At 36.7% G+C, this 144,179-nt stretch overlaps 4 protein-coding genes across 8 annotated transcripts; 2 read left to right on the top strand and 2 right to left on the bottom strand.

Annotated features, from left to right (window-relative positions):
- Window positions 1–10,695: 10,695 nt before the first annotated feature.
- Mapk1ip1l (mitogen-activated protein kinase 1 interacting protein 1 like) lies at window positions 10,696–24,707 on the bottom strand. The gene is made up of 4 exons (XM_047540478.1): window positions 24,572–24,707; window positions 17,810–17,831; window positions 16,439–17,146; window positions 10,696–15,436 (listed from the first exon to the last, which is right to left on the bottom strand). The coding sequence occupies exons 2-4, from the start codon at window positions 17,825–17,827 to the stop codon at window positions 15,425–15,427; spliced, it is 738 nt and encodes a 245-aa protein (XP_047396434.1). The 5' UTR covers window positions 17,828–17,831; window positions 24,572–24,707; the 3' UTR covers window positions 10,696–15,424.
- A 5,894-nt stretch (window positions 24,708–30,601) lies between these two features.
- Socs4 (suppressor of cytokine signaling 4) lies at window positions 30,602–48,163 on the bottom strand. Of its 2 annotated transcripts, none has more exons than XM_047539895.1 (2): window positions 47,914–48,163; window positions 30,602–32,470 (listed from the first exon to the last, which is right to left on the bottom strand). In XM_047539895.1, the coding sequence occupies exon 2, from the start codon at window positions 32,376–32,378 to the stop codon at window positions 31,056–31,058; it is 1,323 nt and encodes a 440-aa protein (XP_047395851.1). In that variant the 5' UTR covers window positions 32,379–32,470; window positions 47,914–48,163; the 3' UTR covers window positions 30,602–31,055. The 2 variants fall into 2 exon arrangements, with proteins under 2 accessions (XP_047395851.1, XP_047395852.1); XM_047539896.1 differs by lacking the exon at window positions 47,914–48,163 and adding an exon at window positions 47,656–47,847.
- A 99-nt stretch (window positions 48,164–48,262) lies between these two features.
- Window positions 48,263–106,563, top strand: Wdhd1 (WD repeat and HMG-box DNA binding protein 1). Of its 4 annotated transcripts, none has more exons than XM_047539892.1 (26): window positions 48,263–48,372; window positions 48,568–48,678; window positions 55,504–55,615; window positions 59,234–59,385; window positions 60,074–60,185; window positions 60,342–60,392; window positions 61,657–61,752; window positions 63,772–63,864; window positions 64,687–64,793; window positions 65,007–65,148; window positions 69,781–69,988; window positions 72,519–72,700; window positions 74,249–74,433; window positions 76,509–76,750; window positions 78,352–78,489; window positions 80,352–80,508; window positions 90,706–90,820; window positions 91,612–91,743; window positions 93,522–93,739; window positions 93,836–93,954; window positions 94,085–94,141; window positions 96,623–96,666; window positions 97,051–97,221; window positions 97,998–98,125; window positions 102,028–102,166; window positions 105,694–106,563. In XM_047539892.1, exons 2-26 carry the CDS (start codon window positions 48,602–48,604, stop codon window positions 105,892–105,894), a joined length of 3,378 nt encoding a protein of 1,125 aa, XP_047395848.1. In that variant the 5' UTR covers window positions 48,263–48,372; window positions 48,568–48,601; the 3' UTR covers window positions 105,895–106,563. The 4 variants fall into 4 exon arrangements, with proteins under 4 accessions (XP_047395848.1, XP_047395850.1, XP_047395847.1 ...); XM_047539893.1 differs by having other exon boundaries at window positions 48,282–48,433; XM_047539894.1 differs by having other exon boundaries at window positions 48,274–48,678; window positions 96,629–96,666.
- Window positions 106,564–108,254: 1,691 nt separating this feature from the next.
- LOC124977698 (dnaJ homolog subfamily A member 1-like) lies at window positions 108,255–109,492 on the top strand. The gene is made up of 2 exons (XM_047541440.1): window positions 108,255–108,564; window positions 109,125–109,492. The coding sequence occupies exons 1-2, from the start codon at window positions 108,255–108,257 to the stop codon at window positions 109,439–109,441; spliced, it is 627 nt and encodes a 208-aa protein (XP_047397396.1). The 3' UTR covers window positions 109,442–109,492.
- Window positions 109,493–144,179: the final 34,687 nt, after the last annotated feature.

Raw genomic sequence — 144,179 nt, 5'->3', positions numbered from 1 at the left:
TCTATCTTTATGCCAATACCACATTGTCTTGATAACTTATATTTCCTGACTTCAAAACTTATAAAATATTCAAAGCTGTTTCTTTTCCAAAGGTGTCTAGCTATTCTAACTTTTTTGCATTTTCAATGAATTTTAGAATCAGCTTGATTTACACACACACACACACACACACACACACAAACTTCCTGAGGTTTTGATTAGGATGGCATTGAATCCATATGTAAGTTGGAGGGGAACTGTACTTCAACAATGTTGAATCTTTTTTAAAAAATTTATTTGTTCTAATTAGTTTTACATGACAGCAGAATGCATTTTTGATTCACTGTACATGAATGGAGCACAACTATTCATTTCTCTGGTTGTACACGATGTAGAGTCCATACCATTTGTGTGATCATACAAATACCTAGGTTAATGATGTCAATCTCATTCCACCATCTTTCCCACTCCCCTGCCCCCTTCCCTCCCCTCGCTCCCCTCTACCCAATCCAAAGTTCCTCCATTCATCACCCACTTCCCCATTATAGATCCTCATCCACATATCAGAGAAAACATTTGGCCTTTGGTTTTTTGACTTATTTTGCTTAGCATGATATTCTCCAACTCCATTTACCTGCAAACGCCAAAATTTTATTCTTCTTTAGGGCTAATAGTCCATTGTGTATATATGCCACAGTTTCTTGATCCATTCATCTCTTGAAGGGCATCTAGGTTGGTTCCACAGCTTAACTATTGTGAAATGAGCTGCTGTATCAATGTTGAATCTTCTGATCCATAAATATGGTATATCTCTTCATTTTTGAGGTCTTCTTTCATTTCTCATAGCTGTGTTTTATGTTTATCAGTGTACTTGTACATCTTGTTAGTTTTATTACTATGCATTTTTGACATTTTTAGTATTAGTGTAAATGGCATTTTAAAATATTTCAATTTCCAATTGTTGGCTAGCCTAAAGAAGCACATTTTTATTTTTTACTTTTTTTGTAGTACCAGGGATGAACTCACACATGCTAGGCAAGTGCTCTACTACCACGCCATATCCCCCACCCTTAGAAATATAATTAACTGCCAGGTGTTGTGGTACGTGCCTGTAATCCCAGTGACTTGGGACGATGAGGGCAGGAGGATTATTGAGTTCAAACTCAGCCTCAGCAATTTAGCAAGGCTCTAAGCAGCTTAGTGAGACCCTGTCTCAAAACATAAAAAGGTCCAGGGATGTGGCTTGGTGGTTAAGTGCCCCTGGGTCTAATCTCCAGTATAAAAAAAATACAATTAACTTTTGTATATCAATTTATATCTAACAAACTTGCTAATAACCTCTGTAATAGTTCTAATAACTCTTTTTGTAGTCATCATGGGGTTTCTCTGCATAGATAGTCATGTCAGCTACGAACACGACTACTTCCATTACTACTTCCTTTCTAACCTGGTTGTCTTTTTTCTTTTTCTTTCTGTATTATGCTGACTCAGACCAGTACAGTGCTAATAGAAGGGGTGAAAACAGACAACTTTGCCTTGTTCCCGATGTTAGTAGGAAAGCATTCAGTTTTTCATCATTCAGTATGATGTTAGCTATAGATGCTCTATAACAGCCTGAAAAAGTTTCCTTCTATTCCTAGTTTGGTAAGAGGTTGTTTTGTTTTGTAAATCAGGAATTGTCATTGGATTTTTTTTGAAATGTTTTCCACATGTACTGATATTGTTTTCTTTTTTAGTCTATAATTTGAATTGCTAGATTAAAACAATTTTATTATGATAGAATTCATGTAGCATAAAATTCACCTCTTAAAAGTATACACTTTTGACCAAGGAGGAATTTCAGGGTGAATGGATTGCTCCAGCTCCTGAGTCACTGCTACTCAACCTGAGGCTGCAGACGGGTCTGAAGGTGTGCAGGTGCCCCCTGTGCCTATCCAGCAGTTTCCTACCAAAGACTGGAATGCCCAGCTGGCCCCTGAAGACTGGTCTGCAGCTCCCATTGCTCAGGCTACTGAGTGGGGAGGAATAACCACCGAGTGGTCTTGAGCTGTTCTGAACACACTTATTAAGCAAAATGGCAATAAGGTTATGGAAAATAAACACCAGTTTCTGAACAATAAATAAATAAAGTGTACATTTCAGTGATTTTTACAACATTCGGAATCATGCACCTATCACCACTGTCAAATCCTGTTAACATTTTCACTAACCTGAAAAGAAACCCATGTCCCCCTCTCCCTAGGTCCAGCGACTACCAATCTACCTTTATGAATTTATCTATTCTGAGCATTTTATATAAATAGTACTGTACTTCTTTCAGTATTTTGTGACTATCTTCTTCCACTTATAATGTTTTCAAGGGACCTATGTCTTGGTATGTATCAGAATTTCATTCTCTTTTATGGTTGAATAATATTCCATTATATGGACATACCACATTGTTTATCCATTCATCAGTTGATAGTCATCTGTATTTCCACTTTTTGGCTGTTATGAGTAATGCTGCTATAAACATTTGTGTACAAGTGTTTGCGTGGATATACTTTCTTTTGGCTAATCACCTAGGAGACAATTGCTGGTCATATGTGTTTAACCTTCTAAGGGACTGCCAGGTCAAAGGTGAGGTTCAAGCAAGGGCGTCCTGAGTCAATGATATATACTTGCTCTACCAGAGAAATGCAGTTCGTTATAGTTGTAGTTTTCCAATGAGTCTGTTGAATACCCTTGGGTTTTTGTTCCTTAGGCAGAGAATATGTGGAGTCAGATTAGGTATCACCAATGGGTGGCCTGATTAAAGACTCGTCATTTTTGATATTTAATGCACCATTGAAATATTCAGTGCCCAGGTGCCCTTCCATCTGTTTATTGTCACATGTACTCATGGTTCTTCCAGTTCCTTTGCCTATGGCTAACCCACCTATGTATACTCTACGTACTAACTACTGATCTATGTTTGATGACTCTAATCAGTTCATCCATCCCATTTCTTTTATTGCAGAATTGAATACTGTGAAACTATGTCAAATGCATGTTAAGCTCTCCACCTTGTTATTCCTTCATCTCTGATACACACTTACTTTGCATACAGTACTAAATAAATGTTAAAAAAAGAAAAAGAAAAAACAAGAAATACCCTTGGGTAATTTTGACATACAAATATAGATACTCAAAACAAGGGATCCTGCTGGGTTTCTTTACTTTAGAACTTGCAAAGACCTTCATATGCTACTGAGAAGGTCCTCAAGCCTGCTGACCCAGGACTCTGCAAAGTGCATCCCCAGGAACAGTGCTCTACAGAACACACTGCTGGAAGTGTTGCCATGGGGACTGCTCTGTGCAAGGCCTTAAAGGGAGCTGGGAAGTGGAGATGTTTACCATGGCAGCTAGACTGAGCAGTTGAACTGAAATTCCCTTGTGTATCTTTAATAAAATATAAACATTCTGCTCTTCTAGTTTAGGATTTAAAAAAAAAAAAAAACTAAAACAAGCAGTAAGATAGATAGCTGGGGCTATGACTCAGGGGTAGAGCATTTGCCTAGCATATCTGAGGTCCTGGGTTCAATCCCTAGCACCGCCCCATCCCACCCTGCCAAAAAAAAAAAAAAAAAAAAAAAAAAAAAAGGACAAATAGGGAATACAGGTTACTGGTGGGTATGAACTGAACAGATCATTCTATCAAGCATTTTGCTAATTTCTCCTTTGGAGGTTAACCCAGGAATGATGTCGTATCTCCTAAACAGCACAGTGCTGAGACAGACTCTTCCACAAAAGATTTAAGGATTGTTGTTAATTTATCTTAAGGCTGTTCTGTGTACCTTCTGTCTTAGGTCAGAGTCTTCTGGACTCCCTTTGTGGAAGAGATCGTCCTCTGCTCTCGCCAGTAAATGCCTCTTATCTTACCTGCCTTAGAGTAGTTGTTGACATCCCTGAACAGAGTCTCAAGGAATCTGGAGCCCATGTGCCTGGGGAAAGTAGTGTTCTTTTAAATATGAGGTGTTCAGAGCCTGAGACTAATGAATAGCTCATGTGTACTCCCAAGCCCAGCAAGAAGGAATGGTACAGCTGCAGGCGGCCAAGAAGCGAGTTCTGTTGTCGGGACGTGGCAGACGTCATTGGGATAACGTATGGAAGCTGTTCCAGGGTGGAGCAATTCTCTGGAATGTTGGGAACACTCCTACTCAAAGGTCAAATTACTGCTCTGGACTTGGTGCCTCCCTAAAAAGAGCACTTGCCTATCCCTCGTCTCTCCCCTAAATGCACAACCCTGAAAGCCTACAGATGAGCTATTTTCAAACAGGGTATGGATTTGATTCAGAAAATACGGCCAGGGAATATATAGCTTGAGGTGAGGACAGACTTCCTCCTGGACTCCTTTCCTCTAAGACAGATCTTTCTGAAGTGCCTTGAAGCACTAACAGGGCCCTGTGACATAGAGGGGAGAGACCTTTGCACTCTGCAGACCTTGAATTTCACCCCATGCTTGATGCTTCTGTAAGGAATAGATGAGAATGTGACTTAAGCCCTTGGGAGACTGTTGATACATCATTAGTGTACCATAAAAGGTAGCTGTTTACCTGTTAGGTACACATTGGGTATAGATGCACCTTGGGCATCAGAGTAATCTGTGCCTCCTGCATCAGTAATTTCAAAATAGATGAAAAAGCTCTGCTTGTTTTTGTTTTCTCTGCTAGACTCTAACAGTCCTGCAAAACCAAATACCTAGAAAAACATCTTCCAGATCCTGTGATAAGCTCATATGATGCCAGGCACTAAGTGCATCATGTGGATTACGCCATTTAATTCTCCTAACCTTATGGAGTTAGGTATTACTGTAATTCTTGTTTTATAGCTAAATACATGAAGGCACTGAGAGGTTAAGTAACTCATCCAATGTGATATGTCTAGTAAGCAGTGGGATTTAAACATAACTGACCAGATTTCAGAACCTGTACTCATTGATTTTCTTTTTTCTCCACTTACCCTAATACCACAATAAAAAATACCATCCCTATTATCTCTTGCTTGTTGGATTCTATTTATTCTGCAATTCTTTTTGTACAGGCCCAACACAATGGTTTACAGAATGGGATCCCTAACAATTGCCTCTTCATTTGTCTAGTGCTGGGTTTATGACCTGATTATGCTCTTTCACAAAGTATCTCTTGCTGCCATTGTCTGACTGAACATGAAGCCAAATGGACTGCTAGGAAGACCCTGTATGGTTTGCTTTTTTTTAAATTGGAAATTGAGTGTACTTTATCATTGAGTTACAGTACCAGACCTTTTAAAAATGTATTGAGACAGGATCTCACTAAGTTGCTTAGGGCCTAAGTTGCTGAGGCTGGCCTGGAACTTACAATCCACTTCAGTCTCCCAAGTTGCTGGGATTACAGTTGTGCACCACCGTGCCCAGCTGTTTTGGTGTTCTTAATGACAACTGTTTCATAAAGTGAGATTTTAAACAATTAGTCTAAAAGGAAAGCAAAAACAAAAACCACACTAGGCATGGCCTTGCATCCATTTCATGCCTCAGCAATCAGTCACCATTGAAGTTCAGCCTACTATTCTAAAAGAATCTGAGTGAAACACGTTTCCTTTCAATATTTGGTGCTAAGGTCCCATACACTTTTAAAAACACATCAGTTGTACCTATGAAAGAGCATCACGTATCTCTGAAGTTAAATAGGAGTGCTCATGTATCGCACTGTCCCCTGCCCAACAGCATCTTACTGGGGCCTATCAGGTCTTCCATGTATCCTTCCCCAGATGCATCCCTCTCCTACCCCTCTGCTCAGTGGTGCTAATATGCTTTCCATACACAATGAGTATAAACTGCTCAAAGGTAATTTTTCTGTGTAAGTTAGATGTGATTCTCAAGTACTTTGTTATGAAAGATACAAGCAGCAGATATTCAAATTAGAGTATTTTGAGGTCTCACTTTCTGTGCAAACTGATGTCAGCAAGCTGCCTCTAATTCTAACTTCATAACTACTGTGCTGCATGCAGCCTCTCAATAGTGTGCCGAGAACAGATGTGTCCCTACATTGTGATCTATGTGCAAAATTAACTTTTGCCACAAACTGGGGACACACACTTTGATGGTAATGATTGCTGGAATGTTCAAATGGGTGGTTGTTGCATGTGTAGAAGAGCCAAATGCAAACAGCAGGAGTAAAGAGGTGACTGTCATATTAGGTTGGGAAGACAGACTTGCCTGCAATGTGCAAGAACTTTGCCACTACTTGAGAGAATCTGGTCAGGGCAGTAGATATGCCACCAAAATTGTCTGATGATTATAAAACTAGTGTGATAACCCCTGAGGCATTTAATCCTTACAGGAGGGTCATGAATTCTAGTACACAAAAATGTGCCTCCAATAATGGTACCTGTAGTCTCAGATACTCAGGAAGCTGGGGCAGGATTGCTTGAGCCCAGGAGTTTCAAACCAGCCTGGGCAATACAGCAACATCCTATCTCAAAACAAAACAAAAAACCTCTTCAACACCAAAATGTTGACAATGATGACTCCAGTCAATTGATATTTCTGAAGTGGTTTAACAAGTTTTTGCCATTTATTCTTTGCTGTCAAAATACCCTACAAAATAGTAACTTTGCTGCTTTCCCTGCTTCTTCCCGACTGTAAATTAAAAACTCACACAGGGCTGGCAGAAATGAACTGCACTTCTGCCATTGATTTGGTGACATTCATGTATGCAGCAGCCACAGAAAACCAAGAAAATTGGACACAATTTTAGGAGCTACTCAGTTTGTGAGGGGATTAAGTTGAGAAAAAACTTGGAGCTGTTAAGGGAAATTGCATTCTGACTCGGGAGAAAAAAGACACAATTGAGGCCATAAGACACAGTCTTGGAGGGATGCCCAGAAAATTTGAAAACCTTGTTCCCATCCGTCTCTATCTAGCTTCTCTGTCCTACAAAGGGCTGGCTTCCGGTTCTAGGACTGTAATGTGCTCTCAGCTTGTCACTGAGATTTACTGAAGATAATGTGGTTTTAATTAAGTGACTTGGACATTTTTCTTTACTTTTATAAGAGACAGAACAAGTAATACCCTAAATAATGCATATGAACTGAAGGTTATCTTCTATGCTAAAACGTGTTTTTTCTCTCAGGAAATAAATGCTCTTCACTGAAACTTTATCACTTTTTTTTTTAATTTTTATTTTTTTGCTGTATTTAGGATAACCATATAACTTATTCTTAAAACCAGGGTGTTTTGAGAATGTAAGGGGAGATTATTCCTGGAAAACATAAACCAGAATTTTCTGGGCAAACTGGGAAGCATGATTATAGTGCAACCTTGGTGTTCAAAAAGAAATATCTTCATCTCACCATGTCACTTTTTATTTATTTATTTTTTGGTATTGGGGATTGAACCCAGGGGCACTTAACCACTAAGCCACAAACCCCAGACTTTTTTTTTTTTTTTTTTTTTTGCGGTAATGGGGATCGAATTCAGGATCTTAGTGCTTGTGAGGCAAGCACTCTACCAGCTGAGCTATCTTCCCAGTCCCCCAGACATTTTTAAAATTTTGAGACAGGGTCTTGCAGGGTCTTGTTAAATTGCTTAGGACTGGGGGTTGGGGTGTGGTTCAGTGGTAGAGCACTTGCCTGGCATGTGAGGCCCTGAGTTCGATCTTCAGCATGATGCATGCATAAATAAATAAATTATTATAAAAAACAAAGGTCCATTGACAACTAAAAAATAAAAAATCAATAAAACAAATTGCTTAGGACCTTGCTAGATTACTAATGGCCTCAAACTTGTGATCCTCTTTCCTCAGCCTCCCAAATTGCTGGGATTACAGGTGTGTACCACTGCACCCAGCTTCACCATGTCACTTTTCACCCTTGAGTTTGAGAATTTGATTTAAAAAGGTGAATACAGGTACCATATTAGATGTGCATTCTTCCAACAATACTGAGACACCAAATGGATCTCTTTGGCTAAAGGGAAGAATATTTTCCTCTAATGGTTCTGTGAGCACTATGGTTTTACGAATGAGGCAAATGAGCACAGGAAGCTAGCCAATTGTCCCAACTCATAGTCTAGAACTCAACTCAGAGCTCAAAATAAAAACTGCCCTGTGCATTTCCATCAATTTTTTTCACTGAACCATAATGGGCTGCCTTATAGAATTTCATCATTTTGTTTATAGATCCGCCAGAGATGGAGACATAGTACCACTTTTCAGATGAGAAATCTTGTGAAGTTTAAGTGCCTTTTCCTAGTTTACATTAATCTTCATCTTTCATCTATGAAAAGAAGAAAACAAAAACAAAACAAAACAAAAAATACGCAGCTCAAGTAAGTCCTGATCATTAGTTACACAGTTCAGTGGGTTTTCTTTTTGGGTACAGATTTCTTTGGGCCTTTAAGAAAGGATCCAGGTATTCATTTAATACTTGGGATTTTGTGTGTTGTAGTAACCAAGCAACAGTTAAGATGTTTAACTCAGCATGTCCTGCATTGGCAAGTTTAAAAAAAGAACTGTCAAGCCATACTTGGCAGAGCCTCCCTGACTCTCCCACCCTCTGTCCAGTTCATGTGCATCTTGGCTGCACATCTGCTGCTAACAGAGCCCTCTTCTGTCTCAGTCACTCTGCCACCCGTGGTCTAGTCTTTACCACAGCTGGATGCTCATGTCTCCAGTGACTGCACCACTGCACAAAGGTTGGATTGCAGCTAGATGTTTGATCATTTGCTACCTTTTAAAATTCTTGTATCTGTATCTTAAACTTACTCCCAAATGCTACACCTTTGAACGTTATTTGCCTTTATGAAAATACAATTTTTAAATTCTAAATTGGTGCTTTTAAGAACTGTAATTATTCACTACGCATTTCAAACACCAGCTTTTTTTTCAGTGAATATCCAATAAAACCCAGACAAAAATATGTGGAAGGTCTGCTACACAACCTTCAATAATGTTATGGATCTGACTTTCTGGGTAGTTTTGGGAGTATAACACTAAGGCCCATATTAGGCACATGGAAAAACTGTTCTCAGGTAAACAGCTTCCTGTTAGGGTAAAAGCTTTGATACAAGTCACACCCAGGACTTTAATCCCAGTTCCACATAGGAGCTATGTGATCTCTACAACCTCTGAGATTAATCACCGATAAAATGAGGATAAGAACTGTACTTGCCTTTTTTGTTGTAAGGTTTAAATGGCATCGTATATGTAAACTGGTAGGTATTTGTCCCAGGATGTTGAGTGGAATAAGTAGCAGTATAAAGCCTACAGAAGAGCTCTCACTAGCTCCCAGGATACAAAACCAGTTGAGAAGTGGGACAATTTGCAAAGCTCAATTGACTTTGGCTTCTTCGTCTAGAAAGTTAACCAGTGTTATCTTAGTAAAGTTTTCCCACAGCTTTGACACCTGCTCAGTGGCGCTTTAAGAGAAAAAACAAGCCAGGACATCTTGTGGAAGAGAAAAGGGAAGGGTCTAAACTAATCACCAAGGAACTGCACAAATGGGTACTGGATGCACAATATTAACCTAGCGGGCACATTCTCGGTGACAAGGAGGGTTGGCTCTATTACTCATGTGACATGGTTTCTTATCTCTAAAGAAGCTATTTTAAAACTACAACAGTATAAATAACCATTAAATAAAATGAGGTCTGCCATAAAACCACCATAGCAAGAGCTTAAATGAAAAAAAAATTTTTTTTTCTTATGTGTCACTGACACTAGGGTTAGGGTTAGGGTCAGGATCCTGGATGGCCTCAGATTCTACTCTACTTGGGAACCTGTGACTATAAATTATTTAAGCAAACCTCAACTAGCATCTTCAATAGCAGTTTTTAATTTTCCTTCCACTCTAATTTATCAGTGAGTAAAATGCATAAAAGTGGAATTGTTCTAGTAAATGCAGTGGGGAGACTAAACTTTACTCATTTGATAGTTTCCTGAGTTCTAGAACCGCAGGGCACTGCAAGCATGAAAAGAAATTACTTTATTTGTCCAAATGAGGGAAAAGGTTTAAATGCTACAGGAATAAACTCCCTGGGACAGCCCTAGTTCTCTTCTGGCACTAGAATTCTATTGCGTGTCTTTTTTAAGAGAGGTAACTAATAGGATTCCATTTTGATTTAGAGATGTTGCAAGAGGCCTGATGCTAGGAGTATTAATATGGTGGTAAAAAAGGACCCACCTGGGTCAGGAAACACAGGAGAGCAGAGTTGCCTTTTGTTCAGTTACAAGGCTGAGAGAAGAAATCTCTTCCAATAGTAGACTGGACTGCAAATTATTTGTTAATCCTCACATTGGAGTTCCAAGAAACTCCTGTGGGAAATGGTCAACTATCCCAGGTTTAAAATGACCCTCACTAAACGTGCAGCAGTGACAGCCAAAGTAGTTATGGTTTTTTAAGAGTGGGCGGGGTGCTGGCAATTGGGGAGGAGTGAGAAGGTTCTGACTTTGCAGAGATAATCTGGTTACAAAGAGTGGCCCAGCCTTGAAGGGAGGAAAGGTACTGTCACAGGGGACACCGTGTTTCTAAAAGGGGTTTATGGAGGAAGGGCTCTTTCCAGGCAGCCAGTCTAAATTCCTGAGTGAACGCAGGTCACACACACAGGGATCTCTAGGCCTTGTTTTCTTTATGACAATAAATCGGTAGTTAATTAGACTCAAGACTTCTCAGGGAAGCCCAGAATTGGGCCTGGAGAATAAATACGTGGGAAAACTGTAAAACCATGAAAATACATTTTTTAAAAAAAGCTTTCAGGTATAATACACAAAAGCAAACAAGTTTATCTTAAAAAATATCAAGTATCACATCCATAGCCTACTCCTAATTATAATTACTTCTTAAAGCAACATTTGTCTTTGTTTACAGATACAGCAGCAGGTGATAAAACCTAACATCTCAGATTGCTTACAGTTCATAATACAAACAAATGTATATGTCTTAAATCACATTTTAGGCAGTGTAACTTAAAATGCATAGACAATTACATACATTAAGTTTGTCATTAAGTCAATGAAAAAAATCACAATTTTAAGAAAAGTTACAAAAAACCTTTGTAGAGCACACATAAATCAAGTTTACTTAATGACAACAAATTTGTACCTGCTAATCAGTGACAGGCAGTGGAAAGTGCCTTTAACCAGAGGAAGTCTGAGGGGGGAAAACACCCTATTACTCTGCACACTCAAATAGCTACATTGATCAACACTAACTTCTGGAAACATGTTTTCTAAGTTAAAAAAAAAAAAAAAACAAAAATAAGGTCATCACACCCGCTGTCCTTTAAAATGCTCCAAAACGTGATTTGTAATTTCCAACAGCAGCTCTCCTAAAATATTCTTATAATAGGTAACTAATAATGAGTGTACTAATGAATTCTGTAAGGTCATCCCTAGACTAGGACCCCCTCAAGGACTGGGATTTGCTTGCAACTCTCTGGCCTCTGGCATAGCACCTGATCAGACGTATAAGTGTCTGCTGAATGAACACAGCCCTCAGATGTTTTCTATAGCCAGAAGTTTGCATGCAATTTTAATACTGGTTATTTTATTGGCAATTTTTGTTTCCCTTGGCAGAATTCTGAAAATAAAAAGAACAATGTCTGTCTTTTAATAATATTGCTTTACTAAGATTATAGTCTTCCCTTGAAGGATGCCCACCATTTTCTAAGCACTTTATTAGTGATTTTTCCAAATTTAGGTTTACGCTTTTCAAATAATGGTAATACTTGAAGGTCTGTGTGTAACTTCTGAAATCTGTGACCTGGCATTTGATGAAGCTGGTTCTACCTCACCTGGGGTGAGAAAGACACTGGCACTGATTATTTAGAAGTGCAGGCAACGGACTGATATGCAAACCAGTCTTAATGGAAACTTTAAGTAGAGTTATTTTCACCTATACCAAGATTCAAAAACTGTACATTTGAGGATAAAAGGCAGCACTAATTATTTCTGAGGTAATGTATATCATGGGCAAACTGACTTATAGAAAATATTTCATTGTAATTGTGACTTAGGCCAAAAATTTACCTCTTTGCTTCTTTGAACTATTATTCTCTACTGAAAACAATGGCAAAATGGACAAATAAGGAAGATGGTTCTTGGCTAATTAAAAAATGTTTATTCCTGAATAATCAATATATTCTTTACACAATAAGTCAGAGCTGTAAACAGCATCTTCAAAAGCATGAAAAGGTGGCAGGTGAGACCTGGACAAGTCCACGTATTTTTGAAAATCCTTCATTATTTATTATTTAGGTGCTGGGGATTGAACCCAGGGGCACTTAATCACTAAGCCACATACCCTACACTTTTAAAGTTTTGAGACAGAGTCTCCCTAAATTGCTTAGGCTGGCTTTGAAATTGAGATCCTCCTGCTGCAGCTTCTTGAGTCACTGAGATTACAGGAATGTGCCACCATGCCTGGATGAAGTCCTCCTTTAAGGAGTATTGAATTTTTAATAATTGTGTGTGAGTGGGATCTAAGGTCTAGGTTTCTGTTTTTCAAGGTTATTTGTGGATTCAATATTTTAAAACTTAAAAAAGGATTCTAACTCCAGAACACCATTATTCCTGAACATAGTCCAATTATTTTTATCAAATTTATTTAGAAATTCTTATATGAAACCCAAATGTAAACATATCATATTTGATGTGTATCCCTTAAGACCAAATATGCTTGCCAACGTTTTTCCATAAACCAATCTTGGCCTAGCCTGACTTGTTTTATTTATATATTTATTTATGGTACTGAGGATTTCAACTAGGGGCTCTTTACCATTGAGCTACATCCCCAACTCTTTTTTAGATAGGGTTTAAGTTGCTGAGGTTGGCCTCAAACTTGAGATCTCTTGCCTCAGCCGCCCAAGTCACTGGGGTTACAGGCATGTGCCATTACATCAGGTATGACTTGTTTTAAAAGCATTATTCTCCTACAAAGAGGAAAATCCCATATGCTATTTCCTCATTTGTTTACTGAAACTTTTGCTTTTCTTATTTCCACCCTAAACCTATAATCTTTTGGCCCAGAGTACCCACAAGAATTGAGACATCCCCACTGCAAACCCTGGACAATTGGAGAAATGAGTTCTACAAAGATCGAAGTACCAGTCATAAAGTCCTTGGAAACAAAGTCATAGTTAAAATGGCACTATGGGTCACTAGCAATGTTATTAAATACATTTAGGAGTAGTTACTTCAACGTTATTAAATACATTTAGGAGTAGTTACTTCAAATCTTGGCTTCATGGCCCTTCAAATTCTTTAGCAAAAGATTTTTTCCTGTAATAAATGGACTCCACAATTACAGATTTCCACACTTGCTACCTTTTTTAGTGGTGTTACATTAAAAATTTCACCTAAAGCTGGAGTAATCTCAATTTGGGTCAGTCAAAATAACTATGAATAGAGGTATCTTTGCTGCTATCTCATTTTCCTATCTTATCCTTCCAGTTCACTGACAGCTGAATACTGACTGATGATTTAGGCTATGATACCTAAGGTTACTTGTTTTGCAGACTGGAGACTATTTTGACCAAGGTCCTAAGAGTCTTGTGAATAGATAGCTACTACCTGTCCTTATAAAGAACTGAAAGAACGACAACAACAAAAGACTACTCTTGCCACTATGTAAGAGCTAAGAACATTTCCCAGTCTGAAGACATCTAAATAAATTAGTTTCTACCTTTGCCAATTCTGAAAGCTTGAATCTATCACCTGCTTAAAATAAGGGAGGTTTAAATGCTGATGTTCCTTTCAAAAGGTGACCATATTCTTTTCTTAAAAGGAGGTAGCTATCAAATCATTAAACTGGCAGCTCTAGGCATTCTTGACATTTTAATTACTGGAGAAATAAACTACTGAATATTTTATTTCAAATAAAAAACAGAGCTCCAGCATAAATCTTTTCTATATTCATTTGAGAAATCCACAATATATTTTAGTAACCCAATGGATACATTCAAAATTTCAAAATGTTACTTGATAAATAAAGTCAGATCTATCCCAAATCTAAGACTGATTTAAAGGCAAGGTGCCAAAAAGCAACCAAAGCTGTTTTGGTAGTTATAAACAATATTTAAGCAACACAGTCACACTGCTTTAAACTCAGTTGCAGAGATCTACAATTTATTATTTTCACTGTATAAGATAATGTTTTCAAAAATGGTACTCAATTCCACTTATCTCCCTGACAACAAATACAGAACTTAACTGTTAGCCATAAATACTTTACAGATTCAGGAAACTATGCAGGAGACAATGACATAGCTTAACCAGACTCTGAAAGACAGAAACATTTTTGATTCACACTTGTACAAAGAGAACAGTCATGTCTCTATGACTTAAAGTTCTCCAAACATAACTGCTATATATTCTATATGATCTGATAACAGACTCCCCAGTGTGTGCCAGTTTTCTATATAAGGGAGTCATTAGAGATGTATTCCTTCTAAAGAACTGGGGGGTGGAGGGAGACTTCAGGGAATGGTCTGGGCAGAAGATATGCCTCAGGTTTGGTGGGAACGAAAACTACTTGTTGCAATGAAGCAATTTGGTTTGAGGTTTAACCCAAAACAATTCTTTCCTTGAGCTCTTCCCAAAGCAATATGCATAACTTATAATTCATCCTAAAGTAATACAAACAGATATCAGCTCTCCAAGAATGTAATTTACATATCTCTCTGAGTGGATTAAAAAGAAAAAAAAAAAAAAAAAAAGAGTTAGGGCTATGGGTGTAGCCGAGTGGGGGCATTTAACATGTGTGAGGCCCTGGGCTCTATTCCCAGCCATGCAAAATAAAATTAGTTTTCATAAAGGCAGATTTTAGAGTTGAGTTATATGATCCACATGGCAAAAATAAAACAAATCACAAGTTTTTACTAAATATTTGAGGATAAAAATGAGCAGTGGCTGGAGAATGAACTCAATATCCAACAATAATTAGTTTTAAAATGTATATCCAAAATAAAACCATAAGAGGACTACGTTTATTTATCACACAAAGCAGCTCAAAATGTTCAGAGGCATCATTTGTTTAAATTATAATGTGATTGTTTTTGAAGTTTATTTGGGGAGGGGAGTGATTATAGAAAAATACCTAGAATCTGCAACTTCATTGGCAAAATATTTTAACAATAATTCATATCATCTTAGATTTCTAAATGTGTAGTTTCATAATTTAAACAAATCGTATCAAAGAGTTATTCAATTTAATCACTTCCCCCCCCCATGAAAACCAAATAAAATCACACCTGAATGATTTACTTCTATGTTTTTATCTTCTATGTTCTGTACTACACATCCAAGAGGCAGATATCTTCTGAGAGGTGCAAGAGTTGTTCTTTCATGAATGCCCTCTAAGAATAGTGAAACCAGCAATTTTTATATATGCATTCACATGCATATATATGTACTTCAAAAAGCAAAGCGCCATCTCTTCATCCACTGTTAACTTAATGGTAAGACTGCAACAGAAAAAAGAAAAAGTCAACTTCTGATTTTATAAATGGAGTTTATTATTAACTCCTGTGGCTTAAAATAAATTTATTGCTTAATAAACCCAAATAGCAAGTCATCTCATTTACTATGGTATACAATTAGCCAAAAAAAAAAAAAAAAAAAAAAAAAAGTTTTCAGAGAATATATATAGCAAAAGTTATACTAATGAAGTTTTTACAGCTGAGGTGGGCATTTAATTTAGGTGGAGATCTGGTTAGTTATCTTGTGGGTCAACAGATCTTTTTCTTTCTTTCTTTTCTTCCCCCGCTTCCTGTAAGGAGAATCTTGACTCTGGATACTCACTTGGCTTACCTCACAGGAGTAGGGTACTTTTTTTTTTTTTCCTAGTCATATACCCAATAGACTCCTCAACTAAAATGTCAGCCCTATTTCAGTTTGACTGACAGTAAAGAAAGACGTATTACATTTAACTCACAATGAGGAGAGTAGTATAATCTCGAGCTCCATGCTGCTAGGAATCAAACAAAACTTTGGCTGAGAAACACTAGGGGAGTTGCCTGAAAGATGGGCAATGTCTGTTACATACTCAGCATCAGGTTCTCAAGCACTCTCCCTCCATATCAAGCCAGACAGGAAGAAATTGCTTTTATTAAACTATGCTTTAGTGTGATGCTATAAAATAATATTGAGATATAAACCACAACAAAACGGTCCAATTAAATGCATCTCAGAGTTTATCAAAGGATGCTGTTGAGAACATCATTCACTATGTTATAAACCCTTTAGAGATCTTTGGGAAATTTTTCTATTTTTAGTACCAGGAACACTTTTGCTCTTAACCTTTTAAATACTGTATCTAAAGTTTTCAAATTTACTCATTTGATATATTTGCAACCTTTAAAAGTTTTCAAAGCCTCTAATCTTCCATCCAGAACTGGGAAGAAGCAATCTTTCAGTCGTGCTTATGAAACTACTAGCACATGTGAAGTAATAAATTGAACACTCACATGGGGGCCACCAGGCATTGGTGGAGCACCAGAAGGTCCTGAAGGCACTTGAAAAGGATTATTGGGAGTAGGATAGAGTCCTGGTGTGGGATACGATCCTGCAGGGGCAGGATATGGTGCTGGTGGTCCCCAGGCTCCTGGTGGCACAGTGCCCCATGGAACAGGTGGTGCTGACCCTGGTGCCTGGGGAGGAGGAGGAGTGGGATATGGCCCTGGAGATGGATATGGCATATTAGGAGTAGGATACTGCCCTCCCATTCCTGGTGCCCAAGGTCCAGAAGACATGGATCCCCATGGACCTAAAGGACCAGCTGCAGATGGATCTGTGGGTGCACCATATGCTCTAGGTAGCTCTGGAAAGGGCATATTTGGTGTAGGATAGGGCCCTGTGGGGCCAGGGCCTGGCACAGATGGGGCTGGATAAGGACCACCAGGTGGGGGGCATGATGGTCCAGAAGGAGGAAAGGGTGCTGGGGGTCCTGGAGGTGGTCCGGTGGGAGGCACGGAGGGATACATTCCTGTTGGTGCTGGTCCAAAAGGCACAGTGGAGGGTGTTGCACTTGGTGGGAGTCCAGATGGCACAGAAGGTGGAGCACTTGGGTTATTCCAAGGGTTGGAACCTGGCCAGCCCTGAGGAGGCTGACCAGGTTTTGTATTGCTCACAGCAGGGGTTTTGGCGGGGGAGTGTTCAGGTAGCGCATCTGCCAACTGGAATACAAAACAAATATGTCTTATTTGTCTTATCTAGGAAAAGTCAACAGGATTATAATCTCAAACAGATTAGTAAACCACAGAGTGAGGGATTACAAACTTCAATAGCATCTTCGAAACTTAAGCTATTCATTTGAAAAACTACACCATTTAATATAAAACTTGAGGTGATACCTTGATTATCAAATTTACAGTGCAAATTTTTCAGAAGTTCAACTTCTCTAAATATAATTATACTATGCTTCATTTCTGTGCTGTATTAATACACCAGAGTCATTAAGAAAATAGAATTTAGAGTCAAGATCTGGATTTAAATTCTGGTTTACTTCCAATAAGTCACCTGCCCTCTGAGTTTCTTATTTTCAAAAACAGTTTCAGGGTTAATTTGAGGGTAAAGTAAGATACTTTATGTAATGCAGTGAACATAGTGCCTGCTATAAGATAATTTTCAGTAAATGTTGAGATTACCACTACTATAAAGGGTAAAAGAGAAGACTCACAAACACTTCTGGATACACTTTCAAACATGCTGTATCTCCGTAAATAAAGGTAAATCACCTATTAAAATCACATGCCAAAAAAATCCAAGCATCTTTTTAGAGCAGATCATGTTTTCCTCAAGAGCCGAAAAAAACTCACCAAGGATAAACATCAACTTACCGAAAATTCATCAGACATTTTCCTAAAGAAAGAAAGAAAATTTCAAAATCAGTGTTTATCATTTCTTACATAGTCTCGGGAAGTTTCTATAAATACATTATTTTTACTTACAGGGAATCATCATTTTATTTTGTGTTCTTCTTTATAGGAAAAATTTTCCATACAAGTTCATATAGCTCTATCAACTTAATCCCTTTTAATGGCTGCACATCATGTAAGAACGACTATAAAGCAAGGAGGTTTCCGTGTTGCCCAGGCTGGTCTCCAACTCCCAGACCCAAGCAATCCTCCTGTTGTGCCTCCCAAGTAGCTGGGACAACAAGTACATACCATGAAGCCCAGTCTGATCCACACTTTAGTTTAAGTTCTGATTTCTGTAGCAGTTTAGCTTGTAACAATGGTGTAGTGAACATGTCTGAATACTTAACTCTGCTTATGTGTGAGCATGTATTATCATATAAAAGTACCATGAGTGGAATTTAGAGTCAAAAGTTAACTATTTGAGAAATAGATCTCAATTTACATTGTCACCCCTCTCTCTCTGGATATTATTAAATTTATATGTCATTTGTGTATTTGTGTGTCTGTGTGTGTGTGTGTGTGTTACTGGGGATTAAACTCAGGGATGTTCCACAAGCATTTTCCCAGTGGTTCCAGTCCTTTTTATTTTTTGACAGTCTCACTAAGTTGCTGAGGCTGGCACTGAACTTGTGATCCTCTTGTCTCAGCCTCCCAAATCCCTGGGATTACAGGTGTACACCACCATGCCTGGCTATAAATCATTTAAAATCATGACAGATTAAAAATTGGCATCACATTTTAACTTACATAAGTGGAAGGTAGAGTAACTTTTTTATTTTTTTGGTACCAGGGATTGAAATCAGGGGCACCTAAGCACTGAGCCACATCCTCAGTCCTTTTTATTGTTTTTATTTTGAGACAGGGTCTTGCAAAGTTGCTGAGGCTAGCTTTGAACCTATAATTCTCTTGCCTCAGCCTCCTGAGCAGCTGGGATTATAGGTGTGTGCCACAGGCCCTGTAAGAATAACTTTTTAATACTACTTAATTTACCTTTCTTTTTCTGTGAATTTGTTGTCATCATTGGACCACATTTAGCAGATTTAAATTTTTTTATTTTTTGCAGTGCTGGGGATTGAACCTGGGGCTTTTAGATAAGTGCTCTACCACTGAGCTATATAGTCGAGCCCCACCATTTTAGAAGTGAAATATAATTAACACTCAATAAAATGCAAAAATCTTCAATGTTCAGTTTAAGAAGATCTGACCATTGTATATCCCCTGCAACCAACCCAAATAAGATATAGAATGTTTTCTATCACTTCAGAAAATTTACTTATGCTCCTGTTCCAATCACCTGTTCCCTACCATCACTTCTGGGTTTACTTCTGCTTGTTCTTTAACTCTGCATGAATAGAATCAGAGAGAAGATACTCTTTTTGCCATTGAGAATTTCATTACTTAGTGGTACCACATTCCCCTCTGCCCCACTGGTTTGTAAGATAGTAAGGAAATTAGCTGTCATATATGAGACAAAAATTTTTTACACCTAGTTCCTTTTCACTGTAGACTCCTTAAATGGCATTTTTTGGTATAAAAGTTTTAATTTTTCCCTATGTATGACTTCTGGATTTTGTGATATATTTATGAAGGCCTTCTCCACTCCAAGATTAAAAAGAAAATTATATGTTTATGGTTTAAACTGTTTAAAATTTAAAATTCTTCCAAGAAATAATTGCTAAATAACCTAGCTTTCTCAACCAATTAAACTACATTTAAGACTTTATTGCTGCTACAACTATTATTTGTGGAATGTTTATCACTGAATGCTCAAAGTCTTTACTTCTCTAATGCAAATTCAATTATCACCCCCAGTTTACAGCTGGAGAAAAGGAAGCTTAGTAAGTTACCATTTTTTAAAGTCTCAGAGTAGTGACAAGTAGAGAAGGGGTCAAACCCACATATAGTCTGACACCAGAGCCTAAGTTCCTAACAAACAAAGCCTCAATCACTTCCCTCAGATCTGGTGGACTCTATTCTTTTCTACTGATCTGTATGTAGTAGCATTTTTAAAACAAAACTTAAGGTCAGCTATCCTGCTTTCCCCAGATGTTCCTGAATATTCTCACGTTTATTTTTTCCATTATTATTGTGTTAAAAAAAAAAGTTGGTGTTCTCATTGGAAATGCATTAAATTTACAGATTAATCAAAGGGATATTTGAGATATTTAAAATGTCAAACCTCATTTGAGAACAAAATAGGCCTTTCTTTCAAGATATGCCTTTTTTCTTTTCTCTTTGAGCCAGGGTCTCCCTATGTTGTCAAGGTTGGTACTGAACTAGTGTGCTCACACAATCTTCCTGTCTCAGCCTCCATTAGCTGGGATGAATGAATGCACCAGCTAACCTGGTTTAGTTTGTTTTCTTGATCAGATCTCCTACATATTTCTTACAAAAGAGATTTCTGTAAACTTTTTTTTTGTGGTTGTAAATAGGCTCTTCTCCATTATATTTTCTAATTGGTTATTTATATATATGGGAAAGGTTTTTAAAATCTTAGTGTATTATTTTCATAAGCAGTGACATCATTAAATTATCTTATTCCTAAATGTTTTTCAGTTGATTCTTTGGGGATTCCTGATAATTATAATTTTACCTTCTCTTTCCAATATTTATGGCTCTTCTACCTTTTGCCTCAATTAGGGTTTCAACAATGAAATGTCAAATGATGACAGGAACACATTGATCTTGTTCCCAACTCTCCTGGAAATGCTTCTAATGATGAAGTATGAGTCTCATTTTTAGTTTTAGATTTTAAAAAATTACAGTAAGGAAAATTTTATTTATGCCTGTTACTAGACTCATTTATTGCTATTTTCCTACCTAAAAAAAATTTAAGACAATTTTTTTGAAGACCTTTCAGTATCTAATGAGTTGACCTCAGTTTATCCTTTGACCTATTAATACAGTTAAATCACACGAATAGACTTTTTAATATTGAGCCATCTTGCTTTCTTAAAGGTTTTATTTTTAATTATAATTTATCATGAGGAATAATCTCCTTGCTTTTTATTCAAAATACCAAAACCACACTTTGAATATATTGCAAACATAATTATCCATTCATTCCAACATCAAGGTTTGTGTCTCACTAAAATCACATTACACAATAGAACTCACAAGGATCAATGTCAGAAAAAACTACCAATGTATGATAAGTTTAAAGTTTATATAAGACTGGCATACTTTTCAAATATAGTGAGCATTTCTGAAACAAAATGGTTCCGTATCAAGATTCACATTAATTCTGGAGCAAAGAATCTTACCAAAGTGACCCATTCCAATTTCATATGGTCTTGTTGATCAAGTTTCCAGAATTATTCCTTCCCTCTTAGTGTTTGAAAAACATAATATTCAGTTAACTAGTTAAAGAATTTCATAAATATAAATTACTTAACAAACTCAAACAGATTCACAACTCTAGTTTTAAAGTTTTTAAATTAAGTGTTGAAATAACGAAGCCCAGATCAACGGAATTAGGAATAGGTCACTTCCTGTTCTTCCTCACTGCCTTAGTAAATCAACCTGCTCTTCATGCTTAAAATAAAGTGTTCATGTTAACTGGAAGCAATTCCAACTTGCTCTCTAGGTTATAGTTTCATGTAAAAAAAAAAGGTTAAGAGAATAAAGAGTTGGGACATCAGTAATTCAACATAAGTAAAGTTACAGAATATGAAAACAGATTTTCTAAACAGCTATTCTAAAAGAGCTGAACTATGCTAATTATTAAGATGAAGCCAATGTAAGCTTGAATTTGTCCAAAAAAAAGTTTATAGTCAAGAAATGTTTTCATTCTTCCTTTCTGGCTTAATTTAAAACTATTACTTTCAACAATTTCCATTACATTTTTATGGCACAATCTACTGATTATTTGAAAAACCCTTCTTTTCTGAGCAGCAAGAATAGTAATTTCAGATAGAGTACAAAATTTCTTTTGACATACACTAAAAAAGTAAAATCATTTCATTAACACCTAAGGTCTTTAGAGGGAATAACAAATTTTAGAAATTTAAGAAAGATGAATTCCATAAAATTACTAGCTACAAGGACAAGTAATAATTCAGAGGGACATCAAATTGTGATGGAGTGATAAATAGTATGAAACTATACGGTTAAGAGATCTGGATATCAATCCTTTCAACAAATGCAAACTATTAAACAAGAGACCATTTTCCTATAATTCATAGATACCTCACAGATAATTAAAAAGAATTATATAAAGTACCATACAATATTTATCAAGAGAAGATAAACCAGGTGTGGTGACTATAATCCCAGACACTGCAGAGGATGAGGCAAGAAAATCACAAGTTCAAGGCCAGCCCTGCAACTTAACACTCTGTCTCTTAAAACCAAAAAAAAAAAAAAAAAAAACCAAAAAAAAAAAAAAAAAAAAAAGCCAGGCATGTAGCACACATTCAGGTTCAATCCCCAGTACCACAAAACAAAAAAACGGAGAGCTAAGGTAAATCAGAATTTTTGTATTCATTTGTTTAGCATAGGAAGGTTATACTGTATCGGAAACAAATTCTAAATTAGAACATATGCTAATTTTTATTAGCAAATTTATAAGGCTATATTCCATTTTTTACACTGGGCAATTCAAGAGAGTGGGATGGAAAAAAGTTTTGAGCACTTAAAATTCCCAGTAATACCATTTACAGTTATTCAGTTACTTTCTGGAACATAAATGGTAGCACTGCTGGGCTGTGGGGAAATTACTGTGGCATGAATATTCCTGAGAAGCGGTGTTTCTGCAGACTACAAGAGAAAAGTAAGAGAGTAGAAAGTTGTATTAGGATGAGTTCTGGGGAAGGAGAGCAGTTTGTACAAAAGTTGGGAGAGAGGCCAGAGAATCTGTGAGGAAGCACAAGCAGTTCAGATTTGCCAGGATACAGCAAGCAAAAAGAGAGATATGAAAATTTAAGAAGAAAATACTTAGACAAGGGTTTGACTCATTTCACTTAAAAATCAGTTTACTTGAATTGACCTGTTACTTCATCAATGTACAATGACTCAATAAAACTGTATGGGGACTAAAATCATGCTTGGAAAATAGTGGGTTGGCAAGAAATGCCAATTTCTCTTGTCTTCCTTTGTATACGAACAATATAGCATAAAATTAGAAGAGTACATTGTCTAGATGAAACTGCAGCACTTTACTAGTTGGCTGGACTCGGGCCAAGTACAACTTTCCAAATCTCAAAGGTAAAGGGAGACAGGAATAGCATTCACCTCACTAATTTGCTATGTGACTTATATAAAATAAATTACGAAATCTCTGCCTGGTATAGAGCAAAACCTCAACTAACAGTAACTTTTACAACCGCTATCCTCCATAAACCTTTATCTGCTGTTCTCAATTCAGAAACAGTTTTAATGACTCTCCTAAATTTGGCACAAAACTTATTTGATGGCTAACTCTGACTTGAAGCTATTCATGGTTTTTATTAATTCCCACATAGATTGAATATTTACACCCAATCCTGTACAATCTATTTTCAGGGCCCAGAATCGAACCTAGGAAAACACTCTGCCACGGAGGTACAGTCCCAGACACTGCGAAAATATTAATGTTAAGATCATGGGGTGCTACCCCAATTGTAAGGGGGTGTTACCTCTCTTCTATAGCCCAGTCTTTTAAAAATAAAATATAAAGATTTCTGGATCCCAAAACATACTGGCAGACTGGGGATGGGCATTTACAATTCCTCCTGGAAAGAAAAGAATATACCAACATATACAACTCAAAAGTTTCTAAAGCAAATTAGTTTTGCATAAGGCGCTCAGAAGCACCAATAACTAGAAAAATTTCTATTCTTCCTGCCCCAAAAGCACTACTGAACAAAGAACTTACGAAAAACTTCTGAAAAAACTTACGGGCATAGCCCGTAATGAGGATTCGGTTTTAAAACAGGGCTTTACAACCTCCAGTAGTTAGGTTGTAATATTTTTTCGGTTCAATTTGATTTGGTGCTTCGACATTAGAACCATCATCTATTAAGAGCACGACGTTTTCAAGGTAAAGAGAAAAACGGTCCGGACATTTATGGGGGACCATGCATAATACGTGCTTCTAAGTACTGAACGAATGTTGCAGAACTTGGCACTTGCAGTTTGTCACGGGTAGTCATCTAATGCATCTGTAGCAACCCTAGTTGAGCGGGTGATAATAAGCTGAGAGATTCTTGTAAGTATCGATTCCGGCTTTTCTCTCCCTTTTTATTAGAAATTATTGAATGGAATGATGGTAGCGGGGGTCACGGCTAAGGGGCACAAGGCCGGAAGCCCGACAGGGCCAAGCGAACAAAGGGAGTCCGGGATCAACCGGAGCGAACCGGCCACGGAGCGGGTCGCGCAGCCAGAGAAGGGGGGAGGGGGGTCGGCCCGCTGCCGCTCCGCCCCGCCCCAGCCAGGCCTGACGTCAAGCGCGGAGAAGCCCGTCGAGCGCGACGTCAGCGTTCCCCGACGCCTTCTCCCTGGGGGCGGCCGGGGAGCGGCCCGCAGCGCGAGCGAAGGGGGCCAAGAGGTTCTGGCCCCGCAACGTGCCCACGGCCTACGCACTGGAGATGACTCAAGGCACCTCGGTTACCGCGCCCGCCTCCCGGCTGCCGCGCCCGCCAACCGCGCAATCTCAGCTCCCAGCCCCCTCCGCAACCCCCAGGAGCGCCGAAGCAGCCTCACCTGGCAAGATCGAGCCCGCAGCAGGATGTAGCAGCGGCGATCGTTCTGAGGGAAATAGACGCTGAAGGATCAGGCGCAGCTTGACTGACGGCAGCGGCGGCAGCAACACTAGCAACACTAGCAACAGCAGCGGCAGCAGCGACAGCAGCGCGCGGCTCCTCCTGGCGCCGGAACAGGAAGCGCCGAGCGCACCGCCCCCGCCCGCGCTTCTGGACCGAGCCGCGCTCGGCCCCTGCTGGGCGCCGGCGGAACTGCTCCTAAGCGCCGGCTTTCTCTTGGTGGGCGGCGGGAAAGCTTTCCGATTTTCGAGTCCCAAGGACTCGGAGCATCGCCTATGGCTGGCGGTGTTCACGGTAGCCCAATGAAAATTGCCATCTTGTTGGCTTGAGGGCAGATTCTGGATCCCCATGCTCTACTCCAGGCATTTCGGGTGTAGAACTCGGTCTGGCCTGACCGAGGACCCGGACCCTCCCGACAAGATTGAGCTGACTTAAAAAGATCAGTGTAGGAAAGAGACGTGTGTAAATGGTTTGCTAAAGGGACAGCTGTCTGTAGACTTTTCCGGATTAATGCATTTCCTCACATGTTCTTTTTGAATAAACATTAAATACCTACTTTGTCGGGCCCCGGAGATGGACACACGTTCCAGACAAGGAATCTGCTAGCTAGTAATGTCATAATAGTGATGTGTGTATAAAAACACATCGAGACATACGTTATTTTTATATAAAATGTACGTAGTTACCGTGTGTGTAAGCCACGAGGGGTCAGTTGGTGGCCATTTTGATTGTGAACCTCTTAAAAATGACACCAAGTGGACCTACTCCCAGTACAGGCAGTTTTTATCGGAAAAGAAGCAATAGAAGAACTTTGCATAAGACTGGGGTAGTCCTATTTTGGGATGAAGGCACAGTTCTGAAACATTACACTACCAGTGTGAAAGACCTACCTACCCTGTCCTCAAAAGAGGCAGTGAATCAGCAGTGTCTGGGGTAACAGTCTGGTCTTGATAGCAAAATTTTTATATCTTGCTATCTTTTTTTTTTCCTATCAATTCTAATTTTAAAATATTCGCATCAAAATGTTACCTCCTTTAGGTTAAAAAAAAAATTTACACACACACATAAATACACACCCAATTGGTATGCCTCTCAACTCACCTTAGTCCTGACCCCTGACCTTGGGTATCAAAAGCCTTTCCTTGCCTGCGAAGGGCCAGTAATGGAGCAAGGTGGAGGTTCTACCGGAATAACGTCTACAAGTAGCACTTACTTATTTACAAATTCCCCATCCAGCACTTTTTCAACTGTTCTGCTCAATCCTTTCAATCTCTCAGTTGTCAGACTTGCAATATTATGATAGGAAGACTTCTATCTTCTGTTCCCTTCCCTTATAACCTTAGTGTTTCACCCCAAATAAACCTTGCAGGTATAATTGCATCTTGGCCTCTGCTTCTCGAAGCCAAACTGATAAAAGCTAAGTGTATTACAAATGGAAGGTGTGTAAGGAAACAGACTTTTCAAATTTTTCCTTTTCAGATTCTAAATTGAATGTGTGAGGTAAGGACATATTTTTAAAACAAAACACAAAGTCTTTGCGTTTCACATATAAGGATTTAATTAAGTGAAAAATTATTCAGATCAGATTGTTTAAACTCACATCCAAGAAGAAACATTCAACATCAAAACTAAAAGTGGAAAGTGTCTACTTTGGGGGAAAGGGACAACGTGAGGCTCATACAAGCCTGATAAGAGTAGTTTTGTGAAGTTACTACTTAAAACTCTGTATATTCAAGTATATATTGTTTGCACTTGGCTTATACAGATTTTATTCTATCAAAGTAAGCATAATATTAGTAATTTCCTTGAGTTTTACACTATGGCTCTCAAGGCTGACAGCTCAGATTTGATCATAACCATGGCAAAATGATTATCTTTATTTCCTGCAAATGTAATCAACTTAAAAAGACAAATATCAATTTTACATAGACCTTATGAAGAGCAAAAGGAAATTGCAATTGTTCATCTAATTGCAGTCTAAACCATAAATTCAAATTGTACTATTACAGACTACAAAAAGTGAATGTGATTCTGTAGGGTCTACTAATGAAATATTTGAAAACCTACCATCACATTATTATGTTATGGGTACATATAGCAATTATTTTCAAGTATGCTCCACGGGTCACTTCTTAACAACAGATTAACCTTCAGGAAGTGAAATGACAAGTATTGTTACCTAGACTTTTTAGGAAATTAAGGCAAAGGGAGATTTAAGATTGAGTAAGCTGTTCAAAATCACAAAGTAAAAGACTAACTTTGAGAAAGGATTTCAATTATTATTATAACCATTAGTTTATATGTCTGCTTACAAGCCAATCTATTTTTAAGTTACCTCCATTTTTTTGTGTTCAATGTCTTAGTAAAGATTCATAGCGCTGCCCTTTTCTAGTAGGTCATCAATAAAGAAAAACTCTTTGTGCTTTCTGTTCTTTCCTTAGAAATACAAGTGAATGTAAAACTGATTATGTTAAAACAAAAATGATTAGAATATTCTTTTCCAAAATAGAAACAAAAAATTTTCTTGACTTAAAATCTTACTCATTTGGGCACTACTTAATATTTCTAAATAAAATAAATTATATTGGTAGGCTATTTTACATTATTTTGTTGTCTGCAGGAATGTATTATAATTAAATCTACTTTCCTGTAAAATTTGCTCTACCAAAGTCAAAATATAAACCGTATTCTGATTATAGTCAAATGGGATGAGAAATAGTTTTAATGAAAGCAGAGATCTCAAGGTTTTTGTTTCATAGGAAGGAAGTGCTCTAATACATGGATCTATAAAATGATCCAAACTTCAGACACAGGAAGTTGATAACTTGATTTATCTTCTTAATGGCTTTGGCTCATGAATAAATGATAAAATTTTGTTTTTTCTTACAAAAAGTATAATTTACATAATGATATGGGTCCTACTGCCACACTTGTTTACTTTTTAAAGGATTTTTAATTACTATAGCATTCTTTATAAGAAGTCAAAATTTTAACTGAAAGCTGTTTTTTTGACCGCAGTTGGCCATTAGCTGAAATTCAGGAAAGAACACAGGTTTGATCACCAAATCAATAAATCTAGCCACAGGCCGACTAAAAGCTTCCTTTAATCGTCCTATTAGGTCTTCCTTTAAATTAAACCATTCCCTCTATGAATTATTTAGGTGAATGCATGGTTATAGAAATATCATGTGACTTTTCATACAAAAATGCTAAGGAACCTAAAAAAATCCATTCAGCATATTTTCAAAAATTACAGTATGAATTAAGATGCTATAGATTAAGGGGGGGGGGCAGTGTACAGGGAGAGGATATATGTCCTGAAAAGCTTGAGAGAAAAATAGAAAAGTGAAGTGTATTTCCTGATTAGCACAGGATGATTCCCAAAGCACAGCTAAGTGCCTGGTCCAGACAAGCTATTAGCAATTAAGTAGTTCCCTTTCACTGTCAAGTCTTTTCCCTGAGGTAATGCCTCAATTCTTAATATTTTATTTTCTTTTAGCTCCATTCTCTCTCACCAGTAAGCTCAACATATTTCCATCATGCTGAATGCTTTCTCAATTCTGGAATTTACACTTTTCAAATATTCCTAATGTTGACCTAGTGTTATAAATGTATCTGAATAGAAACTTTGTATCTTCACATTTTTATTCTCAAAATTTATTTATTTAATTATTTTGTTTTGTTTCTGCAGTACTGGGGCCTTGATCATGTGAGGCAAGCACTCTGCTACTGAGCTATATCCCCAGTCCTCATTTTATTTTGTGAGAGTCTTATTAAGTTGCCAGGCTGGTCTTGACCTTGTAAACCTCCTGTCTCAGCCTTCCAAGTAATTAAAATTACAGGAGGCACTTATGCCTAGCTCAAAATTTACTCATTTTAGTTACAGTCCAGTAAATACATTTAAAAACAATTTTGATGAATTATATAATACTGATGTTCTTCAATGTGTATTCTCACAAAAAAAGAGAGGATAATCTTTTAATATTCCAATCCCTTAATTTAAAAAAAAATTATTACTTTTTTCCCTTCATGATAAATAATTCCCTCCTCAAGTCTTTATATTTCTACTTTCCAAATTTCTTTTCATTGTAGCAAATACCAAAGGAAAAATACAAATCATTTCAGAGTAAATTAGTTGCCTGGATGTTCTCATTAAGTAGATATTTAAGGATACACATATGGCAGTATTTTGAAAATGTTAACAGCTGTTAATACCTTGAATTGAAAAAAATATAAAAAGCCAGGGAAATACATCACAAATAATCAGTTTGAATTATATGAAAAGCTATTTAGATCTTGGCTTTCATAGAAACACTAATTTTTAATACTATAAAAGATAACATAATTATATTTCATTTTTCTTTATAAAACTACCCTTTAACAGAATATTCATAGGCTAGTCAATCCTTAGGTTTTTCTATACTGATAAAAAGTTACTTTTAAAAGAAAAATATTTAAAATAATTGTTTCACAGAAACAGAAAATCTTATCAAATTCTGATAAAAAACTATAATCATGGGTAGAGTCTTACCATGCTATTTTCTTTCACCAAAGATGGTTATTTAGGAAGTATTTTATTGATTAACAAGATAAGCTTCTCAGTGATCTATAAAAGTGCCACAATAAAGATGAGGTAGTATGAGACTTCTCTACCTTTGTAAAAGGTAAATATCATCTTTAGAAGTGATATTTATCCTGACACTGATATGATATCCTGAATCTCATCACTTCTAGAAGAGGTGCCACCTTTCCTGGAGATCAAGACAATCTTGAGACCACTGAGAAGAAAATGGTAGAAGATAATGGTAATAGATTTTCCTTTAATTTTGCAATTGCTAAAAGTTTACTTTAAAGCTATTATTATTTTTATGTTAACAGAACTGCAAGACAGGAAATGGTATTTCAACAAAAAAAAACTATAACTAAAAAATTTGCTCTAACTTGGAAATTTTATAAGTCAAAATAAAATTCAATCCAAATAGAAGTTTCCTAATACAGCTAAACTAGCATCAAGGTATCAATGGCTACATTAAAAATGCCAATTAATACAGAGGGGCAGGCCGCTCACCAGAAGAAAAACTGGAATTTTTCTGGATTTATCAGTCATTGACTCTTTCAAAAAAGAGTAGGATATCATTTCATTTTATTAGTTACATTGGGCTAATGTTTCTAAAATTGCTGCCCTGTTCTTGAGATAATAAATTTGAAACATGATCATTTTTTTTGTCCTATTCAGCATAATGTATGCCACATACCTTTCCTTTTTTGAAGTCACATTAAAAACCTAAGTTAATTCTGAAAATAGGAAAATTAATTGGAACCTGAAGATCAAAAATAATACAGAACTTCCTGAATATTGATCTCCATGTATAATTCTTGAATCCTTAATTCAAGTTCAATTGAAAACAATGAGAAACTTTTTAGGTCCTCTTTAGTTACCAGTAGAAATTTGTGGTTGTTTATAAACTATGGAAGTTCCTGAAAGTAACAGGTTCAGAGCTTCTAAAAAACAGCTAAGTAGAATCAGCAGTTCATAAATTAATACAGGAAAACCCTGGTTGCTATAATTAATGCTGAGTACTAATACTGTTATTACTTTTAAAGTTTTCATTGAGAAATAAAATTTATGTTTTAAAGATGGTTTAACTTAGGCTGGGGATTTAGCTCAGTGGTATAGCTTGACTAGCATGGGTGAGGCCCAGGGTTTGCATATGTGTGTACACATACACAGAAGGATGATTAAACTCTACCAGGTGGAGAAAAAGACCTGTTGAAGAACAACAAACGACCATGCCATATTGCAGAATAAATACACCTCCAGAATGTCATGTTCTCATTTGATGCTCATTGATCGGATTAATCCATTTTACAGTTAATATTTAAATTAAAAACACATAAAGTTTAACTTTAAGCCATTTTGTTACCTTTAACATCCCTATAGTAAATTATAAAAGTCAATTACACTAGTATGGATGAATCATAACATTTACTTTTACTGAAGAATTTTAAAGTTCAACAATGAGGGGATGAGGAAACTATTTTATGTATAAGAACACTGATAGCATAGGTTAAAAAATATTTTACATGTAGAAAGGAACATAAGTTTATTATTAAAGAAAAATACAGACTATCCAAATATATTTGTAATGCCTACCAAATTTCAAATATGCCTGGACCACATATAAATTAAGGAAAGAAAAATTTAAGTATACAATTTACATAGTAAAACCCAAAACTGAATGTCTGTGGTTAAAAATATCTATTAACATCCAACAAATAGTGTAGCATAAGAAAAATAAACTGATCCAGCAGAGGCTTATTTTCAACCCCAACTGCCTTTGTAGAAAAATTCAAAGAGGAATAACAAAAAATAAAATGTTAACTAAAAATATGTATGCCGTTATTTCCATGTTACTACCCTTTTCCTAGCATTGTTGTTCTGGTGCATCAATCCTGAGTACTCTAACTTTTGATTTATAATGATATTCCTTCAAATATAATTTCATAGAAGAAGGAATTGGAAGGGCATCAATGCCATCATAAGTTGTACAATTACAAATAACTGTTCTGCAAATATGCTGCAGGGAAAAGGGGAAAGTCCGAATTAAAGGAGTGGATAAAAGTGGTTCAAAGAACATACAGGCGCTTGGGTCCTTATAATGTTCCAGGAGCCCAGTAATATCAGGAGAATGGAAGACACAAGGATCATGTGCATCAAAGCTAAAGTTGTGATTCCACTGTTCAATTCTAGCGTGGAGGGAACGACTATAGCGTCTAAAACTAACAGAGAATAAATAGTCTTCCTGTGCTGAGTCTCGAAGTAAAAAGGTACCTTCTGGTTTTCCTTCTAGTAGAGCTTCAGCTGCATATTTATCCATAACTCCCCAGTAACATGGATTGTTATTGATCTGAAGGAGGTCTGGTACAAGACAGTGTACATAATCAATCTGGGTGTGGTACTTAGGAGGTGTTTCCAACTGTAGGATATCATCATCCATTTCCCATTTGGGTTTGTTTCTTTTTCTTGAACTTGTGCAAAGTGTTATAATTTCATCATCTGAATCCATATCACTATCTTCTATACTGTTATTTGAATCCAGGTTCATCACAGAGTCAGTCATGAGATCACCTCTACATGAAGCATTGTTGGTAGTTATGACACAAGGTTGAACATTGGTATGAGAGACACAGTTTACATCTTCCATGTTTCTTCTTTGTTTTAGCTGACCATCCCTCAATTCACTCTGAGACAAGTCTGTGCTTACCCATTCATCTGGTTTGGGACTTATAGGAGCAGTGTGTCGTTTAATAAAATGCCATCTGAAGGCTAAATCTGATCGAGGTGGGAAAGGACACTTATCTAACATTAGTTCACTGATATGAATTTTTCTTTTAGATGGAAGCCCCGAAGAGTGCCGACTACTACAATTCTTTATTGGAAAACACTGTCCCACAGCATCTTGCAATTTTTGTTTAAGAGATCGGCCTAAAAATCTATGACCACAGGAATGATCTAAGTCCAGCTCGATGGATGAACAGCTGTGCTTTCTTTCTTGGCTCCTTAAAGGAATTTCAGTTTTCTCTATAGCATCCACTGTTTCAGCATCTGAACAACTCTCACTCTTTTTGGACCAAGACAACTTCTTTCCACTCCACACATAACCATCCTTTCTGTCAGCACTTCTACTCCGACTAGTTTTGGGCCTTACATCTACATTTTTACTATTATTTTCACTACTTTCTGCCATTTTAACAAGTTATCCACAAATTCCTGTGTTATAAATACTGCTTTTTCAGTTTTTCTGACAGGCTGTTTCTTCTGGGCACCTTCTGGATGTATCTAAAGGGACAAAAAAAAAGTCATTAGCCATTTGTTATCCACCTTTTATTTATAATATAGAGTCCCATTTAGACACAAGATGAAAAACTAATTAGTACATGAAAAAGATGAGTACTGGCTATGTCGACAGAAGTCCCAAGGTATTTTGTTCCCATTTAAATGAACTGCTCTACTATACATAATTTTGTAGTTCCACATAATCACGAGCCTGAGGTTCTGTTCCATAGCTAATTTCCAATGTGGATCAGAAAAAGCCATGTCTCCTCTCTCAGCCATAACACAGGCTTAAATGTGAATAATTTCTAGTCTTGAAGTGTATCTTGTGCCTCTCTCTTTTCACTTTATTATAAAATTTCACAACAGATCAATGAATTCTTTGTAAGAATTATATATCTTATGAGCTGTTTACTCTATATTGTTCCTTTACTTCTCCTTGTTTCCATTCTTACTGATTAAAATATGAACAATTTTAAGGAATAAAGTTAAAAGAGTATTAAATAAACAATTACCACTAAGCAGTAGGAATGCAGTTTTTTCAACACATTTCAATAATTGGTCAACGTTACTATCAGTCTATGCATTTTTTTAAAAATATGGAATTAGACTTGTATTCTTGATCATTTGAAAACGAGTAGGTACATTTTTATAGGGTATCAACTCTCCTACAAAGTTGGCTAGACATGATAGAATTTATAATGTAAAATACTGAGTTTCACAAAGACTAATGGTAATGATTGGTCATAAGTAGAATTAAAGTACTTTTCAGTGAAATAAGATTTAAGTCAGAAACTGAGGGAAAAAGTTCTATAATTCCAAATATATTACAAGTGAAAGATGAATTTTGAGACTGGGAAAAACAGTTACTCAACATTCTGATTATGATTAAGTTTCTGACTATGCTAGAACCTTAAAAATTCCAACAGTCTAGACATTTGAATCCATTAAAAGTAGATCTGAAACAATCATATTGTATGACTATACATACTAGCAAACAATATGATTAAAGTGTGAAGAAATTATCCAGACTTTCCAAATACAGTATTCCTCTTCTGATGATTATACTTATTTTTATATAATGAGCCCACTGGTATGTAATCATTTAAAATTCTTAGGGAAAAATGTTTCTAATCTACTTTTGAAAGATACACCATCACTTATCAGCCAAAATTATATTCATCAGCATGCTTTGCTTGTTTGTTCACTAAATTTCACTGAGCAAAAAAACCCAGAAGAACAAAGGTGGCTATAGCATATGAAGATTCACTAAGGTTTGTATCAGAATAGCAGTTTATTTGGCTGCTAATAATTTACTGGACTGGGTGAGTTCCCTAGTCTTGTCTCTTTGCTGCCTCTAAATTGGGGCATTTCTTTTTTCATATCCTCTGTTCTTGATGACATTCCCACCTTTACCAGGGTCCTGCTTCAGTCTTTCTCTCTTAATTCTTCATTGTCTTAAAAAATCACCAAAGTCTTCTTATAAAATCTTGATTGTGATGCTTCCTCAGAAACTTCCTAATGAGTAGGAAATTGGATTTCCCCTCAAAATGAAAATAGCTTTTTGGTTTTTCCTGATTATAAGAGAAATAATTGTTCAGTTTGACAATTATTCTTCCATCAAAAGTCAACCCGAAACAATAAGGGAAAATAAAATGTAAAGTCACAAACCTAGGTCTAGAGGTGTAGCTCAGTGATAGAGCGCTCACTTAGCATGTGTGAGGTCCTGGTTGCCAAGGGAAAAAAGTCCATAAACTTCATCTTCAACAAACTATCAGATAATCTATAACCTGAGATAACAGTGGAGCGATCACTGACTCAGTGGTAGAAAGCTGGGTGTAGAGGTGACATGGATAAGAAACAAGCCAAGAGAACAGGCCAAGTTCAGGACCTTCAGGCAAGAGGTGCTATGGAAAGTATGGGCAAAGAAAAGGGAGGAAAATGGAAAGGTATGTTGAAATTTGCCTAAGAACTGTTAGATTATTTAGGTTTTTCTCTAATACTTAGAGAAGATGAGATGTTTATGATTTGACAAACTAAACCAGAGGCTCAGGACTTTGATACCAGACATAGCAGAGCACAGAGGGGAGGCTGGGAACTAAAAATAGAAGGACTAAATTGAAGTTTCTTGGTCCTTTCTTCCAACTAGCTCCCAGAACTCTAGTGGCTAGACTTACACTTCCCTCATAAGACAGAAGAACATACTTTTATCTCTTCTTTTCTTAAAGAATTTACCCTTTATTTGTTTTTATGTGGTGCTAAAAATTGAACCCAGGGCCTCACCTGTGCGAGGAAAGCACTCTACCGCTAAGCTACAACCCCAGCTCAGCAGAACATACTTTGCTAGGAAACAAAGTGGTCAAAGAGAAAAGGCATAGATGCTGAGAGCTAGGAAAACTCTAATAAAAAGCTAGACAGCCACCCAAGCATGCTGTGAAGCTCACCTGTGCATAGCCCGCCTACACACACACAACTTCCAGGAAGCACAGTTGTGCTCTACTCACGGATTATCAGTTTTGAGGAAAGTTTCTAACATAAATGACAGACCCAAATGAAGAAATGTGAAAAAATAGGAAATGTGTAAGGATTAGATTTCTGGGTCTGGGGTGTAATTTAGTGGTAGAGCCGCACTTGTAGGAGGGAGGCCTGTGTTCCATCCCCATCACCACAAAAATAAACAAACAAAATCTGATTTCTTCCAAGTTAAGAGAAGTGAATAAGGTGATATAAGAAGGAGGTGAGGACAGTCTGAGAATAACAAAGTTTTTGGAAATTAAAAATATGATTGCTCTATCCTTAACTTTTCTCTGTCAGAGTGGATAATTTTATATACTGTCTTATGAGCATAAGTCTTTCATGTTGAGTCTAAAAATCTGAAAATTAAGGATAGAGGAGAGAATTTGTTGTTATCTGAAAATAATAGAACAAGAAATGAGACTTGGACATGAGACTGAATGTTACAAAGGTAACCAATGGAAAAACAAAAATAATAATGCAACTGTCAAAATTCAGGAAAGGCAATAGGGTAAGTCAGCTAAAGCCTTGTGTTTAATGGCAAGGAATCAACAGATGCTACCAAAGTCAAAAATCAAGATAAAGATAGAAGTATGCCATTTAACATCGGGATGCTAGCCACTGAAAAACCGAAGGCAGAAATTGTTAAGGGTGGTGACCTCTGGGACTAAGGATGGGGCAAGGGAAGTTTTCAAAATATGCCTTTTCTACCATGCATAGTCTGAAAAACATTTTGAAATGCTTTAAATGAATAAAATAAAATGTTGACTGTTTTGAAAACAAAAAATAAATAAAATTCAATATTGTGAAATCAAAAAAATATGATTGCTAAGAAAAACTTAGAAGATAAGTTGAGGAAATAGAAAAAATAATGTTCAAGTAGGCAAAAAGAAAATTAGAGGATCAATACAGGTATTTCATAGAAAACAGTAATAAAATGGAGAGGAGAGATTACCAAAGAAACAATACTGGAAAATTTCCCAGGGAACATATTGAACCATTATGGGTTCAGACTGCTGCCCAATTCTAGAACTGCATAAAGTCAATTAAGATCTGAAAAAAAATTTTTTTCAGAACTGAAGGACATGAACCTTGAAAGAGCCTACTGAGCAGCCTGAATATGCTCCAAAATCTGAAACTTCTTGAGTGTGAACATGATGCCAGGAGTGGAAAATTCCATACCTGACCTCATGTGATGGATCACAGTCAAAACACAGGCACATAAAAATATTCTGTAAAATTACCTTCAGGTTATGTATATAAAGTTTGTATGTTTAGATTTGGGTCCCATCCCACAGATATTTCATTATGTGTTTGCAAATATTCCAAAATCTGAAATCGGAAATACTTCTCATCCTAAGGAAAACTGAGCCTGTGCTGAAGACTTTCTGAGAAGGAAAAAGTTATAATCCAAGGACTACAAATAAAATGGTATCTGGTTTCTCAACACCAGAAGCTAGAAATTAGTTTCCTTGAAGAGATATCCAGCCTAACTACCAGTCAAATATGAGGTTAAAATAAACTGTCAGAAGTTGGCAGGGTGGTGCACACCTGTAATCCCAGCAACTTCAGAGGCTGAGGCAGGAGCATTGCGAGCTCAAAGCCAGTCTCAGCAAAACCAAGGTGCTAAGCAACTCAGAGAGACCCTGTCTCTAAATAAAATACAAAATAGGGTTGGGGATGTGGCTCAGTGGTTGAGTACCCCTGAGTTCAATCCCTGGTTACCCGCCCCCACCCCAAAAAAACAACTGTCAGACATGCAAATTATCAGCAACTTTAACCCATATTAAATAATATACTCTTTCTAAATCTGGGGTGTAAACTCTAAACCAAGGAAGACATGTGACAGGGAAGAAGAAATGTGAATTCTGGGGAGCAACAAGGGAGTCTCTAGTGAGGGTGTGTGTGTAGAGAAGGGTTTAGAGCTGCTAGAGGGTAATCAGTCCATATATCCACACAAGGACAAAGGCTCCAAGGTGGAAGATCTTAAGGAGAAAACAGACTGCCTTTTGGAAAACTGAGTGAGAAAGCAAATGGAAAAAGGATTAAGTAACAAGTCATTACAGAAAAATTCTTAAGTTAAGCAAGAAAATAGGAGCTGCAGGTGTAGTTCTGTGGCAGAGGGCTCGGTGAGCATGTGTTAAGCTCTGGGTTAGATACCCAGCACCACCAATAAGAAAGAAAAGAAGAAACGTAAAACCACCTGCTCAGCAGTGAATGATAGTTACATATTCACCAAAACTGTGATATAACTGTAATATGAGGATGCAAAGAGAGAAAGGAAGATAGCAGTCAATTTTTATTCATCATAAGAGGAATTCAACACAATGTGGAAAAACTGATGAATCACAAAGTATAAACATACTGTTTAGAAAGATGAAGGTAAATGTCAGAGTTAAAAAATTTGAAAGTAGATCAAAGTAAAAACTATCCATAATCCCATCTACTGGCTATATCTGTTTTAACATTTTCAGCATCTTCATATATATATATATATATATCATATATATATATATATGGCAAGAATGTAGTTTCATAGTACAGTGATGACAGGTATTAGAAACATGGTTTGAGTTCAGTTCTGTATTGTGTATGTGTCTGAACTTGACACCTTAGTTCATCCAACTGCAAAATGAATGATATCTATTTCACCCAGCTATTTGGGATGAAATGAAAAAATGCACATAAAGTAATCAGCATAACCATGGAAACGTGTTAAGTTAAATAAATGTTAAAATATACTTTCATGTATTTAAAAAGAGATACATTGTTTTGTTAAAGTAAGTTAGTTTTACAGAAACTAACTTCATATGATTTCATATGAAGAAATCATAGAATACTTGTCTTTTGCCCAATACTTAACTACAAAGAGACTTTTAGGAGTGCATATAATTATGAGGAGATCAACCAGTGTTTTAAAGTGAAAGACCAGTATGTCAGATAATAGCTGAAATTCAGCAGACCACAAGTTATCAGATAATTTGTCATTCACTCAGAGAACTAATCTCCAGACTTTTTTTTTTTTTTTTTGCGGTGCTGGGGATTGAACCCAGGGCCTTGTGCTTGCAAGGCAAGCACTCTACCAACAGAGCTATATCGCCAGCCCAATCTCCAGACTTTCTTTAGACAAGTTTACATGCTAATAAAACAGGTTTAGGGCTGGGGCTGTAGCTCCATGGCAGAGCGCTTGCCTAGCACTCATGAGGCACTGGGTTTGATCCCTAGCACCACATAAAAATATAAAAATAAACAAAATAAAAACATGCTGTCCATCTACAACTACCAAAAAAACCAAAAAAAACAAAAAAAAAAACAACCCAACAAAACAGATTTACTTTGGTAAGGCTTACCAAATTTTAAGTAATAGGTACCAAATGATCGAATACCTATGGATTTTAGGTTAACTTCTTACATGTGCTAATGCTGCAGATGTCCATAAAACAAACTGAAAGTGAAAAATACTATTGCTTTAGGATGAGTTTTCCAAACATTTCCACACATTTCAGAGTTAATGCACTGGTAATTTTCTTCTGACTGGTTTTTGTTTTGTATTCATTTCAGAATTATAGCTTAAAAGTGAGGCCCCTGACACACGACCAGTATAACTCCACATCTTGTACAACCACAAGAATAAGATTCTAATTAAAATGAGTTATACTCCATGTGTATATATAATATATCAAAATACTCTCTACTGCCATGTATGTCTAAAACAAGAATTAAAAAAAAAAATCTCTAATTTAATCCCAGTAGCAGCGTCCTTAATATGTATGGTAACATCTTGGCAGGCTGTAGGGATTAGGCAATAGGAGGGTGGGCATTATTCTGTCTGTCTCAGGTTACTTACTCTGCTTAGCTTTTCATGTACAGCTACTTGGTTGAAAATGAAAACATAACTTGAAAATAGAGAAAAACATTAAATTTTGGTATGCCACAGTGTTTATAATATTCCCTTTAAAAAGAACTTCACTCAAAATGTACAATATCTGTTCAGATCTCAAAGGATAAACCTTCGATAAGATTCATAGGACTTAGTTTAGTAATACTGGTTTATTATGTTTGAAGTGACTTCGATGATTCAAAACTTATAGCAATAATTCACCTATCTTGGTAGTAGAAATAGAATTAATGATGGCAACTGTGTCCTATGGTCTTGTGTATGTTATAAATCTATAAATATTTCAAATATAAATTAACAATACAATTCTAAATCAGATTGTCAAGAGCTCTGAACAAGGACCATTAATAATGGGCTGGCCCTACCTTGAAAACTCACAAGACTGACAGCCTCCAGTATTAAGACATTTTCCTTTGGTTATCATGTCATAAAGCAATGCAGATAAAATAAATACAACAAACATGAAGACAAGGAAAAACAAAAAGTGAGGCCTCTGAGTTTGATCCCTAGCACTGAAAAAAAAAAAAAATCATTATAGCCTTACATAAAAATTTCCTAGATATTATTTTGCTAGAAAACTATGAGTTCATGCTCAAAATCACACTTTTGTAAAATGTTGTTCTGCCTCATCTAATATATGATCCAAAATTTCATTGAATTTTTAGTTTTCAAAGTAGGAAGAGATTTAACTTCTAATTATATTAGTCTAAAAAGGAAAAAATTAGGATTAAAGTGAATATATGGCTGACAATGTGACCATCCCTCATTGTCATATGGTCACTTATCTAATGATGTGCTCCTCCTGAGGGAAGAGTGGGAGTCCCAAAGGGCTGACAAGTTAAGGCAGTCCTCTTTTCTTGATGCACTTTCAGAGTACTGCAACTGTTTACATGATGCTAGATTGTATTTGTGGATTGTATTATTTTAAAGGAAACTTTACAATACTTTGTAATGAGATAGAATCATGGAAATTTTACTACACAAAACTTGATAGTAATTCAAGACAAAGAACTAAAATAAGTTGTTGAACTTTTAAGAGGAGTTAAGCATTTTTCTTCCACAAAATGACACGTGTTCCAAATTTTATGACCTTTACTGAGATTCTCAGAAGGCAATTAGCAGATAAGTATATTTTAAAAACATACATACATTTAATCAGTAACGTCATAATATAAGTAAACTCTTCACAGTTTTTCTGTTATTGTTCACTTCAGGATATGTTTTCAATTTTAATTTATATTCCAAAAATTTTCAGTGTTTTAAAAAGAATTCTGCATTAGCAAGCAATAATTTCTAGAATTCAGTCATGCAATGCTCCTCTTTCTGTGTACGAGTCTTCACAAGAGAACATATCCTTGTTCCTTCTGGAATCTTTCTCCCTCTCACAGATCTTAACCTCTCCTGCTTCATCTTGGAGAACAAGACCTGCACATCTCACATGTGGACAGAACACACAGGTGTAGCAGTAGAGCCCCAGAATTTTTCAACCTCCCTATTTTCCTTTCTCATCTTCTTCTGTCCTCACCATGGATCCAGAGCAGCAGCAGCCCCAGGAGCTGAACAGAGCACTTCATTTTTAATTTTTTTCCCACATTGTTTAGTAGTGCATTATAGTTGTACACATTGATGGGATTTGTTGTTAGTATTCATACATGTACTCAATATAACAATATAATTTAGACAATATCACTCCTCAGCATTTCCCCCCTCTGTCCTTGCCTCTCAACCCTTGGTCCCTTTTTCTATTGATTTCCCTTTGATTTTTAGGAGATCGATTCCTATCATTGTTTTGCTTTTTCCCCTCTAGCTTCCACATGAGAGAAAACATAACCTTCTGAGATATGACACTTAACCTTCTGAGTCTGACTTATTTTGCTTAACATGATGGTCCCTGGTTAATCAATCTTCTTGCAAATATCATAATTTCATTTTTCTTTATGGCTGAATAAAACTCCATTGTGTATATATGTCACATTTTCTTTATCCATTCATCTGTTGATGGGTACCTAGGCTGGTTCCGTAATTTGGTTATTGTGAATTGTGCTGTTTATAGGTAAGAAAGTAACTTTTCTGCGTTTGTGTACCAGATGCAGTGGTGCATGCTTGTAATCCTAGCAACTTGGGAGGCTGAGGCAGGAGGATCACAAGAGACCAGCCTCACTTACAGCAAGGCCCTGTCTCAAAATAAAAAATAAAAAGGGCTGGGGATGTAACTCAGTATAAGCACCCCTGGATTCAAACCCCAGTACCAAAAACAAAACAAAACAAAAACATCATACTATGAAGTGATCTTATTAGGAAAAAAATACAAAATTCAATTACACTGCTCTCAATAAAGATAGCATTATTAATTCTTAGTGAGAGCCAAATTATTTTTATTATAAAGACCAAAGAATTTTAAAGAAAGACGCTTTGGTGTTTGCCTATATGTAAATTGTGAATGTAAAAAGAAGGTGTAGAATTCTGAATCTGAATGAGTTGTTTCAAATGTCTATCATTAACTCTTGAGATTTTAATTAATTATTTTTGTGGTGCTGAAGATCAAACCTGGGTCTCCTGCATGTCAGGCAAGCCCTCTATTACTAAACTACATCCTGGGCCCAATTCTTGGAATTTTAATAAACTCAGCATAAATGAAGTAGGACATCAAAATGGTGTATATTTCAAAATTATGACTTTATCACTAATTTGTGATACAGAAATCAAAGATGATAGCTTGAAAGATTCTGACAAATTGTTTGTGTATTTTCTGCAGTGCTAAACCCAGGTAGGTATGCAAACTAAAATTGAAGATAATCTGATAGTAGTTGAAAAGATTTTTTTTTTTTAAGAAGGTAAAAGAATCACTTGGGAGAGGCACCTCATTCGATAATTAATTTTTTATGAGTGAGATATGTTACACTGCCCCAGGGATTAAACTGTGACATTTTAAAAAATCATTATTTCTTAATGAGCAAGAGGCAAATGTTTAAAAAGCAAGTTTATATAATAAAAGCTATGTCAAGAAAGCAAGTTCCCAGATTCAATATCCATTTGGTCCCAGGTTCTACCACCAATTGCAATGACAAGGATAACAAAATCAATGCCCACTGTGGCAATCTCATTAATGATTTAAATAATATTCAGTTATACTCAATAAGGCTGGGAAAGTGATTTTAATTAAAGATTTCTAGAGAAAACAATATCTAATAAGTAAGAAGTTAAACTTTATCTGGAAAATTATTCTGTATTCTTTGTAATACTGGATAACACCGTTATTATGTATTATTTTTTTCACTGAACTACCTGTATCTAACATGCTGATCTACATCTAAGACTAGAATTCATATAAATACTAAATTGAAATAAATTTGGTCCTATAAAGAATAATTCAGTATACTACATAAAGAATTCATAAATTCTGGTAGTATTCAGCCCTGAGACTTTGCCTACCAAATCCATGATTCCAAGTTTACCTGCCATCATGTGACCAAAAACTCCTTGAAAGCATTCTGATCACACATAGTCTGTAATATTTGCATTAGATACTGGAGAAATAGTTAGGCTCCACAATAGAATTTATTGGATAGCAGACAACAGATGAATTCCTTGGAACTTTTTACAGAAAAATATATAAAAATGAGTTTGTTCACATGAGAAAAATATTTGAACTAAAAAAAATTATTTTTCTCATTAGAAAAGCAACAGGTTGGGGCTGGGGGGATAGCTCAGTCGGTAGAGTGCTTGCCTTGTAAGCACGAGGCCCTGGGTTCGATCCCCAGCACCCAAAAAAAAAAAAAAGAAAAGCAATACAGGTTAATTTTCCAATAAATATTTTGAAATATGTCCTTTAAAGAGACACCTAGGTCTCATGAGATGTTACTGGATGGTAATTTTTTAAAAAAAGTAATTATTGGTTTAATACCATTATACCCTCCCTTTCCCCCTTTAATTTTCTTTGGTACCAGGGATTGAACCCAGGGAAGCTTAAACACTGAGTCACATCCCCAGTCCATTTTTTATTTTTTACTTTGAGACAGGGTCTCGATAAGTTGCTGAGGCTGGCTTTGAACTTGTGATCCTTCTGCCTCAGCCTCCTGAGTGGTTGGGATTAGAGGTATACACCACTGTGCCTTGCCTTCTGCTACCTTTTCTACTTTCTTTCCCAGTTACAGTTTGATTATGCCAGTGTTCCTGAAGCTATTCTAGTAGATGCTATTTCTGAAAGATGCTAATACATATTCTGCAGAGGAGTAGGTTTTAGTGCTTTATCATATTGCATGGGGACTACAGTTAATAAAAATGTATATTTCAAAATTGCTAAAATAGATTTTTAACGTTTTCACCGCAAAAAATACGACAGCGAGGTAACAGATGGGCTCATTAGCTTGACTGAAATATCCTATACAATGTATATTGATGAAAACATCACATTAAGCCTGGAGCAGTGGTGTACCTGGAATCCTAGCTACTATGGAGGCTGAGCTCAGCACAAGGATCACAGAGTTTGAGGTCAGCCTGAACAACGTTAAGTAAGACACTGTCTTAAAAAATAAAAAGGCCTGGGGATGTAGTTTAGTGGTACAGACCACTGTGTTCAATCCCCAGCATGACCAAAAATAAATAAAATGAATAAACAAAGTAAAATAAAAAGTAAAAATTTAAAAAAAAAACCCACTGTATTCCATAATTATACACAATCATTTGTCCATTAAAAGGAAATAATTGATGACACTAAAAACAATACATATTCTGGAGAAAAAGGCATTCCCTTTCATATAAATTTGGGAAATGCTTCTCCTCTGCATAACTTTAATACATATTTAACAAAAGGTTAGATAGGAGGTCCTTCAGTAAAGAAAACTGTTTATGCCAAAGTTTCCTATATTTAACTCTCCACAATTTTGGGGGAACAAATTTTTGGGAAATATATTAAAATGAACGTATATTTCCTGAACTTACTAGTGAAGAATAAGCTGAAATGTCTAGAAACCTATTGTTGAAGGTTTTTTTGAAGAAAGTTAATCTGGAATGAAGGAAGTAGAAAACTAAGAGCTGGCAGCACATGGACTTCTAAAAGTAGAAGGATAATTAATAGAATCTTAGCAGAATGTATAAGATGTACTATTAAAACATTTTATGGAATAAATTGGAAAGATGTATATTTCCTTATAATTTATAATTTTTAATTATAAAAATGACATGTAATCAGTAAATAGTAAATGAAATATTCAGAAAAAAACGAGAAGGGGCAAAAAAAATTATAATAAGTACCTGGAGGTAAGCAATTCTGACATTTTGGCCTATTTCCCTGAACTCTTTCGTCCTATGAGAACAATGTAGTCTAAAAAGAAAATTTTAAAAAATTAAAAACTTATAAAAATTAAGAACCTACAGTTTTTCACTATCCCATATTTAAAAATAAGCACAGTGCGGATGAAATGGCATGAGTTGCTAAACTGTAAAATAGGGGCTAAAATTCAGATCTTGCCACTTACTAGATATGTTACTTCCTTTAAAAAAAATCTCATTTAGTGCTGGGATATATTTAGTAGTAGAATATTTGAGTGGAACGTGTGAAGCCCTAGGTTTAATCCCTAGCATGGGAGGAAAAACAAAAAACGCTGCTTCATTTGGCTGCACTTCTCACTGTAAAAGCTGGACACATTTGTACTGCCAGGACAAAGACATATGAAACAACACACTGAGATTAATGAAAATAAGTATTACTCAGAACTCTTCTAAAAATGAGATGATAAAGTGGCAAAATCAAGAAAAAAGGAAAGAGAGGAAACAAAAGGCTACATATAAGGCTAGAAAATCTGCACAAAAACATACTTAAAAATCTGAATTTAGGAGGCCCCAGAATTTCTGAAATATCATAAAACATTTTATATTACTCCTAATATTATGTTCCATTAAAAAAGTTTTAAATGTTTAAATTACTTAAAGATAACATAGGTGAAAATCACAAGCTTTTAATGACCAAAAATTTGTAGTTTCTTGCAGGCTTAGTAAATTAATAGTACTAATAGTAGTGGTACTGAAATAATAAGCAAGTTTTTTTTTAAAAAAACTGATTATAGATCATTCTTTTCATTACAATTACGTATGCTTACATTTAAGGTTGAGTAACAAGTTTCACCTACAAACTAGTAAAAGGGAACTCTAGATTTAAATAAAACTGACTTTTATGTCCTGATATGTTTTTAAATTCCAAGTTTTATGGCAATAACTATTATTTGGAGATAGAGTATGGTAGACTACCTTGGATTAGGTTAAAGACCTATGCTCTGACATCTAGTAGGTATGATTTCATTTTATTTATTTATTTTTGGTACCAGGGATTGAACCTAGGGGTGTTTAACCACTGAGTCACATCCCCAGCCCTTTTTATGTTTTATTTTTGAGACAGGGTCTTCTTAAATTATTTACAGTGGGGCTGGGGAAATAGCTCCGTTGGTAGAGTGCTTGCCTTGAAAGCACAAGGCCCTGGGTTCAATCCCCAGCACCAAAAAAAAAAAATTGCTTATGGTGTCCCTAAGTTGCTGAGGCTAGCTTTGAATTTTCAGTCCTCCTGCCTCCTGAGCACCTGAGATTACACACATGTGCCATCACACCTGGGAGGTGTGGGATTTTAGATAAACCACAATCTTTCCAAGTCTTAAGTTTTTTCATTTATGAAATATTTACTATATGTGTCTTGCAATAGTAAAAACCAATCTAGTAGTGTCAACATGAGATTCATATACTGTTTTTTTTTTTTTTTTTTTTTTTTTGCTAGAACTGGATGCTTGGAAGGAGACTTTTACTGTATCATACCCTTTTATACCTTACTAAGTTTATACATGTGCAATATTATCTACTCCCAAAATAAATAGGTCAGTAAGTTTCAAGGCACATTCAGAAACAGAAATTTTCTGATTTCTAATCTGCCTTTAATGTTATTTTTTTAAATACTTTTTTCTCCTTAGCTCTGGTTACCCTCCCCTCTCTTCTAGTCTTATCTTTCACAGGATTACTGATTTTCACATCAAGTACATATTTTATTGAAAAGGCATTTTAAAATTCCTTCCGTTAGACAATACCAATATATCCTCTTGGATAAACTGCAAGATTTAGATATTACCACCATTGATAGAATGGTAATATATTGGTTTTCTCACCCTACTGCCCTTGAGACCAACAATATTTGCAAGCCTAAGGGTACTAAAATCCTGACAACAGAGCAAACTAACCTTCATGGCAAATGAATCTTCGACCTTGGCTTAATTTTCAGTGAGTTCATTCGGTTATCTACTCCTATGAGATATGTATATTAATAATGATGAATACATTCATTTGGAAAATTTTGACACCTATATCAGTGACACAGCTAAAATGGTTTCTTTTTAAACAGCTATGTTATCTTAAGTAACTAGATAATTTTACTAATACAGTATTTAATTTACATAGGTTTCATAAATGCACTATCATCTTGTACATGTTGTTTCAATTATCTATTTCCCTCAATAGGATCATGAAATCACAGAAGGCATTAAAATTTGTAGGCATTTTTCTGAAACAAATGTAATTATGAAAACATAGTAGAAAAAGCAAGAACAAATCTCTTAATATTTAAAACATTTTTACTGGATAATGATTTAAACCCACTTTAGACAAAAACACTATACACCCAACCTAAGTGTCCCACTAATAACACAAGACATTAGTAACAATGAATTTTATACAGCCATGAGTATCTTCTATATACTCTTAATTGGGTAGAACTAAGTACCATCTCCATTTCAGAGACCAGGAATTTGACATTTGCGAAAGAAATACTCAAGGTCACACAATGTGTTAAGAGTTAAAAAATTAAAACCTAGGACTATTCAATCCTAAAGCAGAATCTCATTCATACATGTGAAATCTGCAAAGGAGAATTTTCTTTTAATCTGTGAATCAAATGGCTTGTCTGCTAAGACACAAAGAATGAACAGATGTGCGGACACATGGTATTATAGATACTCCATCTAAAATAATTTATAGCTATAACTCATTTCAATTTGCAGATTCTTCTTATGCTGAGCTCTGAAAAGTATTACACTGAAATCTCATAATTTATTCAATATAGAGATGAACGGTATGAGTTCATCTTGAACCACCCACTCTATCCAATGATATTAAATTACTTGGACAAAAAATTATGAATCAGTCTACCTAAAAAAATGAATGATCTCTAAACTAAGTTACTTAGAGAGTAGCATCTCAGGTACCTTTGCTCTTGTGGGAAATCAGTAGGTATTTCCCCACAAATCCCAAGATCTATTTGAGTCAATCACCTTTCCTTTTCATTCATTAACAAACCTCGGTATCTAGCAAGCCCATTTGGAGTCCTACTACTAAAAACGACTCATGATGCCACCACGGCAAGAACACCCAGTTTGTCTAACTGTGCTTCCAACTTATCACAAAAGATAGAATGGGAAATAGGGAAATCTTTACAACGGAAAGACGTCTCACTGAGGTCGTAAAATAGGTCTGATTGAAATTGAAAGGTGGGTGCCACAAAATCCTGAAAAATCCTCAAAGACAACTAACGAGAGATTATCATTCTGAAGATTTTCATCACAGACTTGTCTACCAATATGGAAAACATGAAGACAAGAAAAGCATAAACTTGATAGCCAAGATCAAATGAAACATTCAACAACATAATAGTTTAATTCTAACTCCTCTTTTGGATCTAAACATACAGTTCAGTGAACTTTAGTGGGATCTGAATCGGAAAATAGAAGATACTTTGTAAAAGGGATACCTGGATAGAGTCGCAAGAAATAAGTATTAATTCTTCATCTCTACAGAAGTGACAAGTTGAGGGTACGAAGGATGTCAAGATTAAAGGATCGACAAGGTCTCGCTCTCTTCTTTTCTAGGGAAGACATACAAAGATCTGGCTCTAACTGTGCTCCAAGGAGGGGCTGGATCCGTTCAAAGGCCCGGATACGGTTGCCTGGAAGGAGAGAGCGAGACCCCGGCTGCAGAGCACGGCTGCGGCCACCCTTCCCCCACTCACCTTCCGAAGCGCAGCTTAACTGGGGCTGTCCGAGTAACTGCCGCCATCACCACAGCCCTCGCTTCTCCAGGCTCGTTCAAGTGGAGAAAGAAGGCCCAGTCACTCCTCGCACCTCGTGTAGATCCTACCAGGCGGATGCCTTCCTGCCAACCCCGGTGCCCCTCCCCTCGACGCTCGGTTCCCGTCTCAGGCTTTGCGGACACCGCCGGCTCCGCGGGCGCAGCCACCACTTCCGCGTTCAGCTCTCTCTTTTCCTCGCTCACTAACCCAGCAGCCGGTTCTTTCCCTCGCGGCCGGCGCGCAGCTGACGCCACCATCCAGCGACCTGGGTCGAGACCTGCGCTGGGCGTGGGCGGGCTGCGCAGGCGCAACGAGCTGAGCGCGCCTGAGCGCGGGAAGTGGTTCTGCGCGGGCACTTGCTCCTCTTCTTGGTTCAGGCTCGGAGGCTCGATCGCCCCAGTGAGTCCTCGCTCATCTCGCCCGCGCCCGTGGAGAAAGCGTGTCCCCTTCGCGGCTTGTTGTATGACAGACCCTCTGCTGTACCCGCTGGCGTCGCTCGGGTTGGGGAATCGGGACTGCAGAGGGCGTGTCCAGGAGGAAACTAACCTCTCTCTTCTCCTCCCACCTCCCCGCTGATCCTCTCCTTGAAAATAGACATCTTTTATAAGACATTTTCGGGTCGAGGAAGATGCCTGCTATACAGAAGCCGATGAGATATGGACATACAGAAGGACACACGGACGTCTGTTTTGATGAGTCTGGGAGGTAAGCTTCTTTGAGAAAAAGAATTATGAGAAAAGTTAAAATCTTGTTTCCAAAGGAGTTGGAAAGATGCGAGCCCCTATTTCCTCGCCCATATTTTCATTTTCTCAGCATCTCACATTATTAATTTTGTCAGATCACTTGATGTTGCCAGCTTGTCAAATTCAGTAGTCCGCTCTTCTTTTTGGTATGACATCTTCCATTGTCTTTAGTGATGCTATCCCTTTTTACTGTTTTTTTTTTTTTTTTTTTTTTTTTTTTTAACTTTCTGACTTATTTGTTTATTTATCCTGGCGATTGAACCCAGGGGCACTTAACCACTGAGCCATATCCCCAGTCCTTTTCATATTTTATTTTGAGACAGGTTCTCGGCAAGTTGAGGCTGGCTTTGAATTTGTCATCCTCCTGCCTCAGCCTTGCCAGTCACTGGGATTGCCGGCAAGAGCCTCTGGCTTATTATTATTTTTTAAAGCTGATTTTCCTCTTTTTGATTCCTAAAGGGTGATAATACCCTAGGATTAGTCTGGTCTCCTTTTGTTTTTCTGAATCCCATTCCTGTGCTGTACTATCCAATCTTGTGGCTTCTTCCACTTCTATCTTGATTGATTCATTGAAAAAATATTTGTTTGCTCTGCAGGGCACTAGAGATACAACAGTGCAAACAAGGCACGATCTTTCCCTTTATTGATCAGAAAGTCTTTCTGTTTTTATAGGCATTGAGCTTAAATTAATCTCAGAAATAAACATACTTTTAGAAACACTATGTATGTGCAGTGAGAAACTGATCTAGTTTGAGGAGGCAGGAAAGACTTTTTTGAGGAAGTGTTTCTTGAGATGAAATCTGAAAATTGAATATACTTTAGGAAATAGGGATGAGGGTGGCAGTGATGTTGACATTATAAGCAGAGGGAACACTGTTCAGAGGCCGAGTGAAGCAAGGGACTTGGCACACTTAAGAACTGAAAGAAAGCTAGTTATGCTAAAATGCCCAGGGAGGTAGAGATTGATGAGAGATTAATATGTGAAGGTAGGCAGGGAGCATCCTATGCAAAGTCTTTTGTCTTTATAAAGGAATCTTGTTTTTATCCTTGTTTTCTTCTTGTTTTGATTTTATTAAGGAATCCTAATACATCTACCAGTGGAAAGGTATTAAAGATTTGAAGCAGAGAGGAGTTGTGAGCAGTCTCTTGTTTTTGAGAAGATTCATGGAGCGTGCAGAGACTTAGCTATTTATATTAATTTAAGTTGAACATGATGGAAACTTGAACTAAAGTGGACATGGTGTGGAGAAAAGAAGTTATTCAGGAAATATTTAAAATGTGAAGTCAACAGGATGGTTCAGATATTAAGGATGGAGAGAGAGGAGTTAAGAATTACATGTTACTGTTGAGGAAATGATACTGCCTTTTGTAGTTACTGGAAATACTTGACCACTGAAGAGGAGTATATTTCAGAGGGAGAACACAAGGTGGAAATTATGTTTGCAGTTGTACGTGGTTAGTGTTGTGTTTCTTTGAGATATTCAACTAGAGATGTAAACAGTTTGATAAACTGGTCTTAAGCTCATAGAATAATGTGAACTAGAGATAGAAATATATATATCTTTAGCTGTTGCCTCCCTGAGTTCACGATTTAAGTCCTGGCTGGGAATTCACTTGGTAGTTGTCAGTATATAGATAGTATTTAAAGCTGTTAACTTGGATGAAATCACCAAGAGAGGGAGTGAATGTAGTTGAGGAAGGAGGTTCAAGGGTTAAGTACTGGATCACTCCAAAATATTTAAGAGATCAAGGCCGGGCACCGTGGCACACACCAAAGGCTTGGGAGCCTGAGGCAGGAGCATTACAAATTCAAAGCCAGCCTCAGCAACAGCAGGGTACTAAGCAACTCAGTGAGAACCTGTCTCTAAATAAATTGCAAAACAGGACTGGGGATATGACTCACTGGTTGAGCGCCCCTAAGTTCAATCCCTGGTACCCCAAAAAATAAAATAAAATAAAATAAATTAGAGATCAAGTTAGAAAAGGATTTAACTAAGGAGACAAAGCAGGGGAATCTAAAAAAATAGAGAACCAGGAGAAGAGAAGGTTATTTGAAAGCCAGATGAAGTGTGTGTTTTAAGGAGAAGGAAATAAACTCTATCTAGTTCTCCTGGTAAGTCAAATTGAAGATTAGAGAATCTCCCATTAGATTTAGTATTGTGGGGCCATTGATGATCTTGAGCAAGTTTTATGGAGTGGTAAGATTGAAAGCCTATTGGAGTGGATTTAAGAGAAGGGAAGGGAGCCAGGAGCAGTGGCCTTGCCTGTAGTCCCACCTACTTGAGAGACTGAGGCAGGACGATCACTTGAGCCCAGGAGTTCCAGGTCAGCCTAGGGAAGTAACATAGACATAGCCCCTGTCTCTAAACAAAACAAAAACAACATAAAATGAAGGGGAGGAACTGGAGTTAGTGAAGATGACATTCTCAGCAAATGAAGATAGTTGTAGTCAGGAAAGTTTGTGTTTTTTTTGTTTTAAAGCAAGAGAGATTACAGTGTATATATGAATGGATATGATCTGATAGAAAGTGAGAAGTTTGTGTTTTAGTAGAAGGAGGAATGACTGGAGTGATGTTCTTGACTAGGTGAGAAAGATTAGAATCTATTTTATAAGAGGGAGAAATTGGCCAAAGAAGAGGGAAGGAGCACCTAGAAGAAACCCCGTGATGTGGACACTTAGAGTAGATTGCTTCTGTTCTCTGGTGGAATTGGAAGATAAGTCATTAGTTGAGACTGGGTGAAGAGTTTGAAAGAAGAGGAGTTATTTGTGATATGGATGGTTAGAAGAGAGGGAAAGTCTGATGGACTAGCGAGATATAACTAGATTGAGGGGTGCCATTAATAGCCTACCTCAGGTAGTAATGAATTTAAAGGAGACTAGATAACCTGGTTGTATGTATTTCTCCAATTATATGTAGCTCTGTGAACACAAACTTAATAACAGGAAGAGAGGTGGATTTAACCAGAGTTGGAGTTTTGTCAAGTTAAGTATGAAAAAATGATAGAAAGCCATGGGGTAGGGGGTTGATGCAGAGAGAGGACTGATGTTAATGACAGACTATGAAATCTAAGCCAGATTTGGAGGGACTTGAGAATTCGAAAGGAGTGAGACACAGTGAAAAGATACTGTCAATGGATCATAGATCCTAATAGAATAAAAAAAAAAAAAAAAGTTGAATTTAGAATGCTCATGGTTTAAGATAAAAAGACGAGTGATTAGGATGGTCGAAGTTGAGATTATGAAGCTATTGCAGTATTAGTAGAGACAAAATCTAGCATGGGAGACTGAGGTGAAGGACAAGATCATTAAGGGAGAGGCATATCATAAGGTTTCATTGACATGGTTATTAAAAATGCCAAGAATTATGATAGGAATGGTTTTGGGGAAAGAATAACAATAAGCCAAGGGCTAAACTCTTTATGAAACATTAGGAATTTCTCTTCAGGAATATGTAGATGGCAGAATTGCAAGCTTTTTTTTTGTTTTCTTTTTTAAGAGAAAGTGAAGTGTGGCCATAGAATAAAACTAAAAATGAAGTGTAAGAAATGTTCATGGGGTTGGGATTGTGGCTCAGTGATAGAGCACTTGCCTAGCACATGTGAGACACTGGGTTCGATCCTCAGCACCACATAAAAATAAATAAATAAAATAAAGGTGTTGTGTCCATCTACAACTAAGAATATTTTTTAAAAAAGGAATATTCACCTCCAGTGCCCGAGAGGTATAGAAAAGAAATCAACTACCACTTGAGAGAGTGGTGACCAGAGAAATAATAAAAAAAAAAGATGATATAGAGTTTTGCTTATGCCTCACCATGAATCTCATGAAGCATAGTGGAGGGGTTAGAGAGGAGTAGTCAGATTGTTCTGTGAAGTTGAAGAGGCCATTGCCTGGAATTATTAACTCCTTATAGTTAATTCCTCAGCAACTTAACAAGACTCTGAGAAACTTAGGGAGACCCTGTCTCAAAAACAAAAAGCAAAACAAAACAAAAAAGCATTAGAGATGTAGCTCAGTGGTAAAAGCACCCCAGGGTTCAATCCCCAGTTTAAAAAAGAAAAAAATTCGTTGAGTTAGCCACCTCCCTCCTCAGTACCATATATAGACTATTTCCATCACTTTAGAAAGTTCTCTTGAACAGTATTGAGTTCTTATGAAGAGTCATGCTTGACAAGATGCTTGACCTTCTGCAACTGTAGAAGCAGAGTTTTCAGGAGGTCTATGGGTGTATGTTTGGTGTACTGGGAACTGAACCCAGATGTTCTCTGAGTTACATCCTCAGCCCTTTTAATTTTTATTTTGAGGCAAAATCTCACCAAATTGCCTAGGCTGTCCTTGAACTTGGAATTCTCCTGCCTTAGCCTCCTGAGTAGCCAGGATTACAGGTGTATACCACTGCACCCAGCTTCAAGCAGCATTCTTAAGATGACTTTTGACTTTTCAAGTAGATACTGTTGCACTGGAACAGCTTCAGAAATTTGTTTTCTGATTTTCCTGTGATTGGCATTATCATATAAATGTCAAGTACATTTTGTTCAACTTGTATATTCATTAACATTTTTTTCTGAAAAGCAGTTTAGTGTTTATTTATTTATTTATTTTTTAATAATGAGACATGGTTTTGCTATGTTGCTCTATTGGCCTTTAACTTTGGGCTCAAGGGATCTTCCTACTTCAGCCTCCTGAATAGCTGAGACTATAGGCATATGCCACTATGCTCAGCCAATATTTAACTTTGTTGATTAAACATGTACTTGGTGTATCTTTTAAGCTCATTGCTACTGAAAGCATTATGGGGTTTTGTTTTGAAAAGCATAGTCAAACTATGAATATGTAGTTGGTTATTCAATGTACTAAGTGACAAAACCACTGTAGGAAGAATGTTCAGATTATTCTAAAAGCTCATCTCCTTGCTGCACCTACTTGTAGACCAAATAGTCTATTGAAATACGTGAAATACTTCTCCCATCACCCCTGAGACTGAAAGAGTCCCTAGGGGTTTATGTCTGAATTTATTTTGATTTTTTTTTTATTTCTTTTTATTTTTTTATATGGAATGCCTCACATGTTGTCTTTCAAGAGCTAGGGACATAGCTCAGTGGTAGAGCACTTGCCCAACATGTGCAAAGCCCTAGGTTCAGTCCCCAATACTGCCCAAAAGAAAGCATGTTGTCCTTGAAGGGATTTGTTAGTTTACATTGAATCAAGAAAGAGTTGGGAAAAAGGAGACAAATTATTACTAGTCATTTTTTGAGATTAAACATGTGTTAAAATGAGAACTCTGTTCATTGTATGTGTGTTACACTATTAAAAGAGACCATGGCAAAAGCTAGATGTACAAAGAAGAGGTCTTATAAACCCACCCCAGCCAATTCTGATGCAACTAATATTAATATACGTCAAAGTGAAAAAACCAGGACAATACCAAGCCAACTAAATGTATAAACCAGGAGTATCCTGGGCAAACTGACACTGATGACCCTCCTCATTCCTGCAGAGGTAGTTCAAGATCCTTAATCTCATATTAAGCTTTTCCTTAAATAGGATGACCCCAGTCTTCATTTTCCTTCTCATTTCTTGGATTGTCTATTCCAGATGTACTCCTTATGCTTTATTAACTTTATTTCATGTGTTTGGAGCTGCCCTTGTCGTCACTTTCAGCATACCTAATCCTACTTCTACTCGTCCTCTTTTTTAATTATTATTATTATTATTATTATTTGGTACTGGATTAAACCCAGGGATGCTTAACCACTGAGCCACATCCTGGGCCCTTTTTATATTTTATTTAGACAGGTTCTCACTAAATTGCTTGGGGCCTCATCAAGTTGCTGAGGCTGGCTTTGAACTCAACGATCCTCTTGCTTCAGCCTCCTGAGCTGCCAGGATAACAGTCGTGTGCCACCATGCCCAGTCTACTTGTCCTTTTGACTTCCCAGTATAATGACCACTTCTCTCTCTTGGTCTGTCTCTGTCCCTCCAGGAAAAAGAACACAAAAAATTCATTACTTGCCTAAATCATGGGAGTATTACACTCCTAAACACCATTTTTCTTATGAACCTGTCTGGTTTCATGTAGGAATTAATCTTATCTTCTGAATATTCAAAGTTCTTTATGTGGCTTCTTTTTTGCCATATGTTAACTTTATTTTTAATCAAGATTATATATATTTTAATTTTGTCTACTTTTTGTATGTGCCCAGATAGGACATATATTGGATGAATAAAAGCACTGGGAAAATTAGAGGTTTAAAATGACTTAGGAGACAGGGGTGTACTTCAGCAGTATAGTGCTTGCCTAGCGGGTGCAGAAACCCTGAATTCCATCCCCAGCACTGCAAAAACAAACAAAAAAACCAAAAAGTAACACATACAGGTAGCCATTGGAATAATCACCTTTGAGTAACCAAACTTGTGTATTAATCCATTTATTCATTCAGCAAACATTTATTAAAGTTTCTTTGTGTCAGAGACTGATGGGCTGGGGATACAGTGGTGAGCAAGATAAAGATGGTCCCTGTTGTTGCAAAGATTACACACTCATCTTTTTTACATTATTGCAAAAGGAATAATTTATGCCAAGGAAAAACTCTGGAGAATATTAAACTTACCTTCATTTTATAGAATGGGAAGTTATTAGTCTTTATTATTAGTGTCTGTATAAAATGAGAAAACATATTCGCTAATATCTTGATTTCATTTAAATTACATATAAAGGTAGCATTCAAAAAAAAAAATCAATATGCCTGAAACTGGGTGACTTTTTACTATGTGTTTCCTTCACAGTTGTATTGTGACTTGTGGAAGTGATGGTGATGTGAGAATTTGGGAAGACTTGGATGATGATGATCCTAAGTCTATTAATGTTGGAGAAAAGGCATATTCATGTGCTTTGAAGGTAGTAAACAATTCCATCAACTGATCTGAATGATACTGGCATGTGATAGTTTCTGCATGAGTGAAAATCTTTTTTATAGCAATTTTGAATATAGATGAACCTTTTTGTTTTTTTCTCTTATGAAGTAATGTTTAAAAATGTATAATGCCACATGTTGCCCCAAAATTTTAAAGGTAAAATAGGAGTGGTTTATTGAAGGTAATCAATGGGTATTAATGTTGAACAAATTAAAATATTTACAAGAAAATTATGCTTTTAAGAAAGGTTAAAGTGTTCCCTTTTATTATTTGAGAATAAAATACCTTAATGGTATTTTTAGCTTACTGCTATGATTTGCTTGTCCCTCAAAAAGATTGTTTTGCACACTTACTCCCCAGCACAACAGTAGTGGGTGGTGGAGTCTAATGAAGATGATTAGGCCACAAGGACCTAATGAATTGTTTAAGGCCTTTACTGTGGAGTGAGTTGGTTGTTGCAGAACGGAGTTCTTATAAAAGGGCAGGTTGGGTTCTCTTACTTGCTCTCCCTTTGCTCTTCTGTCATGGGATTACACATCAAGTAGGCCCTCACTGGATGGGAATCACTTTTTGTTCCCCCACATTTCATATTGGTGCATTATAGTCATACATAATGATAGGAATTGTTACATACTCATACATGCACATAATATGACTATAATTTGACTAGATGTGAATCTCTTGATCTTGGACTTCTCAGTTTCCAGAATTATGAGCCATTAAATTTCTGTTCATTATAAATTACCCAGTCTCTGATAATGTTATAGCAGCACAAAATGGATTCAGATACTCACTAACTCAGATAACTTAAGGAGTTATTCAAGAAAACAGTAGTGTTTCACTAACTTTGAATATATGCACATATTTCATGTGTTTCCAATGTTTGTGGGAGACAAGAGAACATGATATAGATTACTAAAAGAATTAAGACATGTTTTCAGAAGAACTTTGGGAAATTAAGAATCTAAAAGTGACTAAGATTTTTATTGTGATGAATTTGAATTTGGACGTATTGTGTTTGCTTAAAAGAAAAATATCTTTCCATAGGACTCATATTTTTTCCAAACTCAGTCTTATTAAAGTAGAGAATGGGGCTGTGGCTGTAGCTATAAATAAAACAAAAGTATTGTGTCCATCTACAACTAAAAAAACATTAAAAAAAAATAAAGTAGAGGAGATGGTCTTTATATATCTTATATATTCTTTTTAATAGGTCATATATAGTAGAAAATACATATACAAAAGAAAAAATATAAATGACCAATGTACATTAAATATGAACTCTCACTAATAAGCAAAGAAGGGCAAATTACACAATCAGGTTTTTTTTTGTTTTGTTTTGTTTTTTTCCTGTAAGATTGGCAAGGAAGTTGGGCATGGTGGTACTTGCCTGTAATATCAGCAATTTGGGAGACTGGGGCAGCAGTATCACAAGTTCAAAGCCAGCCTCAGAAACTTAGTGAAGCCCTAAGCAACTCAGTGAGACCTGTCTCAAAATAAAAAAAAAACCTAAATAAAAAAGGGCTGGGGATGTGGCTTAGTGATTAAGTCCCTCTGGGTTAATCCCTGGTGCAAAAAAAAGAATTGGTAAGGATGAAAATCCCCAGTAATAGTGATGGCTTAGAGAAGTATGAATATATTTAGCTTCTGGAAGTATAAATAAGAAACTTTAATTGTTTTTAATTTTTTTGCAGTCCTTTAAAGGTGATAGAACCCAGATGCTTTACCCCTGAGCTATAATCCCTTGTCCTTCCTATACCCTGTTTCTATCCCCAAACAGGGTTTCATTAAGTTGCTGAAAGTCTGGCATTGAATTTGGGATGATGCTGCCTCAGCATTCTGAGTCACTGGGATTACAGGCATGTACCATCAGGACTGGCTAAAAAAGACTTTTTGTTTTTGTTACTGGAGATTGAACCCAAGGATGCTTAACCAGTTAGCTCATCCCCAGCCAGTTTGTTTGTTTGTTTAGTATTGGGGATAGAGACAGGGTCTCGCTGAGTTGCTGACTCTGGCTTTGAACTCACAATCCTCCTTCCTCAGCCTCCGAAGCTACTGGGATTACAGGTTTATTTTTTATTTTGAGACAGGGCCTAACCAAGTTGCTCAGAGTCTGGGTAGGTTGCTAAGCCAGGCTTTGAATTTGCAATCCTCCTGCCTTAACCTCCCTAGGTACTGGGATTACAAGCATGAACCTCCATTCCAGCAATAAGATACTTTTTAAGAAAAGAAATTGATACTGTGTATCAAAATTAGAATATGCATAGTCTGTTCTGAGTAGTTTTCTAGGAAAATACACACTTTCTAGTTTATATGGACAAGGATTAGTAAAAACACCTGCTGTTTTTGAAATAGCAAATTTCAAAATAGCAAAAGTTAGAAAAAACTGTTATTTCCATGATTCAAGAAGTTAGTTAATAAATTTGATAAAGCCATACAATGGAATACAGTACAAACACTAAAAAAAGAGAAAAAAGAAAAAATATAGTTTCTTGTACCCTCAACTGAAAAGTTGCAGAACACTATAGCGTAGTGTTATGTTTGCTGAAATTATATCTTTGTATATAAATGTATATATTATTATCATTCTTGTATTTGCATAGGTACAGATAAATACTAAAAAGACAACACCAGAATGTTAGTGGTGATTACTTTAAAAGAGTAGGGAAACTCATTCTCTCCTCATGTAACTTTCATATTTTTTTCTTCTATAGTAAGCATGTATTGCTTTTGTGTATGAAAAAAACTGTAAGGAAGAAAAAAGTAAGAGCTTTTGTATTCGTTGTAGTGCTGTTGTAACAAATTCCACAAACTTGCTGTCTTAAAACACTAGGACATTATTGTCCAATAGTTCAGGAGGCAAAATGACTGAAATCAAGGTGTCATCTCAGTAGGTTTGGTTCTTCCCAGGCTCAAAGGGAGTATCCATTCCATGCCTGTCATCTGTGCTGGGAAGATTGTGACAGTCCTCAGTGTTCTCTGACTTGTAGACACATCATTCTAATCTCTGCCATGGATTCAGCATTTAGATTTTATCCCACTCCAAAAAGACACAATCATTTCATTGTGGAAACATAGGGCAGCTCTACACTGGCCATTGTGGCTGTGCCTTCTGGTGGCCTCTTTCCTCATTGAAATTGTGTTTTCTCTGAAAAGCTCTCTTGAGTCTCCTTCATTTTTATGTCATTTGGAGTGAAGGGAGGGGAGGGGAGAGGGGTGTAGGAAGGTTAGGAGAATGAATCAGACATTATTACCCTATATATATATAAAACTATACAACCGGTGGGATTGTACATCATATACAACCAGCAGAATGAGAAATTATACTCCATTTATATATGGTATATCAAAGTGCATTCTACTGTCATGTATAACTAATTAGAACAAATAAAAAAATTTTAAAATGCTACTGAAGTGTTTTCTTACAGAATAAAAGAACTATTAACATACATTTCAGGAAAGTTAAGCATTGGTAATTTTTCCCTTGATGGGAACTATAATTATTAAATTGTTATCTTTCACAGACTTTTTATCTATGGAGACACTCCCAGTTGATTTGAATTTGTTATGCCAGTGTTTCTTACCTTTATTTTTCTTTTAGAATGGAAAATTGGTCACTGCAGTTTCTAATAATACAGTTCAAGTTCACACATTTCCTGAAGGAGTTCCAGATGGTATATTGACTCGCTTCACTACAAATGCAAATCATGTGGTGTTTAATGAGGATGGTACTAAAATTGCTGCTGGATCAAGGTAAGACTCTGACTTATATAAGAGAAAGGAAATAATGTTAGAAGAAGAGCCTCATTTATTTGTTTTTGGCTGATATTTTCAGGACTCTGTTAGCTTCTTGTTTTTTATTGTTATTTTACTTTTATATGCAAATCTTCTACTTAGTGGAGGTTTTTGAAGACAAACTTGTACTATTTTGTGAAGTGAAGTCTACTGTTTTGCAGATGACCTATTCAGTAAATGGTGCAAAAGACTGGAGAAAGGAGATAGTTTGAAACAAAATTTAAAAGCTATTTGGGGTATAACTTGAACTGTGCAACCAGGAGTTTTGTAGATTCTCTTTTTTGAGGCTTACTTGTCATAGGGAAAAAATGTAATTGGTGAAATTGCAAGTTTTAGTAAAGATATAGTACTTCCTAAAATACATGTGACTGTAATTAGCAAATAATGAAAACTTACATATAATGTAACTAAAGAAGCCATTTAGGAAGTGTTTGTATTTTAACAAAATGGGAAATCTTGACTTGTGTTTTTAGCATCTTTGTGGAACAAAAATAAAAAGTAAATTATATTTGGCTGTCAAATTTTACAAGTTGCAGTATAGAAATCATAGCATTCACTCTTGTGATTTTGAAATAGTTTGAGTCATAGCTTTTAGGAGAGGGTTTGTATTGGCTTTTGTTCATGTGCATTATTCTATTGTGTATAGTGATTTTCTCGTCAAAATTGTGGATGTGATGGATAGCAGTCAACAGAAGACATTTCGAGGACATGATGCCCCTGTTTTAAGTCTTTCTTATGACCCTAAGGGTGTCTTCCTGGTAATTATTTTTCTCCTCTCTTTTGTGGTTTTATTGAATATGTTTAAAAATGTTTCCTGGTTGGCAAAAAAGTCATTTTTGAGTAAATCAATTGAGCCAGTTTTCATGTAGTATTATGGCTATAACTATAGAGAAATTCATTGTTTATCCTTGCAGGCATCGGCTAGTTGTGATGGATCTGTCAGAGTTTGGCAAATTTCAGATCAGGTAAACCTGTCAATTTGAATTTAAAACTTTTTGCCCATTTCTATCATGTGGGTATTACATATTGTATTGTTGGGCCAAATTAGTAGTTATTTTTCCTTATTATTTGTCCCATCCCCACCCCCGCAATGCTGGGGATTGAATCCAGGGGTGCTGTACCACTGAGCTATAGCCCCAGCCCTTTTTACTTTTTATTTTGAGACAGGGTCTCACTAAGTTGCTGAGGCCTCAAACTTGCGGTCTTGCCCCAGTCTCTCACATAGCTGGATTAGAGGTGTGCACCACCACAGCCAGCTGTAGTTGTTTCTTTAAATAGCAGTAAGTATTGTTTTTGTGATCATATTTCAGAATAGGACTGGAGTTGTGGCTCAGTGGTAGAGCATTTGCCTGGCATGTGTGAGGCCCTGGGTTTGATACTCAGCATCACATATACGTAAATTAAATAAAAGATCCATTGACAACTAGTAAAAATTTTAAAAAAATTTGACTAATTATTGCAAAATTAATTTATATGTTAAAAACTTTTTGCTTTTGTTCTCAATCACAAGGGGAATTAGTTTATATTTCACTTTAAAACTGTAAATCAAAAGGTGATTCAATCTTCATGTATTTATAGATAACTACCATGTGTTAGGCCTTGTATTAGATGTTGGGGAAACCAAAATAAATGATGCATAGACTATGCTTGATTTGAAGAGTTGCATATACAACTTGTTCCAACTTAGCCTGATAAAGGTTTTAAAGGCCTTATGAAAAAATGCTTTCCAAATTGGCAGAAGGAACAGTTAAGTTTTCCTGAAAAAATCAGAGCAGACTTGACATTCCTAGAAATAACAAATGACGAGTGGGAATAATATCCCCAACAGCTCTGCCTTAGTAGCCACAGTTTCTTCCCCTCATTCTTGAACTATGTAGGTCTGACTTTGACACCTTAATATTTTATGGTAGACATTTCAGATTTTATTTGTTCTTGTAGACACATTATGATTTTAACATATTGAGAGTTTGTGTGTGTTTATTCATTGAGTATGTTGTTTATTAGACATAGAAAATACTCCTATTTACAATTTATACTCTTTATACCTCCAAAGAACTTTAAAAAATATGGGTGAATGAGGCATTGTAATTGAATTAAAATTTAAGTTGCTTTTTTTTTTTTTTTAATATATATCAATTTGAAGAAACCACTTATTAATTGTACTCAATTCTGTGTATATTTTGGGGGAATTTTCATAAAGGGAAATAAATTTTCTTTTTCAAAAATCAGACATGTGCCATTAGTTGGCCACTGCTACAAAAATGCAACGATATGATGAATGCAAAATCCATCTGCAGACTTGCTTGGCAGCCAAAAAGTGGGAAGGTAAATTACTCTTATTTTTTGAATTATTTCTTTTGATCCTTGTCAACTTTCAATGTAAGAATAACTTTTTAAATTTCAACCGTTTCATTTAGGTTATAGATTTTAGAGCCCTATACCAAAAAATATTGAAATACTTTACAAAATTTTAAACTTTTTAGAGATTTTGTTTTGAAGTGTATGTTTTCCTGAATTAATTGTATATTTTTCTTTACATTCTTGTTTCATGGAGCAACTATAGAAATAGTTTTGTTAGGTCCACTCTCATTGCTTGTATTCAATGTTTTGAAGGTACTAACTGACACAAACCACAGAATGTTAGGAGAAGTTTGCAAGAAAGAAAGACAGTGTTTGTTATTTGAAAACGAGATGCTTGTGTATGAGGAAATCCCCAGAAAAATCTACTGAGGGTGAAAACTTTTTCTAATAATAAGTTTCAGGGGCAAGGGACTGTTCAGTGGTAGAGCACTTGCCTGGTGTGTTCAAGGAGCCCTGAGTTCAGTCCTCAGCCCTGGTGAGATAAAAAGGAAGAGGGAGAAGAAAGAAAATTCAGTAAGGTAACTGGAAGCAGAATTAATATAAAGATCAATAACTGTCTTTCGTACAAACAGTAGCTTCTTCGAAAACATAGTGAAAGTAAATAGCTCTTTTACTGTTAAACCAAAAATGATAAAGTTGCTGGGGTAAAAATACCATGAAATGTGAAAGACATACATAAAGAAAACTTCAACATGTTTCTAAGAGGAGTTAAAGTAGACTTGGATAAATGGAAAACAAATCCTATTCTTAGAAGGGAAGTTTCAATATACATAAAGATGTTAGTTCCTCCCTAAATTAATCCATAGTTTTGACAGCATTAAAGTATAAAATATCAGTCAGATATTTGGCAGGACAAAACAGCTGATTTTCAAGTCCATGTGGAAACTAAATCATTGAAAAGTGATGAAAAGCATCTAAACCAATCAAATATTAAAACATATTAAGCTATGAGAATTAGAAGTTCACTATTTACTCATGAGTAAACATATCTATTAAACAGAAGTAGACAAAAGTATATGTGAGAATTTAGAGTTTAGTAAAGATGGGTGGGGAGGATTGAACCCAGGACCTCAGGTAGTCTGGGCAGGCCCTATACCACTGAGCTATACTCCTAGCCCCATACAGGTAGCTTTTAAAGATAAAAATATATGCAACCTTTCATACTATCAGAAATACTAATTAAAACGATGGATTAAATTATTTTTTATTTATCAGAGATGGTCAAAGATGAAAAAATTGCTTAGATACAGTGTGGAAGAAGGTTTAGTAGTTTTTATCAGAATAGATGACTTAACAGTGCTACTTCTAGGTATATTATAAGCATGTTCATAATATGCACTAAAGAGTGTGTGTAACAGAAATATTGCACCATTGTTATTAGTAATATAAGGTTGGAAACATTCTAAATGTTCATGTACAGGATTTGGTAAAATAAACTGGTAGTTATGAAAGTTAGATTCTAATTGTTAGAATGAGGTATATTTTTATGTCCTCCTATGCAGTAATCCTTAAGATACATTAAATAAAACACATCAAACTGTAGAACAGTAGGTATATATATGATGCTACTGTTTACTAACTAAAAAGAGTGGGAGTATGTGTATATACTTTTAAATATTTGTACATAATACTTAAATATATGTACACATGCATTCTTGTGTAGTCTATGCTTATTTGCCATTGAGGTATAGAAATAGAATTTAGGGATAGGAGACAGACTTTCAGTGTATACCCTTTGTGTTACATTGATTTTACCCCTGGTACTAGGGATTGAACAGATTTGCTCTTACACTTTATACATTTGGGGCTGGGGAGATAGCTCAGCTGGTAGAGTGCTTGCCTTACAAGCACAAGGTCCTGAGTTCGATCCCCAGTACCAAAAAAAAAAAACACTTTATAAATTTGTCTGGATGAATTATATGCCTTTTTTCTCTTCAAATTGAATTTAATATAAACTTTTGTTTAAATTATCTTTCTTAATAGTTATTGGCAGTTCCTGTGGAAAAATCTGTAAAATTATATAGAAGAGACACTTGGAGTAATCAGTTTGATCTTTCAGATAGTTTCATCTCTCAGGTAAGTTTTGTAAGTGACTTTCAGTTGGCTACAGGGAGTTTTTAATGCGTACATCACTAAATACAGCAGCGGTTAAATATTGAAAGTGAAGAACAGCTACAGACTGCTGTGTCTATGTCTACCTTCTATCCCTTAACTTTTCTTCGTTTAACCAATAACTGGATATTGGTACATATTGGTCCTATCTTACCTTTATCCTCTGTGAGATTTGATGAGAAAATCTTTTAATTTATAAGAAATTAAATTTAACACTACCATAGATTTAGAACAGGCTATTCTTGAATTATCATTAATTGGCTTTTATTGTTAACTGAGTTTCATTGAGACTTGTGATCATAGTCTGAAATTTTAGAGCAAGAAAAGTTATTAATCTGTATCATCTCTTACAATCTCTTATGCACACACATGCATGCGTACAAATATTTTGCAATTTAGGAAACATAGGACCCCTCCAATAGGTCAACAATGACCCCTCCAATAGGTCAACAATGGATTATAAGGTCAGTTTACTTCCTGGTTCTCTTGATGGTGAATGCTAAGAGGATGATTTGTATTGTCTTTTTTTGAATATAATAACTTAGATTTCACTTTTAAAATTGTCGCAGTATAATTTTCTCATGGAAAACAAAGTAATACCTGTTAGCAATAGTTGAATATTATTGAAAAAGAAAGTTTAAAAATAAGCAAACTTGGTCTTATCATTCCTATGTCAAATTAGAAACAATATTGAATAGGAATATAAAAATTTAAATTTGATAATAAAGTAATAATTTAGTTTCAAATTATATACAATTGTTATTTATTAACTCTTTTTCTTTATAGACCCTCAGTATAGTAACCTGGTCTCCCTGTGGGCAGTACTTAGCTGCAGGTAGTATTAATGGTTTAATTTTAGTTTGGAATGTGGAAACCAAAGACTGCATGGAAAGGTATGATTCAGTATATCTTCTGTTCTTCATTCATTTCTATTAGTGTTTTGTTTTATTTTGAAACATTTTAAAGTTCAAATTATTAATCAGAATGAAGATAACTAGCTTTTAGATTGTTGTCATTTCACCTTTTCTAACTAAAATTATCTAAAGAACTGTATAGTTTTTGTTTTTCTTGACAGTCTTTTAAGAGCCTACTTTATTCGTTTTTAGGGTGAAACATGAGAAAGGTTATGCAATCTGTGGCCTGGCCTGGCATCCTACTTGTGGTCGAATATCTTATACTGATGCAGAGGGAAACCTTGGGCTCCTGGAAAATGTATGTGATGCCAGTGGAAAGATGTCAAGCAGGAAGGTAATAAGTAATATGGTAGAACAGTTTCTTCAAAGTGTTGTTGTGTTTGTGTGGATTGAAAGACACCACAAATTACCTTACTTTATTGTGAGAGTACCATTTATGTTACTAACTTAGATGCACAGTAATAGTAACAGTTATTATTGTGTAATAATAATTAAACTTGTGTAACCGTTTCAACTTGTGTAACCTAATGTTTTCCAAATGTGTTGGAAATTTTCCCCCTTTGTCTTTCCAAGGAATTTCCTTTGTTAAATACTATTTTAGTATCCTGGTACTCTGAGGATTGTTAGCTAAATGTTTTATAGCTAAAACTTAGAGGTAATAGCAGTAACAGCTCTTATTTTGGCTTGTAAACTTTTTCTGCTCTGAATTAGCCTTAGCTTTTACATTCCCTGTACACCTCTTCTGCTTAGTCATATAGCTTTGCTACCGCACTTTAAATAAATTTTTATACTTCCTTGCCTTTATTCACTATTCATCCCATCTGACAAATATACCTTTTCATATTTCAAGTCTTAATTTAGACTTCCAGTTTAAGTTGCAGACTAAATGCATCCGTTTACCTCTGCTTCTCCTGAAGCCCTCATTAAAACTACACTAAAGCTTGGGAGATAGCTCAGTCAGTAGAGTGCTTGCCTTGCAAGCACGGGCCTGGGGTTTGAACTGCAGCACCACAAAAAAAAAACTACACTAAAGAAAATTTTTTTCAGCTTTCATGTTTTATTATCTAGTATTGTGCTAAAAATTCTGATATGTGATTCTTATATTTCTTGACACACATGCATAAATGGATCAAAAAGTATTTTCACTTAGAAAAGTTAACTCCAACCAGAAATGCAAAACATTAAAAAAATAAGCAAACTTGTCTTATCATTTTTATGTCAAATGTAATTAGAAATTATATAGAATAGGAGTATAAAAATTTGAATTTGGCAATAAAAATAATTTAATTTCAAATTATATAAAATTGTTAGCTTAGATTCCCTTGTATACTACTCTTTCTTGGCAGGTGGGAGGGTACTGAGGATTGAACTCAGGGGCACTCAACCACTGAGTCACATCCCCAGCCCTATTTTGTGTTTTATTTAGAGACAGGGTCTCACTGAGTTGCTTAGTGCCTCACTGTTGCTGAGGCTGGCTTTGAACTCTCAATCCTCCTGCCTCAGCCTCACCAGCTGCTGGGATTACAGGCATGTGCCACCATGCCCAGCTTGTATACTACTCTTAACCCCAAGGTACAAGTACTGCATTTTGCACTTACTTGGCCACATTTCTGACCCAAGCTAAAGGACTAGAAAAAGAAACTGGGAATAGTCCCAAGTAAATATAAGAAGCCATAGCAGAGAAAACCTAAAATGTGTCTGAAACAATCTTAAGAGAGAAACTTCTAATCTTACATGGATAGTGCTCTTCTGTGGATTTCTTAGTACGAGTACAAACTTCACAGAGCATCTTTAAGACTGGGCTACCAACCCAATAACACAGGTATGACAGGAAGCCCAATAGGCTAGATACAGGGACCATGTAAATAGGTAAAAGAAACTCAAGGACCAGATGCTAAAACTTTTCCTTGTGACCACAGTTGAAATATGTAGTTGAACCTTAGGTAGTTTTCCATTTCTTGGCAGATGGTTGCTGAAATACATCTTGTACCCCTGACTGCTTTTTTTTTAAAGAATCTGGTCACTCTTGGCCCATGCTGAGTTGAAGGAGGTAATGTCTTGACCTACAAGGTGGGTGCGTGTTTGGTGTAGCCAGAACATACAGAGTTCTTGACCTGTGTGATGAAGAATGCTTTTAAAGTGAATAATCACATGAGATTAAAAAAGACAGTTGAACAGAATTTCAGAAACTGGAAGACAGAAAGATGATTGAAAATTAACTTTTAACTTCTCAAAAAATTGGATTCTAAGACCTCAATGGGTGGACCTGAGAGTGCCTGACTGAATCCCTGGATTCATTTCTTTTTTTTTTTTTTTTGGGGGGGGGGGGTGCTGGGGATCAAACCCAGGGCCTTGTGCTTACAAGGCAAGCACTCTACCAACTGAGCTATCTCCCCAGCCCCCCTCCCAGATTCATTTCTTAGTAGCAGTAGGTACTTCTAAAAGGGGGACTGACAACAATAGGGTAAATTTAATAAGCAAAAAGATACTTTCAGCCTCCACATCAGTGTGCACAGCTGGGTAACTGCCCTCCGCACATATATTCTGGCAGAATGTTGGAGTTGTGTTTATTCTGTGGAAAAAGTAACACAAAGATGGTCCTTGGTTCAGAGATACTGAGTACAGTTGAGCAGCATTGAATGATGGGAGGAATAGGGAATATGGTACTGAAAACATAGGCTTAAATCAAAATGTAGGTACTTGAATGCCAAAATTCCCTGCTCACTTGTACTTGACTCCCAGAACATTGTCAGTCAGTCTTATGCTCTTCAGGCAGGATACTGGAGGAAGCATCTTTGGAAATCTGTCCAAGAAAAAGGACCTAAAGAGACAAGGAGATTCTTCTTCTTCTTTTTTTTTTTTTTAATTTCTTTTTGGATGTAGGTGGACACAATACCTTTTTTTTATATTTATATGGTGCTGAGGATTGAACCCAGGGCCTCACGCATGCTAGGTGAGCACTCTACCACTGAACCACAATCCCAACCCCAGACAAGAGATTCTTAATTCCAGGGAAAACAAAAAGTTGTAAAAGAAAGGAAAAGTGATCCTAATATACTATATCTCTAGAAGGAAGATAGGAATAGTGCCTACCATTTAGCATGATTATGAGGATTAAGTGAACATGTATAGTTAGAAGAGTGTCTAGTACACTTTGTAAGAATTGGCTGTTACTATTCAGCCATGAATAGCACTTATGATTTTTAAAAATTTATTAGCGCATTATAGTTATACATAATAGGTTCATTTTTACATAGTCATAAATGAATGTTTTCTTCGTTTTAATCCCCAGCACTTCCCCTTTCTTTCCTGTCTTCCCTCTCTCTGATTCCCTTCTCCATCCTACTAGTCTTCCTTCTCTTCACTTGCATGATTTTAATAACCTACATACTGTGTATTGATTGACCAAAATGAGAACCTAACTGTATTGGGAGGATTGAGGTAGAAGAATAGTGTATGAAATGTTCCTGGTGGTTGTAAAAGGCCACCAAATCTTCATCTTCCATAGAAATAAGTTAATAGGGTCTATTAAACAGATCTGATTAAAAATTTACAAGTAACACTAGGATATTATTTATAAATATGAGGGGAAATATCCAAGAAACAACTAAAAGAGCTGGAAATATTTATTCTGCAGAGAAGTTGGGGGCTATGCAGATTTCTTTAAATGTTTAAAATAAACTATAAAACTGACTAGTACATATACATGTATAATATTGATAAAAAGTAGATTAAGAAAAAAAAATTTTAGTTCCAAGGTCACCTTTTATAAAGTGTTTAAATCTTTCTATCTAGAATTGACCACTCTCTCCTTTTTGCTTTTACTCTTCACAGTTCATATTTCTGTCATAACACCTGTTAATAAGTTTATAGACTTCTCCACAACTATAAGGCCAAATCCCCATTTTCCAATAAGAAAATTTTAAAAAAGTTTTTGGCCAACTGCAGTACATAAACTCTTAGAACTGTAGCTGGAATGGTTAAATAAATACAGCATTTAGTTACTAATTACTCATCAAATTATATGCTTATATACATTTACAAGCACTTTGTTCTTTTTTTGTGTGTGTGTGGTCCAGGGCCTTGTGCATGCAAAGCATGCACCTTACCAAATGAGCTATTTCCCCAGTCCTGTTTTCTTTCTTTCTTTTTTTTTTTTTTTTAGCATAGTTTAGCAAAAATAATCACATTTACTTCCATTTAAAATGTCTGTGATGTAGTTCATTTTAATGGTGTTCTTATTAGAATTTTGTAGTACCAAACTATAAGTTTCTATTGGTCCAACATTTGTGCAGTTTCTTTCATCCTGTAGGAGTACGTTGTACCTCTGCCATGAATCTGCTTACTATTTTATTTTGTAAAATGATATAAAAACTTGTTTACAGTGGCATCCAACCCCTGCAATGGTATATTTTCGTAATTCTAGGAAATAATGATTAAATATATTGACTATCTTTGCTCCTTTGTTTTTCTTTAGTTGAGATTGTTTAAAGCACATATATTTTACCTAAGTAGTATTTTGTTCAAAATAAAATTTAATGAGAGAATGTCTTAACTGTGATAGACTTTATAGTGATTTTATCCTGTTAATGTGAAGTGACTTCTATTTTGGAGAATGTCTTTTGAGTAATAAACTTTTCCCTTATATTTTGGTATGTACAGTAATCCTGCCCTTTGCCCAGACTGTGAGGCATTTAAAACAAGGGCTGTCTTATATAACTGTAATCTCATAAATATATTTACTAATTATTCTTATTTTAGACATTTGCTTAGTTAGCAGAGTTTATAAGTACACATTGGAAGATTGCCTTTGGGGTCTGGGGATGTAGTTCAGTGGTAGAGCATTTGCCTAGTGTGAATGAGGCTCTGGGTTCAATCCCCAGCCCTGGATAAAATGATTGGCTTTTGAGTAATTTTCCCCAAATAATTCACTAATGCATTGTAATTTATATTTAATTTATTCCAGGTATCTAGCAGAGTGGAAGAGGATTACAATGATCTTTTTGATGGTGATAATACAAGCAATGCTGGTGATTTTCTAAATGACAATGCAGTTGAGATCCCCTCTTTTTCAAAAGAGACTATAAATGATGATGACGATGATGACCTCATGCTGGCTTCAAGTCATGCTAGACAACGAAGTCACATCCTAGAAGATGATGAAAATTCAGTTGGTATGAGTTTGACTTTGTACATGTGATAATCTACCTTATTTAATTTTTCAGTTTTTTATTAAAGCTGATGAAGTCATTCATTTGTAGAATGTATGACATTGAATCCTTATGTTAAAAAAAAGTTTTAAGTCAGTGATCTAAGCCTCTGCTTTAGTGAACTAGAAAAAGAAATTAAACCCCAAAGAGGAAAAGAGGAAATACTGAGCAGAATCCAGTGAAACTGAGAATAGAAAAACCATAAAGTTACTGAAACCAAACCTAGTTCTTTAAAAAGGTAAACAAGGGGCTGGGGTTGTGGCTCCGTGGTAGAGCGCTTGCCTGGCACGTGTGGGGCCCTGGGTTCGATCCTCAGCACCACATAAAATAGAAGAAAGGTTGTGTCCACCGAAAACAAAAAAATATTTAAAAAAAAAAGTAAATAAAATTGAAAACTGTGTATCCTGACTGATCAAGAAAGAGAAGATTCAAATTACTAATGTAAGAAATGAACGAGAGATAGTTATTGTAGAGTCTATAGTCTTACACTATCCTCCATGGTAGACACTAGCCACATGTGGCTCTTGAACACTTAAAATAAAGCTAGGTTTTGTGTATGTGTGTGTATGTTGCTGCAGATTGATCTGAGAGCCTTATGCATGCTAGGCAAGTGTTCTGCTACTGAACTATATCCCCAGTTGCAAAATATACCTGGTTCAAATTGAGGTGTGTTAAAAGTATAAAATGCAAAAGAAAACTCATTAAAAATGAAAATTAAAATGAAAAAAAAAGTATAAAATGCAACCAAATAAGTTTTTGAATATAGTATGAAACTTTGTGCTCATAAATACTACAACTTAGATGAATAACCTTTTTGAAAGATGCAAACTACTAAGCTAATTCAAAAAGTAGCTCAACGGAATACCGTTATGTCTTTTAAATTGAGATTGTAATTTAAAACCTTCAAATAAAGTGCCTGTTGCAACAACTTACATACTAAAAAACACATTTGAACATAGCTAGTAAAAATGCCAATGTACAGTGGTGAATTTTCCTGCATTTAAATCATGTAATATTTATAGAACAGCAGTCTTAATATGTTTTGGTCTCAGGAGCACTTTATATTTTAAAAAAATCTTGAAGACCTCTAAAGAACATTTGTTTATGGAGTTATGTCCATTGTTATTTACCATATTGTATATTGAATTATAAATATTTAAGATAGCATTAATAAACTTATGAAGAGAAAATTTGAATTTTTTTTTTTTTTTTTTTTTTTTTTTTTGTACCAGGGGTTGAACCCAGGGATGCTTTCCCACTGAGCGACATCCTCAGACCTTTTTTATATTTTATTTAGAGACAGGGCCTCATGAAGTTGTTGGGCCCCACACGTGCCAGTTGTTATTCATCACGCACAGTTGCATACGCCTGTAATCCCAGTGGCTGAGGAGGCTGAGGCAGGAAGATTGAGAGTTCAAAACCAGCCTCAGCAACAGTGAGGCACTAAGCAACTCAGTGAGACCTGGTCTCTAAATTAAATACAAAAAAAATAGGGCTGAGGATATAGCGTAGTGGTTGAGTGCCTCTGGCTTCAGTCCCCAGTACCAATAAACAAATGAATGAATGAATGAATGAATGAATAAATAAATAAATAAATAAATAAATAAATAAATAAATAAATAAATAAATTTGTTAGTATCATAATCAGTCTCATCAGAAGTTTTTGTTTGTTTGTTTTTGCACTGCTGGGGACTGAATATAGGACCTCATGCATGCAAGGCAAGCATTCTACCAGTGACCTATATCCCCAGTCTTCATTAGAAGTTTTTAAATATTAGAAAGTTGTCAAGCTCATAGTAGCAAATACAAGTTTTCCAGTATTCTGATTTTTGTTTGAAAGCTGTTTTTATCACTGGCAACAAATTCTGTCAGTTACTCTTCTTAAATGACATTCTCACTTCATTCTTTCCAAGAAAGTGTTTACCACATATCCACGTCTGTATAACCGTATGTTAGCTGACGTTTATCATTTAGCTGGGCTTACAACCTAAAATAGTTGCCAAAATACTTTAAGGCAACAATCATACTTCTTTTATGCACATTAACCATTTTTGTGCCAGAATCTTTTTTTAAAAACTATGCAAGGATCAATATTTAATAAAATTACTGTTTATTACTGTGAATGGTGGTTAACAGTGCAGTGGGACTGGGGATATAGCTCAGTTGGTAGAGTGCTTGCCTTGCAAGCACAAGGCCCTGGGTTCAATCCCCAGCACCACAAAAAAAAAAAAAAAAAAAAAAAAAAAACAACAACAACAGTGCAGTGACTACTAGCATATTTTGGTGCCACAGTCTTGATTTACACTAAGGCACCAGCAGTTTTATCCACTAGTGTTTCTGCATCATCACTACATCTCTTTAATAGATGAAAGAGGCAAACATGTCAGTCTCACTAAATATGAATGGAAAGATTATTAGATTCCATAATGCTTTTCTTTTCCACGGTTGTTGATTTTTTTTTATGATTCTTTTCATTATATTCTTTGTATTGCAGATGTTACAATGCTAAAAACTGGTCTTCTCAAAGAGGAGGAGGAAGATGATCATACAGGCAGTATTCACAATCTACCACTTGTAACAGCCCAAAGGCCATTTTATGATGGACTCATTCCAACTCCCCGGCAAAAGCCATTCCAGTCAGGCTCTACACCCTTACATCTCACTCACAGATTCATGGTAAGCCTTGGATCTATGCTTAACTTTTAAAATCATTTTTCAGCATTTTTTTCTCATGATAGTTTATTGTGTTGGATTAAAAAAAAATTCTTTTAAAACCTTGATTAAATGGGCTGGAACACTTTGGTTGATTATAATTTTGTTGATTTATTTTATGATTAACTTTTACTCTTATTTCAGCATTATTGAAAATTATGTAAAATAAAATTCTGTTTTGCAGAATGAAAAAATGAACCTAAATAAATATGACTGTATATCTTGCAATCCTTATGGCTGGACTTCCAAACCTTATTTCTCATATATTTGTTATTATGTAGATTATTATGATTCCAAAATACTAGTTAGAAGATGCTTTTTAGATGGCAACTCCTAGTGTAATGTACTGGAAGGTGATGAGTACTATGGGGATGGGGAAATCTCCCTCTTTTCCTCACCCTACTTCCCTAGATGGAAGCTCTATAAGGATAAAAATTTTTCTGGTTTTTGTATCTGTGTGTATATGTGTGTGATGATGGGGAGTGGACACAGGTGCTCTAGCATGCTGGGCAAGTGCTCTTCATTGAGCTACATCTCCAACCCTGATTTTTAAACTGTATCTTAGCATTTGGAACAAGGCATGGCACAGTAGGCATTAAATATATTTTTTGAATTGATGCTTCAAGTTTGAGAACTTAAGAAGTTTTACGCTCTGAGGAATTTTGCCTGTTGTCTTTTTGAATGATAAAGACCTGGCATAAATTTTTATGTAAATACAAAGGGTGATGTTTAATATTCACAAAATGGTTATTAGTAATCATCAAGTAGTGTCTTTTCTTATTAGTGTCAATACTTTACTTATGGGGCTGGGGAGATAGCTCAGTTGGTAGAGTGCCTGCCTTGCAAGCACCAAGGCCCTGGGTTCAATCCCCAGCACCCAAAAAAAAAAAAAAAAAAAAAATACTTTACTTATAATCATATAGTTAATTACATGTACTTTTATTAATAGTTATAAATACATAGTTATATTTGAAATGACTATATAATTAAATTAAGTATTGGCAATAATTTTATTAGAAAGACTAGGGCATAGTGTGGGCCTAATGTGACATAAGTGGAAGATTAGTTTTCCAAATAGTGTCAATTTATGTTGCCTTAAATTATGATATTTATCCTTTAATATAAACCAGTTAGTTGGAACAGGAAAAAATTCTTATTTGTATCCATAGAATAAGTAAATTAAAGTTTTGATATGTTTCTTTTGAGGTTTTTCAGAGGCCATTTATAAAGTATTTTTTTAAGAAAATAGTCATGTAATTTATTTTTAAACATTAAATACTTGTTAATCAATAAGCATGTATGTACCTTTTCAGGAAGAAAAGAATAATTAGTAATTGTAGTTCTGATATTGCTTCTACTACCTGAAACTAGAGTTAGATGAGATATCATAGCTTCAATAACTTAAACCTTGTTACAGATTGAGTTACAATATTGTTAATTTATACTCCTATAGCCTGCAGATTTTTTTTTTCAGTTTTCCTGAGACTTGTATTTAATCTTACATATTTGTAGGTGTGGAATTCTATTGGAATTATTCGCTGTTATAATGATGAACAAGACAATGCCATAGATGTGGAATTTCATGATACCTCCATACACCATGCAACACATTTGTCAAATGCTTTGAATTATACAGTAGCAGATCTTTCTCATGAAGCTATTTTGTTGGCATGTGAAAGCACTGATGAACTAGCAAGGTAAATTCAAGATTATTAAGAATAATTTGGCACTGGTGAGCTGCTAGATATGTTGTTGAAATTAAAGACAAATAGTTAATAAAATTATATCTTTTATAGTAGAAATTCCAGATAAAAGCATTTGGTACAAGTACCAGCACACCTATAATACCTCAGAATATGTGTCTGTTTTTGCCCTAATTATCCCCTGATTACAATCTCTTAACTACATACCAAACAAAATGACATGACAAAATTTGTAGTGTAAGAAAAAAAATTAATTTTTATGTAGTTAGTGTTTTTACAGGAGTAACATGTATTCATTGAAAAAAAAGGTACAGGATTTTTAGAAAATGAAAGTTGTTGCCAGAGTTCTACTCTCAGATATAATTACTATTAACAATTTGATGTGTGTCCTCAATATCTATCTGTATGAACTCTCCTTTTAAAATTTACTTTGTTGAAGTATAATTTATATACAGTAAAATGTTCCTATTTTAGGTATATGGTTTGATGATTTGACAAATGTATAACAACTACTGCTGTAGTCAAAATACAGAAATTTTTTTATATCCCAAAAATGTTCTCTCATATCCCTTTGTAGTTAATTGAAACCCAGCCTTGGATAACTATTGATCTGGGATTTTTTCTTTTCTTTCTTTTGTGGTCACTTTAGATTAGATTTGAAATCTCTCTTTGAAAAGAAGTATAAATAAGGAGAAACAAAAGTGTACTATTCATCAATTTACTGTTTTTAATATAATGTGGACTTTACATATTTTGATAAGTAGTTAATAGGTAGGTAAGTAGGTAGGAAAAAATCATGAAAAACCCATAGATACAGAATGTTTTTGAGGTGTTTTTGTTTTTAAAGAAAAATGTTTTTTTCTGTTTTATATATTACATATATAATTATTTCTGTTCATATATATTATTTCTGTTATATATAAATATATATTTATATAAATACATATTTCTATATATTATTTATATATATGTAAATATAAAATAGCCAGATTACTCTCTCTTGATCTCTTTTCTTGATATTCTTAATATACTTGATGAATGGATTTACTTCTCCCAGGTGATTTGAAGTTAAAATGCTTCTAATGAGACATAATTGCTTCTTGTTGCACAAAGTATAGTCCACAAACTAGGGTCACCTGAAACTTGTTGAAAATCCACAATCTCAGATCCCACCCCAGACCTTCTGAATCAGAATCTGCATTTTAATGAGATCCTGAAGGTGACTGAATACATATTAAAAGTCCAACGAGCACTATATTAGGTCATTTTTAACATTTTAATTAGTGTACTAATTTACACATTATAACGTCAACTCAATACTTCATTCATTACTGAGTTAAATCGGTTTATTCAAATAATCACAGGCCTGGGATATAGCTCAGTGGTAGAAAACTTGTCTAGTATGCACAAACAACAACATGACAGGAAAACAAAACAAAACAAAAAAACCACTGTTGACTAAGAGACTCCATCACAGAATATCTTGCATAATTAGAAAATATATTTCTATGGGCAGTTTTGATTTTAGATACCCTCCTTTTTGTTTTCCTTAGACATATTTTATAGTCCTATATAATGTTATCACTAGACATATTTCATAATCCTATATGTTATAGATTCAGTATTAAAATCACATCAGAATGTCACTATTGTCTCTGATTCCAGATACTTAATGGTTTCTATATTCTGAAGCTCAAAGAATAACTTACATTTATGTATGCTCAAAGGAAAAAACCTTAAACATGAAATTGTTGGCAGTGACTGGTTCTACTATGTGTGCATTTATAACAATCATACTTGTCAGTTTTAGCCTGCCTTTTTAGTTAATTAACATTGTATTGTGAGAATTTTCCTGTATCTTTGAATTCTTCAAAAATATGAAAATTTTAGTATAATTCATTTTTAGGATATTTAATAATTATTTTCTCAAAACAATTTCTTATACTGTAATATATAATAGAAAAACAAACTTGTTATTGGGTATCATGAATAGTTGTATATCTAAAATATCACATAAAAGTTGGGTTGTCTCTCTCTCTCTCTTTTTTTTTTTTTTTTTTAATTTTTAGCAAGCTTCACTGCCTGCACTTTAGTTCCTGGGATTCAAGCAAAGAGTGGATAGTAGACATGCCACCGAATGAGGATATTGAAGCCATATGTCTGGGTCAGGGATGGGCTGCCGCCGCCACTAGCGCCTTGCTCCTTCGATTGTTTACTATTGGAGGTGTTCAAAAAGAGATCTTCAGCCTTCCTGGACCTGTGGTGTCAATGGCAGGACATGGAGAACAGCTTTTCATTATTTATCACAGAGGTAGGTTTTTTCCAGTCTTTTGTAAATTGTATTATGACCTGAAATAATATGGAAATTATCTGAGCTTTTTGTTGGTACTTTTTGTTTTGGTTTTGCATTTATTTAGTATTTGCATCAGTGTAATCTTTGAATGTGGAACGTTTTGTTGTATATACTAATAGCAAAGAAAATGAGAACTTTATATTTACAAGAGAACCTATAGGGCATTATTGAGAGAATTCCAAGGTAAAGTCTGATTAATTACTTATATTCTAAGTCACATCTTTTGGCAAGTATGTCAGTGAACTTTCAGAATTTGAAAAACCTCAAAAGTTGATTAACTCTTAGTGTAAAGGATCAAAACAACTTTGAATGTGACTTTTCAAAAGTTGCTGCCTCCTTTTCCTCACTTCATGTTCTGTCTTTAGTTCCCACCATGTTAAAATTGGTCTTCCTAAGATTATTGTTGATATCTGCGCTTTTTTTTTTTTTTTTTTTTAACAATTCCATCAGAAATACTTTCTTGGCTTCTCTGACATCCCTCTGTGTCCAGGTCTTCTAAATTGATACCACTAGTAGTACCTCACATCCAGTTACTCACTTGAAATCTGTATGTAGAGTTTTAACAGGCATCTCAATCCTCTTTCCTTCATTTCCCACATTAGCTCCATTAGAAAGGTTTTATTGTCATGTCAGTTCTATGGAGTAACACATTCCAGATCTGTCCCTTCATTTTCTCTACACACACCCTGGACCAACCCGTATGTCTTGTCAGACTGTCAGTAGTAGCCTACCTAGTCTTTCAGTTCTCACTCCTGCTTTCACAGTCTGTTCTCCACACAGCAGCATAAAACTCCGATCATCTCCCTCTTCTGCTTAAATCTCTGAGGTCCCTTCACTTTTAGTCAGACTTCTTACCATAGCTGGTGAAGCGATCTATTGATCCTACATGAACTGACCTTTGACCTCTTTAGCCTCGTTTCTTGCCACTTGTTGCCATGTTCTGGCCATACCAGCTACTTTGTGTGCTTTGAACACTGAGCTTGTCACAGCCAGAGGTCCTTCCAACATCAGTTCCCTCTGTCTCCTGTAGTATTCCTTTCCTTACATTTGCATGGCTAACCCTAACTTGCAATTAATACCTTAGCTTAAATTTTACTTCTCATAAAGGCCAACTCTTAACTACAATCTAAAGTAGTCTCTCGGTTCACTCTATTAATATTTGCTTCAAATCTTTGGTAGCATTTTTTTGTTTTTGAATTTTTTTCAATTTGTCTTTTTCAACTTGAATATGAATTTCATGAAAAAAATGACTGTTTACCATTGTAGCCACATTGTCTAGACCAGTGCCTGGGGTTACATGGTAAGTTCTTTATGAATAAACCTTGATTAAGTGAATATCACTTATAACCATTTTATATAAATAGTCCATGTAACATATTATTCTGTTTCTGATACCTGAATGGTACGTCACATGGGTTGTCCATAAAAATAGCACTAGTCTAAAAATTAGTGCTAGTTAGTCTGAAAATGAAACATAAAATCAGTTGAGAAAATAATTTAGATTGCATTATTGCTGAATAACCTTCAATGCTTGATTTATATTTACATTTTCTCACTAGGTACAGGATTTGATGGAGATCAGTGCCTTGGAGTTCAACTACTAGAGCTGGGGAAAAAGAAGAAACAAATTTTACATGGTGATCCTCTTCCTCTTACAAGGAAATCCTACCTTGCTTGGGTTGGTTTTTCAGCCGAAGGCAAGCTCAATTTTTTTTCTTCATATTAAGCTCACTTCAAGAAGAAAATTGTGTCATTATTTTATTCTAATTAATTTCTTTAAAGATAAGTTGTCTATATTTTACATTTAAATTTCTGTATTTTAATATGTTGGCAGAATCGGAAACTGCTCTTGTTAGGCAAAGTAAGCTATTGTGTAATGAAGATTTCTTTTCATGAGAATTCACATTAGAAACTTACAAATGTAAATAGTTTTCTAATATTTATATATTAGGCAACAGAGAGGAGATAAAAATCAACAGTAAAGTAGTATCTTCCATAGCAGATTCTTCACAAAATTAAGGATTTTCTAGAACTATCCTATCCACTGCAATTAACTATGAACCACATGTGGCTCTTGACTACTTGAAATGTAGCTAATGTTCTGTAAGTATTTTCTCCAAATTTTGAAGACTTAGTATCAGAAAAAAATATTTTAAAAAACTAATTCTTTTCTATTTTTCATTTTAAATGATAATATTTTGGATGTATTGGATTAAATAAAACATTATTAAAATTAACTCCCCCACCTTTTTTTAAAGAGGCACTATGAAATTAAAAATTTATATTTGTGTGGAGCTGAGGTTGTAACTCAGTGGTAGAGCACTTGCCTAGCATGTGCAGAATATGCCCTGCCAGTACTGCAAACATATAAATTTGCAGTGTGTGTGTGCATTTACACACATATTTGTAACATATATGTATTTGTGATATACATTACATTTGTGGCTCACATGTTTCTATTGGACAGTACTATTTTTGATTTTTATAGTGGCTTATAACATGTTTTGAAGGACAGGGAGGAATACCTTATTTTAAAGCATTTACTACCCCTCTCTCAGAGGCTTAAATATTTTTGTTATTAGCTATCTATGCCCTTTACTTACATCATTTAAAACCTCAATTTCGTTTGTTTGTTTTTGCCATATTGGGGATTGAACCCAGAGGTGCCCTACTTATCTTCATCCCTAGCCCTTTTTATTTTTTGAGACAAGGCCTTGCTAAGTTGCCTAGACTGGCCTGAAACTTGACTATACTCCTGCCTTAGCCTCCCAAGTACCTGGGATTACAGGCATGTCCTACTATGCCCAGCTTATTTGTCTTTAAAGTGTCAGCCATTTTTGGATTTGTTTTCTATTGGGATATTATTAGTCATTTATGCTTTAATAATAACAGTGCCCATTTATATAGCTTTTTCTTTCCCCAAGTACCAATTATATCTAGTCCCTGAGGAAATTAATGTTTTCAGAGTGAGAGGGGTATGAAGCCACAGGTAAGAAAAGGGTTAATTAGATAATTTGCCATGCACTTCGTGAGGCGGAAGCATAGTAAGTAGGAAATATTGTTGCTTACCTATTTTTCCTAAGAATTGCTTACCTAGGAGTTGGGGATAGAACAGTGAAAGGAGGAATGGAAGAAAAAGAGTAACAAAGGCATTCGTTTTATCATCACCTTCTGTCAGGTTCTGGTCATTTTATCAAATCTCTCTTAACCAGAAACCTTCAGATGTTGAGTTTTTTGTTTTGTTTTGTTTTGTTTTTCCCTGAAATTGGCTTAAAAATAGTTACTGTTATATTCCAGCAGGTGGCATAGTTTTCACTGAAACTGTTTTTTTCTTTATTTGGGTAAATATTAGTCATATCACATGCAGATTTTTTGTTCTGTTAGGTCAGAGTCTGTGTGGTTCATGAAATTTCACAGAAGACAATCTTAGATTATTTTACTTTTTTACTTTGCTTTTTGAAATAAAAGTTACATCCTTGGTATGTATTTTTTAAAGCAGGATTTATTTAACAAATATGTAGCTATATCTCCAAGTGATTTCTTTTTTGTTGGTATATAGGTACCCCCTGTTATGTGGATTCTGAAGGCTGTGTTCGAATGCTTAACAGAGGGCTTGGTAATACCTGGACTCCTGTGTGTAGCACCAGAGAACACTGTAAAGGAAAGTCTGACCACTACTGGGTTATTGGTATCCATGAAAATCCCCAGCAACTGAGGTGGGCCATTACAGAATACGTAATGTTGGCTCTTTTAAAAAGTGCTTTGAATTCTTTCTAAAAGGATCTTTAAGTTTATCTTTCATCTTAGTAAATTTACTTGCTTTCCATAGTGTTTTAGTCAGCTTTTTTGCTGCTGTGACTAAAAGTTCCGACTAGAACAATTATAGAGGAGAAAAAGTTTATTTGGGGCTCACAGTTTCAGAGGTCTCAGGTCATAGACAGCAGGCTCCATTCCCCAAGGCTCAAAGTAAAGCTGAACATCATGGTGTAAGAGTGTGGTAGAGGGAAGCAGTTCACATGGATGATTGGACAGCAGAGAGACTACTCACCAGATATAATATGTACACCCCAAAGCCACACCCCCAATGACCCACCTTCTCCAATCACAGCCTATTCCCTGATTGGGTTAAGTCTGTCATAAACCAATCATTTCTCCCCTGAACCTTGCATTATCTCGCACATGAGCTTTTGGGGGACTCCTCATATCCAAACTATAACACATAGTCACTAAATTGGGAATTTGTTTTTGTATAATTCTGCTTTTTGATATTTGTTTACTTAATTATCATAGTAGGGGAGAGGGCTCATAGAAATTTGTCTATTATAAATATAGAATTCTCAGTTCATATAGATTCAATTCAGTATTGTATTGAAGATTGTCCTCTTTTTGACATTTGAAGTCCTCTTGATCTCAAAGACAGATAACAGAAACAAGTAAAATATTAATTGCTGCTTTGGATAAATTCCACTAATTAATCTGACCAGACCCATGATGGAGAATTAATAGAAGGGTATATTCCAGGTAGGGTGATCATGGAAAACTTTTTTTTTTCTTGTTGATACTGAGGATTGAATTCAGGGGCTCTGGACCACTAAGCCACATCCCCAGCCCTATTTCATATTTTTAGATACAGGATCTCACCGAGTTGGTTAGTACCTCACTTTTTTTTTTTTTTTTTTTTTGTGAAGCTGGCTTTGAACTTGTGATCCTCCTGCCTCAGCCTCCCAAGCTACTGGGTCTATAGGCATGCACCACCACACTCAGCTGATTCTAGTTTTAACAGCTGGATGTCAAACCATTTATAGAAATAAGATGGAGGATGTGAGGGCGATCTGGCTGCGACATCTGTCACCCCATTGATCGCCAGGGTTGATTCGGCTGATCTGGCTGGCTAGGCGGGTGTCCCCTTCCTCCCTCACCGCTCCATGTGCGTCCCTCCCGAAGCTGCGCCCTCGGTCGAAGAGGACGACCTCCCCGATAGAGGAGGACCGTTCTTCGGTCAAGGGTATACGAGTAACTGCGCTCCCCTGCTAGAACCTCCAAACAAGCTCTCAAGAAATAAGATGGAAAGGAATTCCTTCTTGATGTCAAAGTTTGAAATACCTGAGAAATATCCAAATGGAGATACCATGAAGTTACTTAGAATATAAATTTTAATTCAGTGGAGAAATTTTGGCTGGAGTTAGAAATTTGAGAGTTACCAGAATATATAATGAAGGTATTTAAAATCATAATGTGAGCACTTAGAGGAAAGAAGACTGTGTGTGGTGGCCCATGATCCCCAGTTAAAGCCAGCCTAGGCAACTAAGCAAGACTATCTCAATAAAAAAGGACTAGGAGTGTAGAGTACCTGTGGGTTCAATCCCTAGCACTGAACAAAAAAGAAAGAAAGAAAGAAAGAGGAAAATAAAAGGTCTCAGAACTCGCTGTAAGAAATGCCACATTTAGAGATAAGATATTGGAGTGGGAGCTTTTGAATTAGAAAAAGAAAAGATAAACTAAGCAAGTAAGAAAAAAAGTACCTAAAAAGAGTCAAATCACAGAAGCTGTAGGGGAGACAAATTCAAGAAATAGACAAGAGTCAGGAGGGAAAATACAAATGACTCTTGAATAAGATGATTAATATCCATTTAATATAAATATAAAACTAAAGAATTTTTAAACATCTGTCAGAGTTCTGAAAGTTTGGTAGTATTCTTGAACTTTGGAGAAATAATCATATTCATATGTTCCTGATGGGACTATAAATTGGTATAATCCCCATGGAGGACAATTTGCCAGAATTAGAAATGCACACGCTATTTGACCCATCAGTCCTTTTTTAGAATTTGTCCTACCGATGTACTTCTACTTAATATTTAAAGTGCAATCCACAGGACTAACAGCGTCAACATGACCAGGGAGCTTTTTACAAATGCTGCATATCAGGGACTGTGTCACACCCACTGAATCAGAAGCTGCACTTCAGCAAGATCCCAGGTGATTAACGTACACATGAAAGTTTGGGAAGCTACTACTGCTAGCACACCTGAGGTGTGATGCATAGAAATAGTATCCTACAGGTAGGGTTGTTACTAGCAGAAGACTGGAAACCTAAATTTCCAAATACATTCTGTATATCTGATTCCTAGAATACTACAGCTTTTTAAAGAAGTGAAGCAAATCATATATGAAAATAAGGAACTTATACCCAGAGTTTATGAAGACCTCTTACAACTCTGATAAAGATGCCCAGTTTAAAAATAGGCAAAGAGTTTGGGTAGCTATTTCTCCAGAAAAGCAGTTCACTGGCAGATAAGCACATGAAAATATATTCATTATTGTCAGTCATACTACTAAGAAATACAACTTCATATCCACTAGTATAACTGTAATCAGAAAGGGCACAATTAGTATTGATGGGAGAATCAGAACCCACTGGCACTACTGGTGACATGTAAAATGATAGTTTGGTAGTATCTCAAAGGATTAAACATAGAGTTACCATCTGACCTGGTTCTTCCACCCCTAGATATGTAATCAAGAGAAATAAATACATGTTCATACAAAAACCTGCACTTGAATGTTCATAGTAGATTTATTCATAATAGCTGAAAAGGTTTTCTTGTTTGTTTTGTTTTGGTACTGGGGATTGAACTCAGGAACACTTAACCACTGAGCCACACCCTCAGCCTTTTTTTTATATTTGTACTTAGAGACAGGGTCTCACTGAGTTGTGCAGGGCCTCACTAAGTTGCTGAAGCTGGCTTTGAACTCGTGATCCTCCTTTCTCAGCCTCCTGAGCCGCTAGGATGTGCCACCACGCCCATCTGAAAAGTAAAAACAGTGCAAATGTCCTCAACTGATGAATGGATAAGTAAAAAGTACAGCTAATATTTTTGAACTATAAAAAGATATAAAGCACAAATAAATACTATAACAGATGAACCTTGAAAACTATGCTAATAAGTAAAAGAAACCAGACACAAAGGACTACATACTGTTTGATTCCATTTAGATGAAATGTTCAGAATAGGTTGTCCAGAAACAGAAAATATATATTAGTGGTTACCAAAGGGTGGAGAGTTGGGAGGGAGAGTGGAGTTTAGAATAGGGAGTAACTTACTGAGTATGTGATTTCTTTTTTGGGTGATGAAAATATTCTAGATTTAGTGATAATCGATGCACAACTCTGAATATAATGGAAACTACTGACTTGTGTGCTCTGTGGTGTGACACAACTAAGGTACATTCCATGTGAACTCTCATGTGTGATTATGTTTCAGTAAAACTTATGAAAAGGATAAGGACACTGTGTGGTGATGTGGAAGGATCTGCAAGATATGGTGGAGTGAAATTAATACCTTTGTGTGAAAGGGAGGAGAGAATAAGAATACATATTTTATTTGATTATGTATTCTGAAGAATTTCTGGAAATTCTAGAAAGGAAAATAGTTAACTGGTAGAGAAAAGTACAGTGGGATAATATAAAGAGGAGACTTAAGTATTTTTTTCTTTTCTTGCTTTTCTTCATTCTCTTTTCTGGTACTATGGGTTGAAACCAGGGATGCTTAATCACTGAGCCACATCCCCAGCCCTTATATTTTTATTTTTATTTATTTTTTTCATTTTTGAGACTGTTTTGCTAAATTGCTTAGGACCTTGCTAAATTGCTGAAACTGACTTTGAACCTGGGATCCTCTTGCCTCAGCCTCCCAAGCCACTGTGCCTGGTCTATATTCCTTTTAATACTTTTTGAACATATAAATATATTCCTTATTCAAAAATTAAATAAATCGAACTTTAAAAAAATGAAAGCAACAATTCACTAAGGTGAATCACAGAAGGCTAGAAGTCAAGTTCAAGAAAACTTCTTATTTTGGCTACATGGAGTTTATTGGTGACTCTTAAAATTGGTCTTAGTGGCATAATAAAATGTTAAATTCCAGATTAGGAAAGGCATGACAAGTAAAGAAATAAAAGTAGAATATGTAGTCTACTCTTTTCAAGATTGGCTGTGAAGAGGAGCACAGATTTGGTGTGGCACCTAAAAGGGGATAAGAAGTTAAAGAGGGGATTCTTTAGCTAAGGTGATTCTATAGCATTTTTTGTGGGGGATACTCCAGATTGAACCCAGAGGCACTTTACATCCCCAGTGAGCCACATCTCCGGTCCTTTTGTTTTTATTTTTGAGGCAGGGTCTCACTAAGTTGCTTAGGACCTTGATAAGTTGCTGAGACTGTCCTCAAACTTGTAATCATCCTGCCTCAGCTTTCTGAGTTGCTGGAATTACAGCCATGAACCACTCTGTCCAGCTTTACAGCATTTTATGATCTTTTGGCATTGAATTTAATAAAGAGGATGAGATTGACAGTGTAAAAACAGGAGAAAACCAAAGGAATGAAATCATTAATAAAGAAAAAGAAAGGTGATAGAGTTTAGACTACCTATCTAAATGATAGACATTTTATCACTTATAATGAAAGGGAAGAAGGTAGGCACAAATGCAGATAGATTTAATAGTTGAAAAGTGACAGAAATTCCTGTATTCTGTTCCTGGTTTCTCCAGGCAGATTGTGATGCAAGAACAGGGACCATTATTTCTGAATGTTTTGTCTTTATAAAGTCTCCAGATATTATATTATTGACATATTTAGCATTATAAAGAGTATATTGGGACCCTGGCACCCATAATTCCAGCACCTTGGATTAAGAGAATCACAAGTTCAAGATCAGCCTGGGCAACTTAGCAAGACTGTCTCAAAAACATAAACAAAAAGGTCTGGGACATAGCTCAATGGTAGAGTACCCTTGGATTCAAAACTATATTAGTGAAATTAGGAATTTCTTGCATGATCATTTCTAGGAATCAAATTGTTTAGTAATTTGAATTAAAGAATTCACATACTATCTTATTAGAGGATTAAGATTTGAACCTATGAGAATTTTTACTATCCTGCCTCATCCTTAAATTAATGATTCATTTTGTTGGTGAATGTCATTATCTTAAAGGGAAATGTGAAATTATTCATTTGCCATGAGTAATTTTGGTTTTTCATTTCATTTAATATTGTAAGTTTTCATGCTTCATTTTTAAATCCCTAGTATTTATAAAACAAGCCTTCTTTTCTTGCCTGCTTTTCTGTTAAATCCACGGTAATTATAGCTGGTAACGTTTAACTGTTGAATTTAACGTGGGATAAAGAAATAATGGACTTTAAATTACAGCTTTAGACTTGGGAAGATTTTAGAAATTGTCTATGCCAGTGGTTCTTGACATTTTCAAATATAAGAGCCATTTTTAAGTATTAGACATTTCGTGACCTCCAAATGATAGTAGTTGTACAATTATTATCAGCTGGTAGACAGTTCATAATAACAGAAGCTTCTATAGACCTATAAAAGTAATATATTAATTAACTAATTAATTAATTAGTATTGGGGATTGAATCCAGGGGTGCTTTGCCACCAAGCTACACCCCAGCCCTTTGTTTTTATTTTTTTAGGCAGGGTTTCACTAAATTACCAAGACTGGCCTGGAACTTTTAATCTTCCTACCCCAGCTTCCCAAGTTGCTGGTATTACAGGCATGTTATCACCACGTCCAACTCAAATTGTATGTTAATATAAATTTGTATTTATAAATCACATCATTTATATGCATATGAAAATTCTAATACATAAAGTGGAAAATGTTTTCATATTGAGTCTAGGGACAATTCATGATACCTGTGTGAATTTATAGACCCTTTACAATAGTTCAGCTGCCCTTCAGGGATAAAAAATATATTAAGTACTGTTTTCTTTCTTTCTTTTTTTGGTTGTTATAAATCTTTTTTATTCCTACTGCTCGTTTCTTTTGGTCCAGGTCCTGTGCTTCCTGCCCTCGTGTCAGCATTTTCCTCCAGTTTTTATATATGACAAAACTGGGGTTCAAAAAGATGAAGAAATTTGTTTGGTATCGCACAGTTAGTTAATGGCAAAAAAAATCAAACTTTTTTTGTATTAAAGTAAAGGAACAATGGGAGTTGATAAGTACATTAAAGGATAAACACTTCTTCCTTAAGAACCAGTCTATTATAGAAGAATTGAATTTCTTAGGAGGGTCTTATAAAGCAGACATTTGAAACACCAAGAAGATGTCCTGAAAGAGCTGTTTGTGAAAATGTATTTAGTTTTATCTACTATGGTAAATTTAATTATTTCAGGGTATTTTCATTTTTTTCTAGCTTAATTTTGGAAAAATAGACAAATATTTTTCAAAAGTTGGAAACTATACTACTCAGTATGATTTGTTGCACTTTCATCCTAACTTTCTTAGGTTTAGAGACATTTGGAGATTATTGATTTCCTTCCTATGGATAGAGATACATGAAAATCTAGGGATCTTATACCCACCATCAGTAGCCTACTTCTGTGAATAATGAGACTTACCTGTTCTTGTTATCAAGAAATTATCCTGTTTACATTTCTGATTTCTGTTTGCTATCAGTGTTTGTGTTCCTCTGGAAAGCAGGATGGTCTAGTGGTCCCAGGCCCAGACTCTGAGTCACAGTGTGGTGTGACTGCTGTACTGTCCTGACTGAAGAGTTCTTTGTGTGGTGTGGCCATGCTATTTATACTCTTTGAACTTCTTTCCTCACCTCTAAAACCCAAATGTACTCCTCTCACAGAATTGCTGTGAAGATGAAGTTAGTATGTAGAATACTCACCCTTAGTGAACGTTCATTGAATGGTAGCTATTAAAAGTGTTTTTCGCTGGGGAGATAGCTCAGCTGGTAGAGTGCTTACCTTGGAAGCACAAGGCCCTGAGTTCGATCCCCAGTGGAAAAAAAAAAAAAAAAAAAAAAGTGTTTTTCTTATTGTTCTTACTAAAAGGAATTTAGCTTTGTATATCATTTAATGATACTTGTTTTCTTAGTCTTTTCATTTTATATGCATTTTCTAACCCAATTCAGAATTTTTCTTTTTGTTCAGGATCTTTTAAAAGGGAGTATAATTATTTAAATGTAATTTTTAAAAATTCATTTGCCAGTGCAAAACACTTCTCTATAATTATGAAATAAAAAATTATTGATCTATAGAGCTATCACCTGCACCCCCTTTTACCTGAACTTCAGTTTAGGAAAACTGCCTTTATTGTTTCATGATGGCAACTGGTTAATATATAACAGAGGTAACTAATTTTGCTGTGCTGTAGTCTGTAACTTGCTCTGTACAAACAGCAACCTTCCTTTCCTCTTTAGAAACTCTGAACATGAATACTAGATTTTTTTTTTCTAGTTGTGTTCATTTAACAAGCATTTGTGATAGTATGGTACTGACTATAGGTTTTGTACTACACAAAAGTAAAGTTTGCAGCCCTGAAGAGGTAGTTTTGTAAAATCATTATGCTACTTCTGCATTAAGTGCTTTAAAAGAGGTAGGACAGGCGGGGTGGTGGTACATGCCTGTAATCGCAGCTACTGGGAGGCTAAAACAGGAGGATCATAAGCCTCAGAACTTTGAGACTCTGTCTCCAAATGAAAAATAAAGAACTGGGGATATAGCTTAACTGGTGGAGCTTCCCTGGGTTCAGTTCCCAGTACTGCCAGAGGGGGAGGGGGGGAGTTGTGAACAAAGTCCCTTTTAACACAGAATAGAAAGCAAAACTTTCTGATTGGGGAAGGTTAGTTTGGACGTTGGCCCCAATTTTCTGCAATCTGCTGTTCTTAAATTCTCCCTTTAATTTAATAAGAAAACAGATTTGGTGATCATTTTGAAAAGGAATTGAAGTAATTTTGTCTCCTTAGTAACAGCAGTTTATTTTTTCACATTTCATCTTCCAAATGGTTTAGGCACATAGTTTCTAAGAAATTCATTCATAGTAGGCAGAACCCATCAAATTAACAGTCAGAATGTGTTTTTTCCCTGTTTTCTCCATCATTGGGATATTTTACAAAGAAAAAGTCTTTAAGTCTTTAAAGCTAAGAAAATGATATGGAATATGAATTGGTTACTCTGCTTTGATGTAAATGTGACTTAAAGTGTTAATAAAATCTCAATCAGCATCTTTTTTGTGATCATTGCTGTTTAAATTAATGAAGTATTTGAGCTATAAAATATTTTTAAACAAAAGATATGTTATAGAAAAAAAGTATAGACAAAAATTAGCAACCCTTTTAATTTTGTTAATTATGTATGTGTGTAATTATACTTACCTTTGTGAATTTACATGTTCTTGTTTATTTGACCTAAGCATTAAGTCCATGGTGGTTGTGAATAGGTGTATGGCAGTTGCCATAGATTTCAAAATCAAGGTGTTCGTGCGGCCACCTTGTAGTCTGTGCTAAAAACCATTGATTTCTATTAAATTATAAGAGGGAGGAAGGTAGAAAGAAAATAAGATTGTATGTCCAAAAACATTGGAATTCTAGAAACATTTGTATTTTTATTGTATAGTCACAAAAAGAAGAAAAGATATTCAAGTCTCATGAGTAGTTTCAGAAACATTCCTAGGTACTGGAGCTTACTTTTTCTTTACTTTTCTTTCTTTCTTTCTTTTTTTTTTTTTTTTTTAAGGTGGGATACCAGAGATTGAACTCAGTGGCATTCTACTACTGAGCTATATCCCTGGCTCTTTTAATATTTATTTTGATACAGGGTATCACTAAGCTCCTGAGACTGGCCTTGAACTTGTGATCCTCCTGCCTCAGTCTCTAATCACTGGGTTTATAGTTATGCCCCACCACACCCAGCTGCTGCTTAATTTTTTTATTACTTTACTGGGCATTTAATAATAGTAGGAAATATTTATGAAAACAATCTTCAACTCAGGGGCCTAATTTCTATTTAGTATTTAAATGCCTTCAAGAATGCCTTGGGGCAGGGTTGTGGCTCAGTGGTAGAGTGCTTGCCTGGCATGTGTGAGGCCCTGGGATGGATTATCAGCACCACATAAAAATAAATAAACATACATCAACAACTAAAAAATATTTTTTAAAAAAAAGAATGCCTTGACTTAAAGCTCTGACTAAAAACTCTACTATAATTTAAATGAATAGCTATTAGAAGTAAGCATCGACCAAAGTACTGTTTTTTATTAGTTTGGGAATTTTTGTTTTGTTTTGGTACTAGGGATTGAACTTGGGGACATTCAGCCACTAAGCCACATCCCCAGCCCTATTTTATGTTTTATTTAAGGACAGGATCTCACTGAGTTGCTGGCTTTGAATTTACAATCCTCCTGCCTCAGCCTCCTAAGCTGCTGGGATTATAGGCGTGTGCCACCGCACCTTGCGAAAGTACTGGTTTTTAAAATGGCTATGGAAATAGAAAATATGTCTGTGGTACAGTGAACAATCATGATATTCTCTATAAAATCATTTTGAGTGCATAAGTTAGAGTGTTGTGTATATGCACATTATTCTGTGTATTGAATACTTTTTAATTAAATAACCTTAGTAGTCTTCCTAATGGGTGTTTTCAAATGTCCTGTACATAGCCTTGTCAGAAAAAATTTAGGCAGAGTCTCCCTGTTACCACATAAAGGCAACCTTTCATTTAGCAGAGTTAAGTGTACATTAGAACATTTTCTTATGATATTGGACTTCCTGTGCTACTCTCCACCAATATCTAATGAACACCTGTATTTGGACATTTCATCATCATCTTCCCTTATTTGACACTTTCTACCATGGGTAACAGATGAGTGAAATGAAATGAAGTGAATATGTTGTATAACATGAGCCCCATAACACGTGTTTATGACACAGTTTATAGATTTTAAAATTGGGTGGTTTGCTAAGGAAAATATGAAGAGAGCTGATTTCATTTTGAGTGATTGTTACTTCATAGAGCTAAAGTGAGTTGCTGACTTTTGAAAATTATTTATTTTTACAGTTTTTGTGACATTTTAGAAATTTTTCATGGTGGAACTTTTTCTTTACTAACAGGTGCATCCCTTGTAAAGGTTCTCGGTTTCCTCCCACTCTTCCACGCCCTGCTGTAGCTATATTATCCTTTAAGATTCCATTCTGTCAAATTGCAACAGAGAAAGGACAAATGGAGGTATGTGGAAGCCTTACCTTGTCACTCTGAATTTGATAGTGCACCATCTGTGTGACACAGACATTTTGAAATTATTATGAAGTCTAATGTTCAGTACTCTTTAATTTGCTTTTAGGGACCTTGTCTGCAAGGTAAATGGTTATGACCATCAGGGCTGCTATTGTAGGGCCCTCCCTCTCGGGATCAGGCAAATCCTCCATTCACTTTGTGCTTACAAGCACCTGGTTTGCCCCACATTGGTCCTAGCTCTGTGTCATTAAATGCCATTTAAAATCTTGCAATTAGCCAGACGTGGTGGCACATGCTTGTAATCCCAGCGGCTCAGGAAGCTGAGGCAGGAGGATCTCTAGTTCAAAGCCAGCAACTCAGACCCTGTCTCTAAATAAAATACAAAATAGGACTGGGGATGTGGCTCAGTGGTGAGTGCCCCTAGGTTCAATCTCTGAAGCCCACTCCTGCCCCCACAAAAAAAAAAAAAATCTTGCAATAGTTATTTTAAGTTAGAAGCAAATCATCTTCTGAAAAACATGTTCTCTGATCATTAGCCATGATCACTAGGAAACTGTTTAATTAAAACACTGTACTCATACACACCCACACATAAACATACACCCTCCTTTTTTAAGAGCCAAAGATAAAATCAAGCTGTAATATTACATTGGAATTTGAACTGTAAATAAAGGATTTCAGAAAATATTTTATTCAAAAACTGGTATCTTGAGATAAATATTTAACATTTGCCTGATGTTAAAGTAATATTTGGCTTTAAGCAGTTTTATCCATTTTTGTAGGAACAATTTTGGCGTTCAGTTTTATTTCACAACCACCTTGAGTACTTGGCTAAAAATGGTTATGAATATGAAGAGAGCACTAAAAATCAAGCAATAAAAGAGCAACAGGAACTTTTAATGAAAATGCTTGCGGTGAGTTAAATAAATACACTGAAAAAATGAAAGTTGATGCTTTTCTATGTTGAATTTCTTAAAGATAGGTGAATTAGCACTGTTACACCACCTGGGATTCTTAAGTTTCATCTAGTGTGTTTTTCTCCCTTAAAAATTCTGTTTCCCACTTGAGGTATCAGTTAAAATATTTAAAACATCACTTTGTTGCTAAGATCACAGGCTGAAATAGACTTTGCTGATGATACATCCTTTTTGCTTTTCCCACCAACCTTTGCTTTAGCAGGCTGTCTAGGTAACTGCGAAACTTAATAAAGTTTGAGAACCTCTACTCTGGCTCCTGTACTAACCATACTCCAGTTTGGTTTTGAGCTGTTTTTTTTGTTTGTTTTTTTTGGTGCTGGGGATCGAACCCAGGGCCTTCTACTTGCAAGGCAAGCACTCTACCAACTGAGCTATCTCTCCAGCCCCTTGAGCTGTTTTTAGATCTCCAGGGATGGGTGGTATTTTGGCTATGCCTGTTACCATCTTTGAGTTACCTGCGTGTATTAAAAGTTTGCTGTAGCCAGTGGCCAGGTTTGGTGCATTGTATACTTAAGTACATTTGTTTTTGGAGCAGGTATCTTAAAAGTTCATGTTCATGTCCTTACTCCAAGTTGGTTTATGGAAGGGTATAATATCATTTTTTCTCTTCTTGACTTGGCACCATACTGTCAGGCTTTGAGGGTAGTGACTGTGTCTTCCCTTTCCTTTCCAAATACCCCAAGACAGAGTTCCACTCTAGTTAAGAATTACTACTTACAGCTGGTGCAGTGGCACATACCTATAATCCCAGCAACTTGGGAGGCTGAGGCAGGAGAATTACAAGTTCAAAACCAGCCTTAGCAAGGTCCTTAAGCAACTGAGACCCTGTCTCAAAATAAAAAATAAAAAGGGCTAGGGACTTAGCTCAGTGGTAAAGCGCTCCTGGGTTCAATCCCCAGTACAAAAGAAAAAAAGGGACCAATAAAAGGAATTACTTCTTACAGACAAGTGATATCTTGAGGACATTCTAGAGCTTTTATTCTGATGTGGGATATCTAAGTAATAAACTTCTAATTATAAGACCCTTGAGGGTCTTCAGTATCAAAGTGTGCTTCATTTCAAACTAGAGTTGTTTCACTTTGAATTTTGAAATTTTAAAACAAATGGAAGAGTCAGTGTCTTCTAAGACATTGTAAATGATTGTCCTTTTTGTTTAAGTATGAAAAAATAGAGCAAGAAAATGAATTGTTAATTTAGAAGCTGTATAATTGTTTCTGATCATTGAAGACCGTAGAACTTCTCCCCACCAAATGTGCTTACCAGCATTTATATGCCAGTTCTGAGCAAAGTAATGACTGGTTCTTTTTTATAATTGTTTTTCTTTGAATTTATTACCCTATTTGGGTGGGTGGCTGCTGAAAAACAAATTTAAGAGAACCATATTTGAATTTTAAACCAATTTCTTACTTTCCTTCAATTAACAACTTTAAATCATATTTCATTGAACCTAAACTTTTAATTGTAAAATTTTTCTACATTATTTTCTTCATTCAAGCCATAAGAAAGAAGGGGAAAATGCAACCAATCAGACTGACCAGCCATTTATTGTAAAATGCTTTCCAATTTTAGAGATGTTAAAATGTGTAAAAGTGTGCCTCTTAGATCAGTAAGATAGGTATCTAGAAAACACTTTTCTCTATTTTGCTAGTAGTATCAGTGTGTTTTAAAAGTTCTACTTAATCTAATTTGATCCCCCCCTCCCCCTTTTGGGTTAGCTTTCCTGTAAACTGGAGCGAGAATTTCGTTGTGTGGAACTTGCCGATCTAATGACTCAAAATGCTGTGAATTTAGCCATTAAATATGCTTCTCGCTCTCGGAAATTATTATTGGCCCAAAAACTTAGCGAACTTGCTCTAGAGAAAGCAGCTGAACTGTCAGCAACTCAGACAGAAGAGGAGGAAGAAGAGGATTTCAGAAAAAAGCTGAATTCTGGGTAAAATTTACTTAACTGTTTGAATTTTCCTTTACTATTCTGAATATTAAGTTGGTCTTTGACTAGCTCGTTATTGAATAATATTGTTGCCTTTAGTTACAGTAATACCGCTACAGAATGGAGCCAGCCAAGGCCCAAAAATCAAATTGAAGAAGATGCTGAGGACAAGGAAGAAGCTGATGATACAAAAGAAAAAACAGAACTGCATAAACATGGTAAGATGCAATTTCTAGGCTAAGAATTGAATTCCCATACTTTTTCAAGGCATCTTTGCTGTCTGATTGTTGAACATCAAGTATGACTTTGTTTTCTTCATTTACATTGTATCTTTTATCTTAATCATAGTGCAGAACTCATTTTCCAAAGGTGCAAATTCCTCTGATGTGCCAACTATTAAGTCAGGTGAGAAATATTTGTAAATTTGCAATGTCAAGAAAATTTTACAGGTAGTATTTTACAGTGTTTGTTTTGTTTTGTTTACTCAAATACACTTTCCTGTTTAGAACTTGCTTTGTTTTTTTTTTATCAGAGATGTTTGTGAAACTAATCATTGAATGCAGGTATTAAATGCCTATTGTGTACCAGGTATTTTGCTAAGTGGTGGTACAGAACTCAAGCAAACATGCATGGGTGACCCTGCCTTAATGCTTTTCCAGATCAGCTGGGACAACATTTGAAGACAGATGTGCAAATCACTAAGGAGACATTCAGGATGCTGGAGAAATAGTTGAAAGTAGTTGCCTTTGAGAAGTGGGACTGGGTGATAGGGAAGGTTGGAGTTAGGGGACTGCTGATTTTTTTTTTTTTTTTTATTTAAAATTTATACTAAAGACTGTAATCCCAGTGGCTCAGGAGGCTGAGGCAGTTGGATCATGAATTCAAAGCCAGTCTCAGCAAAAGCAAGACGCTAAGCAACTCGGTGAGACCCTGTCTCTAAATAAAATACAAAACAGGACTGGGATGTGGCTCAGTGGTTGAGTGTCCCTGAGTTCAATATTCGGTACACCCCCACTCCCCAAAAAAAGACTTCCACTGCCATATGACTTTTAAAACTGTATATGTTTCATGCTTTTAAAATTGTGTGCATATATTACTTACATGAAAAATTAACTTTATAAACATGTATCTATTGTTAAAAGAACGTGTAACAGCTGACGAGAATCCAGTCAGTTTTAGGGATCCCAAGGAAGGCCTCAAGGAGTGTTTAAAACAGAGTCTGGAGGGGTGAATGTCGCCAGGCAAAGGTGAACAGGAGCAGGAGCAGAGGAAATGGCATGTGTGAAGACTGAGAGTGTTGTGAAGAGCACAGGGAGCAAGGAGAAAGAGTTGCTGAAGGGGTTTGGGCAGGAGAGAAGTTCTGCAGGGAGAGTAGTCCATATTAAGGATTTTGATGTTTATTCTGAGGTCTCCGGGAGGCTACTGTAGGTTTTAAGCAGGGGCATAGCATGACACACTGCTGAGGAGGAGGAGTGGGTATAAGAAGACTGCTGAAGTAGTCCAAGTGAGATTGAATAGTGACTTGGGCTAAGGTGGTGATGGTGTTGGTAGAAAGAACAGGTAGAGGTATAGAGATGTTTCTGATATAGACAGTGTAGGAGTTTGGGGTATAAGAGTGACTCTCGGGGGTTTTTTGTTTTTTTTTTGTTTGTTTGTTTGTTTTTCTGGTACTTGGGATTGAACCCAGAACACTTTACCAACTGAGCTAGCTCTAGTCCTTTAAGACAGGAGCTCACTAAATTCCTGAGACTGACCTCAAACTCTGAATCTTCCTGCCTTAGCATCCAAAGTTAACTGGAATCTCAGCATGAGCCACTGTGCCTGGTGATTTCTCAAGTTCTTGAGTAGTTGAGTGAATGGTGGTACCATTCACTGAGTTAGGAAACACGAGGGAAAACTGGATTTAGGTAGCATGATGATGAACTGTTTTGAGATACTTAAAATGTCACATAGACAGTTGGATATTTGGATCAGAAGCTTAGTAAAGTAGTCTGCTTAGATACAGTAAGTTAAAATCACCAGCAGTAGGATAGCAGTTTAAATCAGGGCATGGGTGAGCACACTTTGGGAAAGTATATGAAGCAAGAAGAAAACTGAACTTGGGCCTAGAAAATCCCCAACATTTAAGCATTAAATAGAGGAGGAGGAGGAACTATTGAAGGAGAATGAGCTCTCTGGTCCAGAGAGAAAGGAGGTAACTCAGGGGTTACCATATCTCAGAAGTCAAGGAAAGAAGAAAAGAACAGTCCATGATTATGGAATACCACTGAGAGGTCAAATAAGGTGATTGAAAAGTATCTACCAGATTTGATCACACAGAGATTATTGGGAGCCTTAGCAAGAAGAGATTCTGTATGGTTATAGAGTTGTAAGCTACATTGTTATATGGTAGGTGGTATGAGCAGGGAGGAAATGGGAATAGCAGTGCTGACAACTTTTGAAAATTTTGGTTAGATGGGGTGGTAAGAGAAAATGGTGGCTGGAAGGAATGTGGGGTAGAGTTTTTTATTTAAAAGACTTGAGGATCCTATAACCAGATAAAGCCAAAGAAGAGGGAAAATGAATTGATAGGTCAAGTTTCTTGACAAAGCAGGAGGGGGTGGGATCCAGAGTAAAGGGATTATAAGACACTACTCTTCATGGTAATAGGAGAAAAAGATAGTTCTGTACATCTTTCATAGTGGCGAATTGGGTTAGTTTCCATCTGAGATTATTTTGCCTTGGGAAGTAGGACAAAAGTCATCCATGTTTGTTAGTATTAAGTTTTAAAGTTACAAAGTCCCTTTGCTTTCATATAATACCAATTTAAATATTTCATTTAGTATTAGAAGTTACAAGTCATCTGGTGTTTGCCTTGATTAAGTGAGGGTTTCTTTCTTGTAAAAGGTGCAGTTACCTCTAGCAACCAAGGACGAGTAAATCCCTTCAAGGTAAATTCTTTCCAGCATTATTTTCTGTTAAATACATGTCCATACAAAGAAATACTTCCAGATGATCAGATGACCCTCCTTAGAAGCATTGAAGACTGATCTTTGTGAAAACAAAGAAGAAAACAGCCCTGGTTCACTTCTGAACCAATTATATTTTCTAAATAAGTATATTTTCTAATTTAAGTGCTTTTAAAAAATACACCATGCTTTTCTTCGGGGTGTTATTTGAAAATATATACATCAATCTTAATTTAGATCATATGTATTCATTTCCAAAGATGAGATCACAATATAAACTTAACAGAAATTTAAGGGAAAAATAAATCTCTTGATATTTTTGTTTTCTTCCTTAAACATAAAATGCTAACATTAGTTTGCTCTTAGGTATTAGCCAATTCCAAAGAGCCAGCCGTATCATTGAATTCAACACGTTCAACTAATATTTTGGACAATATGAACAAATCATCCAAGAAATCTTCTGTTCTTAATAGGGCAACAAATAATGAAAGGTCTCCAGTTATAAAGCCTCTGATTCCAAAGCCAAAGTCTAAGCAGGTACTGTTTCAGCTACCCACATCTGCAATGAAAAGCATGTGAACTGTTTGTCTTCAGCTTTGTTTGCTATTTTAGGTATGGGATTGGAGGAACCAGTCGTTCATCATTCTAGTATGGAAGGGGGTGTTTTTTTTTTTGTTTTTTTTTTTTTTTTTTTTTTTTTTTTGGTGCTGGGGATCAAACCCAGGGCTTCGTGCTTACAAGGCAAGCACTCTACCGACTGAGCTATCTCCCCAGCCCCTGGAAGGGGGTTTAATTATGGTTTTGTTCCAGAATCCTGTGTGTGTGTGTGTGTGTGTGTGTGTGTGTGTGTGTGTGTGTGTGTTTCTCCCCCCACCCATCTCTCCTCCCTCTCTCTCTCTCTCTGACATATGCATCTATCCCCAGGGACATAGGAATCTACCTATACTTTTAAAAGTACTTCCCAAATGGTTCCCTGTTTATAATGACTATTCAAGTATATGTCCCTACCTTTCTTCTGTATTCTGCCTGTATCCATTCTCATATGTGTTTCACCCAGAATTGTCATTAGTTATTTTTCTTTTCCATTTCACATAATTATATACGTTTAGAAAACCTGGAACATGAAATAAAGTACTTTTTTCCCTCAGTTTTATGTGTGTAAATGTTAATTTCAACTGAGAATTTTCAACAAATTTCATTTGTTGGTATAGTAATTCTAAATAATAAATAATCATATTTCTTCACGTATTTCAGGATTTACTTATAACATATAAAATGCTAGGTGTGATACTTACAATGTTTGTTTTTAATAGGCATCTGCAGCATCCTATTTCCAGAAAAGAACTTCTCAAGCCAGTAAGACTGAGGAAGTAGAAGAAAGTCCTAAAAATGCATCATCTGAAACCCCAACTGTATGTCCTCAAAACATTGAAAATCAAAGGTCAGTACATAGAGAGATTTAGTATTCTAAGATGCAGTATCCCAGTAAAAAGCATACAGTAGGCACCCATTATTCAAAGTACAAATTTGTACAACTCTGTTATTTCTTATTATCACTGATAGTGAGTATTTAAATACTTGTGACATAAATGAATGATTAATGACTTTTTAAAAAAAACATTTATTTTCATTAACTTTTTTTTTGACAGTGATAAATTTTTAAAAAATTCTTTTCATACATGTATATAGGGTAATAATGTCTGTCTTACAATCTACCACCCCTCTTCTCCCCACCCAAACCACCCCTTCACTCCCCTCTGTACAATCCAAAGTTCTTCATTCTTCCCCACCCACCCCCCACCATGGATCAGCATCTGATTATCAGGGAAAACATTCAGGATTAATGGCTATTTCAGTTACATATGTTAAAATATGCTTTAATAAATTTTAAGTTTTAAATTATACATTCATTTTATTGGAACACTATTTTATAATTCATATTTGTTTTTAAATAATGTAGTTATACTGGAAGGTAGACAGCAAAAGATACAAAAAGATAAATTATGGAAAATAATTCTCTTTCCTGTCCACCCATTTCTTTTTCCAAAAACAATCATTGTAACACATTTCTTATGTAGCTTTCCAAAATTACTCTTTGCATGTGTGAATACATTTGTCTGTTTTCTTAAGTTTTTACACAAATTATAACAGACTTACTTTTTTTTTACTTAATAGCTCTTGCAGATCACTTCATATTACATCATAAAGAACTTCTTTAATTTTTTTACATCCATTAAATAAATAAGTCCTAATTCATTTAGTTCTCTTTATGTGGATAAAAAAGTGGTTATTAGACTTTTGCTAATATGAATACTACTGCAATGATTAGTTTTATGTGAGTATCATTTCTCACATATGCACACATATGTGAGATTATGTGTACCCATATAAACTGGATTCTATACATTTCAAATTAATATGCACTAATACTAATAATTTTGATAATGCCAAATTGTTGTACAGTGATGTATTATTATATATACGACCATTAATGTAAGAGTTCCTGTTTGCCCATATCTCGTTTATTCATCAACATAATGTGTTACTAAATTTTCTTTTTTTTTTTTTTTTTCCTAAGAGGAGGTCTCACCATGTTGTCCAACCTGGTCTCAAACTCTTAGACTCAAGTGATCCTCTTATCTCAGCCCTTCAAATAGCTGGGACTTCAGGCATACACCACAACACATGACTTACTAAATTTTTTTATTTCTGCTTTGCTAGGTTTGTTTTAAATGCATCAATTAAATTTAAAAGATTAGCATTTTATTTTCAGCATTGAGTTATTTTTCTAATAACTTTACATTAACCAGTTTAACGTGAAAGGAATAGCTTTTTGTGTGTTTGTTTTCAGGGGATAATTCTTTTTTTTTCCCTTTTATTAGAATATTATCATTATACATAATAGTTGGGTTCATTTGGACAAAGTTATACATGTATGGAATTCCATATTAGTCCCTAGTGTCCTCCACTTTGCCCTCCCTCTATTCTCCTTCCTTTGGTCTACTGGTCTTCCTTTAACTTGTTTATTTTTGATTGGTGCTTTATAGATATACATAAAGGTGGAATTCACTATGGCATATTTATATGTGCAAGTGGGATAATTTGTTAAATTTATTACGTATTTCCTCCCCTTTCTCGTCCCTTCTTTTTCCTCCCTCCCTCTTGATCTCCTACTCCACTGATCTTCCCTATATCTGTAGGATATCTGATCACTCACACACACACACACACCCTGCCTTTCACCTTGTTTTTCTGTAGCTTCCACATATGAGAGAAAACATTTGACCTTTGATTTTCTGAGTCTGGCTTGTTTCACTTAACATGATGTTTTCCATTTCCATCCATTTACCAGCAAATGCCGTAATTTCATTCTTTAAGGCTGAGTAGAACTCCATGTGTATATATACCACATTTTCTTAATCCATTCATCTATTGATAGGCATTTGGGCTGTTCCATATCTTGGCTGTTGTGAATTTTGCTGCTGTCAGCATTGATGTGGATGTATCACTATAGTATGCTGATTTTAGTTCTTTTGGATAAATACTGAAGAATGGGATAGCTATGTCTTATGGTACCTGGGGTTTTTATTTATGATTATTTCCTGTTCTGAATTTGATTTAGATCTGAAACAGTGAAAATTTTATTTAAGAAAATTGAGACAGGGCTGAGGATGTAGCTCAGTAGTGGAATGTTTGCCTAGCATGTAGGAAGCCTGGGTTCAATCCTTAGTACCACACACACAAAAAAATAGATAATTCATCTTTTCATATTAACGGAGTATACGGAAAACATACCTTTTGGAATATCATTAAGGCATTACAATTTTTAACCAAATATTTTGTCACAGACATTGAAAAACTAAATCAGAAGAGAAATATTCAAAAAATGTTTTTAAAAACTTCTATTTAGAGACAGAAGATTGTATACTGTTAGACTTGTGACATTTCCCCAAATTTAATTAAAATGAGTCTTTACTATTTTCTGCAAATTCAATTATCTTTGTTCAGCATTTATTTTAGCATTGATTTTTGTTTGTATTATTTTTATGGAAAAAGAATTCCATTAAAAATATTACTTGAAATCTGTATGGCAGCACACATCTATAATCCCAGTGACTCGGGAGACTGAGACAGGAGGATTACAAGTTCAAGGTCTGCTTCTGTATCAGACCTGTCTCAGAATTTAAAAAGGACTGGGGATGTGGCTCAGTGGTAAAGCATCCGAGTTCAAATCTTAGTATGAGGCGGGGGCAGGGGGAGGGTGGCAACATAGTTTTCTGAAAATTAAAAAGTTTAGACAAATATAGCTCAATTTTAGCTTATTTATAGAGCTATTTTTTTTCTTCTAGTTCTTTTGAGTGAATTTAAGCTTTAATACTTAATTTATTAGAGATAAATTTGTATGTTCTTTGTGTTCATTTCCTTTTAAAATTTTATCATGAATATTTTCCCCAGGTATCTTTGTTGTGTATTTAAACTCATTATTTAGGATCCATTCAGCTTCAGCATAGTGAGAGATAAAATAGGTGTTGGGTTAAATGGGAGTGGAGGGTGTCTCTTGTGTTAAACTGCCTGACTTTTGAGTCTCAGGTCTGACTCTTACTATCTCTGTAATGTGGGATAAGTTATTTCATCTCTCTAAGCCTCAATTTCCTTATTTGTGGAATGGAGATAATTAATTTTTCCCAAATATTCATAGGGTTGTTGCTATATTAATGAGATAATGTGCACATAAAGCATTTAGAACAGTCACTGGCAGATAATAAGTACTCAGAAATTATTAAATAGCTGCATTAAACTTTTACTTATGACCTAAAGACAATTTGTGTCACAAGCAGAATCTAGTAAAATTTATAAGTATGTTTTGTCCATGCTTCTCATAATAATGATACAGGAAAGGACTCAGATCAGCAAGGGTAAGAGGATGGGAAAGGGGCTTAAGAGAAATGAGGAAGATTTCAAATAGCTGGTGTTGAAAATGGAAAAAGAGCCTTCCAAGGACAGTTGGAAGAATTTTACCAGACCAGAGGGGCTAAGTGAGGTTGGAGACCTTGAGTCTGTCAACATTCATAAAAAAAGTTCCAAGTGCAGAGTTAAAGGTTGCTGCTGCACTTAGAAAATACAAATGTGGGTAATCCTTTTGAATTGACCTTGCAGAGGATTTTTTTCATTTAATTAATCCAGCAGTCTCCAGTCAATTTGAAGTAATATGAATATCAATGATAATTATCTCCCTTTATATAGGTTTGTAAAAAAATTAATTGTTAATTGCTAATTTAAGAAGCCATGAAGCACTCTAAATTTTGTATCAAGCATGAATTTATTTCACAATTACTGTTTTAGGCCAAAGACTGGGTTCCAGATGTGGCTTGAAGAAAACAGAAGTAATATTGTGTCTGACAATCCTGACTTTTCAGATGAAGCAGACATAATAAAAGAAGGAATGATTCGATTTAGAGTATTATCAACTGAAGAAAGAAAGGTAAGGATAATTGTGCTGAGATTGAGATCTTACTGAATTTCCCAGGCTTAAAAAATTCTTATAGAAATATCTTTTTCTATGTTTGGAAAATTGAATACATCATGAACTCCTGGTGGAGAGGAAATTAAAATAAATGTGAAATGTCAGCTTTGAGCTTGTGGATTTGTAGTAATTGAGTGCTGTCAATTAACTGTTTGTATTTACATAATTTTTATGTTTTTAGATAGGGAAATATATTCTAAAAAAGATGCATTAGTTAGATATCAGAAGCAAAGAGATTAATAAGTAAATAAAGTTAACTCATACTTTAGGGTTCTTGCAAGTAGAATTTTGGTAAATACTTTATGTTTACGTGAGAAAATACTCATTACACATGGGTATTCTTCTGATGGGGGAAAAATGCCTTTCATTGTAAATTAGGTCAGGTGGCTTGCACTTCCTGTGAATTTCTGCCTTGGGAAGGGAAGAGGAAAGGAATGTGTATGGTATGCCAATTAATCCTCCACTTCCCTAGGGAGGCAGTGTGCCACATGGGCACCTAGTGACAGACACTTGCTTTGATGAATTGGGTTTTATGAGTAAAGGTATTGTATAATGAGGAAACTAGAAACTGGTCTAGCACTTCTAACCTCATTTAGAACTTCTTTAGCAGTTTTGTGTGTCTTGTTTTTGTAACATTATAAAGGGATTAAAACTCTCAAGAATCAGAAATTAGCAAACGAATGTGTAAGACCTTATATTGCAAAAGGGGAAGAGATGGGGCAAAAGTTGTGATTGGTTTTGGTTTTTTGTGAGGTATTTTGTAGTGCTGGGGATCAGGGCCTTGTACATGCTAGGCAGATACTCTACCACTCAGTTAACATCTCCACCTGTGATCGTGTTTTTGAACGTTTAAAAATGTAGTCAACTTTTTTTTTCTTTCTTTTTTTTTTATTAAAATATTTTTTATTTTTACAGACACATTTTGATTCATTGTATACAAATGGGGTACAACTTTTCATTTCTATGGTTGTACACAATGTAGATTCACACCATTCATGTAATCATACGTGTATATAGGGCAATACTGTCTGTTTCATTCTACTGTTTTTCCATCCCCACCCCAACTTTTTTTTCTTGAGCCATTTTGATCATGATGTAGTCAACATTTTTAAGGTAAACTCTAAACCTTCACTTAAATCCAGTTTGTTAATGTAGCAAATTCTACAGGTCAAAGGCCTCTTTTATATTCAGAGAAATAAATGGCTAGGAAATACAGTAAGAGGAAGGGAACTAATATAGATTAAATGACACTTAATAGTTGTGGATGTTATTTGGCTCTTGCAGTGAATAAAAATCAGTCCTAAAATAATATATACTATATAACTCATTTATTTAACATTTGTGAATTGGCAGTGTGACAGGGATGAATAACAGAATAGTGGTGGCCTGAGACTGGAACCTGGTTAGAAATTTGGTGAGGTGGGAAACATGAGGGGTATTTGTGGTGATGGAACTCTTCTGTATTTTGACTTTGGTGGTAAATGCATATTCCTACAATACAATTTAATGCATATACCCATAGAAACAAATGAGTAGAAGTAAAACTGAAGATTGTATCAATGTCCATACCCTGGTTGTGCTAATTGTGCTATTATTTTGCAAGATGTTACCACTTGGGAAAACTGGGTAAAAGTTATTCAGAATCTTTTGTATAATCACATGTAAATCTACAATTATCTCAAAAAGTTCCTGCAGTTATAATATTTTTTACCTACTATGGTTAAATACAAGCAGAATTTAGATTGAAATAATATAGAAATAGAATGCAAAATTTTTAATGTGTTATACATGTAAAAGTTTTTTTTAAAAGAGTTTTGATTAGTAGAATGAAACAGACAGTATTACCCTACATACATGTATGATTTACCCGAATGGTATGAATCTACATCGTGCACAACCATAGAAATGAAAAGTTGTACCTCATTTGTGTACAATGAATCAAATTGCAGTCTGTAAAAATAGAAAAGATTTTAATAAAAAAAAGTTTTGGTTTTTAAATTTTTGAGGTTTAAAATTTATTTTTAATGGATGCATAAAAACAAAAATTATATATTTTAATGGGGTAACATATTTCAGTACATGTTAAGCCTTGTGAAGTATTTAAATCAGGTTAAGCATTTATCTCTTTTATCAATTATGAAGCAAACTTTCAAACTCCTTTCTTTGAGCTTTTCGAAATGTACGGTACATTGTTGTTGTACCTAGTTACTCTCCTGTTCAATAGTACACCAGAGCGCCTTTGTCATATCCAGCTGTAACTTAGTACCTGATCAACATTTTCTTATTCAATTTTTATGTATTTATGTGGTTTTTTGTTTGTTTTGGGGGTGCAGGGCATCAGACCCAGGGCCTTGTGTTAGGCAGCATTCTACCACTGAGCTACATTGCCAGCTTACTCATCTAAAAAAGGTGCCACATATCAATGATATTATGCTGTACTTGTCTTTCTGTGCCTGGCTTATTCACTTAACATGGAGCGCTCTAGCTGGAGTTGGTGTCACATGCCAGTAATTCCATCTGCTCAGGAGTCTAAGGCAGGAATATCACAAGTTCAAAGCCAGCCTCAACAACTCAGTGAGCAACTTAACAAGACCCTGTCTCAAAATAAAAACAAAAAGGGCTGAGGATGTGGCTCAGTAGTTAAGCACCCCTGGGTTGAAGCCACAATACCAAAAAAAAAAGATGTTCAGTTCCATCCATGTCAACACAAATGACAGATTTCATTCTTTCTTAAGGCTGAGTAGTATTCCATTGTATGTATGTACCACATTTTTTTTAAACATTCATCCACAGATGGACACTTTAGTTATTTCCATTTCTTAGCTATTATTGAATTCATTGATTCATATGATCCATTGAATCATGTGTCAATGAACGTGAGAGTGCAGATGTCTCTTCAACATACCAATTTCATTTCCTTGGGTTATATACTGAGTAGTAGGATGGCTGGATCATGTGGCAATTCTATTTTTAAACCTCCATACTATTTTCAGTAGTGACTATACTAATTTAAATTCTCACCAGCAATGTGTGTAAAAGGTTTCCCTTACCTTCACTGCCTCTCCAGCATTTGTTATTTTTGGTCTTTTTGATAATAGCCATTCTTACTGGGGTAAAATGATATCTCATTGTAGTTTTGATTTAAATTTTCCCAATTAGTGATATTGAACATTTTTTCATAGCCTGCTTACCACTCATATGTCTTCTTTTGAGAAATGCCTATTTGGAATCTATTGCCCATTTATTGAGTTTTCTAAGTTCTTTAAATATTCTGGATATCAACACCTTGCAGGTGGATGGTTTACAAATATTTTCTCCCAAAGAATAAAAGATGTGTTAACAATTAGAACCTTTAATGATTAACTTAATGATTCAAGTGATAGCTATTTCATTTTATATATATGTGTTACCTGAAATGTAATCACTTCCATCCTGTTTCCTTGTTATTAAAAGTCCTTTCTCTTCACCCCCAATGTTTTCCAAAGGCATGGACTAACAAGGCCAAGGGAGAAACTCCAAGTGATGAAGCTGAAGGAAAGAAGCGAAAACGTGCAGTTGATGAAAGTCTTGAAGCAGAAAACCACAAAGAAGCAGCAAAGGAGAACATGAATTTGCCTAAAAAGCAAAAACCTTTAGATCTTTCTACAAATCAGAAGCTGTCAGCATTTGCATTTAAGCAGGAGTAAAGGAAGAAAGTGACCTTAATGGATTTTTTGCTCATCTTTGAATATGGACTTTTTTGTTTTTAATCTTTAGGAAATGGATTATTATATACATGTTTTAAAAGAGTTTAAAGACAACTGTTCTTCTTTATAAGATAATGGGGTGTTAGCTCAGTAGTAGAGCACTTTTCTAACAGGAGCAAAGTCCTGAACTCAATTTCCAGCATTGAAAAAAGAAAAAAAAAAAAATGTAATAATTATATCAGTATAGGAAACAGCATGTGTATAAATTATTCTGTCCCCAAATGGAGCAGAAGCATTACGATTGTGATTACTAACTATAGGCCATATTGTATCCCAATTGAAGTCAATTTGATATTGTTTCTTACCTTCAAAAATCATCAAAATTAAGATCATAAAATTATGGCACAGTGAAGTTATCTTCTAGGGGTTTCCTTATCTGGTTTATGTCATGTATTGGGAAATACCACAGTAGACCTCTTCCCAAGTATGTTACCATAGATTTTTCTTTGTCTATATTAGACCTGGGGGACCATGCTTTTTAAATATGGACCCCAAATATGTAAATAATCTTACAGATGAGACTTTGTTTTAGAAATTTTTTCATATATGGTTTTCAATTTTCTGTATAGCCTTGGTTTTTTTAGAATAATAAAACTTTCTCACTTTCCATATTTGGCTTACTCTGGTCTTATTATTGTATTTCAATGAAGTAGAAATGCTTCTAGAAAATATATTTTATATTTATCACCATAATTTCTACACCCCTCACCCCGCTACACCACTTGCTCTGCATTGTCCACACAGGAGAGACCAGGAGGCATTGTTTGAGAGTATTGCAGCCCAGGACAGAATTTGCTCCTGTAGTGTGCTCGGATTATCAGCCATGGGCAATACTTTCCTGAGCAAGTCTTTGAAGTCTTAATAAGAATAGAGTTAGGGAAAGTGTTTAACTCCTTTTTTATTTTGAACAAACAAGTTTGAATTGTTTCTTGCATTTTGACTGTTCTAAGCACTTGGGTTGAAGAAAGTTTTTTATATTGATTTGGTTTAACTTACAAATCAGATATTTGAAACCAAAAACCATTATCTTCATTTCTTTGCTATAAAAGAGTAAACCTATTTTTCCCCCAATTTGTTTTCATAGAACTAGGATTTAGTAGAAAATGGAAATGGAAATAAATTAATATATTAACCATTATATCTATAATATTCCCTATTTTGAGCTTTCTGTAGAGCACTGAAAGTTTTTGTATACATAATTTCATTCTCCCAAAGCAAAAGCTTCTCAGAGGATCCAAAAAACTCCTCCAGAAAATTTCTAGACCTCATTAATGAATTCAGCAAAATAGCAGGTTATAAAATCAACACACATAAATCTAAAGCATTTTTATACATAAGCGATGAAACATCTGAAAGGGAAATGAGGAAAACAACTCCATTCTCAATAACCTCAAAAAAAAAAAAAAAAAAAAAAAACGGGAATCAATCTAACCAAAGAGGTGAAAGACCTCTCTACAATGAAAACATACTATAAAACATTGAAGAAAGAAATTGAGGAAGACCTTAGAAGATGGAAAGATCTCCCATGTTCTTGGATAGGCAGAATTAATATTATCAAAATGGCCATACTTCCAAAGGCACTATACAGATTTAATGCAATTCCAATTAAAATCCCTATGACATTTCTCATAGAAACAGAAAAAGCAATCATGAAATTCATCTGGAAGAACAAAAGACCTAGAATAACCAAAGCAATCCTGGGCAGGAAGAGTGATGCAGGAGGTATCACAATACCAGACCTTAAAACTCAACTATAGAGCAATAGTAACAAAACTGGCATGGTACTGGCACCAAAATAGATAGGTAGATCAATGGTACAGGATAGAAGACATGGAGACATACCCACATAAGTATAGTATCCTCATACTAGACAAGGATGCCAAAAACTTACAATGGAGAAAAGATAGCCTGTTTAACAAATGGTCCTGGGAAAACTGGAAATCCATAATGCAGTAAAATGAAATTAAACCCCTATCTTTCACCCTGTACAAAACTCAACTCAAAATGGATCAAGGATTTAGGAATTAGACCTGAGACCCGTTCACCAAACAGAAGAAAAAGTAGGCCTGAATCTTCATCACATTGGCTTAGGATCAGACTTCCTTAACAAGACCCCCATAGCATAAGAAATAAAAGCAAGAATCAATAAATGGGATAGATTCAAACTAAAAGTTTTTTCTGGGGAACTTTCCAGAACGCTCGGTGAGAGGCGGAGGAGCGGCGGCTGTCCAAGCTGCACAGAGTTACGCGCTCCTTCCCACTCCCCAACTCGACCTCAGCCCGCTCGCTGGCTGTAGAAAATGGTGAAAGAAACCACTTATTATAATGTTTTGGGGGTCAAACCCAATGCCACCCAGGAAGAATTGAAAAAGGCTTACAGGAAACTGGCCTTGAAGTACCACCCTGATAAGAATCCAAATGAAGGAGAAAAGTTTAAACAGATTTCTCAAGCTTATGAAGTTCTCTCTGATGCCAAGAAAAGGGAGTTACATGACAAAGGAGGAGAACAGGCAATTAAGGAGGGTGGAGCAGATGGTGGTTTTGGCTCCCCCATGAACATCTTTGATATGTTTTTTGGAGGAGGAGGAAGGATGCAGAGAGAAAGGAGAGGTAAAAATGTTGTGCATCAGCTCTCAGTGACGTTAGAAGGTTTATATAATGGTGCAACAAGAAAACTGGCTCTGCAAAAGAATGTGATTTGTGACAAATGTGAAGGCCGAGGTGTAAGAAAGGAGCAGTAGAGTGCTGTCCCAACTGCTGAGGTACTGGAATGCAAATAAGAATTCATCAGATAGGACCTGGAATGGTTCAGCAAATTCAGTCTGTGTGCATAGAGTGTCAGGGCCATGGGGAACCTATCAGTCCTAAAGGTAGATGTAAAAGCTGCAATGGAAGGAAAATAGTTCGAGAGAATATTCTAGAAGTTCATATTGACAAAGGCATGAAAGATGGACAGAAGATAACATTCCATGGTGAAGGAGACCAAGAACCAGGACTGGAACCAGGAGATATTATAATTGTGTTAGATCAGAAGGACCATGCTGATTTTACTCGATGAGGAGAAGACCTTTTCATGTGTGTGGACATACAGCTGGTGGAAGCATTATGTGGATTCCAGAAACCAATATCTACTCTTGATAATCAAACCATAGTCATCACCTCTCATCCAGGTCAGATTGTCAAGCATGGAGATATAAAGTGTGTGTTAAACAAAGGTATGCCAATTTATCATAGACCATATGAAAAGGGTCGCCTAATCATTGAGTTTAAGGTAAACTTCCCTGAAAATGGCTTTCTCTCTCCTGACAAACTCTGCTGGAAAAACTCCTACCCTGAGAGGAAGGAAGTAGAAGAGATTGATGAAATGGATCAGGTAGAACTGGTGGACTTTGATCCAAATCAGGAAAGACGGCGCCATTATAATGGAGAAGCATATGAGGATGATGAACATCATCCCAGAGGTGGTGTTCAGTGTCAAACCTCTTAATGGGGCCAGTGAATAACACTCACTGCAGGTATTTTATATGCAGTAGTGAATGAGTGAAGGACTATAATCATACTACTTGCTATTGTTTTTATTTTATTTTATTTTATTTTATTTTTTTTTTTTTTGTGGTGCTGGGGATTTGAACCCAGGGCCTTGTGCTTGCAAGGCAAGCACTGTACCAACTGAGCTATATCCCCAACCCCTGTTTTTGTTTTAATATTCAATTATAGTAGTGTTTTAAAAGTTAAATGAAGAATAAATGCAAATATAAAAGCTCTGACTTTGCCCTGTATGTATGATGACTTCAGTGTGAAGAAGTTGTTTAATACTTGTAAAAACTACTTTTAAAAAAGTTCCCCTGGCATCTGTTAGGCCATACCTTGTAATTGATTTCAGCTGTGTATGTGGACAAACTTAGACTGAAATATTAGGTATATGTGTTGGTTTCAGTGTATGACCCTTCATTGTTAAGTTATAAAATTAAAACTGTATTTAACTGGCAATCGGAAAAAGAAAACTTAATTTGTAGAGCAGTGTTGGTCTGTCTAGTTATTTGTATTAAGTGGGATTCATTGTGATGCCTCTGCATTCTATTGCCTCAGCTTACTTGAAGGTGGCATAACATATAATTTCCCTTCTGGTATCAGTGAATGAAATGATACCTTTCTAAAGAAGCTGTTTATCATTATATGCTGCTTCTTAAGGGCTTGCACTTGTAGAATTACATTCCCTTTTATTGTGCCATCTTTAAAAAATATATATATATATTTTTTATATATATATAAATTGTGTTGACCAGTCCTGGTTACATTAATTTTCCCTTCTCTTTGGACCATGATAAGCCCTTGTAGTGAATTCCAGAGCTGGAAATTAAAATGAAGAGACCTATACATGGAGAAGCAGTTTGCATGTATAATATAGGAAGGTGTTCCTTAGATATGTTACAGGCTTACTTTAAACCATTTGACTTATGCTCCAAAGTAACTGTAATTTGATGTTGGTAGTCTAGCGAATATGATGAATAGCTTTAACTGTGTGTTTAAAAGTCATCATATGTTCTCACGCTTAAATCTGGATATCAGAATTTAAGCAATTCTTGAAATGTACGGATGTCTCCTTAATATACTGATTACAAAGCAAAAATAAAATAAAATAAAAAATAAAAATTAAAAAAAAGTTCTTTCTCAGCACAGGAAACAATATGTGAAAAGAGAGCCTACAGAGTGGGAGAAAATCTTTTCTACATATACTTCAGACAAAGCACTCATCTCCAAAGTTTATAAAGAACTTAGAAAACTTTCTATAGGATTTTTTTTTTTTTTTTTTTTTTTTTTTTTTTTGCTGTGCTGGGGATTTGAACAGAACTTAGAAAACTTTACATCCTACAAAGAACCTAATCAATAAGTGGGGCTAAGGAAATGGGCAGACACTTCACAAAGGAAGATATACAAGTGATCAACAAATACATGAAAAAGTGTTCATCATCCCTTGTAATTAGAGAAATGCAAATTAAACCACCCTAAGATTTCATCTAACTCCAATTAGAATGGCTATTATCAAGAACACAAGAAATAATAAGTGTTGGCATGGATGTGGGGAAAAAGGCACACTAGTATGTTGCTGGTGGAGTTGCAAATTGGTGAACTACTCTGGAAAGCAGTATGGAGATTCCTCAGAATACTTAGAATGGACCCACCATTTGACCCAGCTATCCGGCTCCTCGGTTTACACCCAAAGGACTTAAAATCAGCATACTACAGAGATACAGCCACATCAATGTTCATAGCAGCTCAATTCACAATAACTAGATTGTGGAACCAACCTAGATGCCCTTCAATTGACGAATGGATAAAAAAAGCTGTGGTATATATACACAATGGAATATTAATTGACCATAAAGAAGAATAAAATTATGGCATTTGCTGGTAAATGGATGAAGTTGGAAAATATCATGCTAAGTGAAATAGGCCAAGCCCAAAAAACCAAAGGTTGAACGTTTTCTCTGATAAGTGGATGATGATATATAACAAGGGGGGGTGATGGGGGGAAAGAGAAGAATGAAGGAACTTTGGATGGTGTAGAGGAAAAAGGGGTGGGGATGGAAAAACAGTAGAATGAAACAGACAGTATTACCCTATATATGTATGTATGATTGCACGAATGGTGTGAGTCTACATTGTGTACAACCATAGAAAGGAAAAGTTGTATCCCATTTGTGTACAATGAATCAAAATGTATCTGTAAAAGTAAAAAATATTTTAATTAAAAAAAACTTCTCAAAGGAGGTTATTTTAGTTTTACACTCTTCAAAAGGGGACTGTGTTAGTTTGCAGAGCATTATTGGGCAATTGCTCAAATATAAAGGTAGAGATTTTTTCACCAAAATCATTATTCATAATTGAGTTTGTTGTCAAGAATACTTAAAGACCAGTTTAGAGCCTTTCAGTAACTTTATTTGAATTACAGAATATTGTTGAGAGACTGTTAACAGATCCCTAGGACAGATCACCTTATTGCCATTTTAAGCTACCCTGCTTAGGAATTTCCCAGCCACCCAAGAAAAGGAGCCATGGTAAATGAGGTGGATCAAGATTATGCTCTCTGGTCTTCAAAAGTAAAGGAAGCAGAGAGAGAGAGAGAGAGAGAGAGAGAGAGAGAGAGAGAGAGAGAGAGGAGTTATAGGTACAGGAACTAACCAAATAAGTCATAAGTCAAGACAAAGAAAATATTTGAGAATGCTTAGCAAAATCAATGCCTCTGAAGTCCCATCAGAGTCACCAAGAGATGTCACAGGAGAAGAGATGTCTCCGGAAAGGGTCCAGGGAGTTTCCAGAGGAGAGGGGTAACTCAACTCAGGACGAGCAGGGTTCTTGGCATAAGTGTTAGAAAAAAATTTCTGCATGAGCCAAAGGCAGAGGCAGAGGTTTGTTTAGGAAGGTAGATAAACATTCTAGGGAGAACATGGGCTATCTCAGAGGTGAGAAGTCAGGCCTGGGATCATTTGAAGTCACGCTCCTTTAGCTATGTCTGGCAGGTGATGTTGGATCCTTTCCATCTTGACCTCTGCATGTGGTCTCTACATGGCCTGATTTGGGATTTCTCACAGTGGTGACTTGGGTGAAGGACACTCCAAAAGACAGAAGTTGTAACCTCAGAGTTCTAGCCTCAGATCACTTCTAGCAGGATCACTTCTGCCTCATTGTGTTCCTTAGAAGCAAATTATTAAGGTTAGCTCATGTTCAAGGGAAAGGAACATTCCTAAGAAGGAATGTTGACATGTAAGAAGAGCATGTGGAATTAAACACATCATTGTGCCCATCTTTGGAAAATAGAAAGTGCCACACTGGGCTGGAGATCTCATGACCTCTTGGAGTACAGTGAACAGGAGACAGCCCAGGGCCCACATAATGAGATAGGTATATAATAGATAATTCTCCCCTTCATAAAGTTAGGATCCTAACAGACTACTGGCTTGCTGAGGTTTTTGTTTTGATTTGTTTGCAGTGCTAGGGATTAAGCGTAGAGCCTTACACATGCTAGGCAAGAGCTCTACCACTGAGCTGTACCCTTAACCTTTCTCTGAGTTTAAGGGTAAATCAAAAGTAAATTCACTGCCAGTCTCCTGTCCTCACACACAGACTACAAAGATTTCATCTCAAACATTGGCAATAACTCTAAGGGCTGGGGATATAGCTCAGTTGGTAGAGTGCTTGCTTGAGGTCCTGGGTTCAACCCCCAGCATCGAAAAAACAAAACAAAATAAAACTCTGGAAAGCAGTGTGGAGATTCCTCAGAAAACTTGGAATGGACCCACCATTTGACCCAGCTATCCCATTCCTCGGTTTATACCCAAAGGACTTAAAATCAGCATACTATAGTGATGCAGCCACATCAATGTTCATAGCTGCTCAATTCACAATAGCTAGATTGTGGAACCAACCTAGATGCCCTTCAATTGACGAATTAATAAAGAAACTGTGGTATATATACACAATGGAATATTAATTGACCATAAACAAGAATAAAATTATGGCATTTGCAGGCAAATGGATTAAATTGGAGAATATCATGCTAACAGGAATAGGCCAAGCCCAAAAAACCAAAGGCTGAACATTTTCTCTGATAAGTGGATGATGATCTATAACAAGAGGGGGTGGCAGAGGGAAGAGAAAAATGAAGGAACTTTGGTGTAGAGGAAAAATGGGAAGGGAGGGGGTGGGGGGGAAGGAAAGATGGTAGAATGAAACAGTATTACCCTATGTATATTTATGATTATACAAATGCTGTGAATCTACATTGTGTACAACCATAGAAATGAAAAGTTGTACCCCATTTGTGTACAATGAATCAAAATGTAGTCTGTAAAAATAAAAAAAAAAACTTTAACAAAAAAATTTAAATTTAAAAAAAATTGGCAATAAGTGTACAACAATATATATTATAGTCCTATGAATAAATTAGAACTCACTGGCAAGATTAATTATGATAAAAAGAAAAAATAAGTGATCTTAGGAATGGAAAGGAATTTAGTAACTACAAATGGCACAGATAAGAAAAGGTCGGCAGTGGTCAATTTTAGCATTGACTTGGCTGGCTACAGTTGCCCTTGTTCAAATACCTGTGTGTTATTGTGAAGCTATTTTATAGGTCATATTAAAGACCATAATCAAGGAATTCTAAGGGAGAATATTCTAGACAATATGGGTAGGCCTGATCCAGTCAGTTGAAAAGGACTTAGGAGGAGAAATGAGGCCCCACTGAGAAAGAAGGATTGACACAAGTGGATAACAGCATTTGCTCATGCCCAAGATCTCCAGGCGGCCCCTACTGAAGTGCTGCCCAGGACTCAGGATTCCAAACTTGCCCACACCACAGTCATATGAGCCATTTCTCTCTTTGCAGTAACACACACTCTTTCTCTTTGTCTGTGTGTGTGTGTGTGTGTGTGTGTGTGTGTGTGTGTGTGTAAAATCTGGGAAAAACTATCCTTTAACCAAGAGGGCAAGTTATGGATTGGAAAACTTAACACTGTTAGAATGATAATACTTTGTAAATACATATATATGTATGTATATATATATATATATATGCACACACACACATATGTGTGTACATGTGTTTACAGCTACTGCACATAGGTACATAGGTTTACATATATATATGTTAGTCAATATTAGCATACACACACACACACACACATACTGGTTCTTTTCCTCTGGTTGAATACTGACTGATTTAAGGTGATAAATTAAGACAATAAGTTGGGAAACTGATGAAATGGACAAGTACAAGAAAGCAAAGCTTATTAAAACAATCAAGATATCAAAATATAAAACATTTAAGAATAAGTTTTAGAAAATGAGTGCAAAACTTACACTTTGAAAACTACACAACATTGTTGAAAGACAAAAAAAAAAAAAAAAACTAAATAAATTGAAAGCTATCCCTTGGTTATGGATCAGAAAATTTAATCCTGCTAACATGACAATGCTCCCTAAATTTATGTGTAGATTCAATGCAATTCCTATCAAAACCCAACTGGCTTTTTTCTTTCTTCCTTTTTTTTTGGAAATTGATAAGCCAATCTTAAAATTTATGTAGGAAATCAAGGGACCTAGATATAGCCAACAGAGTCTTGAAAAAGAAGGATTTTTAAAATTCCTTCTTTGGACTCACACAACTCTAAGACTTACTACAAAGCTACAGTAGTCAAGATGGTGGCATGAGGATCAAGTACTGGCACAAGGATAGACATATAGAAAAACAGAACAAAATCGATAGTCCAGAAATAAACCTCACAGTTATAGCCAGGTTCACAAAGTTGTCAGGATAGTTTAACAGGGAGATGGCAGGTTATATTTTCCACAGTTGTTGCTGGGACAACTAGAAAGATTCAAAAGAATGAATTTGAACCCTTATCTCACACTCTATGAAAAATGAATCATAAATAGATTAAGACCTACACGTAAGACTAAACATTAGATTCATAGGAAAAAAAAAACAGATGTAAATCTTTGTAACCTTGAACTAATAGTTTCTTAGATGTGACAACAAAAGTACAAATGACGAAAGAAAAAAGTAAAGTCCACATCATAAAAATTAACTTGTGCCTCAATGAACACTGTCGAGATTGAAAAAGAAAAAAAAAAAAAAAAAACCTGCCGTAGGCTGGGCACAGTGGGACATGCCTGTAATTTCAGGGACTCAAAAGACTGAGGCAGAAAGATCACAAGTTTGAGACCAGCCTGGGCAACCTAGCAAGGCCCTAAGCAACTTAGCAAAACCCTGTCTCAAAATTAAAAATGGCTGTGTATGTAACTCAGTGGTAGAGTGCCCCAGGGTTCAATCCCCAGTAATACACACACACACACACACACACACACACACACACACAAACCCATAGAATGGGGTAGGGTGAATTTGCAAGTCATAGTTGATAAGGTTCATGTATCTATACAGAATACTCTCACAAATCCATAATGAAAAGACAAACCAGTTTTAAAATGGGACTTGAATAGATATTTGTCCAAAGAGGATAAATGACCAAGAAGCACTTGAAAAGATGTTCCAAATGTTCAGTCATCAGGAAAATGCAAATCAAAACCATAAAGAAGGCAGGTATGGTGGTACCCACCTGTAGTCCCAGCTACTCAGGAGACTAAGGCAGGAGGATCACTTGAATCCAGGCAAATAGAGCTAGCCTGGGCAACAGCCAAGCTGGTCCTGTCTCTTAAATTAATTAATTAATAAAAATCTGACAAGAAAGAAACAGAAAATAAGAATAATCTATAATCAATTTTAAAAGTTAGTCCCTATTTATAATTCTCAAAAAGAAAACCCTGAGCTAGATGAATTTAAAGTCAAATTTTTATCAGTCCAGTAAAAATTACAGTCTTATACTAAGTATTGAATATAGTGTCTGTCATAATCTTGTTATCAAAACCCAACAAGATTAATTCAAGAAAAGAAAATTAAATGGGTGCAGTGGCACATGCTTGTGATTCTGACAACTGAGGAGGGCTGAGGCAGGAGGAGGCAAGTTTGAGACCAGTCTGGGTAACTCAGTGAGGCCCTAAGCAATTTAGCTAGACCTTGTCTCAAACTAAACATAAAATAGGCCTAGGGATAAAGCTCACTGGTAAAGCACCCCTGGGTTCAATTCCCAGTACTGAAAAAAGAAAGAAAGAAAGAAAGGAAAATTCAGGGCAGGTGTGGTGGTGTAATAAGTGACTCAGGAGGCTGACGCAGCAGGATCATATGTTCAAGGTCAGCTGGGGAAACTTAGTAAGACCCTGTCACAAAATAAAAAGGACTGGGATATAGCTCAGTGTTTCTGGGTTCAATTCCCAATACCTCCGCCCCAAAAAAGGAAAATTAAGCCAATCTCATTCATGAATATAGTTGAAAAATCTGAAGCAAAAAATTTTAGTAAGCCAGATCCCCAACACAATGTATGAAAAAGATATTTTAGCTACCCTGTTGGCTTAATCCTAAGAAAACAAAGTTGGTTTAACACTAGAAACTCAGTTTATGCTAATTAAAGGATAAAATTAAAGTGTTCTTGCATATGGTATGTACTCAAAGGGCATTGTGCCACTCTGATGTACTTCTGTCACTTTGTGGAATTAACTTTATATGTCACTGAACCATGTCACTCAAGGGCCATAAATACACTGGAGTATTTTTATGCAGAGGAAAAGAGTATAAGCAAAGACTTAAACTACTGTGAGACTTATCAATGCTATTGTTCTTTTACTTGTACATTGTTTTTAATAAATCTCTATCTTGTTTTCTCCTTGCATATTTTGGTTAAAATTTATGTCTCTTTTATAGTTGTGGATACTTGTTTATCTCAACAACAGACCCAGGTTTTTGAGGGCAGGGACGATGTTGGCAGGGTGATTGGCATAGTTGATACAGTACAAGGTTTGGAGCTTGTTAGGTTTAGGGTTCATATCCTGGCTCTACCACTGGAGCCATGTGACTCTGGGAACATTTAGGTTCTCTGAATTTTCCTTTCTTATGACCCTTCTAATAAAGAGGACAGTGATTTCCAGCTTAGACCTTGTTCTCTGAAAGCCCGCATGGGTCACATACCCAAAAGGAAAATTCACATATTATTGCCATCATTCCCCAGGCTCCCATGTGCTTAAAGTGCACAGTTGACCTCAGTGTTGGGGGGGGTGTCTAATATGTCTTCCAGATATTTGAATTTGGACACTGAAACAGAGTGAGTTCATCTGAAGAACAAAACTTTATGATCGTGTAGAGTCAAAGCCACAGCCACGGAAAGGGAAAGTTGAAGTGGCCAGTATGCAGAGAAATCCTCAATGAGCAGAGAAAACCAATCTAGTTAAAGCAGAAAAGTAGGGGGCAAAATTAAGAATAAACAGAAAAATGTAACCCATCACCATCATCAAGTCTACTGTTATGGCTTCAATAACAAAAAAAATCCTAGAGAAAGAAGAATGAAGAGCTGGCATTCTAATTCTTGAAGAATAGTATAAAGGGGACTAATGACAAGTAAAATGTTTTGCCCCGTGTTGAATCTGCCCCTCTGCCCCTCTGAAAACAGCTGACTTAGAATTGATACAGAGTTTTTTCTCCAGGGAGGAGCAGTAATGTGGCTCCATGAGATAGAGACTCTCCATCACATCATTCCCCACCCCCAACCCGCAAATGAAATGTTATAGCAGCTGATTAAAAATAGTAGTTGGGTGTATCTAGAATGTATAAAGGTCTCGCAAATGTAACATTGACAAACAAAAACCAAAAACATACAATCCAATTAGAAAATGAGCAAAAGTCACACGCACAGTTCACTAAGAAGAAAGCCAGATGGGAAAGAAGCACATGTAAAGATGCCCAATATCATTAGCCATTATAGAAATGCAAGTTAGAACTATAATGCTGGGCTGGAGTTGTGGCTCAGTGGTAGAGCACTTGCCTGGCATGTGTGAGGCACTGGGTTCAATACTCAGCACTGCATACAAATAAATAAAATAAAAGATCCAATGACAACTAAAAAAAATTTTTTTAAAAGAACTATAATATCACTATGCATTTATCAGGACAGCCAAAATGAAAAACAGGTAACACCAAATACTAGTGAAGATGCAGAGAAACTGATCCATCCATTCATGTATCACTGGTAGGAATGTAAAATTTTGCAGCCACTCTAGAAAATAGTTTGGCAGTTTCTTTCAAAATAGGAATCCACTTGCCTTGGGACCCAGCAATTTCCTTCTTACACATTTATCCCAAAGAAATGAAAACTTCTTCATACCCAGGTTTGTTCATGACTTTATAGCAGCTTTATTTGTAATAGCCCAAAGCTAGAAATGACCCAAATATCTCTCAGTGGGTGAATGGATAAACAAACGAGAGTAGGTTCATCCATTGCCATGCTACTCACTTCTCAGCAGTAAAAAGGAATAAACTGTTGACAAGTACAACAAATTGGATTAACCTCAAGGAATTATGCTGAGTGAAAGAAGCCAATCTCAAGAAGATATATACTACATCATCCCATTCATACACTATTCATGACACAACTTAATTACAGAGATAGAAAACAGATCAATGGTTATCGCGGAGTTGAAGAGAGGAGAGACGTGGCTTTGAAGGGGTGGCAAGACAGAGGAGCCTTGTAAGGAAGGTCCAATTGAGTGTCTTGATTAGTGTGGTGGTTTCACAAGGCTACATGTGATTAAATTGAATAGAGCTGCACACACACACACACACACACACACACACAAATGAATCTGAACTGGCAAAATCTGAATAAGTTCTTTGGATCGTTCCAATGTCAGTTTCTTGGTTTTGGTACTGAACTCTAGTTGTGTAAGCTATTCACATTGGGAGAGGATGGTGGGATAAGTGCTGGGGATATCCTACAATTGGCAATGAAACCAACCCCCTAATTTGGCATTTGTAGTTACTGGGAGATAATTTCTCTTCTTGAGTCCCTGTATGGTCAATTGATGTTGATCTCACTTTCTCTCCTGCATTTGAACTCATTACCCTCAGAGCTACAGCAGCTCCTGTGGCTGAGAGTGGAGACACCAGCAACAAGCTAAGAAAGACTGAGGAGGAAGCTGGTGAGAGCTGGAGTCCTCAATGACATTACCGAGGGCCCAACCCACGCCTGTGAGGCCACCTCCAAACCTGTGGGGAAGTGAAGGGAGTAGCGTGAGGCAAGGGCTCTCAGCCCGGGCAGCAGGTGTGACTCGCTCCTGAGACCCTGCCACACCCAACACCAGCGAAATCAGGTCTCACCAAATGGGAGCTGGGCTTCCTGGTGATTTTCATGTGCAGTCAATTTTGAGAACCACTGGTTTAAGTCACTTTTAGTGAATATTCAGTTTTAACAGAAAAAAAAATCTACATGGCATAGTTTATTTTTGAAAACAGACTTATTTTCAGCCAGATAAAATTCAGGGTCCCCACATGGTAAAAAAGATCAGAGCTAGGTTGTTTCCTTATCGGCTTTGGTTCATCCATATGTGAAACATTCGTAACATCGAAATTAATTTCCACAAACACTTGGATGACTGTCTGAGACAAGTGTGCAGCAGCAGTTGTGATACTAAAAATAAAAACACAGCCAAAGTGACAAGGAACCATGGTTTTGCACCTCTCTGCTGAGCTGTTCCATTCCCCTGGTCTTTATTGTGATTTCTCATTTGCTTGTTGAATGCTGGTATTCCTGGCAGGGTGGTGGCCACTGATCCTACAGGAAGCGGCTTGTCTGTGTTTTCCAGGTGCAAAGTAATGAACCAAAGGGCATCAGGAGACCCTGGCATGAGGACTTGTTCCACTAAGATCATAACCGTGTCATCCCCACTCACATCAGTGCCCTTGAGGGGAGAGCTACAAAATAAAAACAAAAGAAAATAAAAACAGGACATGGTAACATTTTCTATTACCCTAGTGTTTTAAAAGACTGGATTCTGAAAACTGACGAATCACTTGCTGAATTACTGACCACACAAAATTTCACCTTTGCCTCTCCAGAGGTCCCATTAACGATGGGAAAGAAATGAAAATAGAGAGTAAATAAATCCACAAAATCAATGATGAAAGATAACGTGGAAGGGGTTGGGGGAGATTCATACATGACAGAGTTTAGTAAATTTAGGATGACAAAAAAACAAAACAAACAAAATACCAACAAAACAAGGCAGAGAAGCTAACTGCCTAGACCTTCTTGGGCATCGGACTCACTGGGGAACTTATTAAAATGCAGATTCTAACTGGCCGGACGAGGGCGGGGCAGGCGATTCTGTGTTTAGAACAGACTCCCAGGCGCTGCCACACAGGCCACAGGCCGTTCTGGTTGGTGGATCACATGTTGAATGAGAGGCAGTAGAACCACCAGTGCCCTGTGGAACCTGAGAGGGGCTTCAGGCTGCCGGAGGAGGGGTGGGCGTGGCACTGGAGCCAAGGAGAATGGACTGCAGCTCTCTGTTGCGGTGGTTGAAAACCCATAGTTCACAAGGTCCGGCCAACTAAGAGGAAGGGAGCTGAAATGATGGTGCCCAGAGTTTTTCCAAGGGGTGTGGGTGTGTGTGTGTGTGTGTGTGTGTGTGTGTGTGTGTGTGTGTGTGTGTGTGTGTGATTTGGGGAGGGGGGCTGGGATTGTGGCTTGGTGGTAGAGCACTTGCCTAGCATGTGTGAGGCACTGAGTTCGATTCCCAGCACTGCATACAAATAAATAAATAAAGATCTGGGGAGGGTACTGGGGATCGAACCCAGGGGTACCTGATCACTGAACCACATCCACACACTTTTTAACTTTTCCTTTTGGTCTTGCTGAGTTACTTAGGACCTTGCTAACTTGCTGAGACTGGCTTTGAACTTGCAATCCTGCCTCAGCTTCCTGAGCCGTTAGGATTACAGGCATGCACCACCACACCTAGCTCAATCTTATAATGTTTTAAAAAGAATTCTAGAATTTACACAAAATATCCAAATTTTGTTTCATTCTTGGCAATTAGTAGAAGGCTTCTGTTCTCAAGAAAATGAGCACATTTTCTAGGGAGAACAGAGTAACCCCCAGGCATTTCAGGGGTTCTTACAAGCTTACAAGGCTGTCAAGGAGAGAGGGGCCCAGGTGAAATGTCCTGGTAGTCCCCAGCATGAAGACTTAGTAGTATTAAGAATGTGGGAAAACATGAGGATTTGCCTAAGAATCCGATGGAAGTTAAAGTTTGAATTCTCATTTTGGTTTCACACAGGGGACTATCCTCCACAGAGCAACACATGATCCGGATACTGGGCCTGCGGAGAAGGAATCTCAGCATGCTGCTTGCTCTGCAGTGACCCATGGCCGCATGACTTTCCATCTTGTAAGATGAAGAAATTATGAGAATCTTGGTGGTGCCGCTGTAATGACTCTGTTCTAAAAGAAATAAGAAAATGATTTATTCTGAGACAAATATGAGTGACCATGGCTTGGGAACATGGATTCAAGGTACTCTGAATGATGTTCCACCATGGAAGAGGTCACATGAACTTCTGAAGTCACAGAATGAAAGGATGTCAGAAATCAAGAATTTACCAGTTTCATGGGTGGGAACACCAGATAGACAGCTACAGCAAAGTGGGGAAATCTCTTCCACAGATTTCCAATGTTATCTTACAGCATTCTTAGCTTTACAGTTGGTGGAGGTGAGGGGTCTGCTAAGCTTAGTGATAGAATTGTGATATCTATTTATCACAAGAACGTTAGATTAGATACAAAAGTTAAGGTAAACGACTCCTCACCCCAGTACTAGGGATTGAACCCAGGGCCTTGTACATGCTTGGCAAATCCTGAGCCACAATTCCGCCCTCCTTTATGATTTTTTTGGGCTGCTGGGGAATTAAACCCAGGGGCCTTGTGCTTGCAAGGCAAGCACTCTACCTACTGAGCTATCTCCCCAGCCCCATGTTTCATTTTGAGACAGGGTCTCACTAAATTGCCCAGGCTAGCTTCGAATTTGTGCCCGCCCCCCGCCCCTGCCACCTTTGCCTCCCAAGTAGGCGGAAATACAGATGTGCATCACTGTGACCAGCTGGTAAACAATGATTGAAGGGTCTAAGATAAACCAAGATGATCTTGGCTCTTGACCTTCAAACTTCCATCTGTCCAAAATCATGATGTTGTCCTTAGTCAAGGTCAAGCAGTCTGCAGCATCTTTTATACAGAGGCAGCTTCACCAGGCACGGTGGTGCCGACCTGTAACCCCAGTACTTAGAAACCTGAGGCAGGGGATTGTAAATTCAAGGCCAGCCTGGGCAACTCAGAGGGACCCTGTCTCGAAAAGTAAGAAGGACTGAGGGTGTAGCTCAGTAGTAGAGAACCCCGGGTCCAATCACCAGCCATGAAGAAAATGCTGGATTTATACACAGAACTGATTGACTTAAAAAGTAAGAAAGCAAATGATGAAGCAGCCATCATTTAATAAGTAGTATTTAAAGTATTTGGTTAAAGTTTACAGTATTTGGAAATTCTTAGACCATTTTTCAACTTATCTTTAAATCGTAAATTACAAATTTAAATGTTTCTTTTAAAATTCCTGGAAAATCTAGTAGTTCTTCTTTTCCCTCTGCATTAGGCACTTTGGCATTTTCGAAAAATAATTACTTTAAAGTTTTAAGGATCCATGACAAAATTTTGCTTGGAATTATTTTTAGACATTTGAGGGCTAAAGAAAAGCAAAATGTCCTGCTTTTTTTTTTTTTTTTTTTTTTTCAAACAGTGTGTTGTCTGATAAAGCTTCTAGATTTGCCTGATGGTTGAGAGGTGCAGGCTAGCTGCGCTTGCCTGGAGGCATTGAGCTGACCACAGCTGGCACAGAGAGCCACTTATCACCTGGGTGTGGCTCTGCTGGAGAGAGGCTGGCAGTGCCTGACAAAGGCAAGCTCGGCACTGCTGGGTCAGGAGGTAACATTTCCCATTACTTGCCTGTCTTTAGGCTGCCCACCCCACACACACACACATTGGCCAGGAGCATAACTTAATTCCTAAGTCCAAGTCCAGTGCTTCCTTTTTCACTTATTTTAACTGGAAATGAATCTTGTTTAAAACATATACTACATTTATCAGCTGCTCAGTATATGAGAGGCCCTGATCTCAGATCTTCTTGAACTGGAACCATTAAAACTAGTATTGTCATCCCTTATTTTACAGATAAAAGAAGCTGAGTTTAAAGAGGCTAAATAATATACCTAAAGTCACATGACTTGTGATATGTCTCTGACTTCAATTTTTTTTTTTGGGGGGGAAGGGTACCAGGAATTGAACTCAGGGACACTCGACCACTGAGCCACATCCCCAGCCCTATTTTGTTATCTTATTTAGAGTCTCACTGAGTTGCTTAGTGCCTCACTGTTGCTGAGACTGGCTTTGAACTCTCCATCCTCCTGCCTCAGCCTCCCAAGTTGCTGGAATTACAGGTGTGTGCCACAGAACCCGGTCCAACTTCAAATTTTTATAAGTACAAATTGAGGAAAAGTCTCTCAAAAGCAAAACTATTTTGCTTATCTCTAGCTAGTACAGATTTACTGCCCTGTCTCATCTTAGTAACTGTCCTTGAGTGATCGTTAATGTTGAAGAAGAACGCTTATCAATAAGATACTTCATCAAGCTGGGCATGGTGGCGCATGCCTAGAATCCCAGCAGCTCGGGAGGCTGAGGCAGGAGGATAAAGAGTTCAAAGCCAGCCTCAGCAACTTAGTGAGGTGCTAAGAAAATCTCTAAATAAAATACAAAATAGGGCTAGGGATGTGACTCTGTGGTAGAGTTCCCCTGAATTCAATTCCTGGTATCCAAAAAATAAAAAAAGATACTTCATCGAATTAACTGGTTAATAAGAAACCATTTGCTAAATGTGACTGTATAAACTCTGGTGCATATATATATACAGTTAAAAACTATCCAGTCATATAAAGGATGAAATACTGCCACCTGTGAGATGGTTGGAACTGGAAATCACCATGTTAAGTGAAATAGGTCAGGCAAAGAAAGATAAGTAACACATGATCTCCCTCCTGTGTGGGATCTAAAATGTTGATGTCGTAGAAGTTGAGAGTTGAACAGTGGTTACCCTGAGGCTGGAGAGACTGGGGAGAAAGGATGTGGAGAGATTTATCAATAGGTACTAAGTAACTGCTGGATAGTGGCAAGAAGTTCTGGCTTATTACTGCACAATAGGGTTACTATAGATAAATGCATAGTACATAACAATGCTAAAGAAAGAAGTTTGAACGGGTTTTTTCAATGTTTTGTTTTTTGCAGTGCTATGGATTGAACATGGGGCCTTGTACATGCTGGGAATGAATGTTTTACTATAAAGAAATGATACATGTTTGAGATCAATATGTTTAACCTGATTTAAACATTACACAATGTATACATATATTGAAACATCACCTGACCCCATTCCTATATACAGTGTTTATGTTTTTATATACCAGGTAAAACTAAATTTAATCTAAAATTAATAATTCAATGATATATGAAATTAAGATGGGTACCTTATGAAATATTTAAAAAGTAAGCAGTGACTGAAAAATTTGTAACCTGGAAAAATTCATACAGTGCTAAAAAAGAAAATAAGGCAGTTTACCGATGGATGGTAACAGTGTAAAATAAAGCACAACTGTACTGACTAAAAAGAAATACAGGAAAATGATTGTGACGTTGTGATAAGATGATGGGAGATTTTAATCCTATTAAAAGTAATAGTCATTATTTTTCCAATAAATTTTATTTTATTAAAAATACAGTAAGCTTGCTTAACAATCCCAAAAATCCACTTAATGAATAGCCAAGCAAATGTCCTGTCTTTAGGGGTTCAAACAACATAAGTTTTGTTTTGTTTTGTTTTTTAATCGGACTTAAAAGGATACAAGGAATTTTAAGTGAAGAATATTTACACTTAAAACATGGAAAATTCATATACTGTTTGATAAATGGCTTGGCAATAACTTGACTGTTATTTTGCCTGAAAGATGCTAGCCAGCTTGCTCCCGGTGGGAAGAAAGAGAAAATGTCAGGGTAGACCCTGGTACCGGAAAATCAGAATATTCTCTGGGTCTCTACTGACTACCAATAACAATTGTTGAGTATTCATGGAGAGACTACACCTTTTCCTTAGGATCAGAAGACCCTGGGAATAAATCTGTTCTGCTCTGTTTGCACTGCACAAAAACACTAACAGCCTTCAAAAAAGACTGAGGCAGCCTCTGCTGCTGGCTCTTTGCTCAGTATTAGACAATCCAGGGAGAAAGATTGTGTATATACATAACATTTGCTCATTTCCCTTGAGCAGGCATAATACTAATATTTATGGATGCTTACAAAGAGCCACTTGATGCAGGAGCCAGGTGACCATAAATGACAGAGGAAATTCACCTGAATTGGTTCAAGATGTGTGTTGCTGGGAAACTATGTCCAGAGGCAAATAATGGTATTGATTCCCTGGAAATGGTGACACTAAGTAAGTGAACAGACAGGTGCAGCCACACAAGCAGCAGTTAGCCTTTATTTTCTCCTTAGATGAAAGGTTTGCTCTTGTTTTGAAAGCTGATGGAAGATTTTGAGGAAAGAGAATAAAGAATGGTTATTTGATATGATTGTCCTAATATTTATTATTAGATACATTTACCAGGGCCTTTTGCATACATTATTCCTGATTTTCAAAACAACTTTTCCCATTCTACAAGTGAGAAAACTACAACCCAGAGAGGTTAAGTATCTCCCCAAGGTCATATAATAAAGAGCAGAGCTCGGATTTGAAGTCCAGGTCAGTTGGATATCAGTCTGGGCTCTTTTCCCTGAAGCTGCTGAATGATCATATCGTTATGGTCAAAGGAAAATATTTAAATAAACAACGTGAAATATCTTTGCAGAGGCTGGAGGATGCTGAACAAGGCTCTAGATTCTATTTGTGGGAATGGAATGTATGTTTGCCTTCTCTGGTGTTTTCCTAATACATAAATGGGGGGATATATTTAAGGTCTCAATTACAGTTCAAGTGTGTGGAGGACAGGACCACATCTCTGTTGTGTCCTTGATGCCTGATGCAAAACATGAGCAAATGGGAGTAAAGAGGCTTCCAGGATCAGAACCAGTGAGATGTCATTTGTTTACTGAATGACCTTGGGGGAGTCACAAGGATCATAGTGATACTGTAGTTTACCTGTAACAAGTTCTGCTTCCTCTGATGTTGAAGTTTGAACACTAGAGAAGCATGCCAAGGCAAGTATATTAAGCAGGTTTTAATTAAAAACAGTAATAATACAGACTTCTCCCAGGAGGAAGAAGGGGGCCATGGCTGATGTTCTAGAGTCCCCAGAAGTGAGCGCACCCTACATCTTTTATAGGTTAAGGTCTCTTTTGTTCTCCAGTTTTCTCCCCCCTTATCTCTCCTTTCTGCCTACTTGACTAGGCCTGGTTTTGCAGGTGAGATGTAAAAAGTGAGAAGCGGATGAGGCAGGGGGAGGGCAAAGTGATTCAGTTAGGCAAGGGCCCAGAGGGCATTAATTAGCAGCTCCTTGCCTGATAAGGGCAGGTAAATTTGGTACTTAATGGGTTCCGGAGATCCTTGACATTCCATTCTCCCAGGGCAGTCTCCAACTTCCAGAGGCAGATGGCTTTCATGGCCTCCACTTCCTTGAATTGACCGGATCCCCTATTCCTACACTAACTGCCTGTCCCCAATTCAGACTTCAATGCACCCAGGCTGCAGAGGTGTTTAAGGGGTCTGAATTTCACCCACAGTCCTGGGGTAAGAGTGTCATTATTTTTCTAAATAAAATTTGCTTGACCTCAATCCCTATTTGTCAAGGTGCGGCAATCTTTTTTTTTTTTTTTTTTTTTGAGGACTACACTAGAAGAGGGAGTTGGGTTTGCTTTGGAAAACAGAAAAGTCTTTATTCTGTCCCGTTGATTACTGTTGAGTTGCCCTCAGGAAGGCAACTCCATTCCATCTCTGAAGTTAAGATCTGAAGGTCAGAGTTGCCTTACAGGTGCTCCTAAGCTGTGGCTCTAGCTGGCCGGTCCTTTGGTGGCCAAGAAGGCACCCAGGGAAATTCCCACAAACCCCTCTTCCTCAGTCCAGGTTTTGTAACAAGGGTTCACTTGATGCTTTGATTATACCCCTTGTTGCTTTGAAACTTACATGGTTTCCCTAACCTTCTCCTCTCTGATCTTCTTTTTCCTGAATTTCTCCTCCCTGATCTCTCCTCTCTAATCATATTCCCTCTGAATCACCTCTATAAAAGCCCCCTCTTCCTGCTGATGGGATCATCCTGCTGATGATCACAGCCTTTGGGACAAGAATCCCCTGTGTTTCAATTTTGCTAGGAAAGCAATAAGCCTTCTTTTTTCTCAAAATGGTGTTCTCATTGGATTGGCATTGGGGACAAGGACTCAGCTTTCGGCAACAGTTTCCCAGTACATGGTGGTGGGCCTTTTACTACTGCAACCTAACATGGTTTCAGAGGTAGGCTGAAACATGAGAGAGAGTTGATTTTTCTTTTAAGAGTTATATATTTAACATATATTTAATGTGTGTTAATACTTTGGACTAAAATCTGTAGATTACTTTTTTTTTTTCTGGTAGTAGAATTGAATCCAGGAGTGCTTTACCACTGAGCTATATCCTCTAGTCCTTTTTATTTTTTATTATTCAAAGACAGGGTCTTGCTAAATTGACTAAGGTCTTATTAAGTTGCTGAGGCTGGCCTTGAATTTGAAATCCTCCTACCTCAGCTTTCTGAATTGCTGGGATTACATTCATGTGACACCACTCCCTATGTTCCTTTAAAAATTAAATTAATCCGGTTGTGGTGGTGCACGCCTATAATCCCAGCAGCAACCCAGGTGACTGAGACAGGAAGATTGGGAGGTCAAAGTCAGACCCAGCAATTTAGCAAGGCCCTAAGCCACTCAGGGAGACCCTGTCTCTAAACAAAATCAAAAAGGACTGGGAATGTGGCTCAGTGGTTGAGTTGTAAGGGATCCCACGAAAACCACGCCGGACAGGGAAAATCACATAAGGGAGTTTATTAAGCAAACAGAGTGTCTCCCTGCAGGGTAAGAGAGAAAATGAGAGGAAAAGAAAGAGAATGAGAAAGGGCACGTGATAGAGAGAGTGTGAAAAGTGAGGAGGAGAAAGAAAGCGAGTCAGTGGGAGAGAGAAGCAAGAGAGAAAAAATGGCAGTGAAGCTATCTTTAAGAATCCCACCAGGCTAACAGGGGACCAATAATGGAGAAGGATACTTGCAAGCTGACTGATGAACCAATAGCTAGCCAGGATGTTCACAGATTGACAGTAGTTGGGAGGCGGGGGAAATGGCTGCACCGGAAAGGGCAGGGAGAGTAGATTTCAGACTGACAAGCTAGGTTGTGATGCAACGGAAAGGGCGGGGGAGCAGCTTTGTATTACATGAGTGACTCAGGGTTCCATCCCCAGTACACCCCCCGAAAAAATTAAATTAAAAAGTGAATTAATATCACCAATTATAGCACATATCACAAAAATCTTAAAAGGCTCCAGGGACTCCTGAGTATTGGGAAACATTTATCTAAGCAGAGTGCTGTCCAATAGAAATATCATGTAAGCCACACATGCAAACTATGTAATTTAAAATTTTCTTGTAGCTACATTAAAAAAGAAACAGGTGACATTGCTTTTAATAATATACTTTAATCTAATATAGCCAAAATATCACTCAATATGCGATCAGTATAAAAATTATTGATGAGATATTTTACACTATTTTTCTTCTGTCCTGTCTTTGAAACCTGGAATGGATTCACCTATAGCTCATCTTATTCAGACTATGTTTCAGGTGCTCAGTAACAATATCTACCTAGACTACCATACTTCAGAGAGTAGCTCCAGGGCCTCCAAATTCCATACAGGCTGTTGCTAAATATTTTTTTTGCTCAAGTACCTCCTAAAGAATTTTTGAAATTTATGTGTTTCCAATTCTCCTGTGCTTCACACACACATTGTTAGGTTGATAACCAAGTTTTATAAGATTAGTTGTAAAGGATATAATTTGTAGTGTCTTTTCCCCCTGCCTACATTTGATGCTAGGATTAAACCCAGGACCTCATGTATGCTGAGCACACACTCTACCCCTGAGCTAAACCCGAGCCTGTAGCTCTTTTAAATAGTGACTTTAAAACAAACTATAAGAGCATTTTTAGAATAGTCAATGGAATGAAAATACTATACCCCTTCCTCTATCATTCAATAATACCTATCATTTAATGAGTACTTTCCTCATTTTTCTTCCTAAACTGGCATTTCCATTTAATTTCCTTCTACAGAAATTGCCCTGATTAGACTCTGTGGAAATAATTTGTCAATAAAAACTGGGCCTAGTGGTGCATACCTGTAATTCCAGCTATTCAGGAGACTGAGGCAAGAGAATCACAAGTTAAGAGGCCAGACTGGGCAAGTTAATGGAACCCTGTCTCAAAAGATAGTAATAATAATAATAAATTTTTAAAAGGGCTGGGGGTGTAGTGGTAGTCTGCCCCTGGATTTAGTCCCTAGTACTGAAAAAAAAAAAAAAAAAAAAAAGAATTCGTGCACAAATTTAAGGAATTTTTTCATGACCTAGAGCTTTAAATGTTACTCTGGATTGTGTTTTCTTTCCATTATTAGTGGTATATATTGTACCACAACAAAATATATATGCCACCAAACTGATAACTATTAAACAGTATAGTGTTGTTGGAAATCAATTCCTTAATGACAGAACTGATCTGCCCTCCTCATTATGTTCATGTAGCCATGAGTGAATATTATTTATTGCTGGACTGAGGCTGAGAAGATTCATATCAATTCTATTCTATTCTATTCGTTTTTATAGATATAAGCACTGAATAGATGGAACTAGCCCAAGTTTTAGCAACTCTACCTTGTTTTTTTTTTTTTTTTTTTTTTGGGGTGCTGGGGATCGAACCCAGGGCCTTGTGCTTACAAGGCAAGCACTCTACCGACTGAGTTATCTCCCTAGCCCCTAGCAACTCTATTATCTAGCTGGCTTTCAAGTTATATGTAAAAAATTATGAAATCAAAAATTATCTTAAAAGACCTATTAGCTGATTACATAATGAGTTCCTTGATTTTTTTTTTTTTTTTCTTTTGCAGTGCAAACTCAGGTCCTTGCACATGCTAGGCAAATGCTGTACCACAGAGCTCCATCCCCAGCTTGGCCCTCTTTTAATTTTGATGAGCGCAAATAAGAGCAATCCACTTGCAAAGGGTTACCCAGTCATTATTGGCACTCACTTTGCACATGGATGTCAAAGTTTGGCTTGTCTGTCTGCAAGCTGCCTAGGACAGGCAGTGTATTATAGTAAGATACAGGATGCCCGAGGCAGAGGACTTTCCCTTTGGTAGTCAGAGCAGGACAGTTGTGAAAGGGAAGTGGGAGAGGAGACTTGCTATAAGCAGATCCCTCTGAACAAAAGTACAAGTGGACACTGACGGAGGCCCATCAGAATTTGGCTTGATATGGGGTCTAGAGACAAGGTGAAAGGTAGTAGGTAAGTGGTATGTGTATAAAAGCATCCAGTGAGCTGCTGGGCTCATGGCTGTCAATCCAGGGTCTTACAGAGGTCAGAAGAGAGCTCTTCATTTTTGTTCTCTGGACACAGGTACCATATCTGGAAAGAGACATTGCTAATAACAGGACCCTCCTTTTTTCATTTGGGTGCTAGAAGGGTGGAGTTGTATAGTTTAGATTTTGGAATTCAAACAAATTATGATATTCTGCAAGTAATAAGCAATTTCTTTTTCTACAAAATGTGAATAACATTTTTCTCCTCTCAAGAGCCTTAGGAAGCTTCTGTGAGACCATGAACATGAAATGCTGTTTCCCAGTTTCCTGCTAATATCCTTTTGTCCCAGCCCTGGGAATCATTCCCATTTATTTATTTATTTATTTAATGTAAGAGTTTATGCTGATCAGTTCTTTTCAGTTGGTAATAGAGACCAGTTTTTACTTTTTCACTGGGGTATAGGCTAAGCCCAACTAAGCTCATTTTCAGATCCTATTTAATGATACATTTTGCTCCTCTGTAACTGTTTTCATGTTCAATAGGTAAATTTTCAGTGTAATTTTGACACATTAGAAGGAGTCAATCTAGGGCTGGGGTTGTGGCTAAACAGTAGAACACTTGCTTAGCATGTGTGAGACACTGAATTCAATTCTCAGCACCACACATATAAATAAATGAATAAAATAAAGGTCTGATCGAAATCTAAAAAATATTTTTTTTTTTAAAAAAGGAGTCAATCTAAAAAATTTGGACTGAGGTATGGTGAGAGTAAAGAGTCAAGGGTCAGGGCAAGGCATGGTGGTACATTCCTGTAATCCCAGAGACTTGGGAGACTGAGTGAGGAGAATCTCAAGTTCAAGGCCAGCCTGGGCAACTTAGTGAGACCCTGTCTCAAAACAAAGTTGAAAATATATGAAAAAGTGCTCATTATCCCTAGTAATTAAAGAAATGCAAATTAAAATGACCCTAAGATTTCATCTAACTCCAATTAGAATGACTACTATCAAGAACACAAGAAATAATAAGTGTTGGCGTGGATGTGGGGAAAAAGGCACACTCATACATTGCTGGTGGAATTGCAAATTAGTGCAAATTAGAAAGCAGTATGGAGATTCCTCAGAAAACTTGGAATGGACCCACCATTTGACCCAGCTATCCCACTCCTTGGTTTATACCCAAAGGACTTAAAAACAGCATACTATAATAATGCAGCCACATCCATGTTTATAGCAGCTCAATTCACAATAGCTAGATTGTGGAACCAAACTAGATGCCCTTCAGTCGACAAATGAATAAAGAAACTGTGGTGTGTATATACATATATATATATATATATGTATATACACACACATATACATATATATATATGTATACATATACACACACACACACATATACAATGGAATATTACTTGGCCATAAAGAAGAATAAAATTATGGCATTTGCTGGTAAACGGATAAAGTTGGAAAATATCATGCTAAGTGAAATAGGCCAAGCCCAAAAAACCAAAGGCTGAATATTTTATCTTATAAATGACTGACAATATATAATGAGGTGGGGTGGCAGGGGGAAGAGAAGAATGAAGGAACTTTGGATGGTGTAGAGGAAAATGGGGTGGGAGGGGGTGGGGGACAGAAAGATAGTAGGATAAAACAGACACAATTACCCTATGTACATGTATGATTACAAGAATTGTGTGAATCTACATTGTGCACAACCATAGAAATGAAAAGTTGTACCCCATTTGTGTACAATGAGTCAAAATGCAGTTTGTAAAAATAAAAAAAAAGATTTTAATAAAAGTGAAAAGTTGAAAAGACTGGGGATGTGTCTTAGTGGTGGAGCACCCTGGACCTCAACGATAATAACAAAATGTTGTCATAGTTTAGATACAAGGTGTCCCCCAAAAGATCATGTGTGAGACAATGCAGGAAGGTTCAGAGGTGACATAAACCGATTATGAGAGTTGCAAATTCTCCTAATCAGTGGATTAATCCATTTTATGGATTGATAATTTGAAAGGACTACTGTACTGCGTGGTAACTATAAGCAGGTAAGGTGTGGCTGAAGGAAGTAAGTCACTGGGAGCATCCTTTGGGGTTTATATTTTGTCCCTGGTGAGTGGAGCTCTCTCTCTGCATCTTGGCTGTCAAGAACTAAGCAGCTTTCCTCCACCATGCTCTTCTGCCATGATGTTCTGCCTTACCTTAGGCCCAGAGCTATAAAGTCTGCTGACCATGGACTGAACCTCTGAAACCATGAGCCATAATAAACTTTGCCTCCTCTAAGTTGTTGGGTATATTGGTCATAGCAATGCAAAGCTCACTTACACAAAAGTCAAGGGTAAGTATCTTTCTGAGGATTCCCTACCCCATTTGATGGAATCCTACAACTGCTGACATCCAAGTAAGTGCAGACTCAAATGGATAAAATCTTACACCTACACTGATTGGGAAGCTGGCCAATGACCAAAAAAAATTGTGTAAATCAGGATTTCATGTTAAATGTTTTCAGCTCTGAGTAGCAAAAAACAGGGCCACTACTCAGGGTTTGGCGGGATCCACAAGGCTTGGTTTGCCCCAGATTTTCAATAGGAAAACTTGGCTTTTGATTGATGACAACTCAATTCTAATTTAACGTGGACCCTCATGGTGGGTGGATTGCAGACTAGAGAGAAAGATCTCCAATAGGACATAGGAATTAGGAGGAGCACTTTGTAAGAGCAAGATCTCCCTCTTCTTTGTGCACTCTGTGGGTTTTCATGCCTTCCAGGTATATCCTTCTCTGAGGCGAACAACAGTACTTCTCAAATTCCCCTACAGGCTGTTAATAACATCTCAGAGAAACAAACCTTTGGGAGTTTTAAAATTGGACTTCATTCTTATTGATTTCCTAGTTACACATTTTTAGCAGACTTTGGCATTGAGAGTGGAGGGCAAACTGTGCCCTTCACCAGCACCGCTGGAATCTGTTGAGCACAGCGCTAGTTCCTTCCAGGTGCTAACTTTTTCAACTTTAACAAATTCAAATATTATTTGTAGACAGAAAAGTATATAAGTACACCAAAACAAAACATTAAAGCCGAGTGACTGGGCATGGCGAGCTCCTCAGGAGGCTAAGGCAGGAGGATTGCAAGTTCAAGGCCAGGTTTGGCAACTTAGTGACCAAGCGTGACCTTCCTCAATGTAAAAAATAAAAAGGGCTGGGGTTGTAGCTTAGTGATAGAATGCTCCTTGACTCAATCTGCAGTACAGTAAAACACCAAACCAAACATAAATAAATAAATATATATAGCTCAGTGGGTTATCACAAAGCAACAGTTTGCAACACTATCTGCAACACTGTGGCTCACACTGTGTCTCTCATGAGCATGACCTCCCTTCCCCTCAACGACAGCCACTATCTTGGTTTAATTGATCAACAGAATCATACCATACATTATATTTTTAAAAAGTCATCTAAGTAATTTGCAAGGAGGATATTTTTAGCCCCATTTTCTAGAAGATGAAATCATGTACAGAGAAGTTAAGGGACTTGCCCAAGGCTGCACAGCTACCAATAAGTGGTTAAACTGGGATCCTGCTGAGGTGGGTCCCATGCCGAATATATCCTTTCCCTGCACCAAAATCAGAACCAAAGCCTGTCAGGGGTTTCCTGCAAAAGATTCCCTTCATTTGACGGTGCCACTGCTGATTTCCAAGCAAAGATGAGGCGAGCCTGGTTTTTAGCTGTGACTTTCTCCTTTGGCTTGAGGAAGTGTAGGGAGGAGACATGAAGTGGGAGTGGGGGCAGAGACTGAGTTTCTCTGCCTTTTTTTTTTTTTTTTTTTTTGGTGCTGGGAATCCAACCCAGGTCTCATGAATGTGAGGAAAGCGCTCTACCTATAAGCCACATACCCAGCCCCTCTGGTCATTTCTTGGTTTCCCTCTGATCTGTGTTCAATTGTACACCTTTCCACAGCCTGGCCACGAAAGGGCCTGTTTTATTTGATTTAAATTTATTTAAAGTTGGTGACTCTGCAAGGCTGAGAACATTTATATACTTTCCTCCAATTTTTTGGTTGTATGGGGTAGGTAGATCACGAAGCTTTAAAAATATCCTCAGAAGTAGGGACATTCATGAGATCCAGATGGTACTTGAGTGGTTAAAGTTTGGAATATACTATTTTAAACCCACACTTCTGTTAACATTCTTGAAGCTTTCATTGATGTTCCAGTTAAACTGTTTCTCCCAAACTCATTCACAAAATTTACAGCTACTTACTTCGGTGTAGATTCCAAGAAGAAGATTTTGCTATATATGCATATATATAAAACCTCACAGTTTTGAAATGTGTTTTATTTATTTAAATAATAATATTATGGATAGAATAAAAATGAGATGACTAGTGCATTGGAACACACCTGTAATCCCAGCGACTTGGAAGACTGAGGCAGGATTGCAAGTTCAAAGCCAGCCTCAGCAACTTAGTGAGGCCCTTGCTTCAAAAAAAATGGAAAATAAAAAGGCCTTGGATGTGGCTCAGAGGTTAAGTGCCCTTGGTTCAAGCCCTTGTAAAGAATAAATTAATTAATTTAAAAAAATAAATGAGGACTGGAGTTGTGGCCGGGTGGTAGAGCACTTACTAGTGTGTGTGAGGCACTGGGTTCAATTCTCAGCACCACATATAAATAAATAAAATAAAGGTCTATTGACAACTTTAAAGCAAATGAATAAAGAGAAGAACAAATTTTGGCCAGTATGGATATAGCTAAAAGAGGAAAGAAACAAGTTGATTAAAATCAGGGCATTAGAGAAAGAAAATGAGTGCTAGGTAGCTTTTCATTGCTGTAACAAAATACCTGAGAAAAATAACTTAAAAGAGAAAACATGGTTTCAGAGTTTCAGTCCATGGTCAGCTGGCTCAACTGCTTTTAGACTTGAAGTGAGGCCAAAACATCATGCTGAAAAGAAATGGCAGAAGAAAACTGTTCCTTTCATAGCAACCTAGAAGCAACAGGGAGGGAGGGAAAGAGAGAGAGACAGAGAGAGGCAGGCATCTGGGACTCCCCAGAGAGGACTCCCCAGAGGACTGACTCCTTTCAACTAGGTCCCACTTCCTACAGTTTCCCTATTTTCCAATATGAATCATTCAGTGAATTAACTCATTGCAATGGTCAGAGTCCTCATGATCTAGTCACCTCCCTCTGAACATTGCAGTACTGGGGACCCAGCCTTCAACACGTGAACCTTTGGGGGACATTCCAAATTCAAATCATAACAATGAAGTGGCCTTGGAAGGAATGTTTACACAATTTCCCTTTTAGATTCTCTACAACTTTGCAAATATACAGACCTACCTTGTGCTACTTCTCAAGAACCATGGAGCTGGGGTGTAGCTCAGTGGTACAGTGCTTGCCTAATGTGCACAAGGTCCTCAGTTTGATACCCAGCTCAACAAAAAATAAAAACTAAATAAAAATAACCAAGACCCAGAATTTACTCACTGCTATTGCTGGGATAGTCACCTTTCTCTAATTCCATCGAAACCCCTCTCATCTCCCCATACTTCATTGCATGTGGAAGCCAAAGCCAATGCTGAATGCTGAACTTATATATAGGAAACTGAAGCTTTCTGCTCAAAACCTCCCAACCAGCCTAAAATTCTAACATTTTTGTCTCTAGGTTTCCTCCTAAAAATGTGAATCAGATACTTGAGCCGGACTACACATCAACTCAATTTATATGAGTATAAACACATATAACATCGGTATAAATTAGCCTATTCTATAGACTGAGGAAAGTAATTTGTACTATGCAAACAAAATACTGAGAAATTGCTAGGGCTTTGGTAAAACTCAATCCCTTACATTTTTTTGGTCAGCAGTTTCCTTTGTGAATTAAGGTTTTCCACTGATTTTAAATGAAAGAACTTCAACAAAGAGTTAAGAGCTAGTTGTGGAAGCTTCAAGATTTTGAGATAACATAAGCAGCCGAGGAAAATGTTAGTTTGAGTAAACACAGCAGTCATCTTAGGGGGAGAAAACCATCTTTGATTAGCCAAATATCTTTTGCGGGTAGAAAGAACATGGTCATCAAGGTTGAGCTAGGCTTGGGATCTTAGTGATAAACTGATTTCCATCATGAAGGAGTTTGGTGATTGAGGTGGTAGGCAGGACTAGGCAAATAGAGCTAAACTTGAGAAGAGGAGATTGGTCCCAGTCTTTGGTAGGAGGTAATCTCAAGAGGGACCAGAATGGGACACAGTCAAAGATCATCTGGTATTTAATTTTCCATTTTCTAGAATGATGTCAGTGTATTTTGTGCTGTACAGGGAATTCATACTCAAACGGGCATAGTAGTTGTAGTTGTCTGCTAATAAGATAGTATTATCACTAAAAATTTGGCTTGCTAATTACATTGTGATTAGGTTTACTTCATTTCATATCAATTAGTGATTATATGTTAATGACCATCTGCATGGTAATGACAGAGATTCAAATACCAGTGACTCAGTAAATTTGTTTTTCAAGTACTGGGAAGTCTGGAAGGATGTGGCCCCTGTTTGTGTCATCAGGGACTCAGGATCTTCCTGTCTTTCTGTTTAGTCATCCTGAGCATGTGTTTGTGGCCTTCTGGGTGCAGGATGGCTAATATACTTCCAGCATGGCCCCTACACTCCTGGCAAGAAAAAGAATGTGAAGGGTATAATGGGACATACCAGGGGAGCATTATCTGCCCCCGGTTAAAGGCATTTCCCAGCAAGCTTTTCTTTGGCTTAGAGAAGGAACTTTGGGGAGCCCCCCAAAATCGGGTTTAGCCATTTGTCCCAAATAACAAATGGAAAAAAGTAACAGTGAAGTAAGAGTGGAATTACTATTCAGTATCGCCATACTTGGAAGACCAGGGGACTAGTTCCTCGGCCCTATCTTTGGGGGACTGACATGGGCTTCAGGTTTAAAGAGGGTAAGGAACAGAAGTGGGGGCAAGAAGTGCATGTAGTTGGCCTGGGGTTCAGTGGTAGAGCGCTTGCCTGGCATGTGTGAGGCCCTGGGTTCGATACTCAGCACCACATAAAAATAAATAAAATAAAAAGATCCATTGACAACTAAAAAAAAAAAAAGGTTAAAAAAAAAAGAAGTGCACGTAGTCAAGCAGTCTTCATCCAACTGTGGTCCTGCTGATCTTTATCTCAGGATTGGACAGTCCCTGTTGCCTCCGGGGATAGTTTCAACTCTTCTCACCTCACCGGTCACAGGATGTTTGTTTGTCCTTCAGACCTGTTGTTCCTGGAATCCAAGGTGATCCCAGGAGAAAATGTCTGAGAGAAAGGAAAAGATGGTAAGTCAAGATGGTGTCAGTTCCTTCAGATTCAAGGACAGTGACTACTTTTACCCACTGCTCTGGGGATTTGGAACAGGATATTGTAAAAACTGGCAGTTGACAATCTGTTGATTATGATATCCTTGAAAATTTTCAAAAATACCTTAGTTACTCTTACCTGAAGCCTTCAGCCTTGAAGGGGCTTCCCAGGCCCAGCTTTACCCAAGGCTTAAAGAAACAAAGGAGACAGATACAAAATGAAGGCAGAAATGCCAGGCTTCTGTCCTGATTTTAGTTATCCATCAGGTATCTGCAGGCCCAAGGGAAAAGTCAGTGGTTTTAGCAAAAGCAGCCGCTAAGTCCTGGTTATATAAACTCAATGATAACTCATTGGACAGAACTGTGTACCTGGCTGTTATAGCAGAAGGAAACTTAGAAAAAAAAATTTTTTTTTTCCTTAGCCAAGCCTATTGCTTCTCTGAACTAAGTTGGAGATCTTTTAGTAAAAGAAAGAGTGAAAGGACATTGGGTTAGGACTCTATCAGTGACTGCCAGTGGGCCATCCAGTACAGAGCTCTATCTTGCTATCTGGCATTCCTGGATGAGACCTGGTGGCTGGCCACTAAGGTGCTGGCCTGCAAAGGACTAATTGTAACAGGGACTTAGAGACGGCTTTTGCTTCTCTGCCTTCCTTCTGTATCTGTTTCATTTCGACCTTAAACTTCTGGTCAGATTCCTGCTTAAGTTGCACATAGACGTGTGAATCATTTAAGGAGTGTTCATCTAAGGCTGGTTATCTTTCCCTTCAAGGCTGAAGGCTCCAAGATAAGAGTAATGAAGGTATTTTCAAGATTTTTCAGGGACACGATAATCAACAGAGTATCACGGCCAGTTTTTGTTAGCATAGATAGTTATCTAGAGATGAGTAGGAATGGGAGAAGGGGTGATGCGAGAAGAGGGGTGGTCGTAAAAGGACCCCAGACTGGTAATTGACCTGGAAGACTCAACACCCATCACGAGACACCATAAGGACTTAAATTCTTCCCTCTCCTGTGTGGGTGGGGCTAGGGAAGAAGTCCATCTTCAGAAGGTGGGCAGACTACTCAGAGCCACCGAAGGGTATCACCCAGTCTCCCGGTTCCACCAAAAGAGGCCATCACACTTCTCCAGAGACTTCTGGACACACATCATGTTCCTGAGGTCACGCATGCACCCACAAGCTGCTCCAAGGGTCAGCCGACTGGTGTATCACCTTCCACCAGTGGCACTAGGACAGAAAGGACGAAGTGAGCCAAGCACACAGGCGTGTATCCCATTTTCACATATGCAGGCAGCAGCTGCACATGCCCCGGCCCAAAGAGGCACATTCACCTGCTCCTCCAAGGTTTCATGCCACTGCACGTTCCCACTTCCTATCCTAACAGAAGCCTAAAGTCTAGTTATTTTGGTGCATTTCAGTCCCTAGCCCCTCTCTGCAGGGTTATCTCACTCTCTTGCCTTTCCCCCGTCTTGTAATAAACCTGCTCTATTCTCCATCCCTGGCTTGCACCAGGATATTGGAGGCATTACACCTAAGGACTGAGGTGTCCTATTCAATTCAGATTCTCTGGAGCATTGCCTAGAAGTCTCCAGTCATTACCCTGAACCTGAAGAGACTAATTCCATCTTTGTCTTCTGATTTGTCCTTTTCTGAGTCACTCTCTCCTGCAATCACCTTGGATTTCAGGAACAACAGATCTGATGGACAAACATCAAATAACTTGCGACAAGAGTCAACTCCTCCCCCACTGGGCAATAACAACTTTTTTCTTTTCCTTTTTTTTTTTTTTATTTGATACTGAGGATTGAATCTAGGGGCACTTAATCCTCAGCCCTTTTTTTTTTTTAATTTTTATGTATGTATGTATGTATTTTTGTGGTGCTGGTATTGCCAAAACTCAGTCCTTGTCCCCAATGCCAATTCAATAATGAGGACATGGTTTTAAGAAAAAGAAAAAGAAGTTTTATTGCTTTGCTAGCAAAGGAGAAACACAGGGAACTCCGGTCCTAAAGGCTGCGATTCTGCCCATTAGCAGGAACAGGGGCTTTTAGAGGTGGTTTAAAGGCTACAATCCACTGTTCTCTGTTGGAGTTACTTGTTAATTTGGGAGATAGTCATTTCTGAAATTTTCTGGTACCATCCCCAAAGTCTGGATCACTTCATTTTTATGGTGAGTGTGCACTCAGGGACAGATAACTCTGGCTAGGATGGGGAAGAAAGGTAATCCTGTTTCCCCTGAGATTAGGGACAGGATGGGGTGATTAGGGAGGAGCAGGGAGAAAGGAAGAGAAAGAAACATGTCCATTTTAAAAATAAATGCAGTGGCAGAGCAGCAGGGGTTATATCCAAAGCATAAAGTGGGCCACTGTTACTCTGGGGATGGAACCAGGGACTTGCACATGCTAGGCAAGTGTTCTACACTGAGTTACAACCCAGCCCTTTTATTTTTATTTTGAGTCAGGGTCTTTCTGCTCATGCCGGCCTCAACTTTGCCATCCTCCTGCCTCAGCCTCCCAAGGATCTGTGATCACAGTGCATGTACCACTGCACTGGCTAGCAACTTTCTTATCACTACTGACAAGGCTCTGCATGACCCATCCTGAGATAATGATCAACCAGATCACAATTTGACCAAGACTGCTTGACCACACATACTTTTTGCCCTCTGTACTATTTAATCTGGGAGCTCTAATTAGCATCCCCACCTCAACAAAACAAAACACGACAGGACTGAAGATGCTGGTCTCCCCTGTCTTCCCAGGATTGCTGAATACATTCCTTTCCTGCTTTACCATTACTTTCTTGTGTTTGATTTTTTTGGGGTGAGGGACTGGACCTGGTCTGTTGGGACTTCCCAAAGTCAGTTCCCTCTCTAACCTAGGACTCTGGTCACTCAATCACAGTCTTGAAAACATCAGATTATTACAGATTCATATATATCTTCCTAGATACTTCTGGTAATACATATATTTCATTTTATATAGGATTCTTTCTCTGGTTATTTAACAAGTTAGTGCGACTTAAAAATGTATTAAAATTGCTTCAGATCCATCACTGTCATGAGCGATGTTAGGAAATATTTGCCAGAAGCCAAACATTTGAACAGTTAACCAAGGCATCAGATAAACTACAATTACATTCAGGAAAGAACTGCTTGATGTGTGACATTAAAATGCAGTTCCCCAGGCAACTGAGCAGGAGACACATTCAATAACAACAGAGCTCCTATGAATTGCTAAAACTGTACAGAATTTGCAGTACCTTTTATTTATTTTTCATTGACAGTTAAATTACCACTTGAAAGCATCTGTTGACTAAAAAACAAATCCTCCACTCTGGATAAACTAGGCATTCTCCCAAAATAGCTTCCATCTAATGTTGATAGAGGAGATCAGGGAGAAGGAATGAGCCGTGGAAATGTACAGATGGGACGCACAGCTTTGTCATCAGACACTGTCATGTTGGAGAGGACACTTTGCCTGTGTGTGCCGATCAATGGCCAGACCAACCCTGTCCCAGATAATGGAGTGCTGCCCCAGTGTTCTCAGCACACGTAAGTTCGATAACCACTCTTGTTGAATTGTGCCATTGCACAACGTCGGGTTGGGAATGCAGTGGATGGGTATTTAACGGTAAATGTTATTCAGTGAAAAGCACTCCTGAGGTTATAATTCCATCCATAATCAGGAGTTGCATCCAAAGCATTAAAAAACAAAAACAAAAACAAAAACTGTTGGTATTTATAGCACAGTTTTACCTCACTTAATCGAAAATAAATCTTTATGCTATATAATTTGTAGGTTTTTGTTTTTATACTGCTGGGGATTGAACCTTGGGCCTCATGAATGCTAGGCAAGTATTCTACCACTGTCTTCTACTAATCTAAACCTCTAGCCAATTACTGAAAATCCTTTTTTTTTTTTTTTTCTGTATTTTATTTAGAGACAGGGTCTCACTGAGTTGCTTAGGACCTCACTAAGTTGCTGAGGCTGGCTTTGAACTCGCAATCCTCCTGCCTCAGCCTCCCAAATGGTTGGGATTACTACCATGCCTGGATTTACTTTTATTTTGAGAGAAGTTCTCACTAAATTGTTTATAGCCTCACTAAATTGCCGAAGCTGGCCTCAGATTTGTAATCCTCCTGTTTCAGCTTCCTGAGTTTCTGAGATTACAGACATGCACCACTGTGTCTATCCCAATTACTGAAAATCTTAAAACACGTCAAATCCCATTAACTTATATTATCATTTCAGAAATATTTTATTTCCCTTCTGATTTTCAGTTAATGATAAGAATACTTTGAGTTTCTCTATGTGTACTAAGACTGAATCTTAAGTAATTCAGTACATAAATACTCATTTTCCAAGGGCTCTTTCTAAGATTAAGATTCCTTTTGTATTATCAACATTCCTACTACCAATAATAGCTAACACTTAATTGCTCAATTTTTATGGATCTAATACTGTTGCTTTCACTAACCCTTACAAGAAATCTATGAGAAAGAGTCTACTGTAATACTCTTTTTATAGGAGGAAACTGAGACTTGAAGTAAGCTACAAAACTTGCCCATGGGTACAAGAGATAATAATGGAACCAGGGCATGAACCCAGACAGTGTTACCGTGGGTTATTTTTTTACTCCATATGACATGGCTCTCATTGTTTCTAATATGTGAGTCTACATAGTTTTATTTTTTAAATGGCGATAAAGTCTAGAATTTTTCCAAAATAAATGGCATGGGGTGTTGGGGGCAGCATGAATGTCTTAGGGGTAGCGGCATTAACAACCTTCTTGAATGACTGAAAGTAAGCTCTTTGAGGGCAGATATATTCAAATTTCCTTTGGTTCATTGCTTTATTACCTGTGCCTTGAGTAGAACCTTGTACATCATAGATGTTCACAAAATCTTTGTCTAACGAGTGAATGGCACTTGATCCTGATGGTATGATGGGGCCAATCCTCCTTCATAGCTACGCGACCCTCTCTAAAACTTATTATTAGCCCTGCCAGGGCAAGTTAAAAGTTTACTTTTTTTTTTTTTTTTTTTGCGGTACTGGGGATCGAACTCAGGGCCTTGTGCTTGCGAGGCAAGCACTCTACCAGCTGAGCTATCTCCCCAGCCCCCAGAAGTTTACTTTTTAATACCTAAAACGTACCAATATATTTGCACATTGTAGATTTTAAACCAAAAAGAATCCTCTAAATTTATACCTGACTCCCAGGAACTGACTGAATTCCTGGAGAAAATTGTAATAGCACTTGGACGATTACATGAAACTTTAAATTTTTCCTTCTTGGCTTGGATTCTCAACCTCAAGGTTCACAATAACCAAGGAAAGGGAGTCAAGTGTACTGAAAAGTACTTTACCTCTAGTTCTCACTTATGAATTTCATGTGATTGGCACAACTTAGGGTGGTTGAGGGCATGGGTGGCCTGGCTTTATGATAGCTGACTATACTAGAATTTTGCCTTCTCGGATCATATTTCCTGTTGATAGAACTAAATGCAGCACATCCAAAGAAGAGACACAATGAAAACACCTTCCCTGCTTAGTGGCATTTGCCTGATTGCCTATTCTGGGCATCAAGATTCACCGGGCTCAGAGGCGCACACTTGTAATCCCAGTGGTTTAGGAGGCTGAGGCAGGAGGATCGTGAGTTCAAAGCCAGTCTCAGCAACAGTGAGGCATTAAGCAACTCAGAGAGACCCTGTCTCTAAATAAAATACAAAATAGGGCTGGGAATGTGGCTCAGCAACCTGGTGCCCCTGAGTTCAATCCCCAGTACCCCCTGCCCTCCAATCCTTGGGTAGGGAATGTGAT

Source organism: Sciurus carolinensis, chromosome 2, assembly GCF_902686445.1.
Source record: "Sciurus carolinensis chromosome 2, mSciCar1.2, whole genome shotgun sequence".
NCBI lineage: Eukaryota > Metazoa > Chordata > Mammalia > Rodentia > Sciuridae > Sciurus > Sciurus carolinensis.
This window is presented reverse-complemented; position numbering and strand designations above follow the sequence as displayed.

What these genes read in the sequence shown, in the direction of transcription:
- Socs4 (XM_047539895.1), bottom strand. Translation starts at nt 32,378, where the DNA reads ATGGCAGAAAGTAGTGAAAATAATAGTAAAAATGTAGATGTAAGGCCC.
- Wdhd1 (XM_047539892.1), top strand. Translation starts at nt 48,602, where the DNA reads ATGCCTGCTATACAGAAGCCGATGAGATATGGACATACAGAAGGACAC. An exon ending in ACCAAAGACTGCATGGAAAG is followed by an intron (nt 64,794 to 65,006) that starts GTATGATTCAGT and finishes ATTCGTTTTTAG; the next exon opens with GGTGAAACATGAGAAAGGTT. An exon ending in GACGAGTAAATCCCTTCAAG is followed by an intron (nt 96,667 to 97,050) that starts GTAAATTCTTTC and finishes GTTTGCTCTTAG; the next exon opens with GTATTAGCCAATTCCAAAGA.
- LOC124977698 (XM_047541440.1), top strand. Translation starts at nt 108,255, where the DNA reads ATGGTGAAAGAAACCACTTATTATAATGTTTTGGGGGTCAAACCCAAT. An exon ending in GATGCAGAGAGAAAGGAGAG is followed by an intron (nt 108,565 to 109,124) that starts GTAAAAATGTTG and finishes CCTCTCATCCAG; the next exon opens with GTCAGATTGTCAAGCATGGA.